Below are 144,179 nucleotides of genomic sequence, written 5' to 3' on the forward strand. Positions count from 1 at the left end.
CTAGGACTGGTTAATAATTAGTAACTGACAATCTGATTATCTAAAAGATACATAAAGTAAATTTCTTATGAAACATTACATCAACAATAAGACATGAAATATTAAATGCTTGAACATATTGTGGATCTCAGAACTGCCTTCCATCTCGGAATGATCTCCATCTCGTACTCCATCTCTATATCAGACTGCACTAATCTTGGACTTAGTTGACTTCGGATCTTTATTACTTGTAATTGCTAGAGGTTTACTATTCATGTTCTAACAACCTCCCCCTAAGTGAACTTAGCAATCAAGTTAGCTTAATTAACTTCTTCTTTGATGAACACATAAGCTTTATATAGCCAATATCGGACTTCCAGATACCATTGAAGTTAGCTTATGAAGCTGGACTTTACATGCTTTGGGGCTTCTGACTTGGCTGCATTTTTGATGAACTTTTGAAGAGCTTTGGAGGGGACGAGATGCTTGTTTAGGACTTGGAAGAAGTCCTTCTCGTTTGTCTTCTTTTGCAAGTAGACATATCCCAACACCAGTTCATCAATCGGCCCTTCTGCCAAAATTTCAGCTTCAGGAAGCTTGTAAGTCAATCTTTGCCAAAATAATTTCAGGTCCTAACAAATGAGATAGTTTGAAGTCACATCGACAAAATTTAACCACATAGTCTTTCAGATAGCTCATAGCAGTACTATAGGAAGCAATGATCATTTGTTTGTCTTGGCGAGTTCGGAAATGTGCAACAATGGTCAAGATGTCATTTGGATTTATAGAGGGGAAGTCGGTGTCTGAGATGGTGACCTGTTTTAAATTGTCAAAATAGAAGTGATATCGGTACAACATGCAATTCATATCGAATTTACTTTGATGTTTTTGACCAAACCTATAAATTTTTGTGATTCGTTTTCGAGACCACACTTCCTTTGGTGGTTGAGCGTTCACAAAATTGAATGTCTTTAGTATTTCTCTTTTGGTTCTGATGATCATTTGAGGATCATCTTCGGGGTGGAGGGGAGAGAACTTGATGTAGAGCTTTCCATAGGGAGAGATGGGGAGATCAATATGGTCCAAGTCTTGGGTTGGTAGATCATAATACATGAATGGCATGATGTCTAAATCATGAATTATTTCTTCACGACAGAGTGGGGAAATCCCTAGCATTAGATTGGGGTTGTCTTTGGGAGTTTGAAATCTAATGCTTTCTTCAAGGGCTTGATCTATTTATTCTTGAGACCACGCTTCAGACTTCTTGGCAGTTGGTTAATAGTTTTGGGTTCCGAGATAGGCTTCTTGACTTTGTCTTGTTTCTTCAAGTCATCAATGACTTGTTGAATGTTCTCAACAACTTTGAATTTAGGAGGTGGAGAAATGAGAGGCACTTCCGAGATGTTTTCAGGCTTCCGAACTGGAGATCCTTCATCGATTGGAACTATTTTTGGAGAGGGAATTGGAGGCAACATCGACTGCGTAGCTCGGAATGCCTCAATTTTGAGCTTAGTCTTTTCTTTGGCCATTTCACAATTTCTTTGTAAAACTTTAGCTAAGGATGATGACCAGGTAACTGCAGACCATATCCTTCATTCTTTCTCTGAGAGAGTTTTCTCCAGAAATTTCCTTGGAGTTTCAATTCCAATCACAACATTCATGATGCAGTCAACTTCATCATCATCATCATCCGAAGGAAAACCTATACACATAATTTTAACATCATCATCATCATATTCATCTTGGAGTTTAAATTCCGAGGCAGGTTTCCAGGAGATGGTATGATCTCATTTGCTTGTTCCTTCTCCCCCTCTTGAATCGGATGGCCCGACAACCGAGGCAAGTATAATTGAGCTCTGAAATTCAAAGAGCCTATCAAACAAATTTTGGAAATTGGTTTTTATTTTCAAAGTAAGGGCATCATAGGCTTCAACAGTTGGAGCCTGAGCCTTTAAGTGGTCAGATAAAGTAGTAAGAACTGAGAGCATTTCATCTAACTTGTTGTTCGGAACGTCCACTATATTCCAGTAGGCTCAGAGGAGTTTGATGGGGACCTGCTGCATTATAAGATTCATCTTATCTTTCTTCTTGATCTCTTTCTCTATCCTATGAATTTGCTTTTCGTTCCTGACATGGGTTTGCTTGATCAACTCATTGGTAGAACTGATCGTGTCATCATGAAGCTTGAGCATTGTAGTGATTGTGTCAAGGTGTGGTCCAGACTTGAGTTATACTTTTGCTCAACCTCCTCGATGGTGTGCTTGAGTCTGAGGGAGATGAGTTGATCCAACTGTTCCGCCCTTTCGGCATCCAAGGGTACTGGTTTCTTGACTTCGGATAGGGTGGGGAGAATGACATCAATTTTGGAGTCAAGTTGGGAAACTGACTTGTCTATAGATTCTACTTTTGAGACTGTAGAAGACATGTTGTATCGGAGTTCCAAGAAGGAGAATGGATCGGCATAATTTACAGCTGATGATCCAGTGTCCAAGGTGTAACTCTTAGACTTGGATTTATCAATGTCTTGGTTGACTGGAGGTTCGAAAGGACATTGATTGTTTATAGTGGCTGTTTGATCTTCCTTGGACGTATTCATTTCTGTTTCTCTTCCAAGTGTGTTGTGAGCTTGATCATCAACATAATTTATTCATCAACAATCCCTGATGAAGATGATGAAAGACCGAAGTAATAGATGGGCTGAGATGATGATGGTTTTCTGCAAAATATGAAAAGAAGAGAGAACTAGATGAGCAGCAATGGATACTTTCTCTTCATCAAACATAAAATCAGTTGAATGCTCGTCATCAGGATAAGGATGTAATGCATTGTGGTGGGTAGACTTCGGAGGATCATCCGAGATGATGTTTTCTTGATAAAATTCCCCTGATGCAAATTCTTGGTCGGTGACATCATCAGATGGAGCAACAAATGGAAAGTTTCTTTGAATGGCTCTGTTCTTCATTGAGATGAGAGTAGCTTCAACTTGTGATCGTGTAAGCTCTGGATGCCTTGAGTGAGCCCTACTAACAAAATCTAACCAATAGGGGTCATTAGTATCAGGTTTTCCTTTACAAGAGCCAGGTACCATACCAGTTGTGACATCTGAGGTAAGAGGGACTACTCCAGGTTTGGAATGCTTAGGATCCAAGGTATAGGCCTCGAATCGTGCTTGTGCAGAAGAAGAATGTGGAATATACGAGGTGACTCATACATGTGTTCCAAGGGGGTGCAAGGAACTATGTTCAACACTAAAATTACCTTGTTGGGAAGGTGATGGTGGATTATGAGGAGACTCCCCGTGAGTGTGTGCTAGTGGTTTTGAAACTCCAAAGGGTACTTCGAAAGAGTGTCTGGGTGGGGTGAGAGGATGACCAGAGTGAGTCAAAATGTCTTTGATAGATTCCTTTTGAGAGGAAGTATCGTATTTGGCTGTCTTTTTTGCTTTTGGTTTAGAGGGAGAAGTCTTTCTCTTAGCTGCCTTCTTTTTCTTTCCGCCAGTCGAGACTGGCTTGGTCACATCCGAGGTGGGCTCAATGGGGACCGAAGTCTCCAAATGATGTTTTAGGAATAGGGACACAGATGGTACTGAGGCCAACATATGTTGAGGCAATCTACGTATAGGTCTGAAAGATGCTTAGCTCGGAAGGCGATAAGTTTTAACAACTTGAAAGTTTAGAAATACCTCTTTTAGAATGGTGTCAACTTGTGACAACCCGAAATTTCCATTCTGTACAACATATCAAGTCAATAGAAGTCAGAACAGATACTGTTAATTTTTAGACTATTTCGAATAAGTTTGAGTATTCTATGATTAACACTTTAGGAGATTCCAGGAGAGGGGATGCCCAAACATGATTTTACGACCCAAACATGGAGTTTGCAGTCGTAAACCCCATCGGGTATATATATGGCCCCTAGCCATTTATAGTCATTTGTTCCATTTTCAACTGGAGAAAAACCCGATTCTCTCTCAAGGATCTTCAGACTTTCATGCCAAATCGTAAGTGCTTCCATCTTAGAGTATAATAGTGCTTGTTATATGTATATACAACTAGAAATCATGAGGAAACAACAAGATCAAAGAGTTTATGGCCCAAGAACACCTTGGACCGTAAACCCTTCTTTAAGGGCCAAAAGTGTGCCCTAGTCCCTTCCTTTCCTTGTGAAACTAGCCTAGACTCATACCTTAATGTGTATGGGACATGAAAGCAGAAAAATACCATGGTCCATATGAGATTACAGCCGCAAACACAAAGGGAGTTGGTCTTAGGGTCGTGAACTCCTTAAAGGAGGGATATGGTGCCCTAATCTCTTCCAAGGACTAAACCATCAAGTAGAAATACTTCTAAGAGACATGTAAGGATTCAAACCATCAAATGATCAAAAGAATTGGAGATTACGGATGTAAACTCAAGGTTTTACAATCATAAACTGAATGGGTTATGGTCCTTGGGGAGTAAACTCAAGAATGGGGTCCTTTGGAACCCTAAACCAAATAACTTTGTCCTACAACAACTTAGATGCAATCATCATGACTTATAACACTTATATAAGGTGTTTAGCATGTCCTAGGATGTCTTAACATTATCAATTAGTAGTTTAAAGACTAATTGGATACATATATGCGTGATTATATGTTAACTAGGATCTTTGAGTGTGTACAAGTCTTCACTTGACACTTAGCAATCCTACATCGTTCAGTTCATCCAAACCACCATTTAAAGGTGAGTTCATACCCCTTAATCAATGTTTTAAATGATTTTAAATGCTTTAATGGGAGGGGGGATACAAGTAGAAAACAACATGTTAATGAGTCAATCACATGTGATTTATAACTGTGTTTTCATCCAGCTGATTTCACATACTTCAAAATGTGATGCATGAAATGGTTTTCTATCTTAAAAATACTTTGTTATCAAATGTATTACTTTTGAAATGTTTATTAAAATGACATCAAGTCATTTTTATTTATTTTTCAAAACTCTTAAATATCTTACAAAACCATTTTTATCTTCTTGATCAAAACTATATCTATACACTTCTGTTCTTATATATATATATATATATATATATATATATATATATATATATATATATATATGTATATATATATATATGTATGTATTTATATGATAGCTTTCATCCTTCATTCAGTTCCCACACTCTTATGTAGCAAGGGTGTATAAACCTTCTTGGACATCAATTACCTTCCAATAAACTATTATAGGGATAGTTAGGGGATACAAAACATTATTCCTATTACAAGGAATTACACTAGAGTCAGTTCATTCATGAGTCTATACTAAATGTTATATGAAGAGATACACTTACATGGATACTTGTACCTGGATACTATATGATGAGATACTATTACATATCATACGTGTAGTTTAGTTCTGTCTATCCTAGTACAAAAGGATACTATACGGGACTAACCATTCCGATACCCACCTGTTAGCAATAGAGGTAATGAACATCTATGGATGCCTACGATTAATACTTATACTAGGGGTACCTTTACGGGACTAACCATTCCTTCGACCCGCTGTTAGCTACAGAGGAAAATGAACATCTACGGATGTTCAAGGTTAATATTTTTCGACAGTCGCGATGTCGTGTTTATCCTAATACAAAAGGATAACACTTATATGTTTATATTTTCCCTATTACTTTTATTTTGTAATACATTCACATAAATGATGAGGTAGACTATATATTGTTAATAGTAGTCATAAAGGGGAAAAAGCATCTTTGTTACAACAAAGCATTCAGGTCTTGGTAGAAGACTACTTTCAAAACATTCTGGTCTTGGTAGAAGACTACTCTTATACTAGTAGGAAATATGGGATTTTTAGGGTTTTCATACCTATATCAAATGTTTCATTCAATGATTTACATGACATTCATAACAACTTTCCAAAACAGGGTAATGACACTTAAAATACTTATGAATTCACCAGCTTTATGCTGATACTTGCTTTCAAAATAACTTGTATTCTCAGGTCACCACTAGACACTAGTAGACAGGTACGATGACCAGGTTTTGCGAAGACGGAGCACATACAAGACTCTTCTTTTATTTTGATTACATATTTTGGTGTCTTATTACTATAAAAGAACACTTGTATTAAAAATTTACTTTTAATGCAATGGATGATGTTGTTTCTTGTTTACTACTTTACACTGTTATGATACTTCACATGACGTCCTCAACCCCTGAACGTTTCCTCAGTTCTTGGTTTTGGGGTGTCACAAATTGGTATCAGAGCGTTGTTTATATTGAATATAGTATATCAACCCATAAAAGATATACTAACTATAAATACATTAGGATTAAAACACTCTGAATAAGAGTTTATACTTTTAAATAATAAAATATTTAAGTAAGTATACGTGCCTGCATTCATACTAAAATCAGTGTCACAATGACAAGAATAAAAGCATTACCATTGTTGAATATCACATGTAAGCTTGGGGATATATGGTCAGTCTTGGGAATGGCATAGCCTGATCAACTATGCTGGTCAGAGGAATGATTAGCACATGCCCAAGAATGGTTGTGATATGGCAACAAGTCTAAAAAGTTAGCAACACAACTACAAAGAAATACCATAAGGGTATTTAGTCTTACTGTAATTACTTATTTGAGAACTAAATAGATCTTTAATAATATGTCAATAGTTGTTTAGTGGATACACTAAACAAGTATTGAAGCAACTGATAAAGTTCATCTTATAATTATCTTAGTTAGTTCATCTATTTAGTTATTTCTTATATCCCTTTTCTCGCGTAGATATCATGGCTGGATTTCACCACGGAGACCCGTACTTCCCAAACCAAGGCAACGCTGGATGGCTAGGGGAAGAACCAGAAGACGATCACCCAATCCCTATCGATGATCACCATGCTCAAAACCCAAACCTGAACCCCCATCCTGCATTTCAAGGACCCACACCTCTGTCGGCCACAAACTTGAATACATGGAGCCAGGAACAGGGTCAACCTATCCCCTACAACGGAGATAGAAGCTTCTATAACCTCACCGAGGGAGGTTCTGCTGACAGGGTCCTACCCATCATGGTTCGTAGGATTTCTCGGAACACGATACTGGGTCAATCAACTATTAATCGAGTCTTGGAGATAGACGCCAACTCTGGCGTTAACACTGTCCACATTCGCCAACTAGAGTCTGTTCAGGAAAGGACTCTGGTCCGCAATGCAGCTCTACAGAGAGAACTTGGTGAAACCCAAGCTGAAGTTAGGGAACTTCAAGCTCAGCAAGTGAGAGATGACAGGCGTATAAGGGACATAGAACGCCTATTGTCGGGATCAGGAACTCATGCTAGCAATTCTCGTCGCCGATAGAATCTCATCGACTCATCTTTTGGATATAACCTAGTTTATGTAAAAACTTTGGTTTAATTTCCTATCCTTGTAAATCTTAGATCCGTTAGGTCTTGATCTAGTCATAGTTCTGTCAAAATTTTCTCATCTTGGTTGATGTAAGGCCTACTTCTAGGCCATTTTCCCCAAACCTTTTACATTTGTAATTCCAGTATTATTGATAGATATCTAATCATATGGAAGTTATTATCCAAATGCTATTATCTTCATTCAAACATACTATTCATTATGCTGTTGGACTATGGAGGTTTAGTCCATGAGTCACTCTCATTATTCAATTATTCTTATCAATGTTGTCATTTTTTAAGCGTATAGTTAAAAGATGCTGCCACGCAGAAATCCAAGGCGCAACCCAAATAGCGAAATGCCGATACCACCACCCTCTCCACCACCTCAACCTCCTCAACCATCTCCTCCTTTCGACGCTACCATGTTCCAGGCAGCCTTCACAACAGTTGTAGTAGCTACTATGTCAACCATCAGTACTCCTGTCCCTACTGGATCGGGAACAGGTGCACATCCTTCCAACCACGGCGAGAGCCATGGGCATCCCTGGGAATGCACCTACAAGGACTTTACAAATGCTAAACCCCGGAACTTCAATGGAACTTGTGGGGTTATGGTCTTAAGGCAATGGATTGAAAAGACGGAAACGGTCTTTGAAATCTGCGCCTGCTCGGAGGGCAACAAGGTCAAGTTTTCTACTTGTACCTTCTCTGACAGAGCACTAACGTGGTGGAATGGCCATGTTAAGTCTCTGACTATTGTGGTGGCAAATTCTATCAGCTGGGAAAACTTGAAAGCCATGATGATGAGAGAGTATTGTCCTCAAGGGGAAATACAAAAACTCGAACAGGAACTCTGGGGTCTAGAAATGGTTGGTTCCGACATATCAACCTATACAAATAGATTATGTGCTCTGGCAATTCTATGCCCTAATATGGTTGCTCTCGAGAGCAAGAAAATAGAGAGATATATCTGGGGACTGTCACCCCAGATCCAGTTAAATGTGTTAGCTTCCAAGCCTATCACTTTTGACAGTGCCAAGGAGCTGGCACAATCTCTCATAGATCACGGGAAACACCAGAACCCAATAATCCCTACAACCCAGCCACAAAAGGCAAACAACGACGACAACAAGAAGAAGGGGTGGAACAAGAGAAAAAGAGGGGCTTCGCAAAAATCCTCAAAGAGACAACAAATTGTGGCAATCAATGCTGCCACGGTAACCCCTGTTGTCCCTGCAAACCCCTTACCTGCAAAAGCATATGTCGGTAATCTTCGTAGGTGCAACAAATGCAACTTCGATCACCATGGACCTTGCAAAGAAATGCAGTGCTCTAACTACAACATGAAGGAGCATACTGTCTGTTTCTGCAAGACTCCAGCAGCACCGACCGCCCAAGTTCCTAACGCTGGTGTGGGCCAAGCTTGCTACGGTTGTGGCGAGGTAGGCCACTACAAGAGGAACTGCCCTAAGGCGGGGATGGCTGGCGGAGTAGGAAGAGTTATGGCCATGGGCCACGAGGAAGCAGTAGCTGATCCTACGATAGTTACTAGTATGTTTCACCTCGATAACTCATATGATTTCATACTTTTCGACAGTGGAGCGGAGAAGAGTTTTGTAAGCTATAAATTTGAACACCTACTTAAATAAAATCTCGTGCCTTAGATAAATCATTCATTGTAGAGATGGAAAACAGGGAAACGGAAAGTACTAACTGCATATACGTAGGTTGTACTCTAACTTTAGATGGACATACTTTCAAGGTAGACCTCATGCCGGTCCCAATTAAATGTTTCGACGTTATCATCGGCATGGATTGGTTTAGTCTTCTTCATGCCAGCATCATGTGCGTTGGGAAAGCAGTTCGTCTTAACCTTCCTAACAACAAAACATTAGTTATATACGATGACAAACCGAGTACGAGCCTTCGCATCATCTCATGCATCCAAGCTCAGAAATGCTTACGAAAGGAATATCATGCGTTCCTCGCACATGTCATTGATACGAGTCAAGAAGTAAAAGACATTCAGAACATCCCAGAGGTGCACGAATTTCTCGATATCTTTCCAGAGGAACTCCTAGGATTACCACCACAATGCCAAGTCGAGTTTAGAATCGACTTAGTGCCACGGGCTACTCCCATAGCCAAGTCTCCTTATCGTCTAGCACCGGCAGAGATGCAGGAACTTTCCAGTCAGCTTAACGAACTTCTCAAAAAGGGATTCATAAGGCCAAGCTTCTCACCATGGGGAGCACCGATCTTGTTCGTAAAGAAGAAAGATGGATCGTTTCGCATGTGCATCGACTACAGAGAACTCAACAAGCTTACCATTAAAACTCGTTATCCTTTGCCACGCATTAACGATTTATTTGATCAACTTCAAGGAGCCAACTACTTCTCGAAGATAGATCTACGATCCGGATATCACCAACTATGAGTGCTAGAGGAAGATGTTCCCAAGACAGCCTTCCGAACTCGTTATGGACACTACGAGTTTGTAGTGATGCCATTCGGATTAACTAACACACCCACAGTATTCATGGATCTGATGAATAGGGTGTGTCGTCCTTACTTGGATCAGTTCGTTATCATCTTCATTGATGACATACTCATCTACTCTTGAAGTAAGGAGGAACATATTCAACATCTCCGCAGAGTATTGGAAACAATACGATCGGAGAAGCTCTATACGAAGTTCTCTAAGTGTGAATTTTGGATCCGACGAGTCGAAATCTTGGGCCACATTGGTAGCGAAGAGGGAATACACGTGGACCCTTCCAAAATCAAGGGCATTGAGAACTGGTCAGCACCAAAGACACCTACAGAAATTCATCAATTTCTAGGTCTTGCTGGCTACTATTGCAGGTTCGTTCAGAACTTCTCCCGCATAGCGAAACCTATTACAACGATGACCTAGAAAGGTGTGGCCTTTGACTGGGAAGAGAGACAGGAGAGAGAATTCAAAACGGTTAAACGAGCCTTGTGCACCGCACCAATACTATCCCTCCCCGAAGGGATAGAAGACTTCGTTGTCTATTGCAATGCATCAAATCACAGACTTGGATGTGTTATGATGCAACGAGGTAAAGTCATCGCCTATGCCTCGAGACAGGTCAAGACACATGAACTTAACTACACCACCCACGACCTGGAACTTGGAGCAGTTGTATTTGCTCTGAAAATATGGAGACACTACCTGTATGGTACAAAAAGCATGATCTTTACAGACCACAAAAGTCTACAACATATATTCGACCAGAAAGAGCTCATCATGAGAAAACGACGGTGGGTCGAGCTACTCAGTGATTACGAATGCGAAATTCATTATCATCCGGGTAAAGCCAATGTAGTAGCTAACGCCCTAAGTCGGAAGGAATATTCTGGTCGTAGAGTCAAATCTTTGACTCTAACTATCCATTCACACTTGTCCACGCAAATTATGGAGACTCAGCTCGACGCTTTGAAACCTGAAAATGTGGCAGGTGAACCCCTGAGAGGAATGGATAAGAATTTAGAAGTCAAGGGTGGCGGAGCCTTATACCTCATGGATCAGATCTGGACACCGAAACATAGTGGCTTCAGAGACTTGGTCATGACCGAGGCACACAAATATTGTTATTCCGTCCACCCAGGTTGAGAAAAGATGTATCTGGATCTTAAAAAGTGATACTGGTGGCCTAACATGAAAGTAGATATTGCTACCTTCGTAAGTAAATGCCTTACTTGCGCGAAGGTAAAGGTCGAATAGCAGAAACCCTCCGGTCTGATACAACAACCGGAGATACTAGAATGGAAGTAGGAGCGGATCACTATGGACTTCATAACCAAGTTGCCCAAGAAAACGGGTGGACTTGATACCATATGGGTCATCATCGACAGATTGACCAAGTCTGCACACTTCCTACCCATCAAAGAAACCGATAAAATGGAGAAACTTAAGAGAACATGCATTAGGGAGATTGTACGATTGCATAATGTTCCCATATCCATTATCTCATATAGAGATAGTAGATTCACTTCAAGGTTCTGGCAGACGCTACAAAGTTCCCTAGGAACTAGGCTGGACATGAGTACAACCTACCATCCACAGACCGATGGACAAAGTGAGAGAACTATCCAAACCTTAGAAGATATGTTGCGAGCATGTGTGATTGAATTTAGGAAAGCTTGGGATACTCATTTACCCCTTGTCGAATTTTCCTACAACAACAGTTATCACACGAGCATAAAGGCAGCTCCTTTCGAATCCCTCTATGGCCGAAAGTGCAGATCCCCTCTGTGCTGGGCTGAGGTGGGTGATACCTAGTTAGCTAAGGGACGAGTTCCCGAAAGCACTCTCACAGGTCCGGAGATCATTCGGGAAATGACAGAGAAGATCGTTCAAATTCGTGAACGATTGAAAGCCTCTGGAGACCGACAGAAAAGCTACGCTGACGAGCGAAGGAAACCATTGGAGTTCCAGGTGGGTGACCGAATTCTACTGAAGGTCTCACACTGTAAGGTCTTGATATGCTTCGGAAAGCGTAGGAAGCTCAATCCATGATACATAGGGCCTTTCGAGATTCTTGCCCAAATCGGCCCCATAGTTTACAAACTCAATCTACCGTGCGAACTCAATAACGTACATTCTACCTTCCACGACTCGAACTTGAAAAAGTGTCTGTTCTATGAGACTCTTGTTATCCCACTCAACGAGATCGAGATCAACAAGAGTCTCAAATTCGTGGAATAACCAGTAGAGATCATGGACCGAGAGATCAAGTAAACAAAGCAAAGCCGTATCCCGATAGTGAAGGTTCGCCGGAACGCCAAGCGGGGACCTGAATTCACTTGGGAACGAGAGGATCAGATGAAACTGAAATATCCTCATCTGTTTTTGCTTAGTTATTTGTAACTACTTATTTGCTTAAATTCTAACTTCGGGATGAAATTCCTTCTAACGGGGGGATGATGTGACAACCCGAAATTTCCATTCTGTACAACATATCAAGTCAATAGAAGTCAGAACAGTTACTGTTAATTTTCAGACTATTTGGAATAAGTTTGAGTATTCTATGATTAACACTTTAGGAGATTCCAGGAGAGGGGAATCCCTAAGGTTTATTGTGCAACAATAACATTCCATAACTCCAAGAAATTGGAGTTTACGACCCAAACATGGAGTTTGCGGTCGTAAACCCCATGGGGTATATATATGGCCCTTAGCCATTTATAGTCATTTGTTCCATTTTCAACTGGAGAAAAACCCGATTCTCTCTCAAGGATCTTCAGACTTTCATCCCAAATCGTAAGTGCTTCAATCTTAGAGTATAATAGGGCTTGTTATATGTCTATACAGCAAGAAATCATGAGGAAACAACAAGATCAAAGAGTTTACGACTCAAGAACACCTTGGACCGTAAACCCTTCTTTATGGGCCAAAAGTTTGCCCTAGTCCCTTCCTTTCCTTGTGAAACTAGGCTAGACTCATACCTTAATGTGTATGGGACTTGAAAGCAGAAAAATACAATGGTCCATATGACATTACGGCCGAAAACACAAAGGGAATTGGTCTTAGGGTCGTGAACTCCTTAAAGGAGGGATATGGTGCCCTAATCTGTTCCAAGGACTAAACCATCAAGTAGAAATACTTCTAAGGGACATGTAAGGCTTCAAACCATCAAATGATCAAAATAATTGGAGATTACGGCCGTAAACTCAAGGGTTTACGACCGTAAACTCAATGGGTTATGGTCCTTGGGGAGTAAACTCAAGAAAGGGGTCCTTTGGAACCCTAAACCAAATAGCTTTGTCCTACAACAACTTAGATGCAATCATCATGACTTATAACACTTATATAAGGTGTTTAGCATGTCATAGGATGTCTTAACATTGTCAATTAGTAGTTTAAAGACTAATTGGATACATATATGTGTGATTATATGTTAACTAGGATCTTTGAGCGTGTACAAGTCTTCACTTGACACATAGCAATCCTACATTGTTCAGTTCATCCAAACCACCATCTACAGGTGAGTCCATACCCCTTAGTCAATGTTTTAAATGATTTTAAATGCTTTAATTGGGGGGGGGGGGGGGATACAAGTAGAAAACAACATGTTAATGAGTCAATGACATGTGATTTATAACTGTGTTTTCATCCAGCTGATTTCACATACTTTAAAATGTGATGCATGAAATGGTTTTCTATCTTAAAAATACTTTGTTATCAAATGTATTACATTTGAAATGTTTATTAAAATGACATAAAGTCATTGTTATTTATTGTTCAAAAGTCTTAAATGTCTTACAAAACCATTTTTATCTTCTTGATCAAAACTATATCTATACACTTATGTTATATATATATATATATATATATATATATATATATATATATATATATATATATATATATATATATGTTTGTATTGATATAATAGATTTCATCCTTCATTCAGATCCCACACTCTTGTGTAGCTAGGGTGTATAAACCTTCTTGCACATCAATTACCTTCCAATAAAGTATTATAGGGATAGTTAGGGGTTACAAAACATTATTCCTATTATAAGTAATTACACCAGATTCAGTTCATTCATGAGTCTATAGTAAATGCTATATGAAGAGATACACTTACATGGATACTTGTACCTAGATACTATATGATGAGATACTATTACATATCATACGTGTAGTTTAGTTCTGTCTATCCTTGTACAAAAGGATACTATACGGGACTTGTCACAACCCAAAACCAACAACGGCGGAAACGTTCTGGGGCGGAGGACGTGATGTTAACTATCACAACACAGTAAATGTAAATAAGCAAACAACATCATCCATTGCATCGAATATAAAATTTTAATACAAGTGTGTTCTGTACAGTATAGACACAAAAAATAATGTATATCAAAATAATAAGATGAGTCTTGGATGCGTTCCATCTTCTCAAAAGCTAGCCTCGGTACCTGTCTACTGATGACCTGAGAATACAAGTTATTTTGAAAGAGTTTATCAGCATTAAGCTGGTGAGTTCATAAGTATTTTAGTGTCAATGTTTGTTGTCAACACGTTTGAACCTGTCTCAATGTATAAGTTTATAAAAATGTAATTAAGTGTTTGAAAGTGTTTGTAAAAGTTTGAATCTCTCAGAAAAACCTATAGTTTCTATTAAAGTAACCTTCTACCAAGGCTTAACTGTTTTGTACGTTCGTTTGATGTAAAAGTGTGTAATTTCCCAAGTATAACTATCATTTAACAAAATATAGTTTGTACATTAACGTTTAAGTGAGGTTATCACTAAAATATGTAATGGGTAAATCATTGTAGTACTGTAGTTTTGTATGATAAGAACTACTGCTGTACTAACTACCTTAAACCGGATTTATATTAAGGTATAATGTGATAAATTGCACCATGCTATCGACTGGTAACAACGACATAATGAATGGTCGTAATAACGGAATGACGTTAGGCACCCGCAGACTTGCAGGTCCGGCTGTAGCTAGCAGCAAGGTGTAGGATAGTCAATCCAATATAGATCTATACGCAAACTCACGCTCTCCCTCCAAGAGAATTCTAGCTACAACTCGGGCCATGACATTTAAGTCATGCTCCGACACAGTGGATCACAATTGTTAACGTGTTCATGTATATGTAATGTTTCTCGTTCTAGTATAGTTGTATATGTACTGTTTCTAGTATAGTTGTATATGTACTGTTTCTAGTATAATTGTATATGTACTGTTTCTAGTATAGTTGTATATGTATTGTTTCTAGTCTAGCTGTATATGTATTGTTTCTAGTATAGTTGTATATGTATTGTTTCTAGTATAGTTGTATATGTATTGTATTACCCCGATGGTAACTAGCTATTGATGTACTGATAAATATGAATATGGAAGTACTTTTATGTCTATACATGTATATATGATATATAACTAATATGGAAACGACCCTCGGATGGTCACCCGAAATCCCACCAGACCACATCTCAGTGCACGAAAAGGAAATAGGACGGATGGCCTTCCTAAGCCCTTTAAACATTACTTATATATATATATATATATATATATACATATATGGGCATGCAATTTATAATAAGTAAAACAAAGTTTAATAAAAGTATTTGATAAGTAAAAAGAGTTTGTAAAACATTTTGAAGTGAAACAGTTTGATAAACAGTTTGAACAGTGATAAAATCATTGTTTTCTAGTTATTAATCACATGTGATTAATGTAATCACATGTGATTGATGCAATAACTATAAGTATTTAACTTGTATCCCCCCATAAAGTATTTAAACATTTAAAAGTATTTCAAAGTTTGATTAAAGGGGTATGAACTCACTTGTGGTGAGTAGATTGGATTGATGTATCGGGTACCGTGCTAGGTGGCAAATGGAGACTTGTTCACACGTTCGAGCCTAGTTATCATATAATGAGCATATATATAACTAATTAGCCAAATAATAACTTAACAAAGTAAGTTGAGACACTTAGGAACATGTAAACACTTTATATAAGTGTTATAGGTCCTAATGGTTGCATCTAAGTTGATACGGGACAAGGCAAAAGGGGTTTACGGCCGTGAACCCATGAGTTTACGGCCGTGAACTCCTCACTTGGTGGTTTTGGGTGTTTTGAAGTGTTATAGTGATCCTAGAATAAGCCTAGCGTTGTTGGAATAATCCTTGAAGTAGTTTAAGGCCTTGGAATGCTCCTTTGGGGAGTTTACGGCCAAAGGACCATATCCCCTAGAGTTTACGGCCATAAAATCTTATGGGGTGTTGGTTTTAATTCATTTAAGGCCCTTGCACATGCAGGATAGATTCTATGTTTTTGTCTAAGGCTAAAGGGGACATTAGGCACGCCTTTGTGCCTTTACTTGGAGTTTACGTCCCAAGAGGTGTTCCTTGGCTGTAAACTCCCTTTAAGGGGTGATTTTGATGTCATTTGTTCCCCATTCAAGTCCTAAGTATTTAAGGGTAATTGTCTTGAGGCTTTAAGGGTGTTTAGGGCATCTTTAACCCTTGAAAAAGGGGTTTACGGCCCAAGATCTTTCCTTGGCCATAAACTCCTAAAACCCTATGATTTTGAAGTGTTTTGGTGTCCAAATAGTCCTTAAGCTTTAGGGGTGATTAGGGCACACTTTGGCCCTTGGAAATGGTGTTTACGGTCCAATAAACTCTTGGGCTGTAAACTCCAAAAGTCTTATGATCTTGGATGATTTCTAGCCCAATAGATCATACAATAAGTCCTATACAAGTTGTCTAACAAGGAATCGGGACTAGGAAGCCTTTAGGCTTCGTTTTGGAGTTTACACCCCAAGAACATTCTTGGGCCGTAAGCTCCCGGATCTTGTATTTTAGACATGTAAACAATGTTATGAAGCATATAACAAACATTAAAACACATTTAGGAAAGTAGACTCACAATCCGGGATGAAAAACCGAAGATCCGTCAGAGAGAAATGGCTTTTCTCTAGTTGGAATTGTGAATAATGAATTAATTAAATTCAGAAATCTATTTATAGTCCTAAAATATTTTGACAGAAAACATTTTTATTCCGAAAGTTGGACTATAACATTATGAAACTTGGAATGTTCAAGTTTCACAAACACAGGAGCATCCACTCTCCTGATATATCCAGAAACGTAAACCCTAATGTACACAAACTTGTTCGGACAAGTCTGAAAATCACTAAAACTGGACTAGCTTTTATTGAATAGATAATGTTCGTACAAATGGAAATTTCGGGTTGTCACATCATCCCCCCGTTAGAAGGAATTTCGTCCCAAAATTAGAATTTAAGTGAATAAGAAGTTACAAATAACTAAGCGAAAAGGTGATGGGTATTTCAGTTTCATCTGATCCTCGCGTTCCTAAGTGAATTCTTGTCCTCGCTTGGCGTTCCATCGAACCTTCACAATAGGGATACGGCTTTGTTTCATCTGCTTGACCTCACGGTCCATGATCTCTACAGGTTCTTCCACGAAGTTGAGGCTCTCGTTGATCTCGATCTCGTCGAGTGGAATTACGAGAGTCTCATCGGACAGACACTTTTTCAAGTTGGATACCTGGATTGTAGAATGTACGTTACGAAGTGTGTCGGGTAGATCGAGTTTGTAAGCTACAGGGCCGACTCTTGCGAGAACTTTGAAAGGCCCTATGTACCTAGGATTAAGCTTCCCACGCTTACCGAAGCGTATCAAGCCCTTCTAGGGTGAGACTTTGAGAAGGACTCGGTCTCCCACCTGAAATTCCAAAGGTTTTCTGCGTTTATCAGCGTAGCTCTTTTGTCGGTCTCTAGAGGCCTTCAATCGTTCACGGATCTGAACGATCTTCTCTGTCGTTTCCGAATGATTTCCGGACCGGTGAGAGTGCTGTCAGAAGCTTGCCCCCTAGCTAATTTGGTATCTCCCACCTCAGCCCAGCTCAGAGGGGATCTGCACTTTCGGCCGTAGAGGGCTTCAAATGGTGCTGCCTTTATGCTCGTGTGATAACTGTTGTTGTAGGAAAATTCGACGAGTGGTAAATGGGTATCCCACGCTTTTCCAAAGTCAATTACACAAGCACGCAACATATCTTCTAAAGTCTGGATCGTCCTCTCACTCTGTCCGTCAGTCTGTGGATGGTAGGCTGTGCTCATGTGCAACCTTGTTCCTAGGGAATGTTGCAGTGATTGCCAGAATCTTAAGGTGAACCTACTATCTCTATCGGAGATAATGGATATAGGCACACCATGTAGTCGTACGATTTCCCTAATGTATGTTCTCGTAAGTTTCTCCATCTTGTCGGTTTCTTTGATTGGCAGGAAGTGTGCAGACTTGGTCAATCTATCGACGATGACCCATATGGTATCAAGTCCACCCGTTGTCTTGGGCAACTTGGTTATGAAATCCATAGTGATCCGCTCCCACTTCCATTCTGGAATCTCTGGTTGTTGCAGTAAACCAGAGGGCTTCTGGTACTCGACCTTTACCTTTGCGCAAGTAAGGCATTTACTTACGAAGGTAGCAATATCTGCTTTCATATTAGGCCACCAGTATAGCTTTTTAAGATCCAGATACATCTTATCTGAACCTGGGTGGACGGAATACCGAGTGTTGTGCGCCTCGGTCGTGACTAAGTCTCGGAAACCACCGTGTTTCGTTGTCCAGATCCGGTCCATGAAGTATAAGGCTCCGTCACCCTTGGCTTCTAAATTCTTGTCCATTCCTCTAAGGGATTCACTTGTCACATTTTCAGGTTTCATGGCTTCAAGTTGGGCCACCTGAATTTGATCAGACAAGTGTGAATGGATGGTTATTGACAATGACTTGACTCTGCGACCAGAATATTCCTTTCGACTTAGGGCGTCTGCTACTACGTTGGCTTTACCCGGATGATAACGAATATCGCATTCGTAATCACTGAGTAGCTCGAACCACCGTCGTTGTCTCATGTTGAGCTCCTTCTGATCGAATATGTGTTGTAAACTCTTGTGGTCGGTAAAGATAGTGCTTTTCGTTCCATACAAGTAATGTCTCCAGATCTTCAGGGCAAACACTACTGCTCCTAGTTCAAGATCGTGGGTCGTGTAGTTAACTTCGTGTGTCTTCAACTGTCTGGAGGCGTAGGCGATGACCTTACCTCGCTTCATCAGAACACACCCGAGTCCTTGGTTCGATGTATCGCAATAGACTACAAAGTCTTCTATGCCTTCGGGGAGAGATAGTATTGGCGCGGTGCACAAGGCTCGCTTGAGCGTTTGGAACGCTCTCTCTTGTTTCTCTTCCCAGTCAAAGCCTACGCCTTTCTGGGTCAGGGTTATAAGAGGTTTCGCTATTCGGGAGAAGTTCTGAATGAATCTGCGGTAGTAGCTAGCGAGACCTAGAAATTGACGAATTTCTGTCGGTGTCTTGGGTGCTGACCAGTTCTCAATGGCTTTAATTTTGGATGGGTCCACGTGGATTCCCTCTTCGCTTACCATGTGTCCTAAGAATTCGACTCTTCGGATCCAAAATTCACATTTCGAGAACTTCGCATAAAGTTTCTCCGTTCGTAAAGTTCTTAAAACTAGTCGTAGGTGATCTCCATGCTCTTTCTTACTTCGGGAGTAGATCAGGATGTCGCCAATGAAAACGATAACGAACTGATCCACGTAAGGTCGGCATACTCTGTTCATCAGGTCGATGAAGACTGCTGGCGCATTGGCCAATCCGAATGGCATCACCACGAACTCGTAGTGTCCGTAACGAGTTCGGAAGGCTGTCTTTGGAACATCCTCCTCTAGTACTCGTAACTGGTGATATCCGGATCTCAGATCAATTTTGGAAAAGTAGTTCGCCCCTTGCAGTTGGTCAAACAGATCGTCTATGCGAGGCAGAGGGTAACGATTTTTGACCGTTAGTTTGTTGATTTCTTTGTAGTCGATACACATACAGAATGATCCGTCTTTCTTCTTAACGAACAAGACCGGTGCTCCCCAAGGTGAGAAGCTTGGTCTTATGAAGCCCTTGCTGAGTAGTTCGTTAAGTTGACCAGATAATTCTTGCATCTCTGCTGGTGCTAAGCAGTAGGGCGACTTGGCTACTGGGGTAGCTGCTGGGACTAAGTCGATTCTGAACTTGACCTGTCGTTGCGGAGGTAATCCAGGTAGTTCTTCTGGGAAGATGTCGGGGAAGTCGCTCACTACTGGAATGTTCTTTAGTTCTTTCATTTCGAGGTTCGTGTCGACGACGTGAGCAAGGAATGCGTGGTATTCTTTGAGCAGATATTTCGGTGCTTGAATACTTGATATAATGCAAAGACTCGCACCAGGTTTGTCGCCGTAGACTATAAGAGTTTCGTTAGATGGAAGGTTTAGTCGGACTTCTTTCTCGAAGCACATGATGTCGGCGCGATGAAGACTCATCCAATCCATGCCGATGATAACGTCGAAGCTTTTTATTGAGACCGGCATGAGGTCGATTGGGAATGAATGGTTATATAGGGTTAGGATACATCCTAAGTATATGCTACTGGTGTTTTCTATTTTTCCATTATCCATTTCTACCGTGAATTGTTCTTTAAGTGCGTGTGGTTGTTGTTTAAGCATGCGAGCAAATTTATGGTTCACGAAGCTTCGCTCCGCTCCACTATCGAACAGAATGCATGCATAGGAGTTATCGAGAAGGAACGTACCAGTCACCACTGTCGGGTCAGCAACTGCTTCCCCGTGGCCTATAGCCAGTACCCTCCCTGCTCCTCCAATATTTCTCGCTTTGGGACAGTCCCTCTTATAGTGGCCTGTTTCGCCACATCCATAGCAAGTTGGGCTCGCACCAGAGCCAGGGACTTGTGTGATCGGTTGTGCCAGGAACTTACAGAAACGGACGGTGTGTCCTTTCCTGTTGCAGTTAGAGCACTGCATTTCACGGCAGGGGCCGTTGTGGTGGAAGTTGCATTTGTTGCACTTCGGCAGACTTCCAGCATACTGCTTCATCGGAGCAGTAGTAGCAGCAGGGGTTACCGCGGTATGTACTGCCACAATTTGCTGCTTCTTGGCAGCTTGCTGCCTCTTCTTGTCATCCCAGAACTTCCGCTTGGTGTCAGTGGGTTTGGAAGGTTCCGAGATGGCTAGGGTTGTTGTGGTTGCAGGGGTTTTGACACCATGGTCAATGAGTCGCTGTGCCAGTCGCTTGGCACTGTCGAAGGTAGCGGGGTTTGACGATAGGACATTCCCCTGATACGGAGGCACTAGCCCCCATATGTACCGTTTGATCTTTTTCCCTTTAGTGGGAACCATATTAGGGCAGAGGGCCACCAGTTCGCTAAACCGGGCAGTGTAAGCAACAATGTTGGTGCCCTTCATGGTCAGGCTCCAAAGCTCCTGTTCTAGTTTCTGGATCTCGCCCCTCGGGCAGTATTCCTCAATCATGAGGTCTTTCATCGTATCCCAGCCTATGTCGTTGGCCACGACGAGAGTTAGAGATTTAACGTGGCCGTTCCACCACGTCAGTGCCTTCCTTTCGAAGGTGCATGCGACATATTTGACCTTGCTCACAGCAGGGCAAGAACAAATTTCGAAGACTGATTCAGTCTTCTCAAACCATTGCGAGAGAGCAATGACTCCGCCGGTCCCATGAAAGGACTTCGGCTTGTAGTTGGTGAAATCCTTGTAAGAGCACTCTCTCGAGCGCACAGGAGTTTCAACCGGAATGGAGTTAACCGGGGTTCCACCTCTGCTGGCATCAGTAGAGTGATACTGTGCCATGGCAGTTGCCACTGCTGCAGCTACGGCAGCATTTAGGGCTGCTGTATCGATGACCGGAGGTGGTGGAGGTGGTGTAGGTGTAGGGTTATTCCGGGGAGATTTGCGAGGAGGCATCTTTCAGCTATAAGTTTATAAAGATGAGAAAAGTGGTAAGAATCAATTTGTAAGTAAAGTGAGAATGACACATGGACTAACTAACCATAGCCCAACAATTGAATGAGTGTTTAAGATCATAACAAGAAAGATGTGTAGGAAAACCCAAGTGTAAAAATTCATCCCACAGAGTAGGTAGTTATCCATAATACTGGTATTACTGATGTAACGAGTTCAATGAAAATTGACCTAACAGTAGGTCTTACATCATACCATACGGAAAGTTTGACAGTTCTTATATTCCTAATTAGAGTACTGAAAGTTAGGAATATTTTACAGATAAGTGCTACTTAGAGCACGGATGTTAAAGGCTAATCCTTAACCCAAAAGATAATGATGTACTAGACATCATCTAACGGCGATGAGTATTCCTCGGGAGAACCTTGAGGTCTCTCATTTGACATACCACCTCTTGAAGGTGTCGTTCATGAGCCCTTTGACGAGCTCGAAGTTCCATGACTTCTACTTGAGAGGCAACCAGATGTTGCTGTAGGGTTTCATTGGTTCTCCGGGTCCGTTCCATGTCTTCTTAAAGACGGCGAATGTGGACTGTGTTGACACCAGAGTTGGCATCAATCTCCATGACCCGGTCGATGGCTGCTCGACCTTGCTCGACATTACAAGCTATTCCGCGGATAATGATAGGTAGAGCTCGGTCAGCAGAGCCACCATCGCTGACGTTGTAAAAGGTTCGGTCCCCAAAGTATGGTAAGGGTTGACCCTGTTCGTCACTCCAGCGATTCAAGTTATCTACCCACAAGGGAGTGGGACCTGGAAAAGCTGGTCGAGGGTTGTTATTCGGGGCTTGACCTACTGGAGGTAGGTTGTTGACTTCGGGCTCAGAGTCTGATCCATCCGAGAAGCCTTCATCTTGATGATCATCCAACGGGATTTGGTGTTCATCGTCAGACTCTGATTCGAGCCATCCTGCGTTGCCTTCATTTGGAAAGTACGGGTCACCGTGATGGAATCCAACCATTTAAATCTACGCGAGAAGAGAGGTATAAAGATATAGTATATATGTAGTTAGTAGTACAAAATACACCTATAGTATTTTATGTTTAGGTTCTACTGATCTTCTTGTGGTATTATTGGTAAGTTTTTAGACTTGTTAACACATCACAACCATTCTAGGGCATACGCTAATCACTCCTCGGACCAGCATAGTTGATCAGGCTATTCCATTCCCAGGACTGACCATATATCCCCGAGCTTACTTGTGATATTTAACAATCGTAATACTTTTGTTCTTGTCATTGTGACACTGATTTTAGTATGAATGTAGACTAGTATACTTAATTTAAATATCTTAGTATTTAAAGTATAGACTCTTGGTCAGAGTGTTTTAATCCCAAATGGGTTTATAGTTTAGTATATCTTTTATAGGTTGATATACTTGATTCACTATAAACAATGCTCTGATACCAATCTGTCACACCCCAAAACCAAGAACGGCGGAAACGTTCTGGGGCGGAGGACGTCATGTTAAGTATCACAACACAGTAAATGTAAATAAGCAAACAACATCATCCATTGCATTAAATATAAAATTTTAATACAAGTGTGTTCTGTATAATATAGACACCAAAAATAATGTATATCAAAATAATAAGATGAGTCTTGGATGCGCTCCATCTTCTCAAAAGCTGGCCTCGGTACCTGTCTACTGATGACCTGAGAATACAAGTTATTTTGAAAGAGTTTATCAGCATTAAGCTGGTGAGTTCATAAGTATTTTAGTGTCAATGTTTGTTGTCAAAACGTTTGAATCTGTCTCAATGTATAAGTTTCTAAAAATGTAAGTAAGTGTTTGAAAGTGTTTGTAAAAGTTTGAATCTCTCAGAAAAACCTTTATTTTCTATTAAAGTAACCTTCTACCAAGGCTTAACTGTTTTGTACATTCGTTTGATGTAAAAGTGTGTAATTTCCCAAGTATAACTATCATTTAACAAAATATAGTTTGTACATTAACGGTTAAGTGAGGTTATCACTAAAATATGTAATGGGTAAATCATTGTAGTACTGTAGTTTTGTATGATAAGAACTACTGCTGTACTAACTACCTTAAACCAGATTTATATTAAGGTATAATGTGATAAATTGCACCATGCTATCAACTGGTAACAGCGACATAATGAATGATCGTAATAACGGAATGATGTTAGGAACCCGCAGACTTGCAGGTCCGGCTGTAGCTAGCAGCAAGGTGTAGGATAGTCAATCCAATATAGATCTATACGCAAACTCACGCTCTCCCTCCAAGAGAATTCTGACTACAAATCGGGCCATGACATTTAAGTCATGCTCCGACACAGTGTATCACAATTGTTAACGTGTTCATGTATATGTAATGTTTCTCGTTCTAGTATAGTTGTATATGTACTGTTTCTAGTATAGTTGTATATGTACTGTTTCTAGTATAGTTGTATATGTATTGTTTCTAGTATAGTTGTATATGTATTATTTCTAGTCTAGCTGTATATGTATTGTTTCTAGTATAGTTGTATATGTATTGTTTCTAGTATAGTTGTATATGTATTGTATTACCCCGATGGTAACTAGCTATTGATGTACTGATAAATATGAATATGGAAGTACTTTTATGTCTATACATGTATATATGATATATAGCTAATATGGAAACGACCGTCGGATGGTCACCCGAAATCCCACCAGACCACATCTCAGTGCGCGAAAAGGAAATAGGGCGGATGGCCTTCCTAAGCCCTTTAAAAATTACTTATATATATATACATATATGGGCATGCAATTTATAAGAAGTAAAACAAAGTTTAATAAAAGTAGTTGATAAGTAAAAAGAGTTTGTAAAACATTTTGAAGTGAAACAGTTTGATAAACAGTTTGAATAGTGATAAAATCATTGTTTTCTAGTTATTAATCACATGTGATTAATGTAATCACATGTGATTGATGCAATAACTATAAGTATTTAACTTGTATCCCCCATAAAGTATTTAAACATTTAAAAGTATTTCAAAGGTTTATTAAAGGGGTATGAACTCACTTGTGGTGAGTAGATTGGATTGATGTATCGGGTACCGTGCTAGGTGGCAAACGGAGACTTGTTCACACGTTCGAGCCTAGTTATCATATAATGAGCATATATATAACTAATTAGCCAAATAATAACTTAACAAAGTAAGTTGAGACACTTAGGAACATGTAAACACTTTATATAAGTGTTATAGGTCCTAATGGTTGCATCTAAGTTGATACGGGACAAGGCAAAAGGGGTTTAATGCACCATTGACCTTGTATATGAGTTCACCACCCAATAAACCCCACCCTTTGGAGTTTACGGCCGTGAACCCATGAGTTTACGGCCGTGAACTCCTCACTTGGTGGTTTTGGGTGTTTTGAAGTGTTATATTGATCCTAGAATAAGCCTAGCCTTGTTGGAATAATCCTTGAAGTAGTTTAAGGCCTTGGAATGCTCCTTTGGGGAGTTTACGGCCAAAGGACCATATCCCCTAGAGTTTACGGCCGTAAACTCCTATGGGGTGTTGGTTTTAATTCATTTAAGGCCCTTGCACATGTAGGATAGCTTCTATGTTTTTGTCTAAGGCTAAAGGAGACATTAGGCACGCCTTTGTGCCTTTACTTGGAGTTTACGGCCCAAGAGGTGTTCCTTGGCCGTAAGCTCCCTTTAAGGGGTGATGTTGATGTCATTTGTTCCCCATTCAAGTCCTAGGTATTTAAGGGTAATTGTCTTGAGGCTTTAAGGGTGTTTAGGGCATCTTTAACCCTTGAAAAAGGGGTTTACGGCCCAAGATCTTTCCTTGGTCGTAAACTCCTAAAACCCTATGATTTTGAAGTGTTTTGGTGTCCAAATTAACTACAAGCATTAGAGGGTAAAGTCCTTAAGCTTTAGGGGTGATTAGGGTACACTTTGGCCCTTGGAAATGGTGTTTACGGTCCAAGAAACTCTTGGTCCGTAAACTCCAAAAGTCTTATGATCTTGGATGATTTCTAGCCCCAATAGATCATACAATAAGTCCTATACAAGTTGTCTAACAAGGAATCGGGACTAGGAAGCCTTTAGGCTTCGTTTTGGAGTTTACACCCCAAGAATGTTCTTGGGCCGTAAGCTCCCGGATCTTGTATTTTAGACATGTAAACAATGTTATAAAGCATATAACAAACATTAAAACACATTTAGGAAAGTAGACTCACAATCCGGGATGAAAACCCGAAGATCCGATAGAGAGAAATGGCTTTTCTCTAGTTGGAATTGTGAATAATGAATTAATTAAATTCAGAAATCTATTTATAGTCCTGAAACATTTTGACCGAAAATATTTTTATTCCGGAAGTTGGACTATAACATTATGAAACTTGGAATGTTCAAGTTTCACAAACACAGGAACATCCACTCTCCTGATATATCCAGAAACGTAAAGCTTAATGTACACAAACTTGTTCGGACAAGTCTGAAAATCACTGAAACTGGACTAGCTTTTATTAAATAGATAATGTTCGTACAAATGGAAATTTTGGGTTGTCACAGGACTAACCATTCCAACACCCACCTTTTAGCAACATATATAATGAACATCTACGGATGCCTACGGTTAATACTTATACTAGGGGTACCTTTACGGGACTAACCATTCCTTCGACCTGCTGTTAGCTATAGAGGAAAATAAACATCTATGGATGTTCAAGGTTAATACTTTTCGACAGTCGTGATGTTTTGTTTATCCTAATACAAAAGGCTAATACTTATATGGTTATATTTTCCCTATTACTTTTATTTTGCAATACATTCACATAAACGATGAGGTAGACTATATATTGTTAATAGTAGTCATAAAGGGGAAAAACCATCTTTGTTACAGCAAAACATTCAGGTCTTGGTAGAGGACTACTTTCAAAACATTCGGGTCTTGGTAGAAGACTACTCTTATACTAGTAGGAAATATCGGATTTTCTAGGGTTTTCATACTTATATCAAATGTTTTATTCAATGATTTACATGACATTCATAACAGCTTTCCAAAACACGGTAATGACACTTAAATACTTATGAATTCACCAGCTTTATGCTGATACTCGCTTTCTAAATAACTTGTATTCTCAGGTCACCAGTAGACACCAGTAGACAAGTATGATGACTAGATTTTGAGAAGACGGAGCACATACAAGACTCGTCTTTTATTTTTATTACATATTTTGGTGTCTTATTACTATAAAAGAACACACATGTATTAAAACTTTACTTTTAATGCAATGGATGATGTTGTTGCTTCTTTACTACTTTACATTGTTATGATACTTCACGTGATGTCCTCCACCCCTGAACATTTCAGCCGTTCTTGGTTTTGGAGTGTGACACAACTGGAATTGGTTCTTGCCTTTCTTTGTAGATCTGTTAGATGGTAAGAGCCCAAAATCTCGGACTCGAAATCTCTTGAGGCTTTCTCTTCACAGTGAACTTCCGAAAGTCTGGCTACAAGACTTCTGTTAGGTCAATAGCATTTGACTTTCTGGAGTAGATGTTGTAGAAGATCTATAGCCAATATTTGCTCATAGTGTCTGTTCCTTCATGTATCCCAGAGAGTCCTCGAAGGATGAGGTGTATGGGTACTGTCCATAGCCTAGGAACTGCCGATTTGTTAAGCGTTTTCACCTTGAATTCTTCTTCATACCCAATCTAGTTAAGGAATGTTTGAAACTCTTCACAAGATGGTACTTGAATAGTGAAAACCTTAGGGTTTTTTGTAATCTCAATAGCTCTGAGAAATGTTTGTTTGGAGACAGGCACAATGTGATCTCTAGTGATCCTAATTTCGAGAAATCTATTCTCTATCTTGATTCTATAAAAGGTTGTGTGAAGGAGACGAAGTGGAATAGGTGGATTGGGGATTTTTATGAGAGTACAATGATGGGATGAAGGGATATGAACTTGATCATAACCCGGATGGACTCATCATAGTCCATGGGATCCAGAGAAAACAGTTGCATGGTGTCATGAAGGAAGGGTTCAGTCGAAGAAGATGAAGCGGAACCCTTGGAGGATTTCTTCTTGGGAGTAGATTTTGAGGTTTTAGGAGCATTTTGTGAGGAAGACATAGTTGTAGCTTCTGAGAGCTCGATGAAAATTTTTGCAGAGAGAAAGTAAAGAAGATGAGGGGCACGTAAAGGGTATAAAGTAGGTTTTGTGAGCATCTTATAGTTTGAAAGAATGGTTTGGGGGTAGAAATAAAGTGTAATGATTAAACCTAGTTTTGGAAACAGATTGCATTAAATGTGTTGCCACATTTGGTATGAGTTGACCTGCACAGACGAAAAATACAATGGTAAGACATGCAAAATGGAAACCGTCGTTTCAATTGAAAAGATGTTTACTTTATTGAGACATGTGCAAAATAGTGAGATTTTCAAGGATTAAAGGATAATCAACATTAAAAAAATAACCCTTTGAGTTGTTAATAAAAACATTTCAAAAGAAAAAATAATGAACAACCTTTTGAACTTCTTTTCAAGAAAGTGATATTAGAGCAAGGGAGTTCTGAGATGAATTGTCATAAGATACTTTCGAGGTGAAAATGAAAACACTTGTACATGATATAAAGTTTGAGATTACACAGACTTAGACTAAATATCAGAGGTAAAAAGTAAGATGATCTTATAGGACATATTTTAAACAATTTTGAGGTTTCGAGATGAAAGGAGTTAGATCTCGGAAAGAGGTTAGAGGTGAAGACCCATTACCATTTTGGAATTGAATTCAAAGGTGAACTCTATAACATACTTTTTGAGATCGGTTCCGAGGTGAGATCTAAGCGAAGTACCAATGTAACTATATTGGTAAAATGAACTTCAAAAGACGAGATGAGCTGCACAACTTAAACTGGAAGATTAGGCCAAAAAAAAAGACACATAAAATGATCCTATATACTCCAAGAGGAATTGATTCCAAGATGAAAAGAATTTTGACTTTGGAATTAATTTACTTTCCAATGTTTCCATTAGAGAGTACAAACCTCTTGGAAGAATTGAGGATCAGGCCCATCATACCCATTTTGTTAAAAAAAAAACCATTAAATTTGGTTTCGTCTAATGCCTTATTGAGGACACCAACAATCTCATCATCAGATGGAATTAAATAAGTTCAATGTTTCCTATTTAAACATGATCTTTACTGAAATGGTACCAAATATCAAAGTGCTTTGTCATGGAATGTTGAATTGGATTGTAAGAAATCGGGATTGCACTTTGAGAGTCACAGTAGATTGGAATCTATTGAAACCAGTAACCATAATCCAAAAGCTATGATTTCATCCAAAGAACTTGAGAAGTACAACTAGCGGCAACAATGTATTCCGCTTTGGCTGTTGAAAGTGCAATGTAGTTCTGTTTCTTGGATGACCAGCTAACCAATCTTCCACCGAAAAATTGACAGCCACCAGAGGTGTTCTTTCTGTTCAAGTGAAGACCGCCATAGTTTGAATTGGAGTAAGCTTGTAGGAGGAAAATCTTATTTGTTGAGTACCGGATTCCGAGACCCTTTGTACATTTGAGATATCACAATATTTTCTTCACAGCCAAAAGATGAGGCATCTTTGGATTAACTTGAAATCTGCCACACAAACATGTAGAAAACATGATATCCAGACAAGTTGTTGTTAGGTAGAGTATCGATCCAATCATTCCTCTGTACTTCTTTACATGAACAACAACACATGATTGGTTCGAAAATATCTTGTGTCCGAAACGTATAGGTACCTTGGCAGAGGCACAAGTGTCCATTGAGTATTTCTTGAGGAGCTCAAAGATGTATTTTTCTTGGTAAATAAAGATTCCTCGATTGGTTTGTATGACTTTGAGACCAAGGAAGAACTTAGTTCGTGAGTCATACTCATTTGGAATCAACTAATCATAATTTGGCAAAATCAACAACCATTGATGAATTCGTATATCCAAAAATGATATTGTCAACATAAATTTGGAAAAGCATGATATGTTTCCATTTAAACTTCGAAACAGGGTAGGATCAACAATTCCTCTTTGAAAACCAGAACGCTTAAGAAAATCGGTAAGAGTCTCACACCAGGCGCGGTGGAGCTTGCTTGAGGCCATACATTGTTTTTCTAAGTTTGTAGCAGTAGTTCGGGTAAGAAGGATTGACAAACCCAGGATGCTATTGGAGATACGTGTCAGTATCTAGTTCACCATTACGAAAAACGCTTTTGACGCCCATTTGGTAAACTTTGAAGCCTTTATGAGCTACATAGGAAATAAAGATTATGATGGATTCAAGGCGAGCAACAAAAGCAAAGATCTCGTCATATTCGAGTCATTTAATCTAAGTGAAGCCTTTGGCTACTAATATTTCCTTGTTTTGAATGATTACTCCAGCATCGTCTATCTTGTTTCGGAAAACCCATCTTGTGCCAACAGTAGGGTGATCCTAAGGAGGAGGGAAGAGAGTCCATACTTCATTTATGCCGAATTATGCCAACTCTTCTTGCATGGATGTGATCCAGTCAACATGTTCTAATGCTTCCTTGATGGATTTTGGTTCAACCATTGAGATGGGTGCCAAGAAATGACATTCATTGTGGATGCTAGTGGCAGAGCGATTTTGTACACCGAAATTGAGATTTCCTAAAACTTGGTTCGGAGGATGATCCTTTATCCAGAGGTGTAGTCTTGGAAGATATTGTATATCAGATGATCCGCTATCAACGATGGGATTGTGTTGCTCTCCCTGAACAACGTGAATTTGAGGATGATGCTCCCCCTAAACCTCTGAACCGGATATATCCATGTTGTCTTCGATCGGAAAGTCAAAGAAGTTAAGATCGCCGTTGTTGTTAGTCAGAATAGGATTGAATTCAGGAAATTGATCTGCACTTCAGTATCTAGTTCACTATTAAGAAAGGAACATGTGATGTCCATTTGGTAAACTTTGAAGCCTTTATGAGTTTCATAGGCAAGAAAGATTCTGATGGCTTCAAGGCAGCAACCTGAGCAAAGGTCTCGTGATAGTAGAGTCATTCAATCTGAGTGAAGCCTTTGAACACTAATCTTGCCTTATTTTGAATGATTACTCCAGTGTTGTCTAGATTATTTCAGACAACCCATCTTGTGCCGACAGTAGGATGATCTTGAGGGGGAAAGATGTGAGTCCATACTTTATTTCTATCAAATTCTGCTAAATCTACTTGCATGGCTGTAATACAATCAACATGTTTTAATTCTTCATTGATGGATTTTGGTTTAACCAATTAGATGAATACCGAGAAATGAAATTCATTTTGGATGCTAGCAGCAGAACGAATTTGTACACCAAAGTTAAGATTTCCTATAACTTAGTTTGGAGGATAATCATTTGTACAGATGTGTAGTCTCGGAAGCTCTTGTACAACAGATGATATGATATCAACGATGGAATTTATTTGCATTCATAGTACGATGTTGAAATCGTTCAACTCAACGGGTAACAACTCATCATGGAATTTATTTGCATTCAAGTCGATGATGATTTTCTTAATGCAATTACTAACAGGTATGACTTTTCCAATGACAACTTCTATAACTAGAGCATTATCAAGTTTATCTACACGCAATGCTAGTCTTCCACCAAATTTATGTGATATAAAGGAGTAATTATAGTCAACCAATATATTGTCAGACAATCCATTTACAAGAAAGGTACCTAAAATTACATCACCTTCATCCATTGCTGCTTCCGGGGTCATTTAGAATGCTCTTGCCTTTGGCCTTGGCAGAACATTAGGCCTTGCTACCTCCTTCTTCCGGCAGTCCTTTGCCATATGCCTTTCTTTGTTACACCCATAACACACCTTTTTGTTGGACGTGCACTCATTGATGTAATGCACAGTCTTCCCACACTTATAATAAGTCATTTCTTACTACATTTTCCAAAGTTCTTCTTTTTTCACTTCTCGCGCCATCTTGCTTCACTTCCTCCTCCTCTTCCTCCCCCGAACTTCTTAGAATTATAATTTGAGAATTTTCTTTTATTTTTGTACCTTGAAGATGTTGGAATAGTGTCTAAGGCTACAACTATATTGGGAAAGTATTTGACCCGATTGTGCATGGTCCTTTTGGGTTGCCTTCACCATAGCAACTTGACAGGGTGATTTATTATGAGAGAATAAATATTATTAATATATTATGAGAATAATATAAGGAATAACAATATTATTATTTTATTAATATAGGTCATAAAATTAATTAGAATTAATTTGGTGACTTAACGAGATTAATTAAATAAGAGGGTATAAACTATCAATAGTTTGATAGTTACTCTTTGGGAAGTAAATCCTTCATGGATAGGGTTGGACGATTTCTAGGGCTTGGGATGAGCCACAAATCATCCAAGAGCTTATCTTGGAAAGGATTTGGATTGCTTTGCGTAAAAGTTATCCAATTAGGGTTTAAGGGTGAAACCCTAGGAGCCTTACAAGTATAAATAGACCCTTGGGGCAAGGGAAATCGACACCTCTGAAAAAGCAAAGAAACCCTAGCCGATTTCTTTCCTCTTATCTCTCTCAAATCATCCTCTTGCTAGTTGGTGTTAGTAAGCCATTAGAGGAGTGACATTTATGACTCTAAAGCTCCAAGAACAAGAAGATCAAACAAGTGTTTCAAGGTAAGCTTCTAACTCTGATTTTGTATTGTTCTTATACTCTATTAGCCATTAGAAGTCTTGGATCCAATGCATGTTTAATAAGACAAACCTAGATCCAAGCATTAGGGTTTATATGTGCACATAGGAATGTTCATATGGCTAAAACCCATCAGTGGTATCAGAGCCTAGATTGGTTTCTATTAAATTGATGCATGGTTGTTTGTTTCTTGCTTGCAAAATTCGAATTTTGTGATTCTGAGTCTTGGACTCGGCGAGTCCCATGGTGAACTTGGCGAGTTGGCCTGCCTCAGTGAGTCCAGTTGGGCACTCGGCGAGTCCGAGCGTCAGGAAGAGCAAAAATGGGATTTTTTTTATATTTATCTTATGGAAACTTGCCTTTATCATATTAGATCAACCCTAATCCAATTTTTTGATATATATGACTGTAATCTTGATCTAATTAAAGATATTTATCAATTAATAAAATATTTAATTTCCTTATGTGATAATTAATTAATTATTTTGATTAAATTGGTAAATTATTTGGCAAGAAATCATAAATAAATCAAATATGGATAATTATGTGATTAATTGTTATTTGTTATTTGATCCTCTATGTTTTGAATAGTTTAAAACTTGCCCTCAAGTTTTGAAATTTATGTTTTGTGATTAAAAGTTTAATTTAGACAATTTAAATTTCAAACCCTAGAACTTTACTAGTTTAAAGTCCAACCCCATACTAATATAATTATATATATATATATATATATATATATATATATATATATATATATATATATATATATATATATATATATATATATATATATAAAATTAAAATGCTAGTCTTACCGTTAGTAGGCCTCATTCACGAAGCCGGTCTATAAGGTGGGCATAAGGTTGCTGCCTATAAAATGGCGCTTAATGGGTGTACACTCACACCTACCGCTTGCTTGATCGGTGGAGGGTCGTTAGCCGAATGGGTAGGATAGGGCAACCTCATCCTCTCATTAAAAGTATAATATGAAATACAAAGTAACTACATGTTTTCCTTAAAATTTCCCAATCTTAGTTACTTTAGGAAAAGTGAATTGATGCAATCCCATGAAATTACACTTTACACCCTGTTAAGAAGTTAGTGGAGCGTATGTGGTTTACCGGCACACTAATTGGTTCTAAGCAAAGGTGGCAAATGGTGATTCATTGTTTATCATAGTTCGATGGAGCATGTGTGGTTTACCGGCACATCGAATAGGTGATCGTTACAATGAAGGCACCATGTGAATTTGCATGGTAATTCACACCCGCTTTGTGATCCTCGGTATCCCAGTCACAAACGAGAGCGGCATATCGAGATTTAAACATGCCATTGAAAAGTTTCAACGAATCTCATTCAAACCTAGGAATTCTTGATACATTTAGAACTTAGAGTTATGTTTTTCATGGTGGAGAATTAGTGAATCGTCATTCACTTACCTTCAAATTGTTTGCATGTTAGATTACGGCATCCCTTCTCTAATGTGTAAATATTGTTGTTGGATCCTAGCCCTAATTTTTCTTATTGGGTGATAATTAGGGATTCGTATTCTAATCTATCTTTGTACTTTCTATTTGTAGATGTCGAACGCAAACAACGTTGCTGCTAGCTCGTTCACATTGATGAGCCTTTGTCAAAAGGTCACTTTCGATGGGACGAACTTTAGCGAATGGATAAGATACATTCGCACAATTTCTCGCTATGAGGATAAGGAGTATGTCCTCGATGAGAAGCTCGAGAAGATTAACCCTGAAATCGCTACTCCGGCTGAAATGAATGCTTTCGAGACTCATGAACGTGATGCAACGATGGTTCATTGCATCATGATAGCCACTATGAACTCCGAATTCCAAAAGTACTATGAGGAAATGTATCCTTACGAGATGCAACAAGACTTGTTAGAGAGATACCACCAAAATGCGAGACAAGAGCATTACGAGATTTTCACTAACATGATTTCCGCTAAGATGGGTCATGGAGAATCTCTTACCGTGCACCTACAAAAGATGCAAAGGTATGTCGACCGTCTTCGCAAGTTGAATGTTGACTTTGGGGAAGACTTGGCGATCGACATGGTGCTTCACTCTTTGCCTCTGTGTTATAGTCAATTTAGGATGACCTATCACATGAACAAGGAAGAGGTCACCCTAAGCAAGATCCAAGGTCTCCTTAGGGTTGCTAAAAGCAACCTCAAGGACAAGTCTGTTGCACCAACTCCCAATCCACCCGCTGCTCCTGTTTTGGCTATTGGACAAGGAAAGGGATGGAAGAGGAAGGCTTTGTCTAAGAACCATTGCAAGGTTAAGCCCCGAGATGGTGCCTCTTCTAGTGGGATGAAAGTTGATCCTGCTAAGCCCTTCCCTAACCCAAAGGAGGCAGAGTACCACTACTGCCATAAAATAGGACATTGGAAGAGAAGCTGCCCAGAGTACCTGCAAGCCATCAATGAAGGAAATATCAAGCCGTCTTTCATAGGTATATACATAATTAAATCTAACGATTCATCTCATGCTATTTCTTGGGTTCTTGATACCGGTTGTGGTTATCACATTTGTTCTGATGTGCAGGTACTAAGAAGAAATAGGGATGTGGAGCATGGAAGGATAAATCTAATCATGGGGAACAGAAGATCGTCGCCTGTGACCAAGATTGGAGTGTATTCTTTAGTGCTTAGGAATGGTTTATGTTTAGATTTGAACAATTGTTGCTATTCACCAGAAATGGCTAGAAACATCATTTCATTTCATAGTTTGTTTAGACAGGGTTTTAGATTTTCTTTTAATAATGAGAATGGTTCTAGTTTGGCTTATCTAAATGGTGTCTTTTATTTTGAAGCAATACCGTGTAATGGAATTTATGAAACTGTTATGATTTTTTATAACTTAGGAAATGATGTTTTATGTATGGATTCTTCCAATAGTATGGATATGGCATCCTTGTGGCATTGTCGTCTTGGACATGTCAACAAGAAACGCATAGCCCAACTCCAAAAGGATTGAGTGTTGGAGTCATTCGACCTTAGGGAAGATGACACATGCGAGTCTTGTTTACTTGGAAAGATGACTAAGTCACCCTTCGATGGTACGTGCGAAAGGGGTGAGGGTCTATTGGACCTCGTACATACCGATGTGTGTGGACCGTTTAGATCTACCACGAAGGATGGAAACCGCTTCTACGTGACTTTTACCGATGACTATAGTAGATATGGGTATATCTACTTAATCAAGCAAAAGTCAGAAACTTTTGAAAAGTTCAAAGAGTTCAAGAAGGAAGTGGAGAATCAATTGGGCAGGAAAATCAAGATGCTTCAGTCCGATCGAGGAGGAGAGTACCTAAGTCTTGAATTCCACGATTATCTCAAGGAGTGTGGAATAGTTTCACAATTGATGCCACTTAGGACACCGCAGTTGAATGGTGTGGCAGAAAGGCATAATCAAACCTTGTTGGACATTGTTCGCTCTATGATGAGTCGTGCTTCGCTATCTATCTCTTTTTGGGGGTATGCCTTAGGAACTGCCGCCCATATCCTTAACCGAGTCCCCACTAAGAAGGTTGCTAAAACACCTCACGAGATGTGGACGGGGAAAGCTCCTTCGTTAGCACATATCAAGGTTTGGGGTTGTGAGGCTTTCGTAAGACGAGATACTCACGCCAAGCTCGAACCACATAGTGAGCAATGTATTTCATCGCTTACCCGTAGAAATCCTTTGGATATCTCTTCTATAGACCGAAGGACAATGTTTTCTTTGTTGCGAGGAGAGGAGTTTTTCGAGAACGAGAACTCATAGGCCAAGGAGACAGTGGGAGGCAAATCGAGCTTGAAGAGATTCAAGAGCCGATAGATGAAGGAACCTCTACCGTTAGCACTCAACCCGAGGAGGAAACTCCGATTGAACCGATTGACATATCATTACCTCTTAGATGTTCCGAAAGAGTTAGAGTTCAACCCCAGTTATATGGTTTTCGTATTACTACTGAAGGAGACACGTATATTAGTGATAGTACACTAATAAACCTTGATGAACCTAATAGCTATAAGGAAGCCATGGCAGGCCCGAAGTCTGCAAAATGGAAAGAGGAAATGGATAGTGAGATCCAATCCATGTATGATAACCAAGTTTGGAATTTGGTTGATAATGTACCTAGACATAAGACCGTTGGGTGCAAATGGATCTTCAAGAAGAAGACCGACGTGGATGGAAACGTCCACACGTATAAGGCGCGATTGGTTGTGAAGGGCTTTACTCAAACTCCCGAAGTTGACTATGATGAGACCTTCTCACCCGTTGCGAAGATAAAGTCTATTAGAGTGATGCTAGAAATTGCCGCATTTCATGATTATGAGATTTGGCAAATGGATGTCAAGACCGCTTTCCTTAACGGGAAGTTGGCTGAGGATGTTTACATGGCTCAGCCAGATCGGTTTATGGATCTGAAGCGTCCGAATAGAGTGTGTAAGCTTGAGAAGTCCATTTATGGACTTAAGAAAGCGTCTCGCAGATGGAATCTTTTCTTCGATGAGAAAGTCAAAGAGTTTGGATTTGTACGAAGCAAAGATGAATCTTGTGTATATGTCAAAGCCAATGGGAGTATAGTAAGCTTCCTCGTTCTATATGTTGATGACATATTACTCATAGGAAACGATGTCCCGACTCTGCAGGAGGTTAAGTCCTGGCTCGGGAAGTGCTTCGCTATGAAGGACCTCGGAGAGGCTTCCTATATTTTGGGAATAAGGATAGTAAGAGAAAGAAGTAAGAGACTAATAGGACTTAGTCAGAAAACTTACTTAGATAAGGTACTAAAACGTTTTAGTATGGAAAACTCAAAGAAGGGACAGTTACTTATACAAAGTAATGCCAAGTTGAGTAAGACTCAAAGTCCGAGTACCGAAGCTGAGATAGCTAGAATGAGCCGAGTTCCATACGCTTCCGCAGTTGGCTCAATCATGTACGCTATGACTTGTACTCGCCCTGATGTAGCCTTTGCTTTGAGCATGGTTAGCAGATATCAAGGGAACCCTGGAAGAGCTCATTGGATTGCGGTGAAGAATATCCTTAAGTACCTTCGGAGGATGAAGGAATGGTTTTTAGTCCTCGGAGGGAGTGATGACTTGAAGGTGCGAGGGTATAGTGACACCAGCTTTTAAACCGACAAGGACAACTACCATTCACAGTTGGGCTGGGTCTTTACCCTGAATGGAGGAGCAGTAACTTGGAAGAGTTCCAAGAAGGAAACCGCAGCTGATTCAACGTGAGAATCAGAGTACATTGCAGCGAGCGAAGCGTCGAAGGAGGAAATATGGTTGAAGAACTTCATCGGTAACCTTGGAGTTGTACCTGCCATAAAGGAGCACATGGAGATTTTCTGTGATAATGAAGAAGCGGTTTCCTTGACCAAGGAACCAAGGGATCATGGTAGATCTCAGCATATCGACAGAAAATATCACTTCATCAGACATCATGTAGAAGAAGGACAACTCGTTGTGAAGAGGATATTATCGGAGGATAAACCAGCAGATCCGCTTACAAAGAGACTGAGTAGGGTTAAGCACTTGCAACATACGAGGAGTATTGGGCTGAAGGATGATATTAGTATAGATTAGATAGTAGTAGAAACGTGTAATAGATAAATGTAATTAACATTTGATGATTAAATAAAAGAGTATTATTTATGAGTAATGTTACTGTCTTATGTTAATTGTTTAACTATTGTTTCATTTTGCATGTTTTGACTTCCAGAATAATTGAGTTTATTAAGAATAATCGAATTGTTCAAATTGTCCACAATCGTTCATATGTCTGAAGTAGATATGAATGAAGATTGTCATGAATTGGTGTGTAGATTGTCTAAATGGTATTAGACATAGCAAAAGATTGTTGCAACGTTCATGAGTGCTTATGAACTGGTTTTGAGCATTGGAACAAACCCGCGCTTGCTGGAATCACCTTATGGAATGTGATATAAAAGGTGATCGCAAGACGATAATATCATATAGTCTTAAAACCTAGATATATGGTTTGTTATCTTTTAATTGGTTGTACATTGATAATGCGAAAACGCATCAGTAACTCGGTGTTATAAAATACATTGTTGTGTATAGTTGATTAATGAATAAGTAAATGCATATAAGTCAAAGTTTATCTGTTACTTTTATCCCAAGAGGGTAAAAGCGATATCTCGGCCGCTTGATGATTTGATTTGACTTATGTGTCAGGCCCGGTCAGAACTAAATTAATGTGTTCAATTAAGGTTTATGTCGAATGAATCGGAGATCGAGAAACCAAATGCTAGACAAATTGTTCCATAGAATTGTCAGCATGATATCTAACAAAGGATTGTACGATCCCTTATCTAAAGGACAAGATTGATTAGATCAGAGTTTGACAGCGTCTTTGAGAGCTACGATTGCAAATCAAATTGTACTTGTGCATATAGTTACTAGAGTTATCCAAGTGGGAGACTGTTGGAATAGTGTCTAAGGCTACAACTATATTGGGCAAGTATTTGACCCGATTATGCATGGTCGTTTTGGGTTGCCTTCACCATAGCAACTTTACAGGGTGATTTATTATGAGAGAATAAATATTATTAATATATTATGAGAATAATATAAGGAATAATAATATTATTATTTGATTGATATAGGTCATAAAATTAATTAGAATTAATTTGGTGACTTAAAGAGATTAATTAAATAAGAGGGTATAAACTGTCAATTGTTTGATAGTTACACTTTGGGCTGTAAATGTTCATGGATAGGGTTGGATGATTTCTAGGGCTTGGGATGAGCCACAAATCGTCCAAGGGCTTATCTTGGAAAGGATTTGGATTGCTTTGAGTAAAAGTTATCCAATTAGGGTTTAAGGGTGAAACCCTAGGAGCCTTACAAGTATAAATAGACCCTTGGGGCAAGGGAAATCGACACCTCTGAAAAAGCAAAGAAACCCTGGCCGATTTCTTCCCTCTTATCTCTCTCAAATCATCCTCTTGCTATTTGGTGTTTGTAAGCCATTAGAGGAGTGACATTTGTGACTCTAAAGCTCCAAGAACAAGAAGATCAAACAAGTGTTTCAAGGTAAGCCTCTAACTCTGATTTTGTATTGTTCTTATACTCTATTAGCCATTAGAAGTCTTGGATCCAATGCATGTTTAATTAGAGAAACCTAGAACCAAGAATTAGGGTTTGTATGTGCACAAAGGAATGTTCATATGGCTAAAACCCATAAGAAGATCCATCAAACTTCCTTTTCTCATCAACCTTAACTCTCTCAAGACCCTTTTCCGTTATCTGGGTCTCAACATTCTTAGTTGCTCTAACGGTTGTCTTTAAACAAGTTGCCATTTTGACCATTGGGCCACAGTCCAATGGCAATCTGTTAGCAAACCTCTCTATCTTTTAGAGTTCAGTAGGCACCAAGTAGAAGTTTCAAGCAAGAATATTAAGAGAGGGAAATCTTTATTTACAATAGATGATTAAATCCTCCTTGTCACTCTAAAAGATTACATGTTAGTTCTAATATCATAGACTAATGTTTAGAAATTTGAACACATAAAAATTCTAGATCCAGTCGGCAATAGACCATAGACCCGATCAACTAATAGCGTATAAGGCATCTTTATAGCTATAAAATAAATCATTTAGCACGTAAAAGCAATTTAGGCATCTTTCCTAAAATATGCTAGTGTCTTTGTCTAAAATATAATAGACACTCATCTGACAATTATCACTTAGCATTCTAAGTTTAAGTCTACAAATCGTACAAATTCCTAGTTCGCTTAAACTAATGCTCTGATACCAACCGTCACATCCTGAATTTCATGGCAAGAAAAGACCTATTTGTCTATGATTTATTTGAAAATTAGAGTATACATATGAAGAAATATGTTGCGGAATTTGTTTCGAAAAATATGATAAGTAAATTATGAAAGCATTTCTAAAGAAATGTGTTTTCGTTATTTTAAAATTTTTTGGGATGTCATTGTTAATATAGTACATAAGCGTAAACAGAAATAGTATAGGCCTTACGACATCTATTATTCTAAAGGCCTATAATCTATAGATCTCTCATCAGATCAACACTAATGTGCTCTTTTGCCACTACCTGTAATGTAAGAAAGTTAGGGGGTAGGCTTGGGATCTGGTGAGCACATAGGGTTTTCAATCCACACTAATTAATTTTATTAATTTTCATCAAATTAATCAACCCGATTACCCGTTCCCCTTATCCCCACTTTCTGTCCATAAAACATCTAAATTAAGGGACCTTGCCTAAGGATTTTCATTGGGATGACAACACTGCATATGGAATTCCTTAGCAATATAATTCAAAAAGGCAACCATTAGGGGGATGGAGTACACCTGGTGAACACTTAGTTCAAAAACACCTAAAGGTTGTGAGCCTGCTAGCGTTCCATTAGACTGTCTAGAATAGTCCGTGGTTGTCATCTATATGATACTAGATAACTGGATCATCTTGAAAATCAAGGCCTCTCATCATTTATTTCACCATCTATATCATCTACCCATCTTCACCCACCCTAATTATAGGTACAAAATACATATACAGTTTAAGATGCGGACGTGAGATATTCGTAGTCGATTGCAAGCCAATCATCATTACGAACATTCGTTGCGAAACCCGGTCAACATATTCGCTGCGAATCAAAGTCAAACATGAATCAAAGAATTGAACATTCAAGGAAGCAGAATTGCGAGCCTAGTTCTAGTCTTTCGCAGGTAAGACATTCGCCTGGAACGAGAATGCGAGCCCAAATTTCGATTCCAAATCCAAACATTCACAGGTAATCCGTTCGTAATTTTGAATTTATTGTTTGATTGTTGTTCTTCCCAGTTGAGTACGAATTTCGAGACCCATTACACGTGAAAAATAAGAATTGTGAACAATGAAGTTGCGAACTGATGATCATGTCACAATTTCAATTTTGATTTTCAGGTTTAACTTGACAGCTGCGGACATATTCTCAACACATTCCAACTAAGTTCGATTATATTCATTCTGATCATCACTCTACTGACTGTGAATACAGATTCATCTGTTTTGATTATTTTAAGCCCCGATAAATTGAACCTGATTCCAATCATAAAGCCATTTTTGATCAGAAAACTTAGTTCAATTCCAAGATTGAGTTCCGATTTCATTGGCGGGTAAGGATAGTCATAAGGATTTTGACTTTTCTGTTGACTAGCAATTGCGAAAAAGCACATAACCAGTCCGATTTCTTTCGATCTTAATCATTACACTCCCGATTGTTGTCAATATTTTGATTTCATTCTTTCCGATTCTGATCATGAATTCTATTTCATTTTTATCGATGTCTTAAGCCGTGATTGCAAGATGCAGTGACTTCCAAACAACAAATTTTTGACATTTAAGCACTGATCACCAAGAACGACTTCTTACAATCGATTCTAGATCAAGAAAAGTGAATACTGATTCCCGAAACAAAAATTATCACAACCATATCAATTGATTGATCAAAATCGCTGAAGAACCAATCAAACAACTTGGATTCGACTGTCGAACATGAGCAAAAACTTGATTTTGACATTTAGGTCAACGAAAACTAATGTGCACGGTAACATATCACGATGGATGATTTGGACTCAATTTGCACTAGGTGAACAATAGGCTTAACATCAGTTGGAATAATCGATTTTCAGATCCAAATAAAAAAATTGAACAGTAGAATCGAACACAATAAAAACTTGACTATTGTCTCAAAACAATTCAGATCCAAAGAACAGAAAAAAAATAACACGATGAACAGCATAAGAATATCATAAATCTTCATGAACAGTAAAACGAACAAGAACGTTGATTCCATTCCGCCAAAACACCCATAATCTTCAAATAACTCGTGCAGAAAATCATCAAACCAACAACCAATACTTAAAAAATCAATAGATCTTCAAAGACTCGCTCTAATACCACTTGTTGGGAATAAAACCCTGATTGTGATTTGATGAACAAGATGCGGAAAATAAGAACAAACACAATAATGATGATTTGTCGAATGATCACTTGATTATTCAATTATGAGGAATAGATTACACTTTAATAAATAAGAATCTAACTCTACAAGAAACCTCACAACGTGGTGGCTACATTTTGTCTCACTCTTTACCCTAATTATGAATAATACATGGCTATTTATAGGGATAAGACAAGTCTTGCACTTTTAACCTACACTTCATTAAGGGGGGCCATTGCCATCATCCATGGAGTACTTTGAAACCGTACACAATCCATTCCTAGTACGATGTTGAAATCGTTCAACTGAACGGGTAACAGCTCATCGTGGAATTTATTTGCATTCAAGTTGATGATGATTTTCTTAATGCAATTACTAACACGTATGAATTTTCCACTGACAACTTCTATAACTAGAGCATTATCAAGTTTATCTACAGACAATGCTAGTCTTCCACCAAATTTATGTGATATAAAGGAGTAATTATAGTCAACCAATATATTGCCAGACAATACATTTACAAGAAAGGTACCTAAAGTTACATCAGCTTCATCCCTTGCTGCTTCCAGTGTCATTTAGAATGCTCTTTCCTTTGGCCTTGGCGGAACATTAGGCCTTACTACCTCCTTCTCCCGGCAGTCCTTTGCCATATGCCTTTCTTTGTTACACCCATAACAAACCCTTTTGTTGGATGTTCACTCATTGATGTAATGCACAATCTTCCCACACTTATAATAAGTCATTTCTTACTACATTTTCCAAAGTTCTTCATTTTGCACTTCTCGTACCATCTTGCTGCACTTCCTCCTCCTCCTGCTCCTCCCCCAAACTTCTTAGAATTAGAATTTTAGAATTTTCTTTTCTTTTTGGACCTTGAGGATCCCTCAAACTTCCTTTTCTCATCAACCTTAACTCTCTCAAGATCCTTTTCCCTTATTTGGGTCTCAACATTCTTGGTAGCTCTAACGGTTGTCCTTAAACAAGTTGCCATTTTGACCATTGGGCCAAAGTCCAATGACAATCTGTTAGTAAACCTCTCTATCTTTTAGAGTTCAGTAGGCACCAAGTAGAAGTTTCAGGCAAGAATATTAAGAGAGGTAAATCTTTATTTACAATAGATGTTTAAATCCTCCTTTTCACTCTAAAAGATTACATGTCAGTTCTAATATCATAGACTAACGTTTAGAAATTTGAACACATAAAAATTCTAAATCCGGTCGGCAATAGACCATAGACCCGATCAACTAATAGCATATAAGGCATCTTTATAGCTATAAAATAAATAATTTAGCACGTAAAAGCAATTTAGGCATCTTTCCTAAAATATGCTTGTGTCTTTGTCTAAAATATAATAGACACTCATCTGACAATCATTACTTAGCATTCTAAGTTTAAGTCAACAAATCGTACAAATTCCTAGTTCTCTTGAACTAATGCTCTCATACCAACCGTGACATCCTGAATTTCATGGCAAGAAAAGACCTATTTGTCTATGCTTTATTTGAAAATCATAGTATACTTTTGAAGAAATATGTTGCGGAATTTGTTTCAAAAAATATGATAAGTAAATTATGAAAGCATTCTAAAGAAATGTGTTTTCATTATATTAAAAATTTTTGGGATGTCATTGTCAATATAGTACATAAGCGTAAACAGAAATAGTATAGGCCTTACAACATCTATTATTTTAATGGCCTATAATCTATAGATCTCTCATCAGATCAACACTACTGTGCTCTTTTGCCACTACCTGTAATGCAAGAAAGTTATGGGGTAGGCCTTGGAGCCTGGTGAGCACATAGGGTTTTCAATCCACAGTAATTAATTTTATTAATTTTCATCAAATTAATCAACCCGATTACCCATTCCCCTTATCCCCACTTTCTACCCATAAAACATCTAAATTAAGGGACCTTGCCTAAGGATTTTCATTGGGATGACAACACTGCATAGGGAATTCCTTAGCAATATAATTCAATAAGGCAACCATGAGGGGGACGGAGTACACCTGGTGAACACTTAGTTCAAAAACACCTAAAGGTTGTGAGCCTGCTAGCGTTCCATTAGATTGTCTAGAATAGTCTGTGGTTGTCATCTATATGATACTAGAGAACTGGATCATCTTGAAAATTGAGGCCTCTCATCATTTATTTCATCATCTATATCATCTACCCATCTTCACCCACCCTAATTATAGGTACAAAATACATATACAGTTTAAATCAAATAGGACATGTATATTCTGTTCATCCATCATAGATATCAAGAACACAAATAATATGCACACATAGCACGTAATTTATATTAAATAGTTCATATCTATATGTAAAATGAAAGTTACTATGCACTCACTTGTTAAAGTGATGATTTCAAACTCGAGTAGCGCTTCGCTTCTAACAATTCTATTTTCCTTTGAAGAACCTAGTATCATTACCGCTAGATTTTAGTCTAATATTTATTACGACTAATTACAAGCGATAAGGTTTTACAAGTGCTAAATAATACTTTTCAAGTACTTTGTACAGACGGGGGCCAAGCATGAAACATCGGAGGTAATGACCATTTTGGCATATAAGCACTTCTGAAATCCAACAACCTTATCCGACCCTTCAAACCAGATTCCCTGTACCGCGAGTAGTTAAAAGATATTATAATAAAACTTTATAGTTTATAATACTTGCATATATATATATATATATATATATATATATATATATATATATATATATATATATATATATATATATATATATATATTGGTTATAGGCTCATAATAACGACTTATGACTATAATAAAAGTTACACTGAAAACAAAACAATGTAGCTTAACTTACTGAGCTTTTAACGAAAACTGGGAAATTACGTAGACAAAACTCCGACTCTAATAACTTCTTTCATCGACTGTTTTACATATCGGAGTTTCTCTGTCACACCCTAAAACTAGGATAAATTAAACAAGAAAGAAAGAAGGATTCTAGAGAGATTTTAGAGGAATGGAGTAAGAAAATATGAAGAATTCATCCTTTATTTATAGGGGTTTGATCATAGAGTAGCCCTAAGTTTCATCCATATCTTCCTCGTAGGAGCTCCGTTTTCTATGTTCTTTATATCCATTCATTGGTATTTACGAGTATTACAACTTTCATTTAGACCATGTCGGCTAATTCACATTCAGTCTCAGATTTACAAATATGTATCAAATTTATCGCGCTCAAAGAGTACAAACTAAGTTTCATTCATGTATTTAGCAGACGAGCTCTATTATGAATGTTCTTTATATCCACATGTTGATATTTCCGAGTGCTACAACTTTCATTTAGACTTCATCGGCTAATTCTCATTCCATCTCAAACTTACAAATCTGTATCATATTCACCGCGCTCGAAGAGTAGAGACTAAGTTTCATCCGTATCTTTCGCATATGAGCTCCATATTCAATTGTGTAACATCCTTAAAAATCATGCCAATTTAAAACTTTTTAAAATATTTAGAAACTAATAGTTATTACATTTTTTTTTCAAAACAGTTTTATATCAGAGTATCCCAAAAAGAAAGTCATTAAATTTGAGGAGCTGTACGATCACGCCTTTTCCTTCCTACGATCATCCGAAGTACCTGAAACAAAAAATGAAATTGTAAGCTAGAAGCTTAGTGAGTTTCCCCCCAAAGTACTCATACACATAAAAACACAAACAACAAACTATGGGTCCAGTCAACCATCAGGTTGGACCCCAGACCCTCGACCATCGGGCTGGAATGCCAACATACTATGGGTCCAATCATCCTCGAAATGGAACACCCCAGGCCCACAACCATCAGGTTGGAATGACCACATACTACAAGTCTAATCATCCTTGGGATGGAATGCTTACGGTGCACAACCATCGGGTTGGAATGCCCAGGTTTATTGGCTTTCGCACAAAACAGATTAGCCTCAACCACCAATCAAAAATGTGCCTATATATATATATATATATATATATATATATATATATATATATATATATATATATATATATATATATATATATATATATATATAATGTTAGATCAGTATACTAGTAGATAGGATGATGTTATACGGTTATGATCTGTTAGATCGGTATCCTGGTAGATAGGATGTTTTTATGTTATTATGATCTTTTAGGTCGGTTTTTATGTAGACAGACTGTTATGTGATTATTTGATATATATATATATATATATATATATATATATATATATATATATATATATATATATATATATATATATATATATATATATATATATATCAAATAATCACATAACAATCTGTCTACATAAAACCCGACCTAAAAGATCATAATAACATAATAACATCCTATCTACCAGGATACCGATCTAACAGATCATAACCGTATAACATCATCCTATCTACTAGTATACTGATCTAACAGATCATACTAGCATAACATATTAGGATAATCAAGCAAAAGGGTCGGCCTTGGTGCCTTCAACCCTTGAGTAGAGTGAGTAAAACTCACCTCACAATTGTCGAACTGTAGTGATAAAATCAAACTCTTGAATCACATCCGTGAACTCCACCACCTATATTCACCATCGAACCACTTCCATAAATTCTCAATTTACTAAAATATACCCAGAAGGCAAGTTGGTTAACCCTTGGTCAAAGTCAAAGTCAACGGTCAAGGTCAACATTCCCTATTGACCCAACTCGTCGAGTCCTTCCAAAACTCGAGAAATTATGAAAACCCTCGTTGACTCGTCGATTTTCCAGACAACTCATCGAGTCCATACGTGTCCAAATGTCAGGAAATCCCTAACTGACTTGACGAGTCTCCTTAACGACTCACCGAGTCCATCCAAAACCAACAACAGTTAATCTTTATTGGAATCGTTGACTTGACCATGCAACTCATTGAGTCCCTTCAGTCTATTTCACATTCAGACATTTTAAGCTACCACAAAGCTCCAAATTGTAGATCCAGCTTCCTAAGGTACAAATTCCATATAAAGTTGCAAAGTTTATGTGCATGGAAGGTCTTAAGGGCTTAGAACACAAAAAACCACGTCTAGAATGAGGTTTAGGGCATGGGGAGAGATTAATACCAAATATAGTTGATAACTCTATGAATTCTGGGCATGGAAGGGTCCAGATATGAAGTTACAACTTTAGATCATGGCTAATACTCGAAATGGCTCTCATAGATGTTAGGAAAATGACCCTAAACTTAGGCATGGAGAGATCTCACTAGAAGAACGTCAAGCTAACGACTTGATACCTTTAAAATGATGCCTAGATGAGGTAGAGTCACATTCACGAGCTCTCATTTGCCCCAAGATCCTTTAGCTCCAAACATCCTTCACAAAAGGCACCAAAACACTCTTAAAACCTCACAAACAGTCAAGAAAAAGCTCTAGGAAAATTAGGGTTCCCTCTAGCCTTCAAGTGGGTGGTAAGGGACAAGGTGTAAGAACTTAAGGTCCTTTAAATAGGTTGCAAACCCTAATATTTAGGGATTCATCCACCAGCTCCTACTCATCGAGTCTGGATCCTCCGAGTCGTCGATTAGGTCCAATAATTCACACGGGCGAACTCAGTTCTACACATCGAGTTGGGGTAACTGACTCGTCGAGTAGATCCATAAACATGTACATAATGATTTAAAACTTATACTTGGGAGTCGAGGTATTAAAATTCTCCCGTACTTGAACTAGACTTCATCCTCAAAGTCTGCTTCAGCGAACAAGTTTGGGTAGTGCTCCTGCATCTCTGCCTCCGGCTCCCATGTCCACTCGGATCCTTTCCTTTGCTCCCATTGTACCTTTACCAGAGGTACTTCCTTGATCCGTAGAACCTTTAGCTTCCTCCCAAGAATGGTCATTGGTCTCTCCACGTAATTCAAGCACTCGTTGACTTGAATATTGTCTAATGATACCACTGTCCCCTCACCTGCTATGCATTTCTGCAACTGTAACACATGGAAAGTGTTGTGGACCTGACTAAGCTCCTCTGGGAAATCCAATCGATAAGTTACCTTGGAAACCCTAGCAATGTTCCTGAATGGCCCAATGTATCGGGGACCAGTTTCCCCCTATTCCTGAAGTGAATCACACCCTTCCAGGGTGAGACCTTCAGGAGTACCATGTCACCCACCTGAAAATCTAGCTCAGATCGGTGTCTGTCCATGTAACTCTTCTGCTGACTCGGAGTAGCCTGCAGGCACTATCTGATCTACTGAATCCTCTCGGTAGTCTGCAGAACTACCTCTGTTCCGTCCCATCACCCTCTGACCGATCTTGCCCTAACATATTGGGGTGCGACATCTTCTTCCATACAACAGCTCATATGATGGTGCACCAATACTGGAATGAAAGATGTTATTGTAGGAGAACTCTACCAAGGGTAGGTAGGAGTCCCAACTCCCACCGAAGTCAATAACGTAGGGTCTTAGAGTGTCCTTGAGAGTCTATATGATCCACTCATTGTGCCCATCTGTCTACAAATGACAGGTTGTACTAAAGTGTAGTCACGTTCCCAGTTCCTCATGGAACTTCTGCCAGAAATAGGAGCTGAACTGAACATCACGGTCTAATACAATGGAGACCGGCCTTCCATGGTGGGAAACGAATAAGTTATGGCCCGTCGAAGTTTTTACAGCAAAACCGGCACAACACCAAGAGACGTAAATAGTGAATTTTTGATAAATGAATTTTTAGCCTTAGTTATCTAAACGAAAATTTTAGTATACGTTAAACCGAGAGTGTCCATAAAAAGAACGCCCAAATCTAACCTCTTATGAGGAAGTTATGAATTTTCTAAGATTTGATAAAGCAATACAAAGCCCGAAACTCGAATTTTAAATTGAGTGGTTTTTGGCCTACACGGCCTAAATGAGAGTTGAAGATCTCATTAATAGGAAATCAACGATAAAAAGACAGACGAAAACGGAGTCTGTATGTAGAAGTTATGAATTTTACGCGGACATTTAACAACATAATCTCCTCCTACTGTTAAATTTAACATCGACCAAGAATTAACCGACGGAGTCTAAATGAAAGTTATATATCTTGTTTTTACCTATGTGTGGATACAAAGAACATCGAAAACGGAGTTCGTATGCGAAAGTTATGAATTTTTGAAAATCGGTTGATTTCCACCCTATGTGCGATGCCACGTGTCAGCACCAGGTTGTGCCTGCGTGTCTCCAGTTGGCTCACAATGTGAGCATCATAAAACTCATGACCTGAGTGACCCTCCATCCCCCTATATATAATAGGTAAAGCCCTCTTCATTCCTCACACATCCTATCACTTCCCTCTCTCTCTAAAACTTCTCTCTATCTCCGAAACCCCCCAAAAAGCCTAGGGAACCTCCCTAGCATGAGGCGGAAGCCCCGAAGTGCCCGATGGCTCTGAGAAGAAGAGCCTTTCAGCAAGGGAATGCTTCTCCAGCAGAGCCTGGTTTTGAGAAAAACCCACTGTTTTGTCAATGGATAATTTTTTTTAAGAGTAACGAAGTGTTGTCCGAGTGCCAACTCACCACCTTACCCGGTGAGTGCATAGTTACTTTCATCTTACACATAAATATGAAGTATATTATATAAATTACGTGCTATGTGTTCATACTATCAGAATACTTGCTGTCTATGTTGGATGAATGATTTTATACATGTTTTAAAAGGATTTAAACTGTATATGTACTTTATACCTACAAATATATTGGGTATGACATGGGTAGATGAATAATGAGAGATAAAAGACGATGTGAGTAAACATTGGCAACTATAGACTTAGGACAACTGGTAGCTATAGCCTTAGTACCTATTAGGTAAACATGGGTGGCTGTGGACATAGTACCTGTTAGGTGATGGTAGCTATGGACTTAGTACCTGGCAGCTATGGACATAGTGCCTGTTAGATAAATGTTGGTAGTTATGGACTTAGTACCTACACTGGTTGTTATGGATTTAGTACCTGATGAATGAACTTTAGCAGCTATAGATTTAGTTAACTGGTAGCTATGGAATTAGTACCTGTCTTATAAACCCTGGAAGAAAGGGACATCGAAATGAACGAATGCAGGATAGATGACTCTTAGGGTAAACCCTTAAGAGTAAGGAAGATAATGGGGATGGGTAATTGGGGTGATTGTTTGATGTTTAAACATAATAATTATATTATTGTGGGTTGAAAACCCTATGTACTCACCAGGTTTCCCAACCTGACCCACTCAGTTTATTTATATCACAAGTGTTGATATGAAGTCTCATTACACTGAGAGATTAAGGGAGATATAGATCACTAGTGATAATGAATGTTAGTTCTGTTTATGCTTATGTTTCTATATTGATGATGACATCCCAATGTTTTTTAAATGAATAAAATAACATTTCTTCGGAAATGATTTGAAAACGTATTTATAATGTTTTACTGGGAACAAATTCCGCAACATTTTTATTAAAAGAGGTACTCTGATTATTATAAAGCATAAAGAAAATTGGTCTTTTCTGATTGTGAAAATGGGGGTGTCACATAAGCTACAAGACCAATTCTAGCGAGAATCTCGAAAGGCCCTACGTATCTTGGATTTAGCTTTCCACGCTATCTGAAGCGTATCAAGCCCTTCCAGGGTGAGACTTTCAATTGAACTCGGTCACCAACATGGAATTCCAAAGGTTTCCTTTTCTTGTCTGCGTACCTTTCTTGTCGGTCTCTAGAGGCTTTCAATCGTTCACGAATTTGAATGATCTTCTTTGTCGTTTCACGAATGATTTCCGGACCTGTGAGAGTGTTGTCAGGAACTCGTCCTTTAGCTAACTGTATGTCACCCATCTCAGCCCAGCATAGAGGGGATCTGCACTTTTGGTCATAGAGGGCTTCGAATTGAGCAACCTTTAAGCTCGTATCATAACTGTTATTGTAGGAGAATTCGACAAGGGGTAAATGAGTATCCCATGCTTTTCTAAATTCTATCACACAGGCTCACAACATATGTTCCAAAGTTTGAATATTCCTCTCACTTTGTTCATCGATTTGCAGATGGTAGGCTGTACTCATGTCCAGCCTAGTTCATAGGGAACCTTGTAGCGATTGCCAGAATCTTGAAGTTAATTTACTATCTATATCATAGATAATGGATATGGGAACACCATGCAGTCGTACGATCTCCCTAATGTAGGTTCTTGTTAATTTCTCCATCTTGTCCATTTCTTTGATAAGAAGGAAATGTGTGGACTTTGTTAACATGTCTACGATCACCCAAATGGTATGGAGACCACCCATTGTCTTGGGCAACTTGGTTATGAAGTCTATCGTGATTAGCTCCCACCTCCATTCCGGTATCTCTGGTTGCTGAAGTAAGCCTGAGGGTTTCTGGTATTTGAACTTAACCTTGGAGCAAGTAACACACTTACCCACGAAGGTAGCAATCTCTGCTTTCATGTTAGGCCACCAGTATAAATTTTTGAGATCCTCATACATCTTATCTAAACATGGGTGGACGGAATATCGAGTGTTGTGCACTTCGGTCATGAACAAGTCTTTGAAACCATCGTGCCTCATTGTCCATATCTGATCCATGAGATATAAGGCTCTGCCACCCTTGACTCCCATGTTTTTATCCATCCCTCTCAGGGATTCACCAGCCACATTTTTAGGTTTCAAGGCTTCTATCTGAGCCTCCTCAATTTGTGTGGATAGATGTAAATGGATAGTCATAGCTAATGATTTGATTTTTCGACCAATGTATTCTTTTCAACTTAGGGCATCAGCTACTACGTTGGCTTTACTAGGATGATAATGAATTTCGCATTCGTAGTCATTGAGTAGCTCGACCCACCATCGTTGCCTCATATTGAGATCCTTCTGGTCGATTATGTGTTGAAGGCTTTTGTGGTCTGTATATATAATGCTTTTCGTACCATACAGGTTGTGTCTCTAGATCTTTAGAAAAAATACCAATGCTCCTAATTCAAGATTGTGTGTGGTGTAGTTGACTTCGTGTGCCTTTATCTGTCTTCAGGCATAAGTGATGACCTTACCTCGTTGCATCATAATGAAACCAAGCCCTTGGTTGGATGCATCACAATAAACCACAAAATCTTCTATCCCTTCTGGGAGGGATAGTATCGGTACGCTGCATAAGGATCGCTTTATCGTTTGGAGCGCTTTTTCTTGTTTCTTTTCCCAGTAAAAGGCCACGCCTTTTTGGGTCAATGTAGTAAGCGGTTTCACGATCCTAGAAAAGTTCTAAATGAACCTGTGATAGTAGCCAGCGAGGCCTAGAAATTGACAAATTTCTATAGGCGTCTTCCGTGTTGACCAGTTCTTAATTACCTTTATTTTGGAAGGTTCCACGTGAATTCCCTGTTTGGTAACCACATGACCTAAGAATTCAACTCTTTGAATAAAAAAATCACATTTAGAGAACTTCACATAGAGCTTCTCCGATCATAGTGTTCACAAGACTTGACGTAGATGTTGACTATGATCCTCTTTACTTCGAGAGTAGATAAGTATGTCATCAACGAACACAATGACGAACTGATCCTAGTAAGGGCGGAACACCCTATTCATTAAGTCCATGAATACTGTGGGCACATTATTTAAACCGAAAGGCATCACTACAAACTAGTAATGTCCATAACGAGTTCGAAATGCTAGCTTTGGAACATCCTCATCTAGCACTCGTAACTGGTGATACCCGAATCTCAGATCAATCTTCGAAAAGTAATTCGCCCCTTGCAGTTGGTCGAACAAGTCGTCTATGCGAGGTAGAGGGTAACGATTCTTGATGGTAAGCTTGTTTTGTTCTCTGTAGTCTATGCAAATTTCGAACGATATGTCTTTCTTCTTTATGAACAAGATCGGTGCTCCCCATGATGAGAAGCTTGGTATAATAAAGCCCTTGCTAAGCAGTTCGTTAAGTTTACTAGATAGCTCCTACATTTCAGCTCGTGCTAGACGATAGGGTGATTTGGCTACTAGGGTAGCCCCTGAAACTAAGTCATTTCTGAACTCGACTTGACGCTGTGGTGGCAACCATGGTAGTTCTTCTGGAAAGATGTCGGGAAAGTTGCGTACTTCTGGGATGTTCTTTATGTCTTTCGTCTCTTGGCTCATATCAAGAACATGAGCAAGGAATGCATGACATTCCTTTCGTAAGTACTTCTGGGATTGTATACTCGAGATGATACAAAGGTTCGTGCCTGGTTTGTTGCCATAAATAACTAGAGTTTCATTAGACGGTAGATTAAGACGAACGACCTTCTTATAACACATGATTTCAGCACGATGAAGACTCAACTAATCGATGCCTATAAAGACGTCAAAAATTTTAATTAAGACCAACATGAGGTCGATTGGGAATGAATAGCTATCTAGAGTTAGAGTACATTCTATGTATATACTGCTAGTGCTCTCAGTTTTTCCATTAGCGATTTCTACCGTGAACGGTTCTTTTAGTGCTCGTGATTTTTATTTAAGTAAGTGAGCAAATTTCTGATTCATGAAACTCCTTTCCGCTCCACTATCAAACAACATGCACGCATAAGAGTTATCGAGGAGAAACATACCGGTGACCACTATAGGGTCCACTGCTGTTTCCTCGTGGCCTATAGTCAAAACTTTTCCCACTCCGCCCGCATTCCCTACCTTCAGACAGTTCCTTTTGTAGTGACCCACCTTGCCACATCCATAGCAAGCCTGGCCCACACCAATGCCTCAGACTTGGGTGATTGGCCTTACTGGAGACTTGTAGATACAGGCAATGTGCCCCTTCTTGTTGCAGTTAGCGCACTGCATTTCCCGACAGGGTCCATTATGGTGGAAACTGCACTTGTTGCACTTGGGCAAACTTCCAGCATACTGTTTCATCGGCGCAGTAGCAGTAGGAGTTATCACAACATGAACAACCATAACCTGCTGATTTTTGGCAGAGTTCTGTGCCACATTGTTCTTCTTCTTGTTATCCCAAAACATCCTCTTGTTGATAGCGGCTTTGGAGGGTTCAGTGATAACAATGGTTGTTGTCTTTGTCGGGGTGCAGACTCCATGATCAATGAGCAGCTGTGTCAGCCGTTTGGCATTATTGAAGGTAGTGGGGTTTGAAGCTAAGACATTTGCTTGGAATGGAGGCATCAACCCTTAGATATACCTCTCAACTTTCTTTCCCTCAGTAGGGACCATTTCCGGACATAGCACCACCAGGTCACTGAATCTGGCAGTATAGGCAACTATTTCGGAGCCCTTCATGGTTAGGCTCCATAGTTCCTGTTCAAGTTTATTAACCTCACCCCTCGAGCAGTATTCATCAATCATAAGCTCCTTTTGAGCTTCCCAACCCATTGCATTAGCCACTATTAGGGTTAGTGACTTGACATGGCTATTCCACCACGTCAGGGCTCTGTCCGCGAAGGTGCATGCAACAAATTTGATTTTGCTCCCTTCCGGATAGGAGTAGATCTCGAAGATCGACTCCGTTTTCTCGAACAATTGTGAGAGGGCAATGATTCCACCCATCCCATTAAAGGTCCTAGATTTGCAGTTGGCGAAGTCCTTATACGAGCACTCTCTAGAGCGCATTGGAGCATCACCTTGAGTGGAATGAATATTTGTTCCAATTCCACTAGTACCACTAGCACTAAATGGAGCTAAGGCTGTCATAACAGTCGTAGCCACTGCAGCTTGGATAGCTGCCGAATTGAATTGTGGGTGAGGTAGTGGTTGTTGAGTTGGAGTTATCAGAGGATTACGTCTTGGTGGTCGGCGTGGAGGCATCTTTTAACTAATATTTTACAAAGATGAAGATGATAGTAAGAATTCAATTGTGAGTATAATGAGAGTGGTCCATGGACTAAGTCGCCATAGTATAACTAAAAAGATGATGTCACACCCCCACACCAAGGATGGCGGAAACGTCTGGGGGTGGTGGACTTCATGCGTAGTATCATGACAAAGAGTATAATAGTGCTCAAAGTAAATACAACCATCATAAATATAACCGAAAAGTTACACCATAGTATGAGTTTACATTTTTCAAAATCAATTACACTATGATGACAAAATGAACTATTTGATGCCTTAACGTACCATCCTCAAAAGCTGTGGGTTTCCTGTTTTACTGATTTCCTGAGAATACAAGTAGTTTCAAAAGTGTATCAACAATTAAGTTGGTGAGTTCATATGCTTTTGGTTGTTGAGTTTGAACACCTTTGTTTGTGAATGTAATGTATACTCAAGAAAAATCCAATATTTTCCTTATAAAATGTTATGTAGTCTTAAATCCCAAGACCGAATGTAAGCGTGTGTTTCATACTTGTAACGATGTATGCAGTTTTAAATAGATAAAACCCCTTTTTAAAGTAGAAATTCCCGTAAACTATATGTGTCGTTATCTCCCTGTGTGAGTCGCTATAACCATACTATAACAGAGATAACCTGCTGCGATGTTCTTCAGGTGTCAGAATAGAAATGAAATTTGTCACCTCCGACCGGCTGGTCGGGCTGTTGCAAGCAGCATGGGTGTGGGTTGTCAATCTCAATATAGATCTGTACAAAATTATCACGCTCTCCCTAAAAGAGACTCTAGTTATAACTTACACACATTTTAACCCGTACTCTAAGATTACAATGAAGACTTGTCTCACAATTTACGATAACGAGTTTACATGTAGTATGCATGTAAAACCTTTTCTGTGGAGGAATTGAATCCCCTTTCGTGTAGTAAGATAGTAATGTAAAATCCATAAATTATACCTATTATAGTTTATTATGTAGTAAATGAAAAGCCGTTTGTATTGAGAGTAAAACATTTTCTGTGGTGCAATTGAATCCCCTTTCATGTAGTAAGTTTGTAATGTGAAATCCATAAACTATACCTATTATAGTTCATCGTGTAGTAAATGAAAACCCATTTGTATTGAGAGTAAAACCTTTTCTGTGGTGGAATTGAATCCCCTTTTCATGTAGTAAGTTTGTATTGTAAAATCCATAAACTATACTTATTATAGTTCATTGTACTTGTTCGAAGTGTATGAAAACCCTCATCATGAATGACTAATTTCTTTTTGTGATGTTAAACCAACAAGAAATACATTCAACATTTAGAAACTTATTATTATACACTTTGCTCAACATGTTACAAAATGTTATAAATATTTTAAGTTGTTTAACTCGTTTTTAACTTTTCTACACTGTTTTAGAAAACACAGAAAAATAATACGAAGTCAAAAATTAAATTCGTAAACTCTGAGAGTTTAAAACATGTGTCTAGTTTGTTCATCATTTTTGTTATGATTTTTAGAAGTCTCTAACTTGTGTGAAAATGTTCAACTTCACAGACTGGTCCGAAGTTGTTTCTGAAATGATAGGTAATTTTGTAAAAATCACCATAAATTGTAGAAAAATCGTATGGAGATGTGCAAGTAGTCATTTTAAAGGTACAAATCTGAACTATTGGCACCTGGTACAGTTTTGTAAAATAAAAGTTTTAAGATGTTCAAAATCATCCTTAAATGGAACTAAACTTTCCTGTTGAAAGCTGATGTTTGAGTTTAGTTAAGTTTTTGTTGTTTTAACTTGTATCCCCCCCCCCCCACTAAAACTTGAAGATAACATGAAAATGTTGGGGTATGAACTCACCTTGAATGATTCCCTGAGATGAATGTTGAAGAAAAGTGGTTTCCAAGTCAAGAACACTTGGAAGATGCTTGAAGATTTGAAGATCCTAAGAACACATATGACAATATTTGTATGAGAGATCCATGATTTTGAGTGAAGGAGTGTAGAATATTCAAGAGTAGGATGAAGATACTTACCAAGAGTAAAGAAGAAGCTTTAGATCAGCCTTGAAATTTTGAGTTTTAGAAAGAGAGGTGAGAGAAATATGTTTGCTCTTGGTAAAAGAGTGAATATCTTGGAGGAGAGATAAGGATTTTTCCCCAGCCTTTGATTAGTGTAACTTGCTGGAGAAGGGTGTGAAAGTACAAATAATTAACTAGATAGAGATGAATAATGACTGGAGGTTGTTATAGAGCGGGTATGGGGGATGGCTTGTTGTCATAGCATTATGGGAAAGAAGATAACATCCTTTCACCCACATCGTCTAAAATAATCCAAAGCATAAATAAACAACGGTGAGCAACGAAACCAACACTAAACCCAAATCAAACCATAGAACCGTAAACTTGGGTGGAAGAAAAAGAATATGAAAACTGAATTCAAACCCAATGGAAACCAACTTATACCCAAATCTAACCATAGGTGTCGAGCGGTAGAAAAAAATCAACCATATTTATTTTGATGCCAAGCAGATCTATTGATGTTAAATGTTGACCAAATGGAGGTAGAAGAGCAGACCTAACTACTATTCAAGTTTAGGGATTATAGCTCACCGCATCATAATCGAAGAAAAGATAGTGTTGACGAAGATGATTGGATGACTTTTTTACAGCTTGAAACTACCCATTGAGTTATTAGGAGCAACATAAGCGATATCAATATGACAGTGAAGGCCATTTTATGGTTTAGAACATCTTTTTATCTTAAGAAGCTCTGAATCCAACATAAGGTTGTGACTGATTGACTTAATAGGTCTTTTCCTATCACGGAGGCACTGAATTCATCGAAGGTGATGGACATATATTGAAGAGAAGGCAAGCAGTGGGGAAGTAGTGAGAATGTTCACATCAGTAATCTTTTAGGAAATAAGGCAAGGAGTAAATATGTCAATATTACAAACTCCAGTGGCAAATGTAAGAAGTAAGCAAAACTTATTATTGCTAAAGGGTTTGTCAATATATATATATATATATATATATATATATATATATATATATATATATATATATATATGATAAAAAATTGGTTTAAATAAAATTTGATGATAGTTTTAACTACGTTCTTCATAATCTATATATGCGATAATGAGTATTTTAGCCTAAGTATTTAACAAAATTTGAAATGGCCAAATTTTATAAAGGTACATACTTTAATCTTTACAATTTTGTGATCATTTCGAGCATATAATCATTCTTCTTGTAGCATCCTCAAACTAGGCTTGTGAGTTTTGCCATTTTTTTAAAATAATTATTTAAAAATAAACATATAAAAACAACTGAATAACTTAAATATAACTAAATAGATAGTAATGATAAAAATAATGGTAAAAAACTTTTAGAAGTTTAGTAGAGTCAAATTGCATATCATATGTTAAAGGGCTAAAATTTCCAAATTATAAAAAAAGGATTTGACTCTTATAGACCAAATGGGAGTTCCATGTCAGAAATTATATGAGGAAGGGTGAATTTGATAAATAAAAAAGTTACGAGTTAGTGTTAGAAAAATAGTGATCCTAATGCAGGGTTACTGTGTGTGGGGATCATTCTTGCAAAATGTCAAATAATTGAATTAGATTTCTCTTCATCACCTATGTCACATCCCAAAACCGAAGCGGCAAAAACATCTGGGGATGGATGACTTCATGTTAAATATCACCACACATGCATCATAGTAATCAAAGTACAACAACCATTGCATTTATAATGTATATGTTTTTACATGAGTGTTTAATCATTCTATATTGACACCAAAAAGTTATATACATCAAAAGATAAAATACATGACTCTATGTTGCTCCGTCTTCTCAAATCATCCTATGGTTGTACCTATCTACTAGTTCCTTGAGAATACAAGTGTTTTGAAAAAAGAGTATAAACATTAATGTTGAGTGAGTGCATACGTATTTATGTTTAAAAGTTTGCTACCTGATACTTGAAATAGAGAGTATGTTTATTGTTCCAGAAAATCCAATATTTTCTTATGTAGCATAAAAATAGTTTTAATACCATAAAACCGTTCTGTGTCAGTGTTGTTGTACTATGAATTAGTGTTGACTATAATAAAACTCTTTACCATATTGTCTATGTTTTCCAAATTCTATATTTGTACTCTTTGAAAACCCTGTAAATGTGACTGTGCCTGGCTCCACTAGTTGTAATTGTATGTTGTAATGTAATACTGTAAATCATATCATTGTAAAACCAGTACTTTGTATTCATAATCTTTGGTTTAATTATTTATACACTTAATCGTATTTGTTCATATTTTTTTGTGAGTTATTATAATCACACTATGACTAGATGACCCGATTTGATGCTTTATAGGCGTCATAACTATTAACGACATTTGTCGCTCATAGGCATACCAACCAAACTGTAGTAAACAATTTGAGTGTGGGATTGTCAATCCCGTATGGATCTATACACATATGTTCCTCGTTTAGTATACTTGAAATGTAGAGTAAATTGTACATACATGTTTGCTTTGAATTGTATCCTTGTCTTAGTATACTATTGTAACTTTGTATACTTAACTAGTAATATAGAGTTCTTGTATCATAAATTATACCTATTATAATTTATATGTATGTTCTATTGTGTATGACTGTTCATGAATGTACCCCTTTTGCTCGACATGTTACATAGGGTAATGAAACTGATTGAAGTAACTTTTATATTCATATATATATATATATATATATATATATATATATATATATATATATATATATATATATATATATATATATATATACTGAAATGACCTTCGGACAAATACATTTACCTTAAGCCCCCATCCAAACATGGAGAAGGAAATAAAGCGAATTATTAGACCTAAGCCCTTTAAATATTATATATATATATATATATATATATATATATATATATATATATATATATATATATATATAATTTTAGTAAAAAATATGTTAAAAAGAGTTTATAAAATATTTAGAATTGTTTTACAAATATTTTGAAATCATTTATTTGTAAACACAATATCCTTGTGTTAGATTTGTATTCCCCCCTTAAAACAATGAAAATACGGTGAAATCGTATTAAATTTATCAACCTAGAACCTGCGATAAAACTGAATCCTAATTTATATTAATATAAAATTATGTATAAATTAGATAATTTAATGAAGTTTAAAGTGTTAAACAACACTTAATTATTGTAAAAAGACTTACAATAATCCTTAGAATAGTGTATGGTTGTTTTTTGTGTTCTTTACGTTCTTCGTGAAAACTAGTGTAATTTGGTGTTTGTAGCCCAATATATGTTGATTGGAAGGTTTTTTTGAATTGATAACAAGATCAAAGAATCATAATTGCAAGATTCTATGAAGAAACAAGTGATTTTCCTGTGTTCTTGAGAGGAGAGGGGATGTTTCGCATGTTCTTGTAAGAGAGAGGATGGAGTTTTCGGTTGAAGTTGAAAGAAAAGTTGGAGTTTCCAGCTGAATGTGTAAGAATGAGTGGTAATTTCGGACTTCTAAAACATAACGGGTGAGTTTTTGGCTATAAACACATACCGAGGCAAGATTTCGGTTGGGAACTCTACTTGAGAAGGATAAGGCTGCTGAAACCGAGGAGATAAGACTGTGGAGTCGATCTCGCAAATTTTCGGTCCGAGCAGTTTGTGGCCAAAAGTCGTTTGTTGTATGAAGTCAGTTGTCCCTTCATGTGAAGGTTTTCGGTCCGAGAAAAAAGATGAAAGGAAATTTCGAGGGATTTTGGTTGGTGTGAGAATCCACAAATTTTTGTGTGTTTCAACTTCAAATTTTACAACACTTCTACCAAGTGTCTAAATGTATCAAATATGTTAATTTAACTTTATTAAATTAAAAAATCAATATGTTTGACTTTAATTTGAAATGTTTGACTTGAGTTAACTTTTACTAAGTAGAAAATAATGGGTCACATTAACCCCCCCCCCCCCCCCCCCCCCGGTTAAAGAAATTTTTTTCCCAAAATTAAGACTATAGAGATATAGTAAGACTAGGGAAAGAGATGTGGATACTTTTGTTTCATTTAATCCTCCTGCTCCTAAGTGAATTCAGGTTCCCGTTTTGCGTTCCAGCAAACCTTCACTATCGGGATAATGCTTTATTTTGTTATTTTGACTTCCCAGTATAGGATTTCTACTGGTTCTTCCACGAAATTGAGGCTCTCATTTATCTTGCTATCATCGAGTGGGATAAAAACAGTCTCGTTGGATAAGTATTCCTTTAGGTTAGAAATGTGAAAGATGGGATGTATGTGACTGAGTTCTTGAGGTAGTTTGAGTTTGTAAGCTACTGGACCGATTCTAGTAAGAATCTCGAATGATCCAATGTAGCTTGGATTAAGTTTTCTACGCTTTCTAAAGTGTATCATGCCCTTCCAGGGTGAGACCTTTAACATGACACGGTCACCAACCTGGAATTCCAAGGGTTTTCTTCTCTTGTCAGCGTAGCTTTTATGTCTTTCTTTAGAAGCTTTCAATCGTTCCCGAATTTGAACAATCTTTTTGGTGGTATCACGAATGATCTCGGGACAGTTTAGAGTACTATCAAGTACTTGGTTCTTTTCTAGTTACGTATCGCCCACTTCAGCCCATCACAGAGGAGATGTGCACTTACAGCCATAAAGAGCTTCAAAAGGTGCAACTTTGATGCTAGTGTGATAGCTATTGTTGTAGTTGAATTCGACTAGTGGTAAATGGGTATCCCAAGATTTACCAAAATCTATCACATAAGCCCTTAACATGTCTTCCAACATTTTAATGGTTCTCTCGCTTTTCCCATCATTCTGAAGATGGTATGTTGTACTCATGTCAATATTTGTTCCTAGAGATTTCTTTATTGACTGCCAGAATCATGAGATAAATCTACTATCTCGGTCAGAGATAATAGATATTGGTGCACCATGCCGTCTAACTATCTCTCTGATGTATGTTATAGTTAGCTTCTCCATCTTTTCTGTTTTCTTTATTGGTAGGAAGTGTGCGGATTTGGTTAATCTGTCGAGGATTATCCAAATGGTATCATAACCACCCGTTGTCTTGGGTAACTTAGTTATGAAATCCATTGTAATCCGTTCCCACTTCCATTCTGGGATTTTTGGTTGTTGTAGTAGACCCGAAGGCTTTTTGTATTCTACCTTGACTTTGGCACAAGTAAGACACTTGCCCACAAAGGTAGCAATCTCAGCTTTCATGTTAGGCGACCAATAAAGTTTCTTAAGGTCTAGATACATCTTGTCTGAACCCGGGTGAGCGGAGTATCTTGTCTTGTACGCTTCATTCATGACAAACTTTCTGTAACCACCGATTTTTGGTGTCCAAATCTGATTCATGACACATCGAGCTCCATCACCTTTGATTTCTAAGTTCTTGTCCATTCCTCTTAGAGATTCACTTGCCACATTCTCGGGTTTCAAGGCCTCAAGTTGAGCGTCTTTGATATGTGTGGACAGGTGTGAATGGATAGTCATGGTCAATGACTTCACTCGACATCCCGAGTATTCTTTTCTGCTTAGGGAATTAGCTACCACATTGTCTTTACCAGGATGATAATGAATTTCGCATTCGTAATCGTTTAGTAGCTCCACCCAATGTTGTTGTCTCATGTTTAGATCTTTCTGGTCAAAGATATGCTGAAGACTTTTATGGTCCGTGAATATTGTGCATTTCGTTCCATACAAGTAATGTCTCCAGATCTTTAGAGAAAATATTACTGCTCCCAGTTCAAGATCGTGTGTTGTATAGTTTACCTCATGTGCCTTAAGCTATCTCGAGGCATAGGATATGACCTTTCCTCGCTGCATAAGAACAAAACCTACCCCTTGGTTAGACGCAGCACAATATACCACAAAGTCTTATGTCCTTTATGGTAAAGACAAAATAGGTGCACTGCACAGGGCTCACTTTAGTGTTTGGAATGTTGTTTCTTGTTTCTCTCCCGAGATAAAAGTTACACCAATTTTTGTGTCAGGGCGGTAAGTGGCTTAGCAACTTGGGAGAACTTCTGAATGAATCTATGATAGTAGCCAGCAAGACCTAAGAATCGACGGATCATGTGAATTCCTGATTGCCTTTATTTTGAAGGGTCCATGTGAATTCCCTCTTCACTGATCAAGTGATCTAGCAAAACTACTTTCCTAATCCAAAATCCACACTTTGAGAACTTTGCATATACTTTCTCTGTTCTCAATGCTTGCAAGACTTGTTGGATATGTTGGCTATGCTCCTCCTCACTTTGTGAGTAGATAAGGATATCATCTATGAAGACTATTACGAACTTGTCCAAGAATAGACGACACAACATGTTCATCAAGTCCATGAACATTATGGATGCATTTGTTAATCTGAAAGGCATTATAACAAATTCGTAGTGACCATAACGAGTTCGGAAGGCTGTTTTGGGAAAATCTTCCTCTAAAACTTGTAAATGGTGATACCCGGATCTTAAATCAATCTTTGAAAAGAAGCTTGAACCTTGTAGTTGGTCAAAAAGATCATCAATGCGAGGTAGAGGGTATCGGTTCTTGATGGTCAGTTTGTTTAGCTCTTGATAGTCTATGCACATACGGAAAGATCCATCCTTCTTCTTCACGAACAAGATCGATGCTCCCTAAGGTGAGAAACTTGGTATAATGAAACCTTTGCTATGAAGTTCATTCAGCTGGCTGGATAGTTCCTACATTTCTGATGGTGCAAGACGATAAGATGATTTGGCTACATGGGTAGCTCCTGAAATTAAGTCGATTTCGAATTCAACTTGTCTATCATGTGGGACTCCTGGAAGATCATCGAGGAAAATGTTGGGGAAATTACAGACTTCGGGAATGCTCTCGAAATCTTTCACCTCTTGATTTTTGTCTATCACATGAGCTATAAAAATATAGTCCTCCTTGCGAAGATACTTTTGTGCCTTGATACATGATATGATTTGTAGTTCCGCGCCAGATTTATCACCATAAACGATATGAGTTTAGTTAGTGGGCAGGTTTAGGCGAATAGCTTACTCGTAACATAGGATGACGACACGATTAAGACTTAACCAATCCATACCAACAATGACATCAAAACTTTTTATGGATACCGACATCATATTATTGGGAAGGAAAAGTTATTTACAGTAAGGGTACATCTTATTTATATATTATTAGTTCTCTCTGTTTTCCTGTTGGCCATTTGTACAGTGAATGTATCTTTTAGTGGTTCGGAATTTTGTTTAAGTAGGTGTTCGAATTTATTGCTCACGAAGCTTTTCTCAGCACCACAATCAAATATGATGCATGTGTATGAGTTGTTGAGAAGAAATGTACATGTGACCGTCGTAAGGTTTGTCGCGGCTTCCTCGTGACCAATAGCTAGTATTCTTCCTACTCCACCACCATTCCTCTCCTTTAGACAATCCTTTTTGAAGTGCCTAGTGTCACCGCATTAATAACATGTCCGACTTACTCCAACGCCGGGAACTTGAGTGATCGGTTGTAGAGGTGACCTACATAATTCGGCAGTGTGCCCTTTTCTGTTATAGTTCGTACATTGCATCTCACGACAATTTCCATTGTGATGGAAATTACACTTGTTGCACTTCAGTAGTTTACTAACATACTACTTTGCTGGTGTAGGAGTAGCAGGAGTGGTGACAGCATGAACTACTACTATATGTTGTTTCTTGGAAGGCTTTGGGAAGATTGACCCTTCCTTTTGTTCCAGTGCTTTTTCTTGTTGTTGTTACAGTCAAGAAGCCTAGATGGACTCCATGATCTACTAGAGAATGTGCCAATTGTTTGGCACTATCAAAGGTAACATGATTTGAAGTGAACACACTTCCTTGGATCTAAGGCGATAGTCCCCAGATATACCTTTCGATTTTCTTGATCTCCAGAGGAAACATTCTAGGACATAGGATCGCCAGATCGCTGAACCTATTGATTTAAGCTACTATGTCTGAACCTTTCATGGTAAGGACCTAAAACGCATGCTCGAGCTTTTGTACTTCACCCCTTGGGCAGTACTCTTGCATGATCATCAATTTCAGATTCTCCTAGCCCATTGAGTTAGCCACTGTAAGAGTTAGTGACTTTACATTGCCATTCCGCCATGTGAGAGCTCGATCAGAAAAGGTGCAGGCAGCAAATTTCACCTTGATCCCTTCAGGGCACGAGTAGATTTCAAAGTCTGCCTCGATTTTATCAATCCATTGAGTTAGAGCCATGACTCTCCCAGTTCCATTAAGGGTTATAGGTTTTCCATTAGTGAAGTCCTTATAAGTACACTCCCGTGGGTGTCCAAGACTTTCACCATAATTGGAGGGACGAGCACCACTCTGATTTGTTGGCACTAGTTGTATTTATGTGTGGCATAGCAGCTGCCACAGCTGCAATTACCACTACCTGAAACATAGCAGCATCAAATTGTGGAGGTGGCTGCGGATGTTGTGTCGATGCTTCATTGACATTCACATGTCTCAGATTCTTTCTTGGAGGCATCTTTTGCTTCAAGATATAAAAAAGGAAAGGTAGTAACACATCAATAGTGATAAAAATTCAGATGTCTTTGAACTAATTAGATTAGTTCCATATGTATTATGAAAGAATTTTATATAGAAGTCTGCCACAAGGAATAACTTGTAAAGTGATAATGTGAAATTTGATAGTGATTTTTCAATGGAAAATAAGATGCCTGTCAATTTCATTGGTATATTAGAAACATAGTGTTCGGAAAATTTGACCTTGTAATAGGTCTACAACATACCAACTTAACGGAAAACTTTGACTGCATACAAACCTATCAAAAAGTGAAATTTCAAGATCGTACTATGTACATGAAAACATCACTAGTGTATATACATAGACTTAAACTACGCTCAAAAGAGTGAGGAGAGTATGCTCTACTCGCGAGGTGTGTTGTTTGATTTGCTACTAGATTCAACCCTGAATTTAGCCAACTAGCATTCTATCGCAAACATACGCCTTTCTAGTGTCTCTTGCATTCTCAAAGTTCTCTAACTTCAGTTTGGCTTATAGCTAGTTCCCTTCGTATGGATTTGGTAATATTCTTGGTTGTCTCATGGTTTTCAATCTGGTGGTGATGATGAACTGTGTTGACTCTAGTGGTAGCATTAACCTGCATGACTCGGTCAATGGCAGCTCTTCCTTGTTCATCGTTACGCGCAACTTGACGAACTATCACAGGGAGGGTTCTGTCTGCTGAGCCTCCTTTGTCAAGGTTATAGAAACTTCGGTCTCTTTGTAAGGATAGTCCTGACCCTGCTCGTGACTCCACCTATCTAAGTTCACTGCCCACTGAGGTGTCGGGCCATGGAAATTTTGTCGATGATTAGGATTTTGGGCAACTTGAGGTGGCTTAAAGGCTCCTGATTCTGAGTTAGAATCTTCTAAAAAATATTCTTCTATTGGATCTGCAGGTTCGTCTTCTGGTTCGCATCAAACCATCCTCCATTCCCTTGATTGGGAAATTATGGATCTTCCAGTAGATGAAATCCAACCATTTTATCTATGCGAGAATAAAAATAATAGAGACATCTAATAGATTTAATAAAAGAAAGTAAGCAATTTCAAGTTTCCATATAAGAAACTTATAGTTAACAGTTAATGTATTTTGTATGGTATGACTCATACTGGGTCCTTCTATAACCATAAAGTGTATACCAATTATATATAACTCAGGTCGAATAGACCTTCGAATAAATGATCTTACTCTATATCCACATCCAAACAAGGAAAAGAAAGCAAAGCTAAACCACACATTCTAAGTCTATAAAACTTTAATTATATATAACTGTAATTTATACACTTAATACTTATAAATCAACCATTAAGGGTCCTTTGTTTTCATATAGTTGGTTCTTAGTATTATAGTGCCTAAAATACTCCTATAGTATTTTAAATTTATGTTATGTTCTGAGTTCTTCTATATGAGTAGAGTAGGTAAGTTTTAGACTTGTCGCAACACTACCATTACTCCTAAATATATGTTGGTCGTATCTCCAATAAATATAGTTGATTAGGCTATATTTATCCTAGATTTGATTATATAACTATCCAGGTTTAACTGTAGTGTCCAACATCTAAATATTTTTATGATGTTACGGCTATGATATTGTTCTTGTAGGTATAAGTGTTAGTATACTTCTTATAAAATACTTGCATTTTAAAAATATACTTGTAGTCAGAGCTCTTTAGCTCCAATGTATTTATAGTTGTATATTGTTTATGAATTGATATACTGAGTTCACTATAAACAATGATCTGATACCAACCTATCACACCCCCAAACCGGAGCGGCGGAAACGTCCGGGGGTGGAGGACATCATGTTAATTATCACAACACATGGATCATAGTAATCAAAGTAAAATAACCATTGCATTTATATTTTATAGGCTTTTACATGTGTGTTCAATCATTGTATATTTGACACCAAAAAGTTATATACAACAAAAGATAAAAGACATGATTCTATGCTGCTCCGTCTTCTCAAATCATCTGTGGGATGTACCTATATACTAGTTCCTTGGGAATACAAGTATTTTGAAAAAAGAGTATCAACATTTAAGTTGAGTGAGTGCATAATTATTTATGTTTAAATGTTTTCTATCTAATCCTTGAAACAGAGAGTATGTTTATGGTTCCAAAAAATCAAATATTTTCTTATATAACTGAAAAGTAGTTTTAATACCATAAAACCGTTCTATGTAAGTGTTGTTGTACTACGAAGTAGTGTATCATAGTTTTATTTCACTTTAAAAATATAAGAAATTTTTTACTGTATTCTTTATGTTTTCTAAATTCTATAATTGTACTCTTTGAAAACCCTGTAAATGTGAGTGTGCCTAGCTCCACTAGTTGTAATGGAATACTGTAAATTGTATCATTGTAAAGCCAGTACTTTGTATGCGTACTCTTTGGTTTAATTATTTATACATTAATCGTATTTGTTCATATCTTTTTGTGAGTTAATATAACCACGCTATGACTAGATGACCCGATTTGATGCTTTATAGGCGTTAGAACTATTAACGACATTTGTCGCTCATAGGCATATCAACCCAACTGTAGCGAACAATCGGAGTGTGGGATTGTCAATCCCGTATACATCTATACACATTTGTCTCGCTCTCTGTTGTGAGATTCTGGTTATAATATCAAGACTTTGATAGTATTGCCTAAATGAATAAGCAACTGAACATTGTCTCACAAACACCATATTTACGCTTACGTGTATAATAATGAAATCTCAGTCATTCAGAAATAAATGACTGATAGTATGTTCGTTGTTTAGTATACTTGAAATGTAGAGTAAATTGTTCATACATGTTTATCTTTGAATTGTATCATTGTCTTAGTAAAGTATTGTAACCTTGTATACTTAACTAGTAAAATAGAGTTCTTGTATCATCAATTATACCTATTATAATTTATATGTATGTTCTATTGTGTATGACTGTTCATGAATGTACCCCTTTGCTCGGCAACCACAAAGGGTAATGAAACTGATTGAAGTAACTTATATATATATATATATATATATATATATATATATATATATATATATATATATATATATATATATAATTGAAACGACCTTCGGACAAATAATTTTAGCCTAAGCCTACATCCAAACAAGGAAATAGAAATAAAGCGAATTATTAGTCCTAAGCCCTTTATATCTTATATATATATATATATATATATATATATATATATATATATATATATATACATACATATATATATATATATATATATATATATATATATATATATGATTTTAGTAAAATTTATGAAAAAAAGAGTTTATAAAACATTTAAAATTGTTTTAGAAATATTTAGAAATTATTTATTTGTAAACGCAGTATTATTGTGTTAGACTTGTATTCTCCCCTTAGAACAATGAAAAATAGTAAAAATTCAGGGGGTATGAACTCATATTTTGTGAGTTTTCGGTTGTAGATATGGTGAAATCGCATTAATTTCTCAAGCTAGAACCCGTGATAAAACTAAATCCTAATTTGTATTAATATAAAATTAAGTATAAATTAGATAATATAATGAATTTTAAAGTGTTAAACAACATTTAATTATTGTAAAAAGACTTAAAATACTCCTTAGAATAGTGTATGGTTGTTCTTCGCATTCTTCGTGTTCTTCGCGTTCTTCGTGTTCTTTGTGAAAACTAGTGTAACTTGGTATTTTCGGCCCAATACATGTTGGTTGGAAGGTCTTTTTGAAGTGATAACAAGATAAAGGGATGATACTTTCAATATTCTATGAAGAAACAAGTTATTTCCGTGTGTTCTTGGGAGGAGATGGGAGGCTTTGCATGTTCTTGTAAGAGAGAGGAAGGAGTTTTTGGTTGAATGTGTAAGAATGATGGATAATTTCGGACTTCTTATATATATATATATATATATATATATATATATATATATATATATATATATATATATATATATATATATATATATATATATATATATATATAAGGTGTGGGCTTTTGACTGTAAACACATACCGAGGCATGGTTTCGGTTGGGAACTCTACTCGAGAAGGATATGGCTGCTGAAACCGAGGAAATAAGACTGTAGAGTCGGTCTCGCATGTTTTCGGTCTGAGGAGTTTGCAGCCGAAAGTCGTTTGCAGTCTGAAGTCCGTTTTCCCTTCATGTGAAGTTTTTTGGTCTGAGAGAAAAGAACAAAGGAAACTGAGAGGGTTTTCGGTGTGCGAGAGTCCTCAGATTTTCGTGTGTTTCAACTTCAAATTCTACAACACTTCTACCAAGTGTATAAATATATCAAATATATTAATTTTAGATTATTAAATTAACAAATCAATAGGCTTGACTTTAATTTGATATGTTTGACTTGAGTTGACTTTTACTAAGTAGAAAATAACGGGTTGTCACAGTCTCCCTTGTTCATTCAACATATTTAGCTTTTTGGAATCCCCCTCCATGATGAGTTCTCTTCTTTCATGATGATTGAAGCCCTAGAATCCAATTGGTGAAGATCTAGTCTAGTTCTCTTCATATCCTAGCTTTATGAGGTAAATTCCTTTTTCTAATATCTTCATTTCATTAATTAGGTTTGATTCATGTTACCAAATCTGAATTAAAAGTATGATTGTTCATTCAAATAAAGCTTCTAAACTCTAAAATCCAATTAAATTCAGTCTCCAAGCAGCATAACTTTCATAGATTCTTGAATGTAGATGTGAATAAAATTTATAGGTTTTCTAACCCTAGGACTCTTAAACCCGACTTTCTTAATATCCTTTGTTATTCATCTAATTTTCTATTGTTTTATTCTTCATTAGAACCTCAGTTCATCAATACATTGCCATATAGGTTACTTGATGAAGTTTTAATGGTGATTTGGTTTTTCAAACCCTAGATCTCTCAAATCTGAATTTAGGGATCGTTATATGTTTATCACTTAGTTCTAATGCTTGTAAAACAATATAATTCATCATGATGTAGCTATATAATCTTTGGACAGTTGAATTCTATCTCCCATGATAGAATTTGTTACTATGAACCCTGACCTCAAAACTTGAGTTGTATATTGGCAATAATAACTTGTACACTATCTTTTAACCTATTTAATTATTCAAAATCAAAGTATAATGTATTAGTGTATGAGTTATATAGTTTATATTTTCATCCTAGTTATGATTTTATGATTCCATTGAATTCATGATTGGAATTGTTGATTCTAATGGTAGATTATGAATGGAATGTAACAACATAATTGCTATGATAATATAAAATCAAATAAGGATTTGATTTGACAAAGTATTTATATTAATTGATTTTACGTTGGTTTTTTTATGATCAAGTATTACTTCAAATGAATTAAATGAAATTGTAATTTTAATTGGGAACTAAAATCAGTACAACACTCTAGTGTTTGATCTATATGCTCAAGAATCATTATTAAGTGACATTGCAAATGAAATATGATCCTATAGGGTCACACCTTAATCAAGTTGGTACTTATTGAATATTTATTAAGTAATTTGTTATTAATAATAAATTCAACTCTTGTATTTAATTAAGGAAAATTATTGTTTTACGTAAACAATATCATAAAAAGTATAAAACTATATCATATTATAAGTCATGTACAAAGTTTTGGAGACTTTATCTAACCATGATTAATTCAACGAGTTACTCTACCATAATTAAAAGACTTGCAAACAACTTTTGTCTTCTTTAGGTCCATACGGCAGTAACTTTTAAGAGGGATAGAGGTTGTCTGTCAAACTTCATCCTCTTGTTCCCCATGCCTCGACTTTTAGCAAATACTTTAGATTATTTTAATGGAAAGGATTTACTTTGCATTGGATATAAAAAGGGGCTCTTATGCATGAAAGGTTTCTACTTTTTTCACTTAGATTTCTCTCATATATGTGCACTAAAACCGTGGGTTCTCAAGCTCCCAACACTCTCACTTTTGAAGTTTGATTCTTGGTATTTTGGTGCTTCATATTGTATCTTCCTATTTTGCTTAATTGTTTAAGAACTTAAAGGATTAAAGAACAAGATATACAAGAAGGAATATAGCAATTCTTAGTACCTTATTCTTGGTGGTAGATACATATAGAGAAGATCAAGCTTCTTGTTCTTTCATCTTTATCAACACCCTAATTCCAAAAGGGTTCAAAGGCTTCAAAAGTTGTTATTTCTAAACACCATATGGTTGTTGTAACTTCATTCTAACCTCTTAAAAAGGAACGGTGATTGTTTGGTTTTGTTGTATACTCGAAATTTATATGAAAATTTTGAAGCTTCCGTTGTCGGTTTTTGTGAAAAACTATCTATTTTATGTAAAAAAAACTTATCAGTGGTATCAGATCCATCTTTTAAATGTTAGAATGATTTTTCATGTTATGATATTCTTTAGTTTTTGGAAAATAAGCATCGATTTCTTTTTGGCTAATGAAATGTCCATATTTGTTTTCCTTGGTAACTTATTGTTAAAAGTGTTTATTTTTTATATAACCAATTTTCCATGCATTTTAGTTATATAAAAGTTTCCTTAGAAAAAAAAAGTTGTTTGTTGATATGTTTTTTGTGTATAAACAAGTCATTACGACATTTTTAGTTGCCATTTATTCATCTGATGATGTAATAGATAAATATGTATTATTACATTTGCTTATGTTTATATGTAATAAACTAGTTTTTAGACTAATTGTATTTTATTTTATAAAAATGTAAAAATATGGAGCTTGAAGATCTTATGATGATATTAAGACATGAAGCCTTTTGAAGACCTTGAAGTGTCCCATTATGTCCTTTAGGATATGATTTAATATTTGTTGTGATGGCTCACAATAAATATTACTAGAAAAATAGCTTTGTTTATACACTTTAAAATGCATGCTTATGATGTTCATTTTGGTTGTTAGAAAATGTTGTATGTATCAAGCAATCTTTACCATGCTAAAAACATTTTCATAAAAAATAACATCAAACTTGGGGTTTAGAATTTTATAGAAAAGTTTTAACATAAGATGTCCAAAAATTGGAGTTTTTGATTAAAAAGAGTTTTAATTTTTAAAACTCTACAATAGCCAAACTTTTAAGATATAAAAGGGTTTAATTTTTTTTAAACTTGATCTGAACTCGATAGCTCAATAATAAAAGGTTGTGTTATTAAAAAGTTAAAACTAGTTCTAATCGTTATAACGTCTAATTAAAATTGAATATAAATTTTAACCACTAAAAATGCATATAAAATAAATTCAAATTATGATCTTTGGAACACTTTAAATGTGCCATGGAATATTTTATGCATGAAAAATTCATGATACAAAATTTTTTAAAATGCTAGAATAGTAAATCATTGATGAAAAACATTTATTTTCAAAACTTCAAATCTATGCAACCCACTTAAAAACCACTTGGAATTTTGTGTAATTCATGTGGATTTTAGGGTCATCTTATTCATTTGGGTTGCCAAAAATTTTCAAGGTGTTTTCTATTTACTTGTGGGATAAAGGTCACCTAACCATTTGTGAAATATAACTCACATGTTTCTTAAATGGATGATTTGATCAATTACTAATGTGATAAATGTCACCTAAGCATAAGAGTTTTGAGGTATAGATGGGCTGAACATGCCATTAAAAATAAAGTAACATTTTTTTGGATCCCATAAATCTAAGAATTACATAAGAGTTGTAATGGGTTATTGTAACCTACCGATCAACAAAATCACTTATGTTATGGATCACCGCCTCAAGTAATTTTTAGTGATGTGGATCTTAGCTTTTCAAAATTTAATTTGAAGGGTAATTAATTTTTTAAATAAACTATATTAAAGATCTTAAAATGAATCTTATTATTTTGTAGATAACTTCCATATCTGTAACCACCTCATCACTCACCATCTGATATATCCTCAAAAAAGAAAAACTAAGTGGATTCAACTTTCTTGATTGGTTCAGTCAATTGAGAATTATACTCAAGCTTGAGAAAAAGGACTATGCCCTTGATGAACCTATCATGGAAGAACTCCCGGCCAATGCTACCAAAGCATTGAAAGATGCTCGAGCAAAACATGTAAATGATTTGACCAAAGTGGCTTGCATCATGCTTGCAACTATGACTCATGAACTTTAGAAAACTTTTGAGTTTCATAAACCTTTTGAAATGATTGAACAACTTAGAGTCATTTTTCCAGTTTAGGCAAAGCAATAGAGGTTTGAGTCCTTGAATGCTTTCATTGGTTGTAAAATGGTTGAGGAGTGTCTTTTGAGTGCACATGTGCTTAAAATGAAATCTTATGTTGGGCAACTTGCTTGCCTAGGATTCCCATTTAGGGATGAGCTAGCAACCAATGTGATCCTAGCCTCATTGCCTAAGTCATTCAACTAATTTGTGATGAATTCCATAATAAATGACTGGGAAAAGAGAACCAATGAGCTTCATAACATGCTAAAGAATGTCGAGGAAAACATCAATAAACCTAGGAACAATAAAGTATTCATGATCCAAAAGGGTCCAATCTCCAAGAAGTAAAATTGGTAATAATACCAGTAAGGGGAAAGGCAAAGCTGCCAAGAAAGGCACGAGCAAAGGAAAGGGTCAAGGAAAGCCTCCTGCTACCAACCCAACTCCTAATCCCAAGCCTACATCTAACTCTGATTGCTTTCACTGCAATGAAAGGACAGACTAGAAACACAGCTATCCTAAATACTTAAAGGAACTTAAGAAGATCAATGCCAACCAGGTTGGTCCCTCATTTATATATGTGATTGAATTATATGCATTCTGTACTAATTCTTGGGTATTCGATACTTGAAGTGGTACTTGATGGGTTTTGGTCATAAGACATCCTATGTGCTAATACAAACCCTAATGCTTGGATCTAGGTTTCTCTATTGTACATGCTTTGATTCCAAGACTTTAAACCCTAATTCTAGTATATGAAATTAGGTTTAAGATCATACCTTGATTGTTATGTAGCAATAACAATCTCAATTCCTCCTTGTAATGACTTTGGAAGGCTTAGAGTCACAAGTGTCACTCCTCTAATGGCTTACAAACACCAAGAGCAAATGGAGAAGGTATAAAGAGAGAGGAGAGAGGTTAGAATTCGTCCTTAGGACTCCTTGGGAAGAAGCACACGAATTCTAAGGCCTTAGGGTCTTTATATAGGTGTAGAGATAGGGTTTCAGTCATTATCCTTATCTAGTTGCTTATCCACAAAGCAACCATAAGATAAGCCTTGAAAACCCTTATCCTTTATCATTTGGACGATTTCAAGGATCCTTATCTCCTTGAATTCGTTCAACCCATATTTAGGATAACCATTACCATATTTTGTAACTATCACATAATTACAATTCAGCCCCTCTAGTTTAATTAATTACACTTGATCACAAAATTAATTCCTAATTAATTATTGACCAATATTAATTAAGCAAATATGATTTCTCCTTTAATATATTATTCTTATAACATATTAATAAATCATAATAACCTCTCTCTCTTTATTTATTTCTCCAATCAAGTTGCTTTGGTGAAGGCAACCCAAAAGGACCATGCACCATCAGGTCAAGTACAAACCAAAATAGTTATGGACTTAGACACTAATCTAACAATCTCCCACTTGGATAAGTCTAACAACTATTCTGCGTATGACTTCGGATCCTGATCTGCAATCGTAGCTTTCCAAAGCCGCTATCAACTCTGATCATATCAGATACGTGTGTCCTTAGATACGGGATCATATATTCCTCCATTCTAGATATCGTATGAGATATGATTTCAAATCATTCTCTTTGTACTATATCTCAATTTCTGATTTATTACGACTGACTAATTGAACAAATCAAATTAGCCCTAGCCCGGCCGAGCATTTACGTTTGTCATCACTAAACCATCGAGGGGCCCAAAAGATATCACTTTTATCCTTCTTTGGATAAAAGGAACGGATAAACTTTGATACAATGCTTGCTTGCACTTACTAACCAAATCACACACAACAATATGTTTTATAACACCAAGTTACTAGTGCGTTTACATATTATCAATGTGCAACCAAATTGAAAGATACAACTCACACATCTCGGTTTCAAGAATATAAGATGTTATCGTCTCACTAATCACTCGTGATACAATTCATGGAGTGATCCAAGTGAGCGTGGCTTTAATCCAATGCTCAAATTCATATTCATAAGCACTCATGAATGTTGCAACAAACATTTGCTTATGTCTAATACTCTTTTAGACAATCCACACACCAATTCATGACAATCTTCATTCATATCTACTTCCAACATATGAATGACTATGGCCCGTTCGAATAATTCGATTATTTTTAATAAACTCAACTATTCTGGAAGTCAAAACATGCAAAGTGAAACACAAGAATAATACTAATCCCATATGGCCTCAACCCTTTGAGCATAAATAAAACACCTTTTATTTATCACCATATCGATTAGTCATTATTTGTCGTTTCGGGTGATCAACTTCTTACTTGAATTATTACACTTGTCCCATGCTCCTAGCATGCACACAATGTCTACCTATGGTTCTTACTTTGTGAAATAGATCACATTGGACACATTTCCAATCATTCTCATTTCACAACTCCAAATCTGTTTTTCATAAGTTTAAGAATATCAAATTCTTGCCGCTTATAGAATATGCTAGATTCTAACATTTTATGCAATGATTCTTTCGTAATGTCACTGCACCAAAGTCATAAAGACTATTGCCAATGATATTACAAAGTCCTCTATCGGAGATTGTTACAAGACAATTCCTTAGATACGATGTCTCTCACTCAAAGTACATTCCTTTGAACATCCTTTTGCATAAAAGTTTCTAATCTAGACATAGATTTTCAATATTTACTTCCTAATATGAACATGCTTCCATATTTTCCTCATGACAACTCATTCTTAATAGAATCTTTTCTATTTGTAATAATGTCGATATAGTCCATTCAATACCATGCTTCCAACTACTCACAAGCAACCAATCCTCGTCGAACTTTGGATTGTCCTTTGATAGTTGTTTAATTATTTTAGTCAAAACCTATTCTAGTCCTTTTTCCCTCTAAATGCGCTAGACATTTGGAAAATTTTAGAATGGTCAAACATTAAAGCATTTACAATCGATCCTATACCCGAAGCGTATGGGACACGACACATAATGTTTTATTTGCTATGTTCTAAAAATTCAAATTGTGAAGAGGAATGCCGTAATCATAATCGAAATTTTAAGAACACACAATGTACCTTTGACTAAATTTATTAACATTCCACAACCTAATCCTTTAGATTTAAAATGAAGCATAATATTCTCTCTCTTAATTATAGCAAAACAACTTTACAACCCTTACAACTTTGCAAGGTATAACTCTTGTTTTTCTATAATTAATATTTCGAACTTGCAATACTCTCCATAATAATCATACAATCATAACTTTTATGCTCCCACTATCATGATGATTACGATAAAACATAACACTTATGCTCCCACTAGCTTCGACATGTATTCATAAACATCTTAACTTTCAGAAAACAATACTTATTGAATTTCTTAAGTTCATGTTTCTAATACTTAATGCTTTGATAATCTTTTATCAAGGCTTCTCGAACTTATACACCTTTGCCTTGAATAGTTTATATGAGTGTCTAAACAATTAAGACTAATTGCCAAACCTCACAATTCAAATTATGGAAAGGGATACCGTAACCATAATCGAATTCGAGAATGCAATTTTACAATCACTATCTTCTTAAATCTTTCTTAGTGAAAGCATTTCCTCAAAATCATTTTCATGAAGGAGGAAATCTTATGACACTTAGATTTTAATGGTGTATATGTTCCTATCCATGTGAATTAGTTAAAAACAAAATTTATGAAAAATTCAAACTCATAGGGACAGAACTTTCTTAATTTTGATTTCTTGCCTTATGGTAGCACAGCTGCCCACCACATCTTCCAAGTAGTTAAGTAGCTCACCTTTTCCTATCAATGTACCTTTCATTTGATTAAGGTGCTTTGCCTTTTATGCATTCAAAATGATAACTCATACGACTCACATGCATAATTAACTCAATTACAACAGCTCAGAATCAAAATATTGTCAACACGATAGGTTGTAAACCTCAACTCATGTGCTAGTGATGATCGATAAGGTTTATTTGATTTGTTCTTGAAACCTTTCCAAACCATTAAGACTCCCACTGACTCCTTGACATATAAGATTCTTTTGTCAATAAACATTTCTTGACAAACAAATATTCAAGAGTTAGTGTAGTTTTTATCAAAACACTTCATAAATTGGTCCTAGTTGGTCTTTGTCTTATCCAAGCCATCACAACTTTCCACATTTGATGAATGTTATAAACCTTTAATACTTTTCACTCATTGTCACAATCTTAACTTTAAGACTTGTTATTGGAACGAGGTATGACTGACTTCTTGATTTAACCATTTCTTCAATTCTTGATTCCTCTACTTAGACATACAATTGTACTAAGACGCACTTAGAGGATCAATTAATATATGGTTCTTAATCATTAAGACCTATCATAAAGCATAAAAGGTACTCTCCCTTCTTCTTAGAATGGAGAAACTTTTATCTTTCTGCCTACTTGATTCTTATTCGTTTTGCTATTGATTTAAACCCTTTTAATCAATTCCGACTTACACTTAATCTTGTAAGTATAATCATATTTACTAAACCTTTAGTAAATCATGACGAATATCTTTGTTACTCTTATGGTGGACTTGATCAACACTCAACTTTGTGTACTCGATCTCCTAGTCCTTCACTTGACACTTTGTCAATGAATTTGTCTAATTTCCAAATATGAAATTTCTCATTCATCATGCAACCAAGTTGCGTGATTCCAAATTTCAGTCCAATTGAAATTTCGGCGATGAGAAACTCTCCCTATTTGGTAAATTCTCTACATTTCCATAAATAACATAATTAAGAATCATATCCATTCGTTGTAGAAATATGCAAACATCAATTTTCATAACGATTTCATTGCAAGGAAGTAAACAAATAAACAAAATTTATTTTATTTATAAATGCAGCGGAAAAACATTTGTCCTTACAATGCAAAATCTATTGAAAACTATGTAAAGGGAAAATTTCTAACAACTCTATCATAACTATCTAAGCTCAAAATCCAATCTTCAAGTCCATGCGATCAAGATCCATCTCTTGTGATTAGATTCGTCTTGCTCTCTTATCAAGCTTCCTTTCTTTTCACCGATCCTTCAAAACATTCAAATGCAATCTTATCACATCATGTATTAAGAATCAATGAATAGGAACTTAACGGAGTTAGATAGTGGATTTTACCTGAAGCGTAGTCATACTTTTGACTCTCCCATCTCTTAGATCTCTTAGGTAAATAGGGTAACTTCGTCTCCAATGCCCTTTCTCTTGGCAATAAAAGCAAATTGACTCTTTTGGAACAACACATGGAACTACTTCAGACATCACCTTTCTCTTATGATCAATATTTTCAATCATAGCATGTATTTCGTTGCCATTGTCTATATCCATAGAGGTCTCGAAGGCAGATTCACCAATCAACTTTGCTTTTCTATTGCGCCAAACCATTGTTGATTCAGCAGCAATAAGCATATAGGTGAGATCTATAAGGGTCACATCGTGGTTCATCATATAGTACTCTCTTACGAACTCACTATATGAGTTAGGAAGTGACTGAAGAACCCAATCAAGAGACATCTCTTCACCGACAACGGATCCCATCATTCTTAACCTATCAATGTGTGACTTCATCCCTAAGACGTGTGCACACACCGACTTTCCTTCTTTATGTTTACTTGCCAAAAGGGCTTGAGTGACATTGAACCTTTCAATTTTACAATCTTGTGGGTTAGGGAGAATAATTAGAGGAGGAGGAGGAAGTGAAGCATGATTTCTTTTTCCTCAATCGAATCGCGGAATATCATCTTCATGTGGAATGCTTGTTCCACGGGATTTGGGAAGACCATAGTTGTCGAACTTTGACATTTACAAAACGGGAGAAAAACGAATTCAAGTTAGTTGATAGATTGATTCCTTAGTAAATCACCCAAATGAAATACTAAGGCTAGGACCCAACACAATATTCTACAACTCGGAAGAGGGATGTCATACCCTAATTGCAGAATATTTGAAGGTAAGTGAATGACGATTCACTAATTTCCACCACGAAAAATGAAAAAGAAATTTAAGTTTTAAATCTATGAAAATTCCTAGATCCTTTGAGATTCATTGAACTTTCAATGGCATGTTTAAATCTCGATATGCCCCTCTTGTTTGTGACTGGGATGCTAAGGATCACAAAGCGGGTGTGAATAATCATGCAAACTTACACGGTGCCCTCACATGTTACAATCACCTATTCGATGTGCCGGTAAACCACACACGCTCCATCGAACTATGACAAACATTGAGTCACCCTTTGCTACCTTTGCTTAGAACCATTTAGTGTGCCGGTAAACTACACACGCTCCACTAACGTCTTCGCAAGGGCACAAAGTGTAATTCCATGGAATTGCATCAATTCACTTTTGCCTAAGTAACTAAGATTGGGAATTTGAAAAACATTTAGTTACTTTGTATTTCATTATACTTATAATGGAAGGTTTCTATCCTACCTGTTCGGCTAACGACCCTCCACTAGTCAAGAGTGCGGTGGGTAAGAGTGGATACCCATTCAATCACCATATTATAGGCAATTTCCTTAAACACCCCTTATAGACCAGCTTCGTGAATGAGGCCTACTAACGGTAAGACTGACTTTTACTCATACATATATATAATGTTAGACTTTTAATGTTATATATAGTATATGGTGCATTTTACACTTTTAAAATATCAGGTGATCAAATTTAACAAGTATACTTTTAATTCAATTAAATTGTAAACCTAAACTTTTATGGATTTATTAAACTTCCTTTAATTATACACCTTAATTGATTAATAAAACCATAAGGGTGTGATTTGAACTTTTCAAAACATTACTAGGGTTTTAGAATTTAACATTCCTAATTAAACTTTTAATCAATTTTTAAATTCAAAAACCTGAGGGCAAGTTTTGAAACATTTCAAAACAATTTAGTTTTAATCTATCTTAAAATTTCGAATTTATGACATTTAAATTAAAATTTTAAATGTTAAAACTCTTGATTTAATAATTATCTTGAATTAGACTATTAATTTAATTATTAAATCATAAGGGATTATCTAAATAATGAGGATAATTACCATTTAGACATTTAAGTTATCCTAATCCCTTAAATATCTATATAGATTTCGAAAATATGGATGGATAATGCAAGATCTTGAATTACCATATATAACAATTAGAGGATAATTACAAGATATGGGATAATCCAAATCCCTAAAAATTAGGACCTTATCTTGGGGAGGAGGCAAATTTCGAAAATCAAGGGATTATAACAAACCCTAGATTTCGAAATTTAAGGGTTTAAGGAAAGGATTTGAAGATCTTATTCAAACTCTTGCAAATTAGGGTTTGCAAACCCTAATCTCGAAAAACCCTAGCCTCTTAGGGTTTATTGGCAATAAACCCTAATATATCAAGTTCATACAATTGAAACCAAACCAATGGCTCTGATACCACTGATGGGTTTTGGTCATAAGACATCCTATGTGCTCATACAAACCCTAATGTTTGGATCTAGGTTTCTCTATTGTACATGCTTTTATTCCAAGACTATAAACCCTAATTCTAGTATATGAAATTAGGTTTAAGATCATACCTTGATTGTTATGTAGCAATAACAATCCCAATTCCTCCTTGTAATGACTTTGGAAGGCTTAGAGTCATAAGTGTCACTCCTCTAATGGCTTACAAACACCAAGAGCAAATGGAGAAGGTATAAAGAGAGAGGAGAGAGGTTAGAATTCGTCCTTAGGACTCCTTGGGAAGAAGTACACGAATTCTAAGGTCTTAGGGTCTTTATATAGGTGTAGAGATAGGGTTTCAGTCATTATCTTTATCTAGTTGCTTATCCACAAAGCAACCATAAGATAAGCCTTGAAAACCCTTATCCTTTATCCTTTGGACGCTTTCAAGGATCCTTATCTCCTTGAATTCGTTCAACCCATATTTAGGATAACCATTACCATATTTTGTAACTATCACATAATTACAATTCAGCCCCTCTAGTTTAATTAATTACACTTGATCACAAAATTAATTCCTAATTAATTATTGACCAATATTAATTAAGCAAATATGATTTCTCCTTTAATATATTATTCTTATAACATATTAATAAATCATAATAACCTTTCTCTCTTTATTTATTTATCCAAGCAAGTTGCTTTGGTGAAGGCAACCCAAAAGGACCATGCACCATCGGGTCAATTACATACCAAAATAGTTATGGACTTAGACACTAATCCAACAATACTAATTTCTGCAATGATTTTTAGGTACTAAAGAAGGTTAGAGAACTCAGAGATGGGGATTCAGAACTTCATGTTGGGAATAACACTTGAATAGCTGTCAAATCCATATGATAATATCATTGTTTGCTTCCAAATGGCCTTAATCTTGTTTTGAACAACTATTAATATGTACCTAGTATAACTAGGAATATTATATCTGCTTCTTGTTTTTATGAACAAGGTTATCATTATAAGTTTGACTTTGATTTTGAAAACATTTATGTGTTTAAAGATAATGTGTGCTATTGTAAGACTAGTCCCAATAATGGAATATATGAAATCGATTTAAATGGTCCATACCAAAAGGATAATTCGATGTAAAACTTAGTTAATAAAATAAAGTTAGACTCAAATAAAACTTATATATATGGCGTTGTCGACTTGGGCATATAAATAAAACTCGCATTGCTAAGCTCCAAAAAGATGGAACCATAGAGTCAACATGCTTAGAGTCTTTTGATGTATGTGAATCATGTATATATGGCAAGATGACCAAAGCTCATTTTACCGGTGTTAGTTAAGGATCTTCGGATCTATTAGGACTCATACATACTGATGGATGTGGACGTTTTAGAACAATGACCAGAAGTAGTGAAAGATACTTCATTACATTTATTGATGATTTCAGTAGAATTGGATATGTGAATCTCATGAAACACAAACATGAAGCATTTGATGTCTTCAAGGTATTCCAAAATGAAGTACAAAATCAACTTGGTAAAAACACTAAAACCATACGATCAGATTGTGTTGGTGAGTATCTAAGCTATGAGTTTGATGAACATCTAAAGAATCATGGAATAGTGTCACAACTCACTCCACCAGGATCACCTCAGCATAATGGTGTCTTGGAAATCAGTAATCATACTCTACTTGATATGGCAAGATCAATGATGATTCATACCTCCTTTACTCATTCATTTTGGTGTTATGCCCTTGAAATCTCAGCTCGAATTGTAAACATTGTCCCAAGTAAGAAGGTTAGTAAGACTCCCTATGAGTTATGGCATGAAAAAGTTCCATCAATGTCTTACTTAAAGATATGGGGTTGTGAATCATATGTTAAAAGAGAGACTTCTAACAAGCTTGACCCTAGATCTCAGAAGTGTATCTTTGTGGGATACCTAAAAGAAACCATGAGTTATTACTTCTTCCAGAAAGAAGAAAACCAATGTTTATAGCCCATAAAGCTTTGTTTTTTTTTTGAAACTGGCTTTATTCTGCATAAAGCAAGTGGGAGCTCCATTGACCTCAAAGAAATTCGAGATACACAACTTTTAGTTGAGAATGATAATCAACAAAGCATTATTGAACCTAACATTATCGTTCAGATGCTGGAAAGCACACCAAATGTATGACGCTCCAGTAGACCTTATCAGGAACCTGATAGATTTGGATTTGTCATTCCTGAAGAGGAAGTATTCTTAATGGATCAATGTGAGCCCATAAATTACAAGGTTTCTACCATAGACCCAAATTATGATAAATGGATTGAACCCATGAGAGCTGCAGTTCAATCCATGAATGACAATCATGTATGGGACTTAGTTGACTTACCTCCTAACAGAAAGGCTGTTGGAAGGAAGTGGATCTTAAAAAAGAAGATTGACATGGACGGAAATGTACAAAATTTCAAGGAACCACTTGTCTTGAAAGGGTATATTCAAATTCAAGGCGTTGATTATGAAGATTCCTTTTTGCTAGTTGCTAATATCAAATCTATTAGGATTATCTATTATGACTATGAGATATGGAAAATGGATGTCAAAACCGCTTCCCTTAATGTATATCTTGAGGAAGATGTTTATATGCAACATCCTGAAGGTTTTGTCAAATCGGATAACCTAGAGAAGGTGTGTAAACTGAAGAATTCTATTTATGGATTAAAAAAAGCATCTGGGGCATGATATCATAGTTTTGATAAGGATATCAAAAAGTTTCATTTCTCAAAATGTCCTAACATTGAAAGAGACTAAGGTCTCCCTTGGTAAGTCCTTTCAAATGAAAGACCTGGGGGATGCTGTATACATACTCGGTATTAGGATCTATATAAATACATCCCAAAGACTTATTGGTTTGAGTCAGAGCACATACATTGATAAAGTCTTAAAATAATTTTCAATGTATAATTCAAAACGAGGAATTGTATCCATATTGTCTGGCACGATTCATTCTAAGGATGACAACCCTAGTACTTAAAATGAGATCAAAATAATGATCCATATATTGTATGATTCAGTAGTAAGTTCAATTATATATTCTATGACATGTACAAGGGCGGATGTAGTTTATGATATTAGTATAACTAGTAGGTATCAAGCTAATCTTGGCGAAAAACATTGGATGCTTGTAAGAACATAATTAAGTACCAAATATATGTTTCTGGTCTATGGAGGAGTAGAAGAATAGCATACTGCAAGATGTTAAACTGATGTTGGTTTCAACACTGATCGAGATACCTCATGATCACAGTCGGGATATGTGTTCACATTTAATGGAGGATCCATTTCTTGGAAAAGTTCAAAGAAAGAAGTGGTCACACTTTCTACAACGGAATCAAAGTATATTGTTGTGTGTGAAGCAGCTCAAGAAGTTGATTAGATGAAGAAATTCATCAGGGATTTGGATGTTGTTCTAAGCATCAAAAAATGCCATTGAGATGCTTTGTGACAACACGGGTTCTATTGCTATCGCAAGAGACCCAATGGTTACCAACAAGACTAAAAACATTAAATGGAAATACAATTTCATTCGTATAGATGATAATCTAGTAGATCCATTCACAAAGGCTCTTCTTCAAAGTAAGTTTGAGAATCATGCAAAAGGAATCGGTTTATGATTAGCAAGTGATTGGATTTAAATCTGTACTTTACTAATATTTGGATATTCAGAACTATGTGGCAATGATATGTAATCTCTTTTGATATATGATATATCTCTTTTATGTTAAATATTATTGTGTTCTACATTAGCATGTTAATTGATACTTGAATAATGATATTATTCAAAATTGTCCATAGTCGGTCACTATTGTGGGAGCAACAATGAATTAAGATTAATATGAAGCAACTTGGTTGATTTCAAGTGGTGAAATAGCATAGTGTTGCAACCAAATTCATGTGTACTTGTTATAGAACAACTATTGGATATGACCCGCATCAAGAGTCACTTCATGGATCATTATCATAAGTGAGTATGGAGTTTGTTATACTTTGGATATCACCCGCATCAAGAGTCACTTCATGTAAATATATTTATGTCTTTCGACCATAGATACATATTGGAGAACTGAAGTATGGAGTTTGTTATACTTTCACATGGTTAAAAATTGTTTTTACTGTGCGGTTATAAAAACCTTCATTGGGTAGAGCATGAACTATATGAGCGGATGTATGTAGTCAAGATCGGTTTTGTTCCTCTTGTGTGTTAAGAGCTAGACATCTAAGGCGCCATACTTAAAAGTTGGATGTCCAATGAGCAGCGTTGTAAAAATCACCTAGTTGGCCGAGTACTCCTCCGAGTACTCGCTACTTGGCCCCTTACCGAGGCAAGTTGCAAAATCCCAAGTACTCCCCGATCGGCCCCTTACTGAACTGAGCGATGTTGTAAAACCCGATCAACTCGGTGATTAATATGTATAATATAATTAATGAATAATTATTTAACACACTCACATGTGATTATTACTACATATATATATATATATATATATATATATATATATATATATATATATATATCTTAAATTTCCAGTAATTATTCACGAAGTGAGACCATTATGTGTTTTTTAGTTTTTGTGTATCCACATGTATCTAGTTTTCTTATATATTTCTATCAACTTATGATTTTAAATTGTAATTTTGACATATATAATGTCCCTAAAATTATTTCTACATGAATTACTGAATCCGAGTACTCCCTAGTACTTGCTACTCGGTAGTCGGCCGATCAGGTACCGAGTAATGAGTTCTACAACCTTGCCAATGAGAATGATCACATTCCATGTCTCATATACAACATGATGTTTGTAACCACTCGGACATTGTTGGATCTATATGCTCAAGAATCATTATTGAGTGACATTGCTAATGACATATGATCTTATAGGGTCACACCTTAATCAACTTGGTACCTCATGAATATTAATTAAGTAATTTGTTATTAATAAATAAATTCATCCTCTTGTTCCCCATGCCTCTACTCCTAGCCAATAATTTAAAATATTTTAATTAAAAGGATTTACTTTGCATGGGATATAAAAAGGGGTTCTTATTCATGAAAAGTTGCAAGTTTTTTCACTTAGGATTCTTTTATATTTTTGCACTAAAATTGTGGGTTCTCAAGCTCCTAGTACTCTCACTTTGAATTTTGATTCTTTGTCTTTTGGTGATTCATTTTTTCTCTACCTTTTGTGCTTAATTTTTTAAGCACTTAATTTTTTTAAAGAACAAAATGTACAAGAAGGAATCTATCAATTCTTAGTACCTTATTCTTAGTGGTGGATACATATACAGAAGATCAAGATTCTTATTCTTTCCATCTTCATCAACACCCTAATTCCAAAAGCTTCAAAGGTTGTTATTTACAAACACCCTAGGTTGTTGTAACTTCAATACAAAATCTTTAAAAGTATACTTGATGGTTTGCTTTTGTTGTATACTCGAAATTTATATGAAAATTTTGAAGCTTCTGTTGCCGGGTTTTGTGAAAGAAATATATATCTTATGTACCAAAACTCATCACCTAATTGTGTTGTGATCAATGAATCAAATGGAATCATAAATTAGTAATGGAATATAGTATTTTTTAGGGTTAGTTATATGATTATAATCTTGTTAAGTTGTTAATAAGTTATTAGAATAGTTATTGGTGAAGTTGGAAGCTACTAAGATCATATGGGATAATGTTTATGTTTGATGTCTACATGATCTTCCATATGATTCTTGTGTCATTGAAATGTCTTAATAACTAATTCATGGATAATATATGACTTAATTGAGAAGAAATAATGTTACTGGTGATAATATTGATGAAAAAACTTCTTTTGAGATTAGCTGAGCATTACACGATCGGGTAGTATCTAGAATAAATATTAAACTATTATGTAATTTTAATGATGAAGAAATGTTATCTAAGATGAAATGAATATTCCAATACCATGTAATTGATTGTGAAGATGACAATTAAGTTGCACAGTTTAGCCATTTAGCCTTTAACACCCCCGCCCCACTGATTGTTCCTAACCCTACCATATAATGTTACAAGAAGTAAAATGACACTAAAAGAGTATAGATATCTCTTAGGTTTATTTTGGTTCATTTGGAAACCTTTTTATACATTAGTAGGTTGTGATTAGGAGTCCATTGGAGCATTGAAGAAAGGTAAATTACCATAACAAATTGTTTAGGTGAGTATAAACCTAGAGTACATGTACCCTATCACTTTATTTGATATGTTTTGAATATTATATGTATGTTATAAACTCTTGAATGTTATGTGGCCTCATTATGTCAGTGCGTTTAATGAAAATGAATTTTTAATATGTTTTAATGAATAAAGTGAATTCGTTTTAAAAATGCTTTCAACATCCTTAATGTACATTGTATATAGGTTAGGTTTTATGAGTATCTGTATCACTTGTGATTCCGTAGATGCCACAGTATAGAAAAAAAGAGATTCCCTTGTTTGGTCGTAAGTTATTTCCTAGAATCATAAGCTATAAACATAATGATAGAATTTGCAAGTCCATTCCATGGTAGTTATAGTAATGGTTACATGAGTGATTTATTTTATATCACCTTTGTATATTGAGTATTTGAGATATTGAAACTGATATGGCATATTTGGTTATTTAGGGAAGCCTTTTTAGGGTTAATCATTTTATGATTCTCTACGGTACCTTTACAATAGAAGTTCTTAATAGAGCTCTGCTAAGGCATTGGTTTTATATTAGGCATTTATTTTATATTTATGGTAGATATTTATTGTTCCCTATAAATCATCATTAGGTTTACTTTTGTTGGAAGATTTTTACCATATTAGGGTTTTCTCTGTACGTTCATCTCATAATCAATACAAGAAAAACCTTTATCAAATTACTTGCATATGTTGGTGATTGATTCTTGATTGTTCTTGATATTCCGCATTCACCATCTCAGATTTATTCTCAACAAGTGATATTAGAGCAGGTTTTTGTAGATCTCAACGATTTTTGCAAGAATCAATCTTGTTTATGGCGATATTTTTTCATGAATCTCACCTTGTTTTTCAATTTTAGTAAGTTTTCTGAAAAGAAAAATTATATATCTCGTTTTTTTATTGAAAATCTTGTTCAAATCTGTTTTCTTTAACTCATTATTTCATCTGATTTGTCCTTGAATTGAGTTCTAGAAGAAAGTTAGAAGAAAATTTCGTGTTTGTTTGAATTTTCGTGTTCAGATCTACCTTATCTCTCTAAAATCTATCTCAGATCTGTTTTCTCTCACTAAAAAACCCTTTCAGATCTGTTTTTCTCTTTCTAGAATTCTCATCAGATCTATCTTCTGTCTCTTCAAGTTTTCTTTCTTGTTGAAGATTAAATGGCGGATTGTAAGGTGTTAAAAGAAATTAAGAAACTAGGATTAAAAGTTACAGATCCAAAGTTTTGTCTTAAAGAAGGATATTTGTTTTGGGATGTTCCTGAACAATCTATGTCGAAGAATGCCAATGAGATGTATAATCTCTATGTTGATGCGAAGATTGGTGATTTTACACAGATCTGTAATGGTGGATTTAAAAGTAATTGCGTAGAGCAATGTAACACCGTGAATTTCAAAACAAATTTTTCAAATTTTCATAAAACATAATTCAATTAATATTCATAAAACAACCATATTAATTATCCAACTCAAGTCGATACAAAATCCCAAGATCACAAATGTATAAACTCCGTGTGTGTGTACGGATCAAGCCGGCGCCTTCCCGCGGTCGTCACTAGTACCTGAAACAATAACATCAAACACTGTAAGCACAAAGCTTAGTGAGTTCCCCAAAATACCACATATAACACATATTAGCCACTCGAGGCTATAACCCTGTGGGTCCGTGCACCCAAACTCTGTGAACCCTCAGGTTCTAACTCTGATAAACATGCACCACATAAATCACATAGAAATAATGCAGTACAACACATAACATACATAGCATACAACTACTCTATCACATAACTCCGGTTACCTACTCAAGGTAAAGTATAGTGAGAAGACTCACCTCGCGTATCTCGGTATCTCACGAATCCTGGAAATCCCTCGTGCTCGATCCTCCGAGCTCTAATCCTCCTATAACATCATATGTCTCTGATTAACACTTTATAACTCTAAGGTTGACTATCCTTAAGAAGTCAACACAGGTCAACTCCGGTCAACGGTCAACGGTCAATGGTCAACTTTGACCGGACTCGGCGAGTGCTCTATGGCGACTCGGTGAGTCTAGACGTTTTCACCAACTCTCTAGGATTCCCTTCCTACACGTCGAGTACTCCCCCTGACTCAATGAGTTCCACCTGGAAGAATCTATGGCGACTCAGTCCACCTGTCGACCCTCTCTAACTCACCCTGACTCACTGAGTCAACCTAACTCGACTGGACCACTCACTGAGCGAACTCAAGGCAATCTTCAAACTACTCGCCGAGTCTGTTCATCGGACTCGGCGAGTCCATGCCATGCAACCACTCCAACTTGCTTCTAAGGTCAGATCTGCTTCCACAATCTATAGATCTGGCCTCCCTAGACTGATTCATCACGTAAAGCCCCTAGCTTGGTGTCCATAACACACCCCATGGCTCATAAATAGAATTTTGACCTAAGGCATAAGGATTCCAATCCAAAACCTCCATTGATTCCCAAAAAGCATGGGCAAAGGGACACTCTGGACCTCCAAGGGTCCAAATATATGGTTTAAACCACTTAAGGGACCAAGGGAGCACTAGATCTAGCCACAAGAGGGTTCAACAAACCCTAAATCAAAATAAACATCAACATGGAAGAGGATAGCTCGAAATTATTACCACAATAGTGATGCTCTGGACTCCAAACTCTCAGAAAATGGCTCCACTTGCTTTCCCTTAGCTGGTTCTCCTTTTCCTTGCAAAAATGACACCTCCAAGATCAATAATGGCCTCCTACTTTGCTCCAAACGCTCACACTCGATTAGGGTTTCACTCAAAGGACTGGTGAGCACAAATGACGGCCATAAGGCCCTTTAAATAGGTCCCAAACCCAAGAAATTAGGGTTTCATTACACAGCGCGGACTCGCCGAGTCCATATCCTGGACTCGCTGAGTCCAGGCACGATCCCGCGACCAGATCCGCGATCCTACTCGGCGAGTCTGAGCTCCAACTCGCCGAGTCCCCTCTCAAAACTCCAAAATCATAAACATAAAAGATACCTGGAAATCCGGCTGTTACAACTCTCCCCTACTAGAACTAGACTTCACCCTCGAAGTCTCGCTCTAGAAATATCTCCGGATGCTGCTCCTGCATCATACGCTCTGGCTCCCAGGTCATCTTCGATCCCCTCCGGTGTTGCCACTGAACCAACACCAGAGGTACCTCCTTATTCCTCAAAAACTTGATCTTCCGATCTCTGATGGCCACTGGTCTCTCAGCATAATTCAGGCTTGCATCCACCTGAATATCCTCTAATGGAACCACTGTCGATTCATCAGCTATACACTTCCTCAACTGCGACACATGAAAAGTGTCGTGGATCTGCCCCAACTCTACTGGAAACTCCTAACGATAGGCTACCCGACCTACCCTCGCAATCACATGAAATGGTCCAATATACCGGGGCCCTAACTTGCCCCTCTTCCTGAATCGAATCACTCCTTTCCAAGGAGAAACCTTCAGGAGAACGAAGTCGCCGACCTAAAACTCAAGCTCGGACCGGCGTCTGTCTGCATAGCTCTTCTGTCGGCTCTGGGCGGTCAATAACCTCTGTCTGACCTGTTGTATCTGCTCTGTCGTCTGAATCACGATCTCTGTACTGCCCATCACTCTTTATCCAACCTCTCCCCAACAAATGGGGGTCCGACACCTCCTACCATACAACAGCTCAAAGGGCGGCATACCAATGCTCGAATGATGGTTGTTATTGTAGGAAAACTCTGCCAAGGGTAAATACGTATCCCAGCTACCCCCCAAAATCCAACACACATGCTCGAAGCATGTCTTCAAGCGTCTGTATTGTCCGCTCACTCTGGCCATCTGTCTGGGGATGATATGCGGTACTGAAATGCAATCTAGTACCCAACTCCTCATGAAATTTCTTCCAGAATCTGGAAGTGAAACGCACATCACGGTCCGAAACAATTGAGATCGTCACCCCATGCCGAGATAGCACTTCTCTCACATAAACCTCCGCCAACTTCTCCACCGAAGAACTCTCACTGACGGCAAGGAAGTGAGCGCTCTTCATCAACCTATCCACAATCACCCAAATTGCATCAACTCCTCTGGCAATCCTCGACAATTTGGTGATGAAATCCATAGTGATCTGTTCCCACTTCCACTCAGGAACCTCCAATGGCTGCAACTTGCCATGCGGTCTCTGGTGTTCGGCCTTAACCCTTCGGCAGGTCAAACACCTCTCGACAAACCATGCGACGTCCCTCTGCATACAGGGCCACCAATACTCTTTCCTCAAATCCAAATACAATTTCGTAGCCCCGGGGTGGATCGAAAATTTCGATCGATGCGCTTCCTCCATCAAAGTAGTACGCGTACCACCCACAAACGGTACCCAAATCCGACCCTGAAAAGTCATAAGCCCTCGACCATCCGAAACGAAATCTGAAACCAAACTAACGACCCGTTCCCTCTTCTGCCTCTCCGGTTGCACAGCCTCGGCCTGTGCCCCACGAATGGCATCCAGAACTGGAGCTATCACGGTCAATCTCATACATACATCTCGCAGTGGAGTACTCTCCGCCCTGCGGCTCAACGCATCAGCCACCACATTAGCCTTGCCCGGGTGGTACAGGATCTCACAATCATAATCCTTAACCACATCCAACCACCTCCTCTACCACATATTTAGGTTGGGCTGATCCATCAGGTACTTCAAACTCTTATGGTCCGTGTATATCGTACAACGAACCCCATACAAGTAGTGATGCCAAATCTTGAGGGCGAACACTACTGCCCCCAACTCTAAATCATGCATGGGATATCTCGTCTCATGAGGCTTCAACTGCCTCGATGCATATGCTATCACATGCCCCTTCTGCATCAGTACCGCACCCAGCCCTAAAATCGATGCATCACAAAATACTACAAAATCTTCCATCCCTTCCGGAAGAGCTAATACCGGGGCTTCGCACAACCTTTGGCGAAGCGTCTCAAAGGAGGTCTGCTGCTCGGGACCCCATGAAAATGCGACACCCTTTCGGGTCAATCTGGTGAGTGGCACCGCGATCTTGGAGAAATCCTTGATAAATCTCCGATAGTACCCTGCAAACCCAAGGAAGCTCCTGATCTCAGAGGGTGACTTCGGCACCTCCCAACTCATCACCGCCTGAACCTTGGCCGGATCGACCAATATCCCTTCCTAATTAACAAGATGTCCCATAAACTGGACCTCCCGCAACCAGAAATCGCACTTGGAAAACTTTGCATAAAGTTTCTCCGGTCTCAAAACCCCAAGGATTTCCCTCAAATGCTCCTCATGCTGCTCTCTAGATCTCGAATATACCACAATATCATCGATAAATACAATCACCGACCGATCCAACATTGGCCTGCATACCCTGTTCATGAGATCCATGAACACAGCCGGGGCATTGGTGAGCCCAAAAGGCATCACCACAAACTCATAATGCCCATATCGCGTTCTGAACGCTGTCTTCTGGACGTCCTCATCCCGCACTCTCACCTGATGATAGCCCGACCTCAAATCGATCTTGGAGAACCAAGATGCTCCCTGTAACTGATTGAATAAATCATCGATCCTCGGCAACGGGTAATGGTTCTTGACCATTAGCTTGTTCAATTCTCGGTAATCAATACACATTCGATGTGAACCGTCCTTCTTCTTTACAAACAGAATGGGCGCTCCCCACGGCGAGCTACTCGGCCGAATAAACCCCTTCCCCAGCAGCTCCTGAAGCTGCGAGGATAATTCTTGCATCTCTGGAGGTGCAAGACGATAAGGCACCTTAGCGATAGGCGCGGCCCCCGGAACCAAATCAATACTGAACTCTACTCGCCTCATGGGAGGCACACCCGGTAACTCCTCGGGAAAAACATCTGGAAACTCACGCACCACCGGAACCTCCTCCACTGAACTCGGTCTCTCGGAAGCCACCCGCGTATCCATCACATATGCCACGAAACCCTTACAGCCCTGCTACAGACACTGCCTCGCCCTAGCGGCCGAACAAAAGGCTGATACTAAAAGTGTACCCTCGCTGTACACTGAAAGAACTCCCCCACTAGGGTCTCGTATAGTCACCAGCTGACACTCACAGTCAATAACCGCATCGAATCGGCTCAACCGGTCCATGCCCACAATGACACAGACATCACCCATCGCAATAGGAATCAGATCAATCAGAAACTTAACCCCAAAAATCTCTAACACACATCCCCGGAAAACATCCGTGGCACAAATCACTCTATTGGCAGCTATGGAAACCCTTAGAGGCCGACTCAATGCCTCACGACTAATACTGATATGCTGACTAAAGGCCAAAGATACAAAAGACCGACTCACACCCGAGTCAAATAACACTAAAGCAGGCACAGAGTTCACAAGGAAGGTACCTACGCATAACATAATATAAGCATAATATCTCAACATCAAAATAAATACATGAAAGGAAACGTACCAGCCACAACATCGGGTGCGGCGCGGACCTCCTCCGCAGTCAGCTGAAAGGCTCTCCCTCGAGCTCTCGGTGCCTCGGCCTTCACAGGCCGACTCTCTGTAGCTCTGATGGCGGCAGGAGTAGATCCTTGAGATGCTCCGCACAACTGCGGAGACTCCGCCTTCCGGTGTCCGGTCTGGTTGCAGTGAAAACACACTGCAAACCCCTTGGGGCAGTCCTTGGCCATATGCCCCTCCTTGCCACATTTGTTGCAAGATCCCGCTCGACAGACTCCATCATGACCCTTGCCGCACTTCCTGCAAGTGCGGCCCTTCTGGCTCCCTGATTTGGGATCAGCGGGCCTGGCCCGCTTGGCTGCCGGCTGAGACTGTGCCGGTCGCCGATCCCTCCCCTGAGACTCCGCCTCCTCCCTGGCCTGAGTCTCAAGTTCAATCTCCCTCTTCCGGGCATTTGCCTGAAGCTCAGCAAATGTCCGGTATGAGGTGTTCGTGGCGAACTCCCGAATATCCCATCTCAAAATGCTCAAGTAGCGGCTCATACGTGCCTGCTCAGTGGACACGTGCTCAGGGCAGAACATCGCCCTCTCATGGAACATCCTCGTGATCGCTGTAAATGACTCAGTACCCTGCTTGAGGATCAGAAACTCATGTGCCAAACGCTCCCTCTCCACCTGGGGAATGTACTCATCCCGGAATATGGTAGTGAACCTCTCCCAGGTCACTGCCGAAAGCTCAGCAGGCGTATAATGCGCCGTCACAAACTTCCACAAGTCCTTCGCTCCCAAGCGAAGCTAGTTCAGCGCGAACCGAACCTTCAGATGCTCAGGAGATGAGCGAGTGAAGAAGCACCCCTCTATATCAGATATCCACCTCATAGCTGCCACCTGATCCTGTTTCCCATCAAACTCTGGTGGTTTGGTGTTGTTGAACTCCCGAAACAGCAACGCATCACCTCCCTGGGGTCTTGCCGCAGCGATCACGGCGGTAGCCGCTGCAACAGCAGCCTCAGAAAGAGCGGCATAACGCTCGTCAAACGTCTCAATCAGTGCGGTCTTAATAGACCCGAACATCTCTGGTATCTCTGCTCTGATGACCACAGCCACCTCCTCATGAATGATCTGCCGAATCTCCTCATCACTAGCCCCGACACCCTCCGGCATATGACGTGTCCTCACCATGATCAACCTCTAAAATACAACATATGATAAATTAGAATCCACTCGAGCATACTCACACTCGACAATCCATCCCTCCTTGATTCTTGGTATTCCAAAGATTCTTATTTGGACCGTACACCGCCCCGGTGTTTTCAGTAGTACAGGCCCAATACTACTGTCCACGCCGTCTCAGTACACGCCCCAAATCTTCCTCTTCGGATCCCAAATCCCAGGTACTCTATCATACGTAGACCACTCTCTAATAGATCTCTCATAAGCCCCTCGCTGCTATCTACTCACTCTTAGGCATCTCATAGCAACTCACCTCTCCCTAGGCTAAGGCATCACAAATCAGGCCACTCTAGTCCTAATAGCAATACTTAGCCTACTCTAGCATGCAGATACATCATATCAATATCAGTATTACATAATATAAAGGTATTTTGGGAATTCACCGTTCGAGCGCTGACTGATCGTACACACATTTCTTCCTTGAATTTGTTTCTTTTTCAAGAAAATCTTTTACTCTTAGAAAAGTTAAGTTTTCTTTTGAAAATATCTTTCCAAATCCTCAGTTTGAGTTCAAATACTCCCGAAGGTGTACCCGAATCCCTCAAACCAAGGCTCTGATACCAAATTTTAACACCGTGAATTTCAAAACAAAATTTTCAAATTTTAATAAAACATAATTCAATTAATATTCATAAAACAACCATATTAATTATCCAACTCAAGTCGATACAAAATCCCAAGATCACAAATGTATAAACTCCGTGTGTGTGTACGGATCAAGCCGGCGCCTTCCCGCGGTCGTCACTAGTACCTGAAATAATAACATCAAACACTGTAAGCACAAAGCTTAGTGAGTTCCCCAAAATACCACATATAACACATATTAGCCACTCGAGTCTATAACTCTGTGGTTCCGTGCACCCAAACTCTGTGAACCCTCAGGTTCTAACTCTGATAAACATGCACCACATAAATCACATAGAAATAATGCAGTACAACACATAACATACATAGCATACAACTACTCTATCACATAACTCCGGTTACCTACTCAAGGTAAAGTATAGTGAGAAGACTCACCTCGCGTATCTCGGTATCTCACAAATCCTGGAAATCCCTCGTGCTCGATCCTCCGAGCTCTAATCCTCCTATAACATCATATGTCTCTGATTAACACTTTATAACTCTAAGGTTGACTATCCCTAAGAAATCAACACAGGTCAACTCCGGTCAACGGTCAACGGTCAATGGTCAACTTTGACCGGACTCGGCGAGTGCTCTATGGCGACTCGGCGAGTCTAGACGTTTTCACCAACTCTCTAGGATTCCCTTCCTACACGTCGAGTAGTCCCCCGGACTCGACGAGTTCCACCTGGAAGAATCGTGGGGCCACCCCGACTCAACTCGCCGAGTCTTAAGAACAACTCGGCGAGTCCCAGTTCGACTCAGTCCACCTGTCGACCCTCTCTAACTCACCCTGACTCACTGAGTCAACCTATGACTCGACTGGACCACTCACTGAGCAAACTCAAGGCAATCTTCAAAATACTCGCCGAGTCTGTTCATCGGACTCGGCGAGTCCATGCCATGCAACCACTCCAACTTGCTTCTAAGGTCAGATCTGCTTCCACAATCTATAGATCTGGCCTCCCTAGACTGATTCATCACGTAAAGCCCTTAGCTTGGTGTCCATAACACACCCCATGGCTCATAAATAGAATTTTGACCTAAGGCATAAGGATTCCAATCCAAAACCTCCATTGATTCCCAAAAAGCTTGTGCAAAGGGACACTCTGGACCTCCAAGGGTCCAGATCTATGGTTTAAACCACTTAAGGGACCAAGGGAGCACTAGATCTAGCCACAAGAGGGTTTAAGAAACCCTAAATCAAAATAAACATCAACATGGAAGAGGATAGCTCGAAATTATTACCACAATAGTGATGCTCTGGACTCCAAACTCTCAGAAAATGGCTCCACTTGCTATCCCTTAGCTGGTTCTCCTTTTCCTTGCAAAAATGACACCTCCAAGATCAATAATGGCCTCCTACTTTGCTCCAAACGCTCACACTCGATTAGGGTTTCACTCAAGGGACTGGTGAGCACAAATGATGTCCATAAGGCCCTTTAAATAGGTCCCAAACCCAAGAAATTAGGGTTTCATTACACAGCGCGGACTCACCGAGTCCATATCCGGGACTCGCCGAGTCCAGGAGCGATCCCGCGACCAGATCTGTGATCCTACTCGGCGAGTCTGAGCTCCAACTCGCCGAGTCCCCTCTCAGAACTCCAAAATCATAAACATAAAAGATACCTGGAAATCCGGCTGTTACAAGCAAGATAAAGATCTGTTAAAACGATTTATCATTATCAAAGAATACTTACTTTTGAAGCAAATACAACAGAAGTCAGAGAAAGAAAGAAAATAAAAAGAAGATGTTTTTGATGTTCTTGAAGAAGTTCATGATGTTCTTCAAGTTTCTGAAGAAAAAGTGACTCCAGATGTTCTTATTGAGGAGGAGTCAAGTGTTTCAAGTTTTTCAGAAGCTTCACAATCCGAGTCTAGTTGTTCTAAAGAAGAATCTCAAAGTAAATCTTCTGAAATCGTGAAAGTGAATGAGTTTTGTTCTATTGGAACAACTACAGATGATCAAATTCAGAAAGATGAAAAGGTTGTTCAGATCAGAAATTTGTTTCTAAATCCTAGAAATCAGAAAAGAAGAAAAAACAAGAGAAAGAACAAGAGTAAAATAAAGAAAGTTTGTATGCCCAAGGTACAAGTGCCCAATGCTTATGAAAAAGTTGAAAAAGGTGAAGTCAATAATGTTCAAAGAAAAATTCATTCAAGTGAATATGTTAAGAGTTGGAAAAAAGAGAAAATAGTGTTTGGTTGGTTTAATGAATTTTTTGGGAATTTTTGTTTTCCAACTAAGAAGCAGGTATTATTTTCAGAGGATGATATATTTTCTTCAAATAAGTAGGTATGCAAGAAACCAACTTCAAAGTTGAACCTTAAATGGGTACCAAAAGTCCCATAAAAGTTCTGTCCTTTATCCAAAAAAAAAACGATATATGGACAGAAAATTGGTGAAATCTGGTGGATTTGGTTCAAAGATATGAAATTTTGTTGAAGGAATCAATTTTTATTGATTTTTTAAGTGTTGGAATTGATAAAAGTTGAAAAAGTTGACAAAGATGGGCTTAAAAGGATATTTTCTGCAGAAAGGGGGTCAAATTCTGACATGTTGCAGTGAACAGTGGATGCACACTGTCATATGTACTTTTAGCAGGGGTTGGTTCGGAACTTTGAAGAAATAAAAGCTTAATTCAAAAGATAAAGTTTTGGGCTGCATGTAATTCTTCACTTATTCTTTAGGGGTCAATTCTGTAACTATGATGAAATATGATTCACATTCTTTGCAAACTGGTATCCACCAACGAACGAGAAAAAAAAAATGGTGAAGCAGTTCTTAATTCGTTCAATGTACTAATGGAGTATAGAGACGAAACTCAAAGACGCGAACCTTACAACTCACAGAAGCGAACCTCATCAATAAGAACCAAACTCAAGTTAAGAAACGGAACTCTGGATTAACAACCGAACCTACAAGAACCAAATCTGAATCTACTGTTCATAGGCAAACGTTCGGTCTATTTCGCTTTGGGTATAAAATTGAAGCGAGCCTCACAATTAAAGAACCGAAGTCTCGATAATCAACCGAACCTACAAGAACCGAACCCGAAACTACTATTAGCATCGGTTGATTTCGCTCTCGGTTGTGTAATCAACGGAACGAACCTGCAATTGAAATTGAAGCGAACCTGCAATTCGCTTTCGGTCCTTGATTAGCTTTCGGTTCATGACCGATTGGTTTGGAGCGAATGTCTAGTAAATAGTCTGGAAGCGAAAGTATTGAAGCGATGTTCGTCTCTCGCCTCAAGACACCAAAACGAAACTGAAGTTCGACTTCGGTTCATCAACAATTGACTAGATTTAGAAACGAACGTAGATGATTAAGTGCGCGTCCGAATCTGCATCTACAGGTTCGTGCTGCTCCATTCGCATTCACAGCTACCTGGTTTCGTTTCGTCCTTGGATTGAACACTGAAATCGGAAATCATGAAATCGACATTTTGGGGCTTGTTAACTGTTATCTTTGTTGCAACTTATCTCACCAAAACTAAACTGAAACTGAAATCGGAGTTCAGACATTCGTTCAGTCCTCCATTCATCGTCATCGATTCACAGTTCTTGGCTCGATTTTGACGTCGTGTTAACTGTAAACGAAGGCTCGCTCATAATTGAATCTGTAATCGATTTGGATTTGGTATGAAAACAGGAATCGGTATAATCAACAGCCAATCAGAATTTCTGTCGGAATCAAAATCGTCGATATCAACTCGGAATCGGATTTTACAAATCAAAATCGAAATTTGATTTCTTCGGAACTTGATATTGTAATCGGATTTTACTATTTGCTTGAATAATGTTCGTATTCGTCTGCAACTTGAAGATGGAGCTTCAATATGTGTTCTTATCAGGAGTAAATTTCTAAGCGGAAATTATTTTGACTTTATCAAGGTCAAAGAAAGCGTCGTTATTCTTTTAATCCGGAGTAATTTGGAGAAGATGACTCATGTTACTCTATCGGTCCCTGAATCTTCTGCTATTTTACAGTTTAGGTCCCCTGAGTTTGAACAAATTGGCCGCTTCCATTTTCTTTCACAAGTCAAACGCTAATCTGATTTCAATAAAGATGATGGATAAATTTTCATTTCCTGTCCCCGAAGTTTGTGTGGCTTGACAGCTTTATCCCCATATCCCGATTTTTCACAATATTTTGGGATTTTATTATTTTTATCCCTTCTTTCCAAAATATTTTCAGTTCTTATTCTTTTCTTTGGTCTTCTTTTTTTTTTAAACCCTTCTAAATTATTGCTTCTTATTCTATTCTTTTGTCTAAATTTAAAATCGAGAAATACAAAATTATTTTTTTTTTGTTATTTTTCCGGTTTAAATTTTGAAGATTGGGTTTATTTTAAAGGGATTTATTTCATCAAATCTGACGAGTTTTGAAGATTGTTGGTGATTCTTCTTAATTTTCCGGATTCTCTCCATGGTATTTGTTGAAGATTCAAGGGGGAGTGATGATTATTTAAGGGGAAGTTCGTTTTTGGAAGATTATTCTGATTTCTCTCACTTTGAAGACCCCATGTACTGATGAGTCTCACAATTTAGGGGGAGAAATGCCAAGAAGATCGAAAATCGTGATCTTCATCAGTTTCAACATCTAGGGGGAGATTATTGAGTATTTGAGATATTAAAACTGATATGACATATTTGGTTATTTAGGGAAGCCTTTTTAGGGTTAATCATTTTATGATTCCCTACGGGGCCTTTACAGTAGAAGTTCTTAATAAAGCTCTGCTAAGGCATTGGTTTTATATTAGGCATTTATTTTATATTTATGGTAGATATTTATTGTTCCCTATAAATAATCATTAGGTTTACTTTTGGTGGATGCTTTTTTACCAGATTAGGGTTTTCTTTGTACGTTCATCTCATAATCAATACAAAAAAAAAACCTTTATCAGATTACTTGCATATGTTGGTGATTGATTCTTGATTGTTCTTGATATTCCGTATTCGTCATCTCAGATTTATTCTCAACAATTATTGAGTATTTGATATATTGAAACTGATATGGCATATTTGGTTATTTAGGGAAGCCTTTTTAAGGTTAATCATTTTATGATTCCCTACGGTGCCTTTACAGTAGAAGTTCTTAATAGAGCTCTGCTAAGGCATTGGTTTTATATTAGGCATTTATTTTATATTTATGGTAGATATTTATTGTTCCCTATAAATAATCATTAGGTTTACTTTTGGTGGAAGCTTTTTACCAGATTAGGGTTTTCTCTGTACGTTCATCTCATAATCAATACAAGAAAAACCTTTATCAGATTACTTGCATATGTTGGTGATTGATTCTTGATTGTTCTTGATATTCCGCATTCGTCATCTCAGGTTGTTAGAACGTAGTTCTTTCAAGATCGATTGATTCTAAACATGCAAACAAATAAGTAGGTAAAGTAAACACGGATATGGCTTGAATACGTTGAATGATTAATGCTTCAAAACCTCAGAAGAGCTCGATTAAGAACTTCGATTGTAGAGGTGTATTGGGGTTACAAAACTCAAGCGTATTTAAAAGAGCGTCCCACCATAATGCATACATGCATGCATATATATAGTCTAACCCTAAGAGATAATCATGGATGCACAGGCCCAATCCGGATATATACAAAAACACCTAAGACGCAACACAATAAGCCCCAGCAATCTCCCCCTTTGCGTCTTCAGGACCGACACTTCAACCCTGTTTAGCAACCGAGAGCTTCTTCACCGTCTTGAACACTATCGGTATGATAGCTAACAAATTGTACTGAAAGGTAATGTACCACCGAAGCATATCAGTAAAATTTTTCTTATCAGAATCCGAGTTCTGCTTGCACCGATATATCAAATTGATAATGTGCTCCAAGCAGTCCGTAGAAAACAGATGTTTATCTACCAAAGCGAACAAGAACTTGTTAGCTTCCCACTTCATAAACATCACAGTCAGATGCTTAGAATCAATCTGACCGATCTTCATCTTGTTCACATCCCCTGGCTTTTGAGTTACCTTGACCGTCGGCTTCTTATTCATCACTCTTGCTATCTCCTGATCCATTGTTGCAACTTCATAGATGTAGGAGGCCAACATTCTTTTCAAGTGCTCTAAAATCGGCTCATACTCCTTAGAATTGGTGAGCAGAATGTTGTATAGCAATATCCCATCATGTGGATTGAGATTGGGAAGATCTGCCAAGGATATCATCGAGACAGAGTTTGCAGACCCTCTTGTGATCTTGAAATTTACGTTCACAAATTTGCTGGAGGGAGTAGGTTTCAATACCTTGACAGTTGTAATTTTCTGGGCACTCCATGTCAAGTATTGGGGTTGGCCATACTTCAAGTAAAAGTCTATGAGCTCTCGGTCAACCTTCGGGTTTGGAAAAGGAACCTCAACAGTTTAGTCAAAACAATGAAATGTAAATGCCTTTCTTGTAATCGGCATATCAAACCGTCAGTCCTTCAAGTTATCACAGTCAAAAGAAGCAATTGGTTCCAACCAATAGATACTTGGTGATTCAATTACTTGACTGATCAACACATCCCTCGTTTATTCAAGAAATAGAGCCTTCTTACATTGCAAGATATCTGCTTGTTCTTTATTGCGTCTCTCTAGCTCTTCAGCCTCCTTTGTGATTTTTAAATTTTCATCTAATTTTTTGTCTCTCTTCTTTCTTTTAAGTGCATCAGCGATAGTTTATTCTTCTTCACTATCAGTGTCGTCAACAACTTGTTTCAGTTTTTCAGTTGGACCAGAACCTGAAGCTACATTAACCTTCAGTTCTTTTGTGACAACAACTTTCTGCGGTCTCTCTCCATCTTGTTTTTTTAGTAACGAAAGGCTCTGAAACACCTTTCATCTCATGAAGCATTACAAGGGAAGGGAGCAGTTTGCTGGTTAAATGATTGCGAATGGTGAGAGTAAGAATCGGATCATGAGCACTAAGGAGATTGGTCAACATGTCCTTAACATCACTTGCACAGCTGCGAAAGACAGCTCTATCTGTTTTTAACAATGAAATTTCCTTCTCTGATTGAGCAAGTTCAACTTGCTGAACTGCAATTGTAGAGGCTTAACAAGCTATCTCCTCTTTCAAGGCACTCTCTTTGGCAAGGTCGGCATGCAGTGATTCCATTCAAGCAGAGACTGAACCTATCAGAGAAGCGTTGTCAACTTTGATAGAGGAATGAACTTCATCAAACTTATGTTGTCCTTCCTTTAGTTACTGGGAAAGTGATTCAACCGATTCACGAATTTTGGCAGCATTCGTATCAGCATGCCCTTTCAAGGAATCTAAGAATATCTGTGTGGTGCGAATAACTTCAGCAACATCATCAGATGCTTTCTTGCAAGTTAAATTGGATTCCTTGATGGCATCAGTTGATTTATCCATAGCTTGTGTATATTGCTCTATAGCTGTCTCCACAAAAGCTTTTAGAACAACCCCTCCATAAGCTTTATTATCCGCAAGCAACTTATCCAACTTCTTGTGAATGCTCTGTAAATGTTGGCGGTTGACAGGAGAATCTGTGTCTTCATCAGACTGAATCCGATAAGGACTAAAGTATGTAGAGTCATACTCATCATTGTCACCTCCGAGAGTAGCACCAGACTCTGTTGAGTGGGTTGAAAAGATAGGCTTAGTGATGATAGGAGTTTCGGTTTCAGTAGGTGCCCCCGTATCAGATACGTTGACCCCTGTTGATTGTTCTGGAAGTGTAGTGGTAATGGTCTGGGTAATTACTGGAGTTGACAAAGTTGTTAGAGATATGGAAACAGAAGAAACTGGTGGAGGTGGTAGAGAATTTTATGTTGGTGTAGTGGGAACAACCGAAACTAAGATTTCGGTGTCGGCTTTCGTGGTGTCTGTTTCGGTGATGGAGGTGGGGTTGGAATTTTATGAGGTGGAGATTCGGTTTGTGGAGGTAAACGAGGAGGAGTATTACCTCATGGAGATTCCAGAGGAACGTTATCCTCTTCATCGTGTTCAGAATGATCAGGACTTGAAGGAATTTGTTGTTTTGATCTCTTCGCCATTTTCTTTATCTTCTTTGGCTTTGAAGAGGACTCCGATTTTGACTTTCGCTTTGTCGATTTGGAGGGTTTAGGTTGTTCCACCTCGGTTGTTTCCTTCTTTGCAATCACCCGTTTCCCCCTATTGCTCGGCTTGTCAACAGCTTCTAAGGCAGCCTGTTGTTCAGGAGTAAGAACTCTCGGCTCCTTAGGTGGAACTTGTCTGTAATCATCCATCACTTTGCTTTCGGCTGTCACACCTCTGTACATGGTTTCCGGTATAGAACCATAATGAGTAAACTTTGTGGGGTCCGAGATGATGATCTTCTTGGTATGGAAATTGGCAATGGAAGCGATGAGAGAATCCTTCATCAATGGAACTTCCAGAGTGTCGATTGCCCTTCGGGTGATGAGAGTCCAAAACCTTCCACGTGAAATTTCTGATTGACGAGTGGAAGTGTTAAGGCTCTACACAACCTAAGACCATATGATAGAGCCATAGTCCAGATTGATACCATTATACAGACCACAGAGAATGGTCAGGAAACCTTTACTCTGTATAGCCCATTACATACAACATTGAGAAGATCTGTGCTGTTGTGATAAAGTCTGGAGAAATCACCGAAGAATCCACTGTGAGATGAAGTAAGGAACAAAATCTTTCTTTGGAAATAAAGGCTTTCTTGGAGTGTATTTGAAAATATATTCGTTCCTTGTTCTCGTCATATGATGCAGAAGAATAAACTTGAGATAATAAGGACATCAGAACAGCTTCGAACTAGATTAGGCCAATAACCAAAGGAGAGTACTTCAAGCATTCAACAACTTGTAACATATAAGAATCATATAGAACAGATTGATATGTGCATATTTAGTTCATACTAAGTGAAGATTTTTATTCATTTATTAGCTAAATTATTGCATTTCATGGACAAAAGGTACTTAAAAGTGCTTGAATTATGTTTTCAGTCCAAAAGTGAAGCTCGGAAGCAAAAGGAAGCAGGAGAAGCGGTTAGGAGCTCGGGAATTGAACAAAGAAGAAAAACACCAAAAACAACACCTACTTGGCGAGTAGGGTCATCTACTCGGCGAGTCCAAGCGAATATTCGAGAAGATAAAGACTCAAAGACCCAGAGACTTATCGCATACGTAGATTGTGAGATGGACTCGACGAGTCGTTGCGTGTATATAAAGATAACTTCTCAGATCGATAAGAAAATTTCTGAAACCCTTCTGGAGAGATTAGGTGTGATTGAAGAACCAGAAGAACCCTATAGAACGAAGATACAAGCTAGAATCCAATTCCGAAGGAAATTTGAGGCAAATTTCATCATTCTACTTAATCTTTTGCTTTCCATTATGGCTAGACAATTAGAATTCGTTTGTTTGCTGTTATTTACTTCATTCATGAGCTAAAACTCTTAAACTTCTGTTTGGGGATACAAAATTAAGACTATGGTGTGATTATTGGTAGGATTAATTCAATGTTGGTGATTTTTGTTATTTTAGCTTGCTAAAGAACCTTGTGTGTGAATGATAATTAATTTTTTGTTAATAGGAAGGTAATTAAATAGCATTAACATCGTTTGATTATCAACCTCATATGCTATGTGACCACTTTGTTATATGTCTAGGATTAATGAATATGAAACTAGAATTAATAAGAAAATTAAGTAAATTCATGTGTGAGCTTGTGTGATGACCATCAACAAGAAGTTAATTAAAAGCCCAAATTAGTTAACTAATGTAAGTCTAAATTAACCCGAATAATTAATCTAGTGAATTGAATTAAATTAGACAATTGATCACTGTTTGAGTTAGTTTATTCACTAAGGATTAGTGTAGTGAATGCGAATCTAGTCACTTGAATCGGTAACCATCAAAAGAGTTAATCCATTGCACCATTACCTTGAAATCAACCATAGGATCAATTGAGTTGAACTAAACAGGATTTCCTTCCCATTATTGAATCTAGTTAATTCTTTGTTTTTTACTTGTTAGATTAAGTATTAGTTAGTAAGTTTCTAGTCTTGTAAAACTAGAGAAATCCCCTTACTTATTAATTAATTTAGATAGAATTAGTTTTTAGTTTTAATTTGATGTTCCTTGTGTTCGATACCGTACTTATTTAACTATACCACAATTGATAGGTCCACTGTCTTTGTGTGTTTATTTTACAATTAAAAGTAGGTCTAAAACTAAGTGAATTTGCACACATCAAGTTTTTGGCGTTGTTGCCGGGGAACGGTTCTAAAATTAACATTAAATTCTAATTTAATCGATCCTTTGTGTGGGATTTATCTTATACAAAGTTAATTAAAAGGTAATTTAGCAAGTAGTATAAGTTTCAATAAAAAAATATGTTTTTAAAGTAACTAGAATTTTTTTTTCTATTTTTACCTTGGACTCGCCGAGTGCACTCGTGCCGACTCGGCGAGTACATCGCTGTTTGCATTTTTAATTTTTTATTTTATTTTTGTTCTTTTTATGCATTTTTGTTTTGTTTACAGTTGTTTCATGACCCGAGGATCTGATACACCTCTGGTCCCTCCTCTTGAAGACCCGGAATCCGCACTAAGGAGGAGCAAAGGCAAAACCGTTGGAGAATCCACTTCTTCAAAGAACTCACCACTCAAAAACCTCAAGTCTGTTTTCAGCAAGAAGAGGAGCAGCAAATCAGGAGCATCTAGTGCCTCTTTGATAATCGGAGATCTAATTCAAGAAGACACCGAGTACGAGACCAAGGAAAAAGAAGAACCCACATACGAGCACGAATCCAAGTTTGAAGACGATTTAGCTACCGCTATGGCTAATAACGATGAAGTCCCCATGAGGGAATGGAAGAAGAGGATACGCGATGACACTGGCCCGGAACTTGTGCATCCCGCAATTCCCGCAACCTCTACTTTCGAGCTAAAGGGCCATATTCTTGCTTAACTCAAGGAGATTCCTTTTTATGGGAAAGACCACGAAGACGCCTACAAGCACTTTGATGAAGTAAACGATGTGGCTGACTACTTTAATGTACCAAATGTGCCTCGCGAGACCCAGCTACTTCGCGTGCTTCCAGTCACATTCAAGTGTGCTGCAAAGGATTGGCTCAAGTCACTTCCTCTCGGATCGGTCACCACATGGGCCAAGATGAAAGAAGAATTCATAGATCACTTTTGCCCACCTTCCAAGATAGCTAAGTTGAAGAAAGCCATCGCCAACTTCGAGCAACAACCCGGAGAATCTATTTATGAAGCTTGGGAAAGGTACAAAGGTTTGCTCAGAAATTGCCCACACCATGACCTTAATAGCCAACAAGAGGTCTCCAGTTTTTCTATGATGGAGTCAATGTCACCACAAGGCAATTGCTCGATTCACAAGGCCCGCTCACCAAAAAGCCGCCCCCAGTAATCAAGGAGTTAATTGAAGAATTCTCTAAGCATTCTAGAGAATACCACAATCCGAGAAATGAAGTAAGTCGGGGGATAGTGAACTCGGCAAATGATAGCATGGCGGCGGTGATAGCTAAGCTCGATAGTCTAGATAGAAGGATGACAAAAATGGATCAAACAATCCATGCTATTCGAGTTGGATGCGAGAATTGTAGAGGGCCCCATCTCACAAAGGATTGTGATTTGGATGAAAATGGAAACAAGACGGCTCAAGTGTTCTACTCAAGTGGCGATAAATACGATGAGAACTGGCGGAAACCAAAGAAGGAATGGCTCCCATACAAAGAATACAAGAAGGCTAAGGAGGAGAAATACAAGTAGAAGGAGAGGGGATTTTATCAAAAGGAAGAATCGGTAATGGAAAAAAAAGACGATTTAGAAGAAATGCTCACTAGATTCATAGCCGCGTCCGGAAAGAGACACAATGATCACGATGCTTCAATGCACGAGACAAGAAATATGATAAGGAATCAGCAGGCATCCATTCTCAACATTGAGAAACAGCTGGGACAACGTGCACATCAAGTGAACGAAAGAACACCGGGTCAACTTCCAAGTAACACCGAAAATAATCCAAGAATTGTGAATGTGAGTATGGTGACTTCCAGTCGTGAAGAAATTTTCACACAGGCACAGAGGATCTCCAATAGGAAGACAAAAAGACAGAAGAGTCGGCTCTAGCTAAACCCGACCAGACTCGCCGAGTCCCTCTAATGGACTCGACGAGTCCATGCGCTAATGACAAAACGGCCATTCCCTTAAAGCCATATAATCCCCCTTTGCCATTCCCAATCAAAGCCATGCCTGTTGAAAAAGTTGCAGCTCATAGAGCTTTTATGGAGCATGTTAGAGCCCTACAAGTTAACGTGCCATTTATAGAAACGATGCTTCAAACGCCCAAGTATTTTAACTTACTAAAGGGTCTCTTTGCTTCTAGGAAAGATTCAGCTGAAGTCGCGGAAATAATATTGAGTGAGTTACCCGAAAAGAAGGGCGGTCCAGGGAGTATCATAATTTCGTGCTAATTTGGAAATGCACTTGTCACTCAAGCATTGACCGATTTGGGTGCAAGCATCAACCTGATGCCATTCTCTTTCTTCAAGAAGCTGAATTTACTGGAGCCAAGGCCGGTAAACATGAAGATCCATTTGGCAGACAAGACAACAATTCATCCAAGAGGCGTTTGCGAGGATCTTCTCATTAAAGTTGACAAGTTCATTTTTCCAGTAGACTTTGTGGTGCTTGATATGGAAGAAGACCCCGAAATTCCGATTATTTTGGGGAGATCATTTTTAAACACCGCATGTGCTTTAATTGATGTATGTGAGTCTACACTAACATTAAGGGTAGGAGACGAGTCAGCGATATTAGAGATTTACCAGAGATCAAGCAAGAAGAGTAAGGAAAAGAAGAGCTCTTATTTATTGATTTGGATGATGAGATACTACAAAAGAACTTGCACTTTTGCAAGAAGAGGATCCAAGCAAGTTTTTTCTACCTTCTAGAGGTAATGGAGATATTGACAAAGACTTGGAGGAGATAGAAAAGCTGACTTGGAGGAGATAGAAAAGCTGCTGAAGGGAGCCGACTCGAAAAACACAGTGGAAATGGTGAAATGCGATCCGACTCGCCGAGTAACTCTCCCAGACTCGACGAGTCCAGTCGAAATTACCAAAAACTTGGACGATTTAGATCTACATGTTGTTAGTTCTCTGCATGTGTTGGACATGGATGTTTTTCCTCATGCCTTAGAAGAACAAACAGCAGAAGGAGAAATGGACACTAAAGTTCAACACGTTCATATAGCATGTCTTGATGCAATCCCTCTTGAAGATGAGATAAGCATTGAAAAAGAGGAGAAGGCAAGGGATAGGAGAAATGATGTTGATCCACCATTCATCACTAAACCTAGAGCATGAGTTCTCACCAAATATGAAGTAATTAAGCTTAAGGAAAAGGAAATGCAAGAGAAGGTGCAAAAGAATGGGGTGAAAAACAAAAAGAGGAGAAGGGAATTTCAAGCAGCTGAGGATGATACTATGAGAAAGAATCAAGAAGACTTAAAACAGGCTTACAAAAAGAAGATTCACGCTTACAAGACAAAGTACAAACCACAAAAGATTAGGTGTGTGTTCCCGATACTGGAAGATGACGAGACGTAGATGGGAAGGAGTCCAGCTAACGACTCCTTAAAAAGAAGCGCTTGGCGGGAGGCAACCCGTTATTTAGAGTTTTCTTTCTTTTATCCTTTTAGTTTTGTTTGATTTTTTTTCATTTATAGGATTTTAATCTTCCAATTCGTCGGACATGTCTGCTTGAGAGTGCGTATGGACTAAGTGTGGGGTGGAATAAATTTTCTTTTCTAAACAAATGGCAAAATGATTTAATTTTGTGAATTGTTTGCAAGAGACTCGCCGAGTCTAACCATGACTCGACGAGTCACTTAATATTCCAGATGGTTTTCAAAATCGTGACCATACTCGCCGACTCTGACCCTGACTCGACGAGTCGGTTTTATTTACAGAAAATAATAAATTTAAAAATTATTTACAACCGATAAATAGGGTTTTAACCCTAATGAAATCAGTTTTGCCCCCTTCACTCGTCGTGCGCCTCCATTCTTGCTCTCTCTCTCTCTCTCTCTCTCTCTCTCTCTCTCTCTCTCGCTCTCTCTCAAGCATTCATCAACTTCTTCAAAATTTCTTCAAGTTTTTCAATTTCCATCACAAAAGGTACTGAATTTCTTCCTAATTTCTGTTAAAGGATGATGATCTAGGGTAAAAATCTCATAGAATACCCGATTTTAAGGAATAGTGAATTTCTAGGGTTTTGATTTTACAACAATGATGATGTTTTGGATGGTTATTTCTTCTTTAATACATCTTAGGAACATCCTTGGACAAAACCCTTGAAGTAGTTTTGAGATTTCGTGGTTGGATTTTGACAGACTCGCCGAGTCGTTCATGGACTCGACGAGTCCAGTCGGGGAACCAGGTGTAATCTGTTTTGATGATTTTCTATGTTTTATGGGTTGTATATTCTTCGTTTTGCAGGGACAATGTTTCGCAGAGGTCAAGGTTCCAGTGGACACCAAGAAGATTTTCCTTGGTTGAATTTTCCTCAAATCGAATCAGCTTCAACCATGATGAGATGGAAGAAGAAGTTAGCTGAAGTAAGGAAGAAGGAGATCTATGTGCCAAACAGAGTTGATTGGGAATGGTTGCAGAATGTGCGGTATGAGGAGGAGTTAGCACCTTATCTTGTGAAGGAATTTACATTTGAGGGGGAAACAATGGTTGTGATGGTTGGAGCAGGGTCTTTCGTATTCAAGAACCGGTGTACTGGGAACTTTGCTGGGAATTCTTCTCTACGGTATCTTTCCGTGGAGGTGACGATTGCTATCACCCGACAAGTTTTAGTTTTTGCCTTGGGGGCGAGTTTCATCACTGCTCAGTTATTGATCTTGCTTGTCGGCTGGGAATTTATGACCGGCCATTGGTCTCGACTGCTATTTTTCGCACATTTATGGAACATTCTCACAAGGTGTTCCCCAATGGTGTTACGAGCACAGGATGGTGGAACACGATCGCCAATAAAGTGTACATTCCAAAGTTGGCACAAGAAGGAAGTATTCCGTCGCCCACACACCGTCTCATTCACCGCCTTATCTCCACTACCATCAACCAACGAAAGGATGATAACAAGGCTTCTAACCTTGATGTCTTTTATCTATGGAGCATTATCACACCAGACACTTTTTGCAAAATTCCATGGTGTTTGGCTTCCTATTTGGCGGAGGGTGCGGTCAAGGATCGCAAGACATCAAAAATTAATGGTGGTATGTTTGTCACCCGGCTAGCCAACTCGTTTGGGTTGATGACTCGCGGTGCGTGGAATTTGATGACAGTGATTCCTACCCCTCCATTTAATCCCATTCTTTTTAGGAGGGCTAGGATTATTGAGGACTATGGTGGTGGTCATTATGCTATCCCGCATGATGATCCAGTGGTTGGTCTCGAGGCACCCGGAAGGAGGGTTAGATCGAGGAGAGAGTGAGATGTGGAGGAGGAACCGCTAGCAATTCCGGTGGATAATGAGGAAGTGCCAATGGATTGGTATAATACTTAAATGAGGAGAATGCAAGATCAAATGGCAACGGGTCTCAATTTTAGCAACCAATCCCACATTCGACTTTTTGATCACTTCCATATTCCACATATCGATGGTGGTAACTTCCCATATATTCCATCTTGGGATGAGAGGATTAATGCAAGGAGGAGTGGCGCTGGTGGAAGTGGAGCTGCTTATGATCATGATGATGATGATGAGGAGGAGGATTAGTTCTTTATGATTTAATTGAACAAATTTTAATTTGTTTTTGTTTTTGTTTGGGTTTGATTTGTTTAAATTTAAGACTTTTCACTTTATGCTTGATGTTTAATTGCTTTGATGATTTTCAGATTTTGGGTTAAAATGCTTGCATAGAAGGGTCTAGAGTTTGAAAGAGAAAGAAAAATATGAGAGTTGAAAAGAGTCAAGAAATGTGGAGTCTAGAGTTAAGGTGTCAAGTCCGGTCCATAAAGACATGAGCGAATGAGTCTACAATTTGTGAGAAGTTTTGAAGATTTATCAGAAGTTGGTACAAATGCAGAATGCAATTTTTTTTCACCCAGCGGTCTACTCGTTGAGTGCACTAAACTGACTTGACGAGTCTCCTTGTATTCTCGCATATTCGAAGTTGTCCGTGCCTATACTCAACGAGTCGCATATAAGACTCGACGAGTCACTCATTTTTGTACCAAGAGGATTGCTGATTTGATGCTGCTGAGTGTACCATTTGACCATTTATTCCTCTATATCGATTCTTGAAGATCTTACATTGTTTTCCCTTCCTATTTGGAGCTTCCACATGTGATTTGATGCCCAAGACATGGATGAGCTGTTTCCATGCCTAAAGTCAATAGAAGTTGGAGCTGAAAAGAAGAGTCATCAACCTATCGGCTGCTACCCCAGGGGAGTTTGTTCCAATTTTCTCTATATTTGTATTTTTATTTTTTGTATAACATGCAATGAGGGCATTGCATAAAATAAGTGTGGGGTAGGGGGTTGGTCACATATTAGAAAATTTATAGTCTCAATTCAGGCTAATTTTTTAAAAAAAAAAATGTGCATACCAAAAATATTACTTAGGAATTAATTGAGAAAATTTTCGTAAAAGCAAATTAGGATTCCATGTTAGAATTGTGTTGATAATTGTATGAAAACCCAAATGTTTAGTTGAGCCTATACACGTTCTAGTGCATTTGTGGCTTCCCTATTCCAGTGAAATCATGGGACAAAAACACGACCTCGCTTAGCCTGAGGGATGCAATATGTTTAGCATCGTCTACCAGAAATGTATCCAGGAAAATTATTATCGTTAGCCAATAAAAGTTGAGGTTGAGCGCCCCTGCTTAAGCATGTAGGGTTTTGAGTGAAAAAAGAAAGGTACATGTAAAAAAAGAGAGAATTGCAAGAAAAGTTTGAAGAATTTTGGAGCAAATAAAGTGAAGATCAAAAGATTAAAATTCCAAGAAATTCAAAAATTGAAGATACCAAAAATCAAACAACAAAGGTGGTGAATTCAAAGAAATCAAAGATCAAATTATCAAGGAAATGGAGAATTCAAAAGAGCTCCATAGTGGTATCATAAATTGTAATTCTAGATTATGTATGCTTGGGTTGCTCAACTAAAAATACCTTAAGGGTAAGAGGTTTTCCGAGGATGGATTCGGAGGGATGCATAAAATGAGCATAGTTCGGGGTGAGTGGGCGAATGTTTATGAGGATTGTGAGTATTTGGAGTATGGGGATTATTAGGAAAATTTTAGACACAAATGTACGCGTTGCGGTCTTGGCATAATAGCTGGGTTAGATTGGAGTTGTCATAAGTAATTCTAATGTTTTAAAATTCAGTTTTGCTTGGGGGGTAGCAAAAGTCAAGTGTGGGGTATTTTGATATGTGCATATCTAGTTCATACTAAGTGAAGATTTTTATTCATTTATTAGCTAAATTATTTCATTTCATGGACAAAAGGTACTTAAAAGTGCTTGAATTATGTTTTCAGTCCAAGTGAAGCTCGGAAGCAAAAGGAAGCAGGAGAAGCGGTTAGGAGCTCGGGAATTGAACAAAGAAGAAAAACACCAAAAACAACACCTACTCTGTGAGTAGGGTCGTCTACTCAGCGAGTCAAAGCGAATGTTCGAAAAGATAAAGACTCAAAGACCCAGAGACTTATCGCATACGCAAATTGTGAGATGGACTCGACGAGTCGGCACTTGACTCGACGAGTCGTTGCATGTATATAAAGATAACTTCTCAGATCAATAAGAAAAATTCTGGAACCCTTCTGGAGATATTAGCTGCGATTGAAGAACCTGAAGAACCCTAGAGAACGAAGATACAAGCTAGAATCCAATTCCAAAGGAGATTTGAGGCAAATTTCATCATTCTACTTAATCTTTTGCTTTCCGTTATGGCTAGACAATTAGAATTCGTTTGTTTGCTGTTATTTACTTCAATCATGAGCTAAAACTCTTAAACTTCTGCTTGGAGATACAAAATTGAGACTATGGTTTGATTATTGGTAGGATTAATTCAATGTTGGTGATTTTTGTTATTTTAGCTTGCTAAAGAACCTCGTGTGTGAATGATAATTAATTTTCTGTTAATAGGAAGGTAATTAAATAACATGAACATTGTTTGATTATCAACCTCATATGCTATGTGACCACTTTGTTATATGTCTAGGATTAATGAATATGAAACTAGAATTAATAAGAAAATGAAGTAAATTCATGTGTGAGCTTATGTGATGACCATCAACAAGAAGTTAATTAAAAGCCCAAATTAGTTAACTAATGTAAGTCTAAATTATCCCGAATAATTAATCTAGTGAATTGAATTAAATTAGGCAACTGATCACTGTTTGAGTTACTTTATTCACTAAGGATTAGTATAGTGAATGCGAATCTAGTCACTTGAATTTGTAACCAACAAAAGAGTTAATCAATTGCACCATTACCTTGAAATCAACCATAGGATCAATTGAGTTGAACTACACAGAAGTTCCTTCCCATTATTGAATCTACTTAATTCTTTGTTTTTCTAGTTTTTAGATTAAGTATTAGTTAGTAAGTTTCTAGTCTTGTAAAACTAGAGAAAACCCCTTACTTATTAATTAATTTAGATAAAATTAGTTTTTAGTTTTAATTTGTCGTTCCCTGTGTTCGATACCCTACTTATTTGACTATACCACAATTGATAGGTCCACTGCCTTTGTGTGTTTATTTTACAATTAAAAGTAGGTCTAAAACTAAGTGAGTTTGCACACATCACAGATTAAGTTCTATAATCATATTTTGATTTGGTTTGATGGTCAGAAAAGCAAATGAAGTAATTTGATCTTGTGCAGAAGATGAGCTCACCATTGTTGAACAAGTGAAGAAGATGAACAGTTGAAATCGCCGTTACAGTGTAGAAATATTGATATTGGTAGAAGACATTGAATCGTGCAAGCCCTTTATATATTGTTGCTAGGAGAGAGAAAATCATGACGATTGTGACATTATAGCTAAAATGTAGCCTGGAAAAGCGGGATTTGACAGGTTGGGTGTTCCTAGGTATGCGGCAGCACGCGTGCGTAGAGTGACCGTTCAAATTCATGCGCCCAAAAAGATTTCGACAATCTGCATTTGAAATAGAATGCACAATCCGAACCTGAATTGCCCTTGATTCACTAGAGGACAAATAAACTCAAACAAACCATCAACAGAATGTGGAAAATTTAAAAATTTTCGTGCATTAGAGTGACAAATGATAAAGTAATAAATAAAATGTGTATGGGATGTGAGTGATGTCTGTTTATTAGACACGAAACAGGGGATTATGGGCAAGAATCGCTTCCTTCGAAGTCAAGAGTGACTTGAAGTGCTTGTGTGGATTCCCAAGAATACGATCAAGTGTTTGCAAATAAACATTAAAAGGCTTCTTTTTATGACATAGGCTCAGGGTGGCTTTTCTTCAACCAAACATCGATTCTCAAAATAAGACCAAGTGTTGGAAGAAGTACTTGTGAGACCGATGTGGTCTGTTGAACAAGTAGGCAGATTATATTTTGTTATGACAAAAGAGTGTATAGAAATCTCAAAAAAAATAAATTAAATTGGATCTTTTTGGGAAGAATAGTCTTGGTTTTAGACAAATTCATAAAAGACCTCGCAAAGAAAAGAGATTTCATTTGGTAACAAGTAAGATCTTGAATATAGAAATTCACCGTTAATTCATTATGAGTGTTGAATTTTGGGTTTCACTCAACACGTGGTATATGCATCTAAGATCATAAACACAGATTTTGTGCAACCATAAACCTCAATGGTAAGAACCGAGAGTCACAAGGGTTACAATTGTGAACCGAGAGTAGATGGAGAATGGTTTTAGGATGGTGAAAGAAATGGAAGTACCTTCTGCTATAAAACAGGACAAAGCAGAGAAACTCTTAACTCATGTGAGAAGAGTAAGGTGGCTCTAGACCGAGTAAATAAAAAATAGCCTGATTGGGAAGAAACGATAGGTATTGATCGAATCATTAAGGCCTTGCTCTAGGCCGTAGAGGCTTAGGTCAACATGCAACAACATGCTTCTAGGGACCCTTAACTAATTCATTAAATAAACATCATACCTTTCCCGACACCAAATTATGTGATACATGTACCCTTGTTACTTAATATTCTGAAAAATAATAAAAACAAATATACCACACAAACAAAACGGAAAATATTTTCAAGAGATTGAATATTCTGAAAAATAATAAAAACAAAAAGAGAAAACATTTTTGGATTTTTGAAGTTTTCTGAAAAAGAATAAAAACAGAAAAAGAAAATATTTGAATTAGCATAAACCAAATGAAAGACGAGAAAAGAAACAAAAATAATTTACAACTGCAACCTTATCTTAGGTGAGTGAAGCGAAATAGACCGAGCTATCAGTTCATTTCGGTTCCCGGATTTTAAGGAGCCGAAATAGACCGAGCAGTTGGTTCATTTCAGTTCTTCAAATTTGAGGAGCCGAAATAGACCGAGCATTCGCTCCATTTTGCTTGTCTGATTTTTAGGGAAAGGATTGAGGATTTGGTACTGACTCTGCTTCCATCATACCCAAGCCTTGTTAGATTCTATTAAAGAGTGGTTCAGGTAATGCCTTAGTGAATATACCGGCCAATTGATCACTAGATCGAACAAAATGTACTTCTACGTTCTCATCTTCTACATGATCCTTCATGAAGTGATATCTAAGTTCAATGTGCTTAGTCTTCGAGTGTTGCACCAGATTGTGACAAATCCTTATTGCACTTTCTGAATCACAAGAGAGTGGTATCTTCTTCATGATTTACCTGTAATCTCTCAGTTGATTTTGAATCCAGATTACTTGAGAAGTGCAAGAGGTTGCAGCAATATACTCTGCTTTGGATGTAGACAATGACACGCAAGTTTGCTTTTTGGACTGCTAACTAACAAGTTTTCCATCAAGGAATTGGCATCCACCTGTAGTGCTCTTTCTGTCCAGTCCACATCCTCCTAGATCAGCATCAGAATAAGATTGAATAAAGAATCCGGTTCTTGCAGGATACCAGAGACCGAGAGATGAAGTACGCTTTAGATAATGGAATATGTTCTTCACAGCAATCATGTGAGGTTCTCTTGGATTAGCTTGAAACCTAGCACAATAACACACAGAAAACATAATGCCCGGTTTAATAGCTGTTAAATACATAAGTGACCCTATCATTTGACGATATTATGTTATGTCAACAATAGGTTTATCGAGAGATGGTTTTAATTTAGTGTCAAACGCCATTGGAACCTTCACTTTTGAGTCGCCTGTCATACTGAATTTCATTAGTAATGTCTTTGTATAAGCCTCCTGGTTGATAAATATACCTTCTGTTCCCTGTCTAATGTTTAAACCAAGAAAAATATTTATTGGACCCATTGCACTCATTTCAAATTTAGTCTCCATCAACTTTCTGAATTCAGCTTTTAAGATAGGATTCGTAGAGCCGAAGATGATATCATCAACATAAATTTGAACAATCATTAGATGTCCGCCTTCTTTCTTTCGAAAGAAGGTAGGGTTAACCGAACCTTGCTTAAATTTGAACATTTTTCGAAAACGAGTTAAGGTTTCATACCAGGATCTCGGTGCTTGCTTTAATCCATAGACTGCTTTATCTAGCACATAACAATGATCAGGGAATTTCTCATTCACGAACCTAGGCGGTTGCTCAACATAAACTGTTTCTTCTAATTCTCCATTCAAGAAGGAACATTTGACATCCATTTGGAAAACTTCGAAGTTTTTATGAGCAACATATGCCAAGAAGATCCTTATTGATTCCAATCTAGCTACCGGAGCAAAGGTTTCCTCATAATCTATCCCTTCTTCTTGACAATATCCTTTCACCACCAATAGTGCCTTGTTGCAAATTACATTCCATTCTTTATCCAACTTATTTCTGAAGACCCACTTCAAGCCAACTACAGACGCATCCTTTGGTGTAGGTATCAACCTCCAAACTCGGTTCCACTCAAACTCATGGAGCTCATTTTGTATTGCTTGGACCCAATCTAAATGATCAAGTATAACATTTATAGTTTTCGGTTCAATCTTGGAAACAATCGAATTAAACATGCAAAATTCAACTTTAGAGAACAATGCAGTTTGTTTCGCTTTTAATTGAGACCGAGTAAGGACTTTTTTGGAAGTTTCACCAATAATCTGTGCTTTGGGATGGTCTTTGATCCATTTCACCAATGGAGGATAATTTGGGTCATATGCTGGATCCAATTCAACATTCACTTCGACTTCAGATTCAGATAGATCACATTTTCCTTCATCAGTTGTACTTTCAGTCTCTTTCTCCCCCTCGACTGGCGAAGTATAATCTATATCTTCACTGATGGTCGCATTCGGTGTAGGAGTAGAACTCTCCCCCTCAGTTGTACTACCGATAGGTGGATTTTGAGCAGAACCATCCTCTGAGCCTTTATGAGATTGAGTCGAAAGTGGATCCTCCCCTTCTAAAGATGCTTTGTTTGTTTCTGATGCTTTTGAGCTTTCCCCTTGACATGGTGGATTACTCTTAGCAATTGGAGGTTGATCTTCCATCTCTTTAGCAGCTTCATCAATAATCTTCTTGAGACTTTCAATTTTGTTGTTTGTGGTTTTCGCTTTTGAGGTTGCTGCTTTCTCTGGTTCATCAAACAGGCGCATGTATTCTTCAAACAGGTTGGCTATTGGAACCAAGACTTGTCCTAATTCTGGAAAAATGTCTCCTAGGTCACTTTCACTTATTTGAACTCTCTTCATGTAACTATCGTCAAAGGTGACATAATAGGTTTCTTCAATTCTTTTTGAGCGTTTATTCAACACTCTGTATGCTTTCGACGTGAGTGAGTAACCCAGAAAAATTTCTTCATCGGCTTTGACGTCGAACTTATTTCGGTTCTCTTTGGAGTTGAAAATAAAACACCTTGAACCGAATATGTGGAAAAATTTGACATTTGGCTTTCGGTTGTTCAAGATCTCATATGGAGTGATTGAGAATCTTTTATTTAGCAAGGACTGATTCTTAGTATAGCATGCAGTTGCAACAACATCAGCCCAGAAATATAATGGAAGTGAAGCGAAACTGAGCATGGTTCTGGCAGCTTCACACAAAAAACGGTTTCGTCTTTCAACGATTCCACTCTGTTGTGGTGTATAAGGGGCCAAAAAATTATAAGTTATTCCCTTGTCAGCTAGAAAGCTCTCAAAATCATTATTCTTGAATTCCAGACCATTGTCACTTCTGATATTCTGCACCGTTTTCCTCAGCTGTACTTCTACTTGCTTGATGAATGTTTTCAGCTTAGGAGTTGCATATGATTTTTGTTTAAGAAAGAAAACTCAGGTGAAGCGTGAAAAGTCATCAACAATTACAAGAATATACTTACTTCCACCAAAGCTTTCAATAGCCGAAGGTCCACATAAGTCGATGTGCAAGAGTTCAAGAGTTTGAATTATCTTCATGTTGATGGATAAATTTTCATTTCCTGTCCCCGAAGTTTTTGTGGCTTGACAACTTTATCCCCATATCCCAATTTTTCACAATATTTTCGGATTTTATCATTTTTATCCCTTCTTTCCAAAATATTTTCACTTCTTATTCTTTTCTTTGGTCTTATTCTTTTATAAACCCTTCTAAATTATTGCTTCTTATTCTATTCTTTTGTCTAAATTTAAAATCGAAAAATACAAAATTATTTTTTTTTTGTTATTTATCCGGTTTTAAATTTTGAAGATTGGGTTTATTCTAAAGGGATTTATTTCATCAAATCTGATGAGTTTTGAAGATTGTTGGTGATTCTTCTTAATTTTCCGGATTCTCTCCATGGTATTTGTTGAAGATTCAAGGGGGAGTGATGATTATTTAAGGGAAAGTTCATTTTTGGAAGATTATTCTTATTTCTCTCGCTTTGAAGACCCCATGTACTAATGAGTCTCACAATTTAGGGGGAGAAATGCCAAGAAGATCGGAAATCGTGATCTTCATTAGTTTCAACATCTAGGGGGAGATTATTGAGTATTTGAGATATTGAAACTGATATGGCATATTTGGTTATTTAGGGAAGCCTTTTTAGGGTTAATCATTTTATGATTCCCTACGGTGCCTTTACAATAGAAGTTCTTAATAGAGCTCTGCTAAGGCATTGGTTTTATATTAGGTATTTATTTTATATTTATGGTAGACATTTATTGTTCCCTATAAATAATCATTAGGTTTACTTTTGGTGGAAGCTTTTTACCAGATTAGGGTTTTCTCTGTACGTTCATCTCATAATCAATACAAGAAAAACCTTTATCAGATTACTTGCATATGTTGGTGATTGATTCTTGATTGTTCTTGATATTCCGCATTCGTCATCTCAGATTTATTCTCAACATTGTAGTTATAAATTTGTTCATTTATTAAGTCAATGGAAACAAATTGGAATAGTGTCAAGCATCAATTTAGTTAGAGCCTTAGACTATTTTCCCTTAGAAGATGATATGCATTTGCATTGTTTACAACTGATTAACTTATCCTAAACTTACAATCTTTCTATTTTTATTATTAATAGGTTTCTAAATAATTTGTGAAATGAGAAAATGGTTGAGAAATGATTTGATATTTATGAAAAAGAGTTTTCAATTTTTTTTGGGAATTTAGACTTATGATTTAGGTAAAACCATTACCCAATTTAATTTCATAACTTAATTATGGTATTACTTACTAGGCTCCCTAAGCCTAACGTTTTATTCTGACTCTCAGATGAAGATAAATTCTTTGGTTAGTGTAAACTTGGACATTTAGAAGGCCATGAAATGTATGGTTCAGTTATACTTTGTAATGATATTGAACGGAATAATCTCGTACCTAAATTGATTAAAACTCATATTTTATGTTTTGGGTTTACTTATACTATTATAATGATATTGATTGGAACACTCTAGTATCCAATTTGATTAAAACTTATATTTTAATGTTTTGGGATCAAATTCCACAATGATGGTTTTAAACGATGGGTGTCAACGATGATTATATGTAGGAAACGGAAAGGTGCAATGATGGTTTAACTTTATGATAAAGGTTGTCAGCATCACCATTGATGTTGGAGGGGGAAGTCAAATGTGTGAAAAAAGATGGAGGAGAAACACAAGGAAGAGCTAAGGGAGGAATTAAAGCTTGTGACTTTTTATGGACGATGAAATAAGAGGAAGACGGGGGGGTGAGGGTTGGGGTTTGGGTTAGGTTTAGGTTATTATTTTTTTAATGTTAAATTAAATAAAAATAAATAGAAATAAAACCACCAAACAATGATAAAATAGTAATTTTAGATCGATTTAAAAAAAAAATGGAACCATGAAGATCAACCACATAAGAAAATATAACCACAAAGACTAAGCGTGTAACGTTTAGATAATGGTACTAGAACCACTTGTTTAACAAATGGAACTTTCTAGAAAAATCCTAATATTTTACCCTAATTAACAAAAATGTCCCAAACTAAAATTTGTTTATGAAAAAACATGAATTGCTAGTAAAAATGACGATTTGATCCTTTTTCAATAAACTTTTATTAATTACATGGTTCCATTAATGTCATGTTATTTTAATATAATTTACGAATAAATCTTAAACTAAAATTTAGTAATGATTTGACCATTTTCTTTTATAAGATACATTTTACCGATTTCATTTTTGATCTAAATGCTTATTTATTGTTGACTTGTATGCGTAATCATTTAATTAGTTGTTGAGATGGATATGTTGCATTATATAATGATATGTTTACCATAAAACTTTGTATAATGATGTATTGTATATATTTGGAATATAAAACGCATCATATGAAGATTACAACAATTACATAATCTAGCAACAAGTTCGTCATTTCTTAAGTTTATAAGAAATTTCAAATCGTCTATCTAATATTATATAACCCACTATATCCATCTCGTTAGACATCAACTAATTACTCGCCTTGTTTTCCTCGAAACACATATTTACCGTTTCCATTGCTGATCTGGATACATAGTTATAAATTAGCCGATAACATATATATCAAATTTTAGAGTAAAATGTAGCATTATATAACACATCGTATCCATCTTATCAACTCATTTAATGACTATACGTCTAGGTCAACAATGAAACCGATACAATATATATTTAATGGGAAAAAATGTCAAATCATAACTAAATTTTAGTGTGAGACTTATTCGTAAACTAATATAAAAGAATGAGACTTTAATGGAACCATATAGTGAGACTTTAGTGCAACCATATAAATAATGAAATTGGTAAACCGAAAAAAATGAGTAAAACTATTATTTTTGCCAGTAATTCATGTTATTTTATGAATAAATTTTAGTTTAAATATTTTTTATAAATTAAAGAATAAAAATAAAAACTTTTATAGAGATTTTGGTTTAACAAAAGAAGAAGAACCAACCACATAATTTTATCAATGTTTTATAAGATGTTGGTATGATGGCACATGATACCAATTTATGTTACTTGCACATAAGTAAATCGATTCTAAAATGTGAACAAAAAATTATATATTATTTTATATTAAATTTTCAAAAAGGTTAAGTCGAAAAACGTTTAAGTATTATGTTTTTTATAGATATAAACATTATACACTATTTTCAATAAAAATATTTGAAACTTCAATGCGCCCACAATATTTACCTACTACCTTAAGAACACCATTAAAGCTATGGTTTATTAAAAAACCTCAAGCACGACACCAAGAGATAATGGCAGTCTACAAACTTGAACGAAAATGGCTCATTTCTTTTAAATAGCATTAAATTTTCTCATATCAAATAAATCTCATTAAAAAAAAATAATAAAAAATAAAAAAAAATAAAAAAAAAAAAAGCGACGGAGCAGTGTACTTTATCACAATTGAATGAAATATTATGAGGAATTTAACAAAACTGTAAAATTTTCAAATCTTATATATATATATATATATATATATATATATATATATATAAAAGAGCGTTCAATGGAAAACATTTGTTATGGTGAGAATATATTTGAGAACAAGTTTTGATAACAAAATTTTTTTAATTAAAATTATAAAATAATATTCATATAAATCAAAAAATAGTTACAAACAATTAAAAAAACTCATTAACTAACATCACTCACCACCCAACCAACACCACCCGCCATCACCACCACCACCCACCACCCATCACTACCCACCACCACCAACATCACCACCCACCACTATCACCACCCATTCACCACCACCTGGCACCACCACCCACCACCTCCACCACCACTAATTACTACCAACCACCACCACTCGCCACTACCACCCAGCACTAACCACCACCACCACTCGTCACGACCACTGCTACCACCACCAACCACCACCCACCACCCATCACTACCCACCACCATCACCACTACCACCACCAACAACCACCATCACCACCCACCACCAAAACCAACCTACCACCACCCATCACAATTGTCTGCCACCACCACCCACCACCCACCACCAACAACAACCACCACTCGCCACCACCACCACCACCGCCATCACCATCCAAGCACCACTACCTGCCGCCACCACTCACCTCCACTATCAATCACCACCGCCCGCCACCACCACTACTCATCACTACCTACCACTACCAACCACCACCCACCACCCATCACTACCCAACACCACCACTACCACCCACAATAACCACCGCCACCACCCACCCAGTACCACCCGTCACCACCACCCACCCCCAAAGTTGAAAACGGAGTTCGAATGCGAAAGTTATGAATTTCTGAAATTCGAGGCGCGAACCCCAAAGTTGTGTTAGAGACCACGATGTGGCAAGCAGTGCCACGACGTGGCAAGCCTTCTGACACCTCCGGGAGTCCCCCATATGCAACTTGAGATGACGCATGCAGTGACGACCAAGCCCACGACGTGGCAAAAGGTGCCATGACGTGAAAAGGGCCAGTTTTGCCCTATAAATAGGTTTGAAGGGCCAGCCGAGTTTGGTTGCTCATTCTCTCATCTCTCTCCCATATTACATCGGTTTATGTGCAATTTTAACCCCCGAAGCCCCGGTATCACCCCAAGACCCGAAACAAGTCCCGAAGTCCGAAGATCCCGAGAAGAAAAGAGTTTCCGAGCCGAAGCTCTGCCTACGAGAAACCCGGTGTGTGAAGTGATCCCGGTTTCACCGAAGAATATCTACTTGAAGAGCCGTAGTTCTGTCTGATCATCTTCTGATCAAGTGAGTGTATAGTCCCTTTCATGAACATGATTTTAATACAAGTATTGTTTGAATGTATTAAGTATATGTTTGGTGTGAGTGTGTAGTTACTTTCTTCTAACGCATAACTATGAAGTATTTTATACGATATACGTGTTATGTGTATATTTTGTTGTTATATGTTGTGAATGTATATTCACTTTCTTTTATCTCATAGATCTGATTTATTCTCTATGAAATGTGTGTTATGTTTGTGTGCCTCCTCTATTATGTGGAAGATGTATTGATTGAACATGCTATACAGGTTTTAAATTATGTATAAAAACATATATTTTTATCTACTAATATGTTGGGTAGAGCATGGGTAGATAGTTGTGTGATAAACAGATGAGAGGCCTCGATGTCATTGTGATCCAGTCATCTAGCGGAATTTAGATGATGACCACGGACTCTTTCTAGACAGTCTCATGGAACACTATCAGGCTCATAACCTGTAGGTGTTAATGAACTTGGGTTTTCATTCCCTGTATTCCATCCCCCTCATGGTTTCCTTATTTGACTTATATTGCCGAGGAACCCCCGAAGCATGTTTTGTCGCCCCGATGAAATATTATTAGACTAGCTCCCTTGTGTTAGTTGTCTTACGGACGTAAAGTGAGGATAACGAGAATGGGTAATTGGGTTATTATTGGTTGATGAAATTAAATTAATTATTTATTGTGGGTTGAAAACCCTATATGCTCATCAGGCTCCCGAGCCTGACCCACTCAGTTTTCTTTGCATTACAGGTAATAACACAAGAGTATAAGTTGGTGGACTTGATGAGAGGTTTTGGATTATAGATCAGTAGTTATAAATACCTGTTGTAAGGTCTATTTTGTTCTGTTTATGCTTTTGGTCTGTATCGGAACATGACATCCCGAGGTTTTTATTATTTAATGAAAATACATTCTCTTTGAGAAATGTTTTGATAAATGGTTATCATATTTTGTTTTGGGAACAAATTCTGCAACCGTTTTCTTTAAAAGATTTACTCTGATTTTATAAAACAAAGAATAAACAAATCGGTCTTTTCTGGCCTTGAAATTGGGGATGTCACCTCCACCTACAAAGATTTCTTATTGTGTTTTTGATTCGTTAGTTTTTCTCGTGTATATAATCACATGTGATTATATGTCTCGAGTCACATGTGATTATATGTAATGAATCATATATGATTTAAATGTTATTAAATACATATAATCACAAGTGACTAAATACATGTGAACAACTAGTGAATCAAGAATGCAAAAATGAATATATCCACGTAAATCATATGTGATTAGATACATATAATTAGACATGATTATATGTATTTAATAAAATATTATTTACGAGGCCCATATTTATTTCCGTGTTTTCAATTTTATAGTTGGTGTCGTGTATTAAATCACATGTGATTATATGTATTTAATCACATATGATTTCCATGGACAAAATTTATTTTCACGTGTTGATTCAATAGTTGTTCTTGTGTACTTAATCACATGTGATTATATTTATTTAATCACATATGATTCGTATGGAAAATATTTATTTTTGTGTCGATTTAATAACTGTTCTAATATATTTAATCACGTGTGATTATGTGTATTTTAATCATATATGATTTATGTGGATAAGATTCATTATTTCTTTCTCAATTTAATAGTTGTACTCATGTACTTAATCATATGTGATTATATGTATCAAATCGTATATGATTTATATTGATAATACTCATGATTCAATATTTTTTCTTATGTATTTACCCATATGTGATTTTATGTATTAATCACATATGATTAATGTGGAAAAAGAAAAACCATTTTATCAAAAACACGAAAATGACTCTTGTGTACAAAAATCATATATGACTAAATGTACACAAGAATGTGAAAATGAATATTGTCCATATAAATCATATCTAATTAGATATGTATAATCTTATGTAATTAAGCACACAAGAACAACAACTGAATCGAGAACACGAAAATAAATATTTTCCATATAAATTCTATGTGATTAGCTACATATAATCACATGTGATTAGCTACATATAATCTCATGTGATTAGCAACATATAATCACATGTGATTATATGCATTTAATCACATATGATATATGTGGTCAATATTTACCTTTGTGTTCTTGATTCAATAGTTGTTCTTGTGTATATAATCATATGTGATTATATGTATCTAGTCACATATGATTTATATATGTCTATATAAATCATATGTGACTAGATACATATAATCACATATGATTATATGTATTTCATCATATATGATTACAATGGACAAAGAACAATTATTGAATCGATAATGTGACTATGTATCTCATCCACATAAATCATATATGACTGGATACATAAATCCCATGTGATTATATGCATTTAATCAGATATAATTTATATAGACAATATTTATTTTTGCGGTTTCGACTGAATAATTGTTTTGATGTAATTAATCATACGTGATTATATGTATATAATCACATATGATTTGAGGTGAACAAGATTTATTTTTTCCTTTTTGATTCAATAATCACATACGATTATACATATAATCACATGTGATAAAATACATGAGAACAACTATTGAATCGACAAAGCAAAAATGAATTATGCCCACATAATTATATGTGATTAGATTCATATAATCACATGTGATTATATGTATTTAATCACATATGATTAATTTAGATAAAGAATTATTTTCACGTTCTTGGTTCAATATTTGTTATCGTGTATATAATTATGTGTGGTTGTATGTATCTAATCACATATGATATAAATAGACAAGATTCATTTTTCAAAATAAAATCATATGTGATTAGAAACATATAAATCACATCTGATTAAATGTATTTAATCACATATTATTAAAGTGGAAAAAATGATTATTGAATGGAGAACATGAAAAGAATCTTAGCCACATAAATAATATGTGATTAGATACACATAATTACATGTTATTAGGGTATCTGTGAACAATAACATAAATCAAGTAATGTCTGCATAATAGGAGAGTTAGTACTCACCACCAACCGACCCACCACCACCACATATGATTATATGTATACATATGATTTATATGGATACAATTTGTTTTTGTCTAAATAAATCATATGTGATTAGATACCTGTCATCACATATGATTAAATACACGAAATTAATAGAAAAATGTATATTTCCACATAAATAACATGTGATTAGACATATATAATCACATCTGATTATATGTTTTAATCACATATGATTTATGTGAACAACATGCATTTTCACATTGTTGATTTGTTAGTTGTTCTCTTATAATTAATCACATATGATTATATGTTTGATGTATCTAATCACATATGATTTATATTAACAAGATTCATTTTCACATTTTCTCTTCAGCAAAATTTTTTATGTTTGTAATCAAATGTGATTTAGGTGGGCAATATTTATTTTTGAGTCGATTCAATACTTTTCTCATGTCTAATCATACATGATTAATGTGGACAATATTGGTTTTTGTTCATATAAATCATATGTGATTAAATACATATAATCACATGTGATTATACAAAAAAAAAAACTATTGAATCGAGAAAGCGAGAATGAATTTTGTCCACATAAATCTTTTATGATTAGATACGTATAATTACATGTGATTATATGTATTTAATCACATATTTATATGGACAATAATGATTTTCATGTTCTTGATTCAATAGTTGTTATCATGTATTTAATCACATATGATTATACATATCTAATGTAACTCACCTCCTTAATAGGATAGTTCATGTAACTCACCTCCTTGAACTTGAAAATCAGCTAGCATGAACAAGAGGGATCATTTTCTTTCTAAGAAACTACACAACAATTATAAAATTATTTATCTTGTGCTTTGGTTTACTACTTTTATAAAACTTATGTACATATTTTTCTTATTTTCTCTTTGATTGTAGTGCGCTTTAGGGGATCTGTTTTCTCACCTTTCAACGCATTCTTAAATTTCGATAAAATAATATTTGTAAACCCCTTTTATCTTTTTAGAAATATAAAGATCTTATTCTAATGATTTTTAGTTGATTTTATATTAACTTTACAAGTTAGTAACTTTAGGTTGTCACTTTCTGGAACCCTTAACACTCTTAGAATAAACTGTACCAATCTACTAAGAATTACATTAGTCCCTTTATATGTGGGAAACTATATATCCATATCTAATTATAGGATTTAGAATTTTATCATTTGGAGTTCTAATGAATTGATTATGATTTTTGGAAGACGATGCATCAAATCTGTGACAGCATGGACCAGCCTGAGAAGATTGCCAATTTTAACCCTCAAGGATTTGGAATTTCGAATTGTGTTTCAAACTTTGAAGAAACTAGACAAACTAAGATTTCCATAAAACTAAGTCTCATGATTTTTAGATGTTCTTATTGACTTGCACGAATTTAAGAAGTTAGAGTAGCTTTTAAATTAATTTTGGTGTTCTTTTAACAACTTAACGGTTAAGCCTTAAGGTCATCACTTTTTATACGATTGTTGGTTACTTATTAGGCTATTAAGATGTGAAATTCAATTTAACCTAAGTGCCTTAATGCTTGGCTTAATGAGGGTTCAAAGTTAAGGATTTTCACATAAAATACTACTTTTCATTGAGGCATTTCATCTAACACTTGTTGATCATAAAAAATCTATACAAATATCAACTTTACTAAATATTGTTATTGTGTGTGTGTGTGTGTGTAATTATAAAGATAAGAGTGACCACCTGAAACGTTGATAAACTCTACAAATATCAACTTTACTAGTCGAAAAGTTCACAAATCCATTCTTATGTATTATGTGTAGATAATATATTGAGTTATTGTGATAACCCGATATTTCGACTCTATATAATGACCTAAAAGTCAGGTATTGTAACCACTTTTGAAATAATGAAATTCGCATCGAAAATAAAATGTTCAAAAGTCTCTATTGGATTGCCAAAAATGATAGTTATCATGTCAAGATTTTCAGAAATATAAAGAACACCGAAAACTGAGTCATAATGAAGAAGTTATGACCAACCAAAGATTCACACCAAAAACCGTCATTACGGTTAAACGTAAAACAAGAAATTTCAATAAAATACTTATTAGCCTTAGGTATTAAAATAAAGGTTGTAGTTATCATTAAACCATGAACATACATAAAAAGAACGTCCAAATCTGACATCATATGAGAAAGTTATAAATTTTCAAAGTTCGGTATAGCGGTAGACAACTAAAAACTTAAAACAGAGATCGAGCAACTTTTGGCCAGAATGACCTAAATGAGAATCGAAGGTCTCGACAATGGTATTTCAACGGTAAAAAGGCTGGCGAAAACAGACATCGGATGACGAAGTTATGGATTTCTAACAGACTTTTCCTGCCCCGGCCTTTTAAAAATAAATAATAAAAATAATTTCAAAATTTGCCGACGGAGTCTAAACGAAAGTTGTAGAGCGTAGTCTCACCTACGCGGGGTTATAAAGAACGTTGAAAACGGAGTCTGTATGAAAAAGATATGAATTTTTGAAGTTTACTAAATAATTAAAATATAAATTTAATTCAAAATCCGGTATTATCCGAAGGAGAAGTCACCGGACCGATCCGAGTTACGACCAGCGTACCCTCGTACGCCCAACATACTAAGGTGCTAGTCCTCGGAACGTCCACATCACCCCTCTACGCCTCTATGTCCCGTCCTATCCGAAGTTCGGCAGACGAGGATGAGGTAAGCCATGACGTACGCGTACGCCCCGCGTAATCTCGTACACCTAGTGTACCAAGGGTCTTCAGCCCCCTATAAAAGGGATGCGAGGGTTACAGGTAAAATTGCTTAATTCCTCTCTTTCTCTTGCGTTTTTACTCCGTTTTGAATGCAATAAATATCCTGAAGCCCCGGTTTTCATACCTGATTCCCAAAGGAAGTTTACGCTCCCAAGATCCCCGAGAATCCCAAGAAAATCCGCTTTCTCGAGTAAAAATTCTGCTCGGTTTTCGTCTCACCTTCTTCAATCTATCATGTGAGTTCATACCTTATAAACTACACTTTCAAATGTTTTATCAATGCTTTTTATACACTTTTAAAGAGGGGGGGGGGGGGGGGGAATACAAGTAAACACACGGTTATTATCGTGTGTAACGTAAAGTTTTACTATATACTCTTTTCATCAAGTAAATCATATGTGATTCATAACTACTACATGAGAACTTTCGTATGTGATATATACTCTCGATAATATCTTGTCTTTTGGAAATAAAACATGTTTATATATATATATACACGAATCAAACACTTTATTTATACCTTAAGTATATGTGGTCACTTATGTCATTATAACTATTATACTTTACATAACAAGTGAGCATTACACTAGGGTTTACTATACGAACGAAACACACACTTTGAAAAACTATAATAGGTATAGTTTACAAGAAAATCATGAACATTTACATACTAGAAACACTATATCAAAGAGATATTTTCATACACAAGAACAAATGGACATTTTCGTACGTAAATCTGTTTTATACTAAGTTTTGTGAGACATTTCACATACTTTCGAGTATGAATTTCAAGTTCGGTATTATATACCAAAATCCCTTGTAGGGTGAGCATGATACTTGTGTATAGATCTATACGGGATTAACAATCCCACACCTAAACTGTTAGCTACAGCTAGGCCGGTAGGCCTGGGGTGACAAACGTCATAACTATCCAACGCTTGAAGAACGTTGTTATAGGCATCCTGGTCAAATAGCATGGTTATAAGACTCACATGGAGTATTAAAAACACATTGATTTACGGGGTTCTTCAAATGCCTTAGCAATTTATACATAAACCTACTATTTTAGGCATGAGAAGCACTATTGCATTACAAGTTTTGGAACAATTAAACTACCAGCTACCATAGTAGAAAATATGGGATTTTCTAGGAACATTCAAACATGTACAAAATATTTCATTCTATTTCATACAAACATTATTACTAAATACTTATGACCTCACCAACTTAAATGCTGATCTACTCTTTCAAAACTACTTGTATTTCTCAGGAATTCAGTAAAACAGGTAAACAAACAGCTTTTGAAGAAGGGACGTTGAGGCATCAATTTAGTTTCATTTTGACATCATATTGTAATTTGTTTTTGAAACAAGTACCTTTCAACAATGTAAACTTTTAAATTATATAAATATGATGATTGTATTACTTTCTTTATTATGTATTTAATTGTTGCGATACTACATGAAGTCATCCACCCTCGAACGATTCCGCCGTTCTGGTTTGGGGGTGTGACAGTTATTGATAGGTACCAAGGTCTAAATTGGAATAAAGGAAAAGTAGAAGACAGAGATTGCATATTCTTGTAAAATACCTAAATCGGATTGTGATTCCGATAGAATGTCTCCTATAATGTGAGAATAAGTGTGACATCCCCAATTTCACGGCCAGAAAAGACCGATTTGTTTATGCTTTTTTTTATAAAATTAGAGTAATTAATTTAATTTCATCAACCAATTTGTTTATGCTTTGTTTTATAAAATTAGAGTAATTAATTTAATTTCACGGCCAGAAAAGACCGATTTGTTTTATAACTACTGAGTGGGTCAGGCTTGGGAGCCTGGTGAGCATATAGGGTTTTCAACCCACAATAAATAATTAATTTAATTTCATCAACCAATAATAACCCAATTACCCATTCCCATTATTCTCACTTTACATCCTTAAGACAACTAATACAAGGGACCTAGTCTAAGAATATTTCATTGGGGCGAAAACACATGCTTCAAGGGTTCCTTAGCAATATAAGTCAAACAAAGAAACCATGAGGGGGATGGAATACAGCGAATGAACACCCAAGTTCATTAACACCTACAAGTTATGAGCCTGATAGTGTTCCACAAGACTGTCTAGAAAGAGTTTGTGGTCGTCATCTAAATTCTGCTAGATGACTAGATCACAATGACGTCGAGGCCTCTCATCTGTTTATCACACAACTATCTACCCATGTTCTACCCAACATATTAGTAGATAAAAATATATATTTTTATACATAGTTTAAAACCTGTATAGCATGTTCAATCAATACATCTTCTACATAACAGACGAGGCACACACACATAACACACATTTCATAGAGAATAAATCAGATCTATGAGATAAAAGAAACTGAATATACATTCACACATATAACAACAAAATATACACATAACACGTATATCGTATAAAATACTTCATAGTTATGCGTTAGAAGAAAGTAACTACACACTCACACCAAACATATATTTAATACATTCAAACAATACTTGTATTAAAATCGTGTTCATGAAAGGGACTATACACTCACTTGATCAGAAGATGATCAGACAGAATTACGGCTCTTCAAGTAGATATTCTTCAGTGAAACCGGGATCACTTCACACACCGGGTTTCTCGTAGGCAGAGCTTCGGCTTGGAAACTCTTTTCTTCTCGGGATCTTCGGACTTCGGGACTTGTTTCGGGTCTTGGGGTGATACCGGGGCTTCGGGGGGTTAAAATTGCACGTAAAACGATGTAATATGGGAGAGAGATGAGAGAATGAGCAACCAAACTCGGATGGCCCTTCAAACCTATTTATAGGGAAAAACTGGAACTTTCCATGTCGTGGGCTTGGTCATCACTGCATACGCCATCGCAAGTTGCGACAACTTTGGGGTTCGCGCCCCGAACTTCAGAAATTCATAACATTCGCATACGAACTCCGTTTTCGTTGTTCTTTATGTCGACGCGAAGGTGAGATTATTCTCTACGACTCTCGTTTAGACTCCATTGGCTAATTTTGACTTTATTGTTAATATATTGTAAGTATATTACTTATATATCATCTTTAGTAGGCCGGGACAGGAAAACTCTGTTCGAAATTCATAACTCCTACATCTGAATTCCGTTTTCGTCTGTCTTTTTATCGTTGGAATATTATCGAAGAAATCTTCGACTCTCATTTAGATCACTAAGGATAGATATCAATCTACCTTAAATTCACTATTTACATTGTGCTGGGTCATGCCGGTTCTGTTGCGAAACTTCGACAGGTCATAACTTCTTCGTTATAACTCGGATTTTGGCGTTCTTTATATGCACGGAAACCTTGTGAAATATACTACAACTTGGTTAAGATTAATCCTTCCAAATAATCTTCCATAAAAAAGTCATTTTTGATGCTTATTTTCTCTAAATTGACTTGCCCTAATCTACGGGCGTTACAATTATCTCCCCCCTTAGGATGATTACGTCCCGGAATCATCAACGAAATAGGACTTGCATAATGATTCCACACGTTATTTCTTCATCCTAGGTAATAACCGTAATTTCTATGTTTCCTCAAAAGAGTATTTAACTCTATGGATTTCTTGACCGCAGAAGATGCCTAATCTTGCATCTGCTTATCGTACTATGTTGTACCTTCAATCGTAACCTTCAAGTTACCAAATAAGTGCTTATTGTTGACTCCTTCTTCTTTTCAGGATAAATTCTTTTATTTATCTATTGTAACAGACCGATGGGTCTTGTTCTAACGACCTCTCATCATAGTCGGACTCAATTTGATATGACCACTAGGGTCGGAATAACAACCATCTTACTAGTCATTACCGAAACAATGGTAATGACATACTTGAATATAAACGAACTCAATTACAAGCTTCTTGGTAACCTTGTGACTTTCCCTAATCCAAGCGTGAGTCCTGTGCTTCTAGTAGTATAGATCTCTACTAGTATTCACACCTACTCATACCCGTCCCAAGTAGTGTCTCTCAGTCCCCAAGTCCTAAAATCACAAATCAATTTAACACATACGAATGTGTAAAATTAATCATAAATTTTTTTCCTAGACTCTACTAGGACTTCTTCCATGCGTATCTTCTATCATCAATCATGCTTCAACTTGATTAGTCGTGTAAAGTTCATCCGATAGGACAACTTCAGGAATAACACCAATTGTTCCATCATTCTGCCAATCGAAGGTGTACTTCAGAAATATCGTACTCCTCTTAACGTTCCTTTATTTTATCAGACGTATTCTGAAGGCAAGATACCACTCTTACGATATCCTTCAATAGATGTCATTCAACACATTAGATAACAAAACCAGGGTTTATATTAATTCTTGAAACTATTACAAAAAAGTTCAAGTTCACCCTATACTATGCCTTTAATAGGCTACACTTCTTAATACTAGCTATACCTTGATACGAATTCTTCATCCTTGATTCCTCGCTTTGTCATCTGCTTCGTCAAGGATCATTTAAAATGCTTCTGCCTTTGGTTGTGTCAGTGCATTTGGTTTTGCTCCCTCATTCTTCTTCTGGCAGTCCCTAGATAAATTCCCTTCTCCTCGGCATTCATAACACACCCTCTTTTTGGATACACACTTGTTGGCATAATGCCCTGTCTTTCCACACTTGTAGCAAGTCACATCTTCGTCGCATCTCTCAAAATGTTTCAGTGGAATATTTGGCTTTGTAGCTTCTTCCCACTTTGGGCAGTCCTGTTTGAAGTGACCTTCCTCATTACATTTATAACATACCTTTTTGTTGAATGTACATTCATTGGCATAATGTCCATGCTTTCCACACTTAAAACATGTCACCTCCTCGCCACTTTTTCTAGAGTTTTTCTTTTTTCATTTCCCGCACCATTTTTCTTCATCTCCTTTTTTTCTAGACTTCGAGAACATGTTGCTCTTTTCATACTTTGAAGAACCCTCAAATTTCCTCTTCTTTCCAACTTCAACCTTGTTGGCGATACAACCATTGATCACTTCTTCGACTGACTTAGCAACCCTGATAGTTGTCTCAAGAGTAGGTTCCTGGTGTACTGGCACAATATGTTCATCCTTACTTTGTTGAAGTAAACGCCTTGTTTCTTCCATCTACTGATCCAACATCATTCGCACCATTGCGTATACTCCCGCCATCGTGATTGGCTTAGGTGCAACTGATAGCTGTGGTGCACTCCCAATCACGTGTGGCTTAGGCTGCGGGTTATCGTTTCCCAATCCATTTTGAGTGTTTTCAATTTCGATCTATACACCAAATTAGGTGAATTTAGATCTCTATTTCAATAGACATTCAAATCATCCTTTTCACTCTGAAACGTTTACATGCTAGTTCTAATACCGTATTTGTACGCTTAGAATCCTAAACACATCAGGTTTCCATATCCGGTCGGCAACACACCATATATCTGAAAAAAAAATATCATATATGGCAAAGATATCGCATTTAGCACATAAAAGCATTTTAGGCATCTTTCCTAAAGCATACTAGTGCTCGTGTCAATTTAGGTGTACTGCCTAAAATATAAAAGACACACTCAACTCACAATCATCGCTTAACATCCTAAGTTTAAGTCTAGAAATTTCCTACAAATTCCTAGTTCGTTAAACTAATGCTCTGATACCAACTGTGACATCCCCAATTTCATGTCCAGAAAAGACCAATTTGTTTATACTTTGTTTTATAAAATTAGAGTAAATCTTTTAAAGAAAATGGTTGTGGAATTTGTTCCCAAAACAAAATATGATAACCATTTATCAAAACATTTCTCAAAGAGAATGTATTTTCATTAAATAATAAAAACCTCGGGATGTCATGTTCCGATACAGACCAAAAGCATAAACAATATAAAATAGACCTTACAACAGTTATTTATAACTACTGATCTATAATCCAAAACCTCTCGTCAAGTCCACCAACTTATACTCTTGTGCCATTACCTGTAATGCAAAGAAAACTGAGTGGGTCAGGCTTGGGAGCCTGGTGAGCATATAGGGTTTTCAACCCACAATAAATAATTAATTTAATTTCATCAACCAATAATAACCCAATTACCCATTCCCGTTATTCTCACTTTACGTCCCTAACACAACTAATACAAGGGACCTAGTCTAAGAATATTTCATTGGGGCGAAAACACATGCTTCAGGGGTTCCTTAGCAATATAAGTCAAATAAGGCAACCATGAGGGGGATGGAATACAGCGAATGAACACCCAAGTTCATTAACACCTACAGGTTATGAGCCTGATAGTGTTCCACGAGACTGTCTAGAAAGAGTCCGTGGTCGTCATCTAAATTCCGCTAGATGACTATATCACAATGACATCGAGGCCTCTCATTTGTTTATCACACAACTATCTACCCATGTTCTACCCAACATATTAGTAGATAAAAATATATATTTTATACATAGTTTAAAACCTGTATAGCATGTTCAACCAATACATCTTCCACATAACAGACGAGGCACACACACATAACACACATTTCATAGAGAATAAATCAGATCTATGAGATAAAAGAAAGTGAATATACATTCACACATATAACAACAAAATATACACATAACACGTATATCGTATAAAATACATCATAGTTATGCGTTAGAAGAAAGTAACTACACAATCACACCAAACATACACTTAATACATTCAAATAATACTTGTACTAGAATCCTGTTCATGAAAGGGACTATACACTAACTTGATTAGAAGATGATCAGACATAACTACGGCTCTTCAAGTAGATATTCTTTGGTGAAACCGAGATCACTTCACACACCGGGTTTCTTGCGGGCAGTGTTTCGGCTTGAAAGCACTTTTCTTCTCGGGATCTTCAGACTTCGGGACTTGCTTCGGGTCTTGGGGTGATACCGGGGCTTCGGGGGGTTAAAATTGCACGTAAAACGATGTAATATGGGAGAGAGATGAGAGAATGAGCAACCAAACACGGCTGGCCCTTCAAACCTATTTATAGGGCAAAACTAGCCCTTTCGACGTCGTGGCACCTTTTGCCACGTCGTAGGCTTGGTCGTCACTGCATAGGCCATCGCAAGTTGCGTCTGGGGGACTCCCGGAGGTTTCAGGAGACTTGCCACGTCGTGGTCTCTAACACAACTTTGGGGTTCGCGCCCCGAACTTCAGAAATTCATAACTTTCGCATACGAACTCCGTTTTCGACGTTCTTTATATCGACGCAAAGGTGAGATTATGATCTACAACTCTCATTTAGACTCCATTGGCTAATTTTGACTTTATTTTTAATATAGTATAAGTATATTACATATATATTATCTTTAGTACGCCGGGACAAGAAAACTCCGTTCGAAATTCATAACTCTTTCATCTGAACTCCGTTTTCGTCTGTCTTTTTATCGTTGGAATACTATTGAAGAAATCTTCGACTCTCATTTAGATCACTAAGGATAGATATCTATCTACCTTAAATTCACTATTTACGTTGCGCTGGGTCGCGCTGGGTCATGCCGGTTCTGTCGTGAAACTTCGATAGGTCATAACTTCTTCGTTATAACTCAGATTTTGGCGTTCTTTATATGCATGGAAACCTTGTGACATATACTAAAACTTGGTTAAGATTAATAATTGTAAATAATCTTCCATCAAAAAGTCATTTTTGATGGTTATTGTCTCTAAATTGACTAGCCCTAATCTACCGGCGTTACATTAAGTATCAAACACTTGATTTGTCGCTCATCATAAGCTTAATTTCATGAATTTCATGATAAAATAGAGTCTATTTAGGTTGAAAAACACATATGTATTGACTTGAAAGAACCCTACGTGGAAGCTCCCATCGATCGTGTCCATAGAGACCAACTCCGGTGTCGATTGGGGGTTGCGGAACAGATTGTTAGTTATGAGCTTGACGTCGGTGGGTGAAATTGAAAATCGACTGGTTTGGCAGAGGTCCAGTGATCTCAATGGTTGTCTATTGGCCTCAATGGTGGTTCGGTGAGAAACGATACGTATAGATAGAATGGTGGAGTGGGAGTGGGTGGGATATGTTTTTTTTAATTATAAAATTGTTCTCAGATGTTCTCATTTGAACATAACTCTCTCTCTCTCTCGCTCTATATATATATATATATATATATATATATATATATATATATATATATATATATATATATATATGAATTAGGTTCAAATGTTTTCAATAAGTATTGTGTGCATCTAACAACCAATCAGAATTAAGTAAAAATAAATTCAATAATAAATCATAAGAGGGTATAATAATAATTTATGCATAATTATATATGATAAAAATTAAGTCAATTAGTATTCCCTTATATTAGGATATTAGTTCACAAATCCTATGAACATATAACCTATTCCCTCTATTTCTCTAAAATCCGTTGGTCACATCTTCTCTATTTATAATCGTTGGCCAAAAAATATCACCACCCCTCTTCACCAAAATCGTCTATCCACCACTATGTAAATTATGGCCTTTCACCTCTTCCCTCCCCTTTATCAAAATACAATTTGCTAATCACCATTTTTTTTGAATCCATCATGTTTATCAAAATACAATTTGTTAATCACCAAAGTTTTTTTTTTTTTTTTTTTTTTTTTTTTTTTTTAAATTCATCATGTTTCATCAGTAGCAATATGCTCGATTGGTTTCTTAAACTCTCACCTGGAAGCTTTTATCGATATCAAATAAGGGCTACCGTTTAACATTCCTAAAGTCTTGTTCATCCAAATCGCAACCAAATCACTTCACACACCGGGTTTCTCGCGGGCAGTGCTTCGGCTCGGAAACTGTTTTCTTCTCGGGATCTTCGGACTTCGGGACTTGCTTTGGGTCTTGAGGTGATACCGGGGCTTCGGGGGTTAAAATTGCATGTAAACCGATGTAGTATGGGAGAGAGATAAGAGAATGAGCAACCAAACTCGACTGGCCCTTCAAACCTATTTATAGGGCAAAAACTGGCCCTTTCCACATCGTGACACCTTTTGCCACATCGTGGGCTTGGTCGTCACTGCATGCGTCATCTCAAGTTGCATCTGGAGGACTTCCGGAGGTGTCAGAAGGCTTGCCACGTCGTCGTCTCTGACACAACTTTGGGGTTCGCGCCCCGAACTTCAGAAATTCATAACTTTCGCATAAGAACTCCGTTTTTGACGTTCTTTATATCGACGCGAAGGTGAGATTATGCTCTACAACTCTCGTTTAGACTCCATTGGCTAATTTTGACTTTATTTTTAATATATTATAAGTATATTACTTATATGTTATCTTTAGTAGGCCGGGACAAGAAACTTCCGTTCGAAATTCATAACTCCTTCATCTCAACTCCGTTTTCGTCTGTCTTTTTATCGTTGTAATACTATCAAAGAAATCTTCGACTCTCATTTAGATCACTAAGGATAGATATATATCTACCTTAAATTCACTATTTACGTTGCGCTGGGTCGCGCTGGGTCATGCCATTTCTGTCGCGAAACTTCGACAGGTCATAACTTCTTCGTTATAACTCAGATTTTGGCGTTCTTTATATGCACGGAAACCTTGTGACATATACTACAACTTGGTTAAGATTAATCCTTCTAAATAATCTTCCATCAAAAAGTCATTTTTGATGTTTATTGTCTCTAAATTGACTAGCCTTAATCTACGGGCGTTACATTAAGTATCAGACACTCGATTTGTCGCTCATCATAAGCTTAATTTCATGAATTTCATGATAAAATAGAGTCTATTTAGGTTGAAAAACGCATATGTATTGACTTGAAAGAACCCTACGTGGAAGCTCCCATCGATCGTGTCCATAGAGACCAACTCCGGTGTCGATTGGGGGTTGCGGAACAGATTGTTAGTTATGAGCTTGACGTCGGTGGGTGAAATTGAAAATCGACTGGTTTGGCAGAGGTCCGGTGATCTCAATGGTTGTCTGTTGGCCTCAATGGTGGTCCGGTGAGAAACGATGCATATAGATAGAATGGTGGAGTGAGAGTGGGTGAGATATGTTTTTTTTTAATTATAAAATTGTTCTCAGATGTTCTCATTTGAACATAACTCTCTTTTTCTCTCTTTCTCTCTCTCTCTCTCTCTCTTTCTCTTTCTCTCTCTCTCTCTCTCTCTCTCTCTATATATATATATATATATATATATATATATATATATATATATATATATATATATATATATATATATATATATATATATATATATATATATATATATATATATATATATATATGAATTAGGTTCAAATGTTTTCAATAAGTATTGTGTACATCTAACAACCAATCAGAATTAAGTAAAAATAAATTCAATAATAAATCATAAGAGGGTATAATAATAATTTATGCATAATTATATATGGTAAAAATTAAGTCAATTAATATTCCCTTATATTAGGATATTAGTTCACAAATCCATAAACATATAACATATTTCCTCTATTTCTCTAAAATCCGCCGGTCACATCTTCTCTATTTATAATCGTTGGCCAAAAAATATCACCACCCATCTTCACCAAAATCGTCTATCCACCACTGTGTAAATTAAGGCATTTCACCTCTTCCCTCCTCTTTATCAAAATACAATTTGTTAATCACCATTTTTTTTGAATCCATCATGTTTATCAAAATACAATTTGTTAATCGCCAAAGTTTTTTTTTTTTTTTTTTTTTTTTTTTTTTAATTCATCATGTTTGATAAGTAGCAATATGCTCGATTGGTTTCTTAAACTCTCACCTAGAAGCTTTTATCGATATCAAATAAGGGCTACCGTTTAAGATTCCTAAAGTCTTGTTCATCCAAATCGCAACCAAATCAGAGCATACTCCATTCCCGACTCCAACTCCGGCAGCGACTTCAACTTCGTCTCTCACATCAGCAACATGTAATTAAATCAATTTCTTTGTTTTTCTGTTTTTCACTATTTAGAAATCAATACCATTTCTTTGTATTTTGTTGTTTAGAAATCAATAACATTTTTGGTAGAATAAAACGTAACGATAGTTGTTTTACATGAATTTTGGTTTGTTTGATAATAATGCCTAACAAGTGTTTGTTGAAATGCCTGATAGAGAATCTAAAGAATCTGATCATATGGTATGCATTCTGCCAGAATTAATAGCAACACATGTTTTATGTAATATTTGTATTCTTATAGAATGAACAACTTTTTCTATTCTGATATGGAAAATAAAGAAAACATGGTGAACAATAGTATATTCTAGCAGAATAACGAGTAATGAATGTTATTAGAATAAATTACAATTATTTAATATCTATTATATCCTGTCAGAATTTATAGTTTTTATTCTCTTAGAATGCTCTGGATTTTTAATATTTCAAAATTGATTATGTTTTCTTTGTGGATTTAGTTCTCACAACTTAGATCTGTTTACATCACTAAAACATAGATTGGTGAAAGCTAGTCATCTTGTTCTAGAATAGTTTTTTAAAAGGTAATTAATTTGTTTATGTATTATTTTGGTCCAATTTGTGATTTTGGATTCCAATTTTATTGTCCATCATTATTGTGTATTTGGAATCTAAAATTATATTAGCAGTAAATACAATACTTTTGAAAGTATTCTATGTATTTTGTCAGAATATATTATGCCATAATAAAATCTATGTATTCTATTAGAATGTATTCTATATATTCTGTCATATTCTATATATTCTACCAGTATATATAAAGTGATAGTTAATTGCAAGTAACATGTTTTTAACCATTATTTGGTCTTGTTGTATTTGTGATAGGAATGATTGGAAGAATTCGTTGAAGACCTAATAGGAATAACTTGAATAATGAATAAGGTTTGATTATACACACATTTTAATTATGTATTTATTTTTTAAGAATTTTATTCATTTTTGTTGATATTCTTTTAGAATATGTATAATTATATTAAAATGTATAAGACTTTTAGTCTGTAAGAATATGTATCAATTTGTATTTAAGCTCGGATGTAAAAGAATATATTAGAATGTTGTTATTTTTCATCCTCAGATTCAAGAATTTTGTTATTCTTTAATAATATTTTAATAGAATAAAATTTTGAAAGAGCATCATTCTAAAAAAAATATTCTGACAGAATAAAATCGGTTATGTTTACAAATTACGTTAGAATTAAAATTGAATTAATTAAAAAATTTAGAATTTTCAAATTATGAGAATTAATTATCCCTAAAAATCCGAAAATTTCATTTTATAATTGTATTTAATTGTCTAAAATATCCTTTTGCTAAAATTTGTGTGATTATATGGTACATGTTATCCCATTTTAATTTCATACACTTTCAAATCATGTCTACCGATTAATTTCATCCATTGGTCGAGATCTGTGTATTTTGGCACACAATAGTTAATAAAAACAAAATAACCTAAGCCATATATATATATATATATATATATATATATGTGTGTGTGTGTGTGTGTGTGTGTGTGTATATATATATATATATATATATATATATATATATATATATATATGTATATATCACATCCCCATTTTCACGGCCAGAAAAGACCGATTTTGTTAATGCTTTGTTTAAAAATCCGAGTAACATTTTAAATAAAAGTGTTGCGGAATTTGTTCCCATAATAAAATATGATTAAGATTTATCAAAGCATTTTCGTAGAAGTGTATTTCATTAAAAACCTCAGGATATTATGTTCGATACAGAAAAGCATAAACAGTACAATATAAGTCTTACTACATTTATTCATATATACAGGCTTATATCCGTAATCTCTCATCCGAGACATCATATCTATGCTTGTGCGCCACTACCTGTAATACAAGAAACTGAGTGGGTCAGGCTTGGGAGTTCGGTGAGCACATAGAGTTTTCAACCCACAATAAATAAGTTTATTAATTTCATCAACCAACAATAACCTGATTACCCGTTCCCGTTATCCTCATGTTACGTATCTAAAACACCTATCATAAGGGACCTAGACTAAGGATCAACATCGGGATGGACACTAATGCTAATGGGATTCCTCAGTAATAAATGTCCTTAAGGCAACCATGAGGGGGATGTAGTACACCGATGAACACATCGTTCAGAAACACCTACCGGTTGGGAGCCTGCTAGTGTTCCACTGGACTGTCTAGAAGAGTCCGTGGTCATCATCTATACCCTACTAGATGACAGAATCAACAACAACAACACCAAGACCTCTCATTATTTTATCACACATCGTCTATCACATCTACTGATGTTTTATCCCAACATTGTTTTAGATATAAAATAAATATATACAATTTAAATCATTTAAAACATATACAAAAATCTTTCATCATCATAGACAACAAGTATTCAGACAATATGCACACATAGCACATAGTTTATATTAAATACTTCATGTCTATGTGTAATATGAAAGTAACTATGCACTCGTTTGAGAAGGTGGTGAATCGACACTCAAACAACACTTCGTTACTCTTAACACAATTTTCCTTTGACAAAACCTAGTATCATTACCACTAGAGTTTAGTCTAATATTCACCGAGACTAATTAATAGTCTTGCTATTATTACTATTATATAAGCACGAAACAATATTTCTCAACCACTATATATAGACAGGGGCCAGACATAAAACACCGAGGGGCAGGACCATTTTGGTATATAGCATTTATGAAATCCAACAACCCTATGTTGTCCTTTAAACCAGATTCCCCGTACCGCGAGTGGCTAAAAGATATTATAACGAAACTTAAATAACTCATAATAGTAGCCCAAATACTTATTATAAGGTCCTAATAACATTAATATATTAAAACAAAAGATATACTAACGATAGGGTAGGCGTAGCTCACTTGCAGCGGGTTTTTCACAAAACCAGGCTTGGCTGGAGCAGCGTTCCCGAGCTGAAAGGCTTTTTCTAGGGACTCCGGGAGCCTCGGGGCTTCCTTCGGGTGCTAGGGGGGTTTACGTAGACTTTAGGGGGCTTAAGGAGGGCTAGAGAGAGAGAGAGAGAGAGGGTATAGATAGAGAAAGTGAAGTTGGGATGGTGTAAAGAATGAGGGAACCCGACACATCTATTTATAG

General features: G+C 37.0%; 1 non-coding gene across 1 annotated transcript; it reads right to left on the bottom strand.

The window, feature by feature from the left end:
- Positions 1-107,146: 107,146 nt before the first annotated feature.
- Positions 107,147-107,253, bottom strand: LOC145044580 (small nucleolar RNA R71). Its single transcript, XR_013681529.1, has one exon. It is a non-coding gene; the product is annotated as a small nucleolar RNA R71 (small nucleolar RNA).
- Positions 107,254-144,179: the final 36,926 nt, after the last annotated feature.

This window comes from Lactuca saligna, chromosome 4 (genome assembly GCF_052625555.1).
Source record: "Lactuca saligna cultivar CGN05327 chromosome 4, ASM5262555v1, whole genome shotgun sequence".
NCBI classification, from domain to species: domain Eukaryota; kingdom Viridiplantae; phylum Streptophyta; class Magnoliopsida; order Asterales; family Asteraceae; genus Lactuca; species Lactuca saligna.